Source organism: Dunckerocampus dactyliophorus, chromosome 18 (genome assembly GCF_027744805.1).
Source record: "Dunckerocampus dactyliophorus isolate RoL2022-P2 chromosome 18, RoL_Ddac_1.1, whole genome shotgun sequence".
Classification (NCBI taxonomy): domain Eukaryota; kingdom Metazoa; phylum Chordata; class Actinopteri; order Syngnathiformes; family Syngnathidae; genus Dunckerocampus; species Dunckerocampus dactyliophorus.
Window position 1 is genome coordinate 17,041,656 of NC_072836.1, and position 141,190 is coordinate 17,182,845.

At 41.0% G+C, this 141,190-nt stretch overlaps 2 protein-coding genes across 3 annotated transcripts; both read left to right on the forward strand.

Moving 5' to 3' along the window:
• Positions 1–8,680: 8,680 nt before the first annotated feature.
• On the forward strand, positions 8,681–81,718 carry LOC129170779 (alpha-1,6-mannosylglycoprotein 6-beta-N-acetylglucosaminyltransferase B-like). Of its 2 annotated transcripts, none has more exons than XM_054758764.1 (20): positions 8,681–10,014; positions 10,770–10,935; positions 12,313–12,742; positions 14,279–14,391; positions 31,405–31,549; positions 40,449–40,558; positions 43,768–43,841; positions 44,483–44,650; positions 47,697–47,861; positions 49,298–49,467; positions 64,406–64,537; positions 67,587–67,720; positions 68,787–68,917; positions 71,690–71,695; positions 73,876–74,031; positions 74,114–74,260; positions 74,377–74,493; positions 77,370–77,444; positions 79,048–79,319; positions 81,074–81,718. In XM_054758764.1, exons 3-20 carry the CDS (start codon positions 12,621–12,623, stop codon positions 81,270–81,272), a joined length of 2,436 nt encoding a protein of 811 aa, XP_054614739.1. In that variant the 5' UTR covers positions 8,681–10,014; positions 10,770–10,935; positions 12,313–12,620; the 3' UTR covers positions 81,273–81,718. The 2 variants fall into 2 exon arrangements, with proteins under 2 accessions (XP_054614739.1, XP_054614740.1); XM_054758765.1 differs by lacking the exon at positions 8,681–10,014 and adding an exon at positions 10,097–10,226.
• A 145-nt stretch (positions 81,719–81,863) lies between these two features.
• On the forward strand, positions 81,864–111,838 carry LOC129171452 (SEC14-like protein 1). Its single transcript, XM_054760122.1, is given in 16 exon segments — positions 81,864–82,135; positions 87,422–87,606; positions 98,376–98,566; positions 98,689–98,771; positions 101,886–102,035; positions 102,101–102,232; positions 102,413–102,541; positions 103,861–104,103; positions 104,730–104,760; positions 106,772–106,881; positions 107,069–107,198; positions 107,201–107,257; positions 109,016–109,072; positions 109,075–109,106; positions 110,705–110,956; positions 111,066–111,838. Coding segments are annotated over 13 exon segments (1,656 nt in total). The 5' UTR covers positions 81,864–82,135; positions 87,422–87,606; positions 98,376–98,566; positions 98,689–98,708; the 3' UTR covers positions 111,336–111,838.
• The last annotated feature ends 29,352 nt before the right edge of the window (positions 111,839–141,190 follow it).

Below are 141,190 nucleotides of genomic sequence, written 5' to 3' on the forward strand. Positions count from 1 at the left end.
CTGGACTACGAGCACACACACTTTTACCTGTTTAGAAAAATATTTCTACACGTAAACAAGCGTTCTGGCAGAGCGATACAATCTGGTAACAAATATGGACCGCCCATGTCAACTGCAGGCTACTTGGAAGCACCTGAACAGGGTCGTGGTTGCATTGTTTACAAGGACACATCCAAGAATGTCATCATGCAGACTGTCTTGGTGGAAGAACGCATTCAGACATGTTAGAATTTGTTCTGTCTGACACGGAAGATAAGCTTTCACCGCTCCTGTGATGGCCGTGTTTTCAGCTTTATGCAACACACCATGCACACTTACACGACTAGAGCATTAATCTGCCAAAGATTGTTCAAAGATGCCAAGTGTGTATGTGGCCGTATTGAACGCTTGCCCCAGAAGGTACGCGGACTGCCCAGTGATACAAAGTGTGAGTGGGGGATACCAACATTAAGCCACGAAAATACAGGAAGAGTGGCTACACAAATGAGTACAACTTGGCCACTTTCATTTTGTAAAAGTAGCTCCCGGAAGGCCCCTGGTCTCATCATTAGTAATGCAGACAAGTGCATGACAAAATAGCAAAACACAGCTCTGGACCCTGCAGAACAATTAGCTTTGAGAGCACGGTCGTTCCCAAATTCAACCAAATGTGCCCTTACATACGTTTTCTGATGACAAAATACATTCCTGTTGCATCACTGTCATTGTAATTCATCGAGCAAACCGCAAAACCGCGCTTGTGATAAATACTTCACAAGTTGGGTGAAATGTCCTATATGAAACCTCGTCTGTCTGGTTTCAGAACCTTTTCACTTTGATATATATTCAATTGATCCCCAGTCATCTCCAGACATGCATTAGATTGTCCTCTCTGCTTGATGAGGATCCCGATTGATGCTTTCATGGAGAGTGCTTTTCAAAGCCAAATATACAGTACAGTGCAGTGTGTCATTATCGGTCTTTTCAATGATGTGTGCAGCAAAGACAGAAGCTCAACAAAACGGAACACTCGGCTCCGGCGGTTTCAATTCACCATGGCAATGGTGTCTTAGGAACATCAGCTTTTTGTGGCTCATCCAAACAAAGCAAACTTGTCTCGTCAACCTGCAATCTGTGTGTCCAGAATAGTTGATCTAAAGTTTGTATTTGGTTGTTTTTTTCCATTGCTGTCACTCTTACTTACCCTTGACATCCCCGATTGCTGCCAGTTTGTCCGTGGCGCGGTACGGAAGAGGACATTTCCAGACACGTAGTGGCTGGGAATATCGGCCTTGCCCTTTCTGTGTTCCATAGACTAAAAGCAGCCAGACCCCAGGCCCTGTACACGCCGGTATTAGAAGTACCCGTATTCATGGTCTTCAATTTTTGACCATAGCGATAAATCCCATCCATGTTTGTCATTGCAATATTGGACTTGAGGGGGAAAACCTGGTGAGTTGACAAAATGTCAGATGCACGGGCGATGACCAGTCTTGGTGGTCCTGAAATAATTTGATTTACATTTATGTGGGAGTGAAGACTAACAGTTTTTCGACGAAAACATGTGCTTCGTTGCCTGACCTCTGGATGACTTCTGCTCCCCCTTTGTGTATCATATATGATTGATTATTCCTCTGCGGTTTCACTACTTCACTGTTTTGAAATTTCCTATTCGAAAACCAGGAAGTGTTTGTCTTTGTGGGAACCTGGTTGCTAGTTCGACAGTTTTTGTAAGAATATCCAGGTACTCCTTGACCGCTGTCCCATAAAAATGCACACAAACACGATCTGGATCTGTACGCTTCCCAACAGTTCGAAAACCAATATTTTCCTTAATTTGACCCATACGGGTAAAGCTAAAATCCACCTCAACTTTGCAGTGCATCAAAACTATTGTCATTTTGCTGTGTTTTGGTTACCTTTATGGGAAAGTCATTAAATTTCCGTCTAAATATAAAGATGTTTAGGGTATTTTTACTGCTGTAGAATGTCAAGACAAGTCAAATTTGACCCAAACAGTATGTAATAAAACGATTGATGTGACTGTCATTGATCCCCGGCTTGTCCAATTTTGTTGTCGCTCTGCTGGAGCAAAGAAGATAGCTCTATCTGCTCTCAGCTGCGGGTCTCCTCGGGTCATGTTTCAGAATGTTATCCCTGCTCTATACAACAGTTGTCTGATCTCCCCGCACCGCATCCATGGGGATGCAGCAGTAGCAACAACAGGGCGGAAAAGAACATCTTATCCTCTCCCAAAGCGTTATCATTCTGCTCCTTTTGAGGTTAACCTTTCTGTGCTGTGCTGAAGACCACATGAGAGTTTGTTTTTGTTTGCTTGATAGGTTTATCGACTGCTGGTAATGCTGATTTCTGCTGAAGGTCGTCTGGACGATGCCTTAACACTTTTGCACCTACTTTGGTGTGCCTTTCGGAGGCGCCGTAAAGGGGGGGAAAGTTAGGACAATTCCAAGGTAGAATAATTTTGCTGTCCGGTTGTGATTTTTAAAACGAATATATAGTCAGATTAAAACAATCTCTTGTAATTGGTGGGAACAGTTCTACCAAATTTCTCCACTGACCAAAAGTAATCTTCCATACTGACTGACCACCTCCCATAGCTACATGAAATGGTTTGGTCCACTGCTTCTAACTGCAGCTAGTCGGCAGTTGCGGTAGAGCAGAGTGAAACAATGCTTCCGGTGTCGAGTAAAATGCAGTCTGGGAGTGGAAAAAAAGGAATTAAAGGTGAGCGAAAAGAGGCAACCGAAAAGGGTGTCCATATGTGACCCGTTTTCGTGTAGCCTAGCCTGTCTGTGTATTGTGGAAATTCACCTGTTAGCTTAATGTCCACAATGAGTGTTGGCATGTTGTGTTAGCCGACATCTCACTCCTTTTTCACCAACATTTAATCAGCGCAAGTAAATGTGTTCTTAAATCAGGTGTCCCCCCCCCCATTTACCAGATTTAACAACAGGATGAGTCAGCAGCAGCCCTGTCTCCCCATAACTTTACCCCTCCCAGTCCCGGTGAAGAAGGTGAGCAACACTGTGTTCAATGACATGCGTCACTTAGTATCATTGCAGGGGGTCAGTGGGAATTATAAAAAAAAGTATATATTTTTGTGATGACAGAAATTCAAACATTCATTTTCCACAAAATGATTCCATTTCAACTTTATTTTCTTATTGGCAGATTTAAAAGTTAATGTACTGTATATGCAAGTTTTGGTATAAATTGACCCTCTTATTTGTTTTATAGTTTTTATGTACAACTGCTGAAAAAAGGAACAACACCTTTGTGCATAAATGCATTTGCATTTCCATGTATTACAGTTTTTGTGAGATTAAGGAAGCCTCAGTGCATGAAATGTTCAACATCAAGTCCTAGCAAGGTTCATTTATAGAGCCATGAGACTAACAATTTCAAGCAGGAATTCTATTATTAATAATAATGATATTCAATTATATACAGTATACAGTCATGGGAAACATGATCAGACCACCCTTGTTTCTTCAGTTTATGATCTATTTTAATGCCTGGTACAAGTAAAGGTAACATTTGTTTGTACAAATATAATGATGATAACAAATATTGCTCGTAAGAGTTTCATTTAAGAGCTGATATCTAGCAACGTCCATGGTTGTCTTGGTAATAACCAAAATCACTTACATTCTTACATGGACAGCTATAGCATTGCACTGCCATCAAATTTAACTCTCATGTGCTATTTTTGTTGTCATTTTTATATTTATCCAAACAAAGGTACCTTTTGTTGTATCAGGCCTCAAAATGAACAAGAAACTGAAGAAACAACGGTGGTCTAATTATTTTTTCCATGATTGTATGTTATACACGAGCTATTTATGGCTCTTTTTTTTAAGTAAAATTGAGCATCATTGTAGTCATCTTAAAATGTGCTGTAACTGAAATACCTGATTTTGTGATCATCTTTAGTGCCATTCTTCTATTTACTTTTAATTTAGGAATTATTTGTACGCATAAATTCCTCAAAGAGGCACTTTGGACATGTGCACTCGTGTTTAAAAAGATTGTCAGTTGTATTTTGACTCAAATAAAAGTGTGTCCCAGGATGAGACCATTTGAGAGCCCCTGCTTCAAAGTGTCATCGTATTTAGCTCCAGTGTTTTTGCAGCAAGACAACGTGGACAAAATGCACGCGCCACCTGCAGTGGTAGGGGCGGGAAGACAAGAACTAAAATAACAGTGTGGACAGACTGCCCCCCTCTGGCCGTCTAGAGGAAATGAACATTTCAGGATGCACGAGTAGAATATAAAATTGGAAACTGTCTGCCCCTCAGAGAACATAACACAACTGGAGCCTCCCCGACTCTCCCCAAAAAGTCATTTTATGCTGTTTTCTGCTCAGCCGAGAGACTGCTTACTTTCTCCCAGCAGGAGCTAAAAATCAGCTCCTTTTGCATTTCCATATAAGCTGCTGCGCCTCACAGTGTAGGCCCGCCTCACACTTTCAACTGGTGGTACAACAAACACAAACAAAGACCCTGCATCCCAGTAGTTCACCTCGATGTTAAAACTTGCTTGTACTGTATTAGTAGATCACAAATGTCATCATTATAATTTGCACCATCACAGAGATCCACTGCAGTTTGTATTTGCTCTCAGATGAAGTTAAATCATCATGCATGGAGTCGTTCTGATTTCCAAGGCAGCCTGGAAAGAAAAAGACCCGTTAGAAGGATTAAACAAAGTGTGCGATACGGCATATAAAGGAAGCTCACCTTGTACAGTGATATTAGTCGCGTCGCTCCTCATTCCCTGTTTGGAGCGCAGTTTGCACAAGTACTTTCCTTGGTGGACGGGCGTCACATTGACGAGTTTCAGCGTGAGCTTGTAGTTTGAGGCCTCGCTCCTGGTTTCACTCACAACTTTCGAGTCATTGTGGTTTGACGGACAGAATGCGTTCAGTTGGTTTTGAGCAATCCAGCAAAATAATATAATATCCAACGGGTACGATGAGGTCACGTCACACGTCAGTGTCATATTTTCCCCACAGCGGACCACTGTGTCAAGGGGGGTCTTCATCTGTATGTCTGAATATAATAGAGATCATAAATGACAGTAATCCCTTGTTTTTTTAGGTTAATTGGTTCCAGACACGACCTTGATAAGTGAATTTCTGGGAAATAGGATTACTTGCAGTATTTACAAATGAAATATTTTTCTAGTTAGAGCATGGAAAACCTGTTTAATACCTATTTTTAACATGAATAGAGCCCTCTAAACGTGAAGTAACACCCCTATAGTCACCTTTACGCTTGTATTACCCAATATAGTAAACATAATAAGAGAAAATAAGACATAAATAAGGCTCGCGCTCATGTGTGTTGCTGTAAATGTGTTCTGGTGTTAGAGGAGTTGAGTGCCGAGCCGACAGGATGTGATGCCGGGGGTTTAGAGTTGCGTTTTAGCTTGGTGTGGGTTACGGCCGCATATCATTCAAACCTGCAATAAAAGGCTGTTGCTTCGGCGATCTAGTCTGGTGCTTGTGTGTCTTGTGTGTATCATTACTGACACCTAATGACCAGTGTAGAATACTACACATTATCATAGTGTCTTGGAGTGCGTCTTCTGAATGCCTCGTATTTGGATTTTGTTCATTAAGCCATTTTTATGCTTGAAAATGCTCATTATGAGCCCAAAAAACCCTGCAAAATTTGCTTAAATAAAGTTTTACTATTAATAGGCCGTATTCAACCACGAAACAGCATGATAGAGTCAAGCCACGAAATTCAAAGCTTGAAATGGCGAAGGATCGCTGTATAATGCATATAAAATGAGACCGGACGATGTTGTTGAATATTGACTGGCCTTTCATTTTATACGATTGTGGTTTGATGCGAATTTCAGTTTTAAACTTTAATAAGCATTTTTAAGCATTTAAGCATTTTTTAAGCACTTTTGGTCACTGGCCGAAGGGGGGTCCAGTGCAGTGATTCTCAACTGGTGGTAGGATTTTTGTATGCAGTGAGTTGTCACATTCCTGTAGGTGTGGACAACACTATGTTGTGCTATTTGAAATCCTCTGTCACAGAAGAAAACCAACAACTTTGTTAGTCATCTGCCATTAATTAAGCTGTTGAATGTGTAAGTCCTGTCTCTGGTTGGGCCTTAGAAAGTAATGTAAATCTCGCGCAGGTTCACGGCCGAGACCAGGGATCTTGGGCTCAAAAAGGTCAGTCACCACTGTTTTACAGTCAAAAACAATGTTACGCAGTTAAAAGGTTAAAAGGTGATTTGTCAAGCGCTAGGACCAAGCGGAAAACGGACGCCCTTTAGACCGCCCACAGGCTCATCGATTTGTGATTGGCCGTCCCCGTCACTACCTTGCACGCCGGTGTTTTCATAAATTGGCCAGTGTCAGTGTTCATCTGTCACGGTAAGTTGCTAGCATGTTGACCGTTTGTTCTGCCTGGGTCAAGCCAGCTCGGCGGATTTTTAATATCAGAGAATGTAATAACATTCGAGTCTGTGCCTGTGTGGGCGTGTGTACAAACTCAAGCCATTTGTGTCCCCCCCACTTCTGACATCCAAATTTTCGTCCATGGCTACTGCTGACATGTGTTGCTTTCCTCACCAGACATGTAACACCAAATGCATCTGCTGTTGCCTGCAGCTTAATAAGATAATTACTCCTATTAGCTTTTGTTAGTGTGACACAGCAGTCACAGTGAAACTGAAAGTGTTGCACCTTTACAATAATCCTGATCTTTTTTTTTTTTCAGACAATTTCTTACCCAAGTCTTTTTAGGTGAGAATTAAGCACGGTGCGTTTCACATGAAATGCGAAAGGAGACATGACACGGTGTTTCCTCATACCATTCCAGCATTTCTAGTATTGTAGTACGTTTCATTCTATGCTGGGCGACAAAAAACTTACCAATAGCGGAGACAGCTGCAAGGAACCACATGATGGAAACCCAGCTGAAGACATGCGGTGTTCTCTCAGCAGAGGAGAAAAGGCATGTTTTGACCTGTGCAGTTGTAAGATGCGTCACATTCAAATATCTAAAAATCTTAAGTTTCAGACATGTTGCTCGTCCATACTCACCATGGTGTCAGGGGAGGCTTTCTGCAGCGTTAAGACAGTTTAGAAATTCAGTTCAGCATTTCCAAACAAAACCTCAGTTGAGGAGGGAATTTTTTTTTTTTTTGCTTGAACATGAAAGAACATGCCCATGGAAGATTGATGCAAGAGTGAAAGTCTCTTGTTCTTGTTCTAGCATATTTACAGGACTACTATTTTTATAAATATATATATGCTTTTCTGCATTATCAAGTGATTAACTGTTCCTGGGTGGCTGAATTGTAATGTGCTGCCAATTATGGTATGAAAAATGACTGCAATGTTGAAAAAAAATCCAGTATTTTGCTGCCAAAAAGGCTTTATGAAATTCTCTCCAAAACCCCTTTCACCCTCCGCTTTTAACAAGCCCCGAGAAGTGTCGTCTGCATTATCCAATTTCACCATAAACAGCAGAAATGATCAACAGGCTCTAATGGCTGAAATGAAAACTGCTTTTATCACACTGGAGCCATCAGTGCTATAAAAAACACACACATAAGCACACGGAGCCCTTTTTCTCACACGGCAAACAAGAGATACAGTTGGGTTTCTTTCTCCCGCCAAAGGAGATCAGTTCTAAAACTGACCCTCTCGTACTCAAGTCTATTTGGGTGATACGCGCTTAAGGCTTTTAAAGGGTGCTGTCCCTCTTCGGCTCCAAACTACCCATTTTTTAAAAAACAAAAAAAGCATAAGAACACCACCATGTTACCAATGGTGGTTTAAAAAAACAGATTGAAAAAATAGGTGTCTATATTTGTCTCAATTTGAAGTTAAACGTTGGAAAAATTGTTGTGACACATTAGAATTGGAAGAGTTTCTTGTTTCGGGCATAGAACCTTGTAAATATAGTATATAGTTGACATTATAAGAGAAAATAAGACATAATATGTACTTACACTTTAGCATTAGGAAAGTTCCTTGTTGTTCCTTTTTTTCCGTCTAGTTTCTGTACAGTACTTCCTGCGGTGGCTCTCATCAATGTAACATTACTGACACCTAGTGACCAGTGTAGAATACTACAATACTACATACCATCAACATCTTTGAATGCCATATACTGTACCTGTATTTTAGTTAATTTGGCAATTTTTATGCTTGAAAATTCTTTTTTTAGGCCAAAAATATGTAAAGTTGACTTAAATATGCATAATTCATGACTAATAATAGGCCATAGTCAACCACAAAACAGCGACGGCTTATTAATACATTTATGAAAAAACGCAAAAACTGTCAAATTTGACGCGGCGAGTGGCGAGGGATTACTGCACATTCAATAATCTCTAATGTTAGCAGCTAAACTTCGCCAATCTGCTGTCATTAGCTGCCAACGAACATAACTCACGTACGTGCATGTGTGTTACGTGGGGCGGAATGTCATGCTTGCAGCACATTCGATAGTTAGCGTCCCCCGCGCAGTACCTAACCAAGACACACAGCACCTTTAACAGTTACTTCTATGCAATAAACAACCTAAAAGACTCGGATATGTTTGGCAGGTCTGAGTCAATGCATATATTTGTACTTCATAAAATGATAAGTCTTAGATCAGCCAGTGGATCAGGAATGATAATAAACATGTTGTAACAATGCCTCTCGCCAGTAAACGTTAAACAGTTGGCAAGCCGCTTTATTTCCCTTGTAAATGATAAGAAACATGCATGCTGGATCTTGTTTGCTGTTCACTGGCTACAGTAGTGTGTGGGAGAACCATAGACATCTACCACAGTCTGGCACTCGCTGGTCCTCATGCTGGTCACCGGCCTGGTCACACACTGCTGTGGGATGGCATTCTACTCCTCAACCGAGAGTAGCTGCAAGTCAGACAATGCGTTTAATTCCAATTCTGGGTGGAATATGAACTCATTGCTCTACAGGTGGTCCCTGTGTTATGGCGGCGGCACATGTACACGTACACAGTTGTAGTGCTCGCACTACAAATGCTTTTAGAAGGGAAACAAGTTTTCCAGTGCTGTAACGTTTATTACAATGGAGATAACATCGACCAAAAAAAAAAAAAAGTACTAAAAAGGCCAGGTGGGCAATTAAGGAAAGAAACAGCTGAATAAATAATGATTCAAAAATAATTAGTAAATGTAATATATTTATACTTTATTACTTTGTCAAATACCTCCCAGTTCCCTCATGATCTCTGTCAATGGACAGTGCAGTCCTTCCGTGTTTATCGCGGTTAATTGATTCCACACCCGACCGCGATAAGTGAATTTCCGATTCAAAGTTAATAAACTGAATATTTTTGTAGTTGGAGCATAGAAAACCTGTTTATGACTTTCGAAGTCTGACTTTTACCATTATTAGAGCCCCATAGACATGAGCTAACACCCCGTAGGCACCTTGTAGTATTCTTTGGTTACACCGCATTGCGCAACACCAATTCACAGGCTACGGGATCACTGCAGGGACATAAGAAACGGCCGTCGCTCATAGCATATAGCAAGCTACTCAGCTAACTAGTTCTATATGTCTGTGTGTGTAGTTATAATGTTCAAATACATAAGTATTATTATTGTTATATGAGCATGTGGCAAGCGTACCAAATGACACAAACCATAGGCTAGTGCTAGTACTGTTTAGGTGTTGTAATGATATGTAGTATTTTACGCTGGTCACTAGGTGTCAGTAATGTTACATTGATGAGACAAACGCCACCACAGGTGATAATCCAGCAACAGATGTGTCATGTTCTGCTGGAGCTGCTCTGCTGCCGCCTGTCTGCTCTCTTTTGCAGCACTGCTGGTCCTGCCAGGCGGAGCCACCGGCGGACACCTGGGAGCAATCATAATCTGGCCTTCTTAAGCCATGCTTGGACACGCACTCGTCTTGGCTCATTCTTTGCTCAAGCATCGCCTCGTGTTGTGCTGCCTTGCATGTTGTTAGCTTTCTGGACAGTTACTCTCCTCGGTATTTTTGTGAGTACCTTGGTTCTTAGCTTGTTTCGTAGCTTTCGTGTGGCTTCGCCTGGTTCTTTGCTTGTACTTCGGTTTCTCTTTTTGTATGTTTTTTCCCCCTCACCCTTCTTATTAAACCTTTTTCTTCACCTTATTTTTTGTCGTCTCTGCTTTGGGGTCCAACCACCGGCTTGTTGCTGTTCTTAACAATCTGTCTTCCACTGGTAGGCTTCGTAAGTGCTATGAGCTTTCAGCAATGTCGAGAAAAGGCAACGCAATCACATGCTGCTAGACTGAGTGGAATAATAACGAGACAATTATTTTTGGGTGCAAAACAACACTAAAGGCAAGAAACAAAGTTTGCTCCTGGACTCCCACTACAGTTGTGTTAATGCTTTACTATCTAGTCTTGGCATAGGAGCTGGGTTTAATAATATAATAATAATAATAATGACATAAGTGTACTATGACTGCTCCAGTCACACTAAGACATGTTCTTACCAGTTTCTTTTCCTTAAGTGGTGAGTGAGTGTTATACAAACGGGACTGTTGTGAAGTATTGTCAGAAGTGCATCCATTCATGGATCCCGAAGGATGATTGCTATATTGACTTCTGTGCAGCTGGCCTATTGTCGTGCAGTTCAATAGACTCTTATTTTCAACTCTTCTCTGCCTGTGTTGTTGAGATTGATTTGTTTCTGACAGACAACCATCTTCTGCCTTAATTGCAGTAAATATTGATTACTTACATCTTCTATTTTCTTGTCTTTCCCCAGCTCGAGAGACATTTACCTGCATTGGATTGAGGATCTGAACTGAATTTAAGTACACCCACTCTACCCTTGGTTATTCCACCCTCGCTTTTTACCCCTCCAGGAGTTACTTTTAAGTTTTTTTTTTGTTTTTAAGACCTTGGGCAACCGCTTGCTTCAATATGATGAGGTATTACATATTATATATATATATTATGAATTTCCCCCAAACTATCCATCCACTTTCTATGCCGCTTATCCTAATTAGGGTGGCAGGGGTATGCTGGAGCCAATCCCAGCTGACTTGGGGCGAGAGGCGGGGTACATCCTGGACTGTTCGCCAGCCAATCGCAGGACAAACAACCGTCCACACTCACACTCGCATTATGGACACTGTCGCCAGTTAACCTAACATGCACGTTTTGGAATGTGGGAGGAAACCCACGCGCGAGAACATTTTTCCACACAGAGATGCCCAAGCGGAGATTCGAACCTAGATCTTCCCGATCTCCTGACATGCTAACCACTCGGCCACCGTGCGGCTCCCCCAAACTCATTTTCAAAAAATTACAACTTTATTCTTTTTGTTTCACATAATATGACTTTTAAAAAATAACTTTTTTTGTAATATTACGAGTTTATTCTCATAAAATTACTACTTTTTTTCTCTTTACTTTTTTCTGATAATATTTTGACTTTATACTTGTAAAATTACAGCTGTTTTTAATTTTTTTTGTCAACTTTTTATGTCAACTTTCTTCCTTCCCACGTCTGTTGTGAGGGGCGTTTTCCATCAAGTCCTGTGTATTCATGAACTCATAAAATTACATTTTGTCGTTTAGATTACAAATTTTTTCTCTGAATATTTCGACTTCATTCTTGTACAATTACTGCTGATGTTTCCATGTTTGTTGTTGTTTTTTAGGTTTCTTGTTAAAATATATTTTAAAACGTGCCAGCCACGGCCCGCACTTTGGACACAGCTGATTTATTTGCTCAACGTGGAACAGCTTGCGACAAAAGAACTGTGCTACTAACTCCCTCGAGGTCGTTAACCAGCTCCAAACTTTCCAGAGCGCCAGAGTCAAGGTGATAGTTAACTTATATTTATAACGGGAGGAACCTTTTATGTATTTTCGATACCGCTTATCCTCACCAGGGTCGCGTTGATCATTCATTTTAATTTCCTCCAAAGGAGGACGAGTGGTTAGCATGTTGGCCTTACAATCAGGAGATGGAGCGTTCAAACCACTGCTTGGGGCTTCTCTATGTGGAGTTTGCCGGGTGTACACCGCCTCTCCTCCACACTCAGCTGGGATAGGCTGAGGGCACGTGATGTAGAAAATTCATGGCTTTCCTCCTCTTTATGAGCCGCATTAAAGGGATCCGTTTTTGCCTGTCTGGCTGATCTTTACTACAGTTTATTTTCTGTCTATGATCTTTATGCAGAGAAGTCCAGTTTGAATCTGTTGAGTGACTATTGGGTGTGCAGTTAAAACGCACAATGACATTAACAGACTGACGGAACTCAGAATGAATTGGAGCCTCTTCATTTTTAATTCGCTAGATGGCGCTACCAGCAGGCTCCACAAATATTGAAGCTCTCCAGCGCTGTCTTCGTGTGTCCTGGAGCACCAGCACAGGGTGCAAGATGCTGCGCTAATCTTCAGCACGGTGTTAGTCGCATGAGGCGGATAAGGCACCCCCCTCTCCCACCCCACCCCACCCCACCCAAGCATCACCCAGCATCACTGAACCGCAGGACCGCGCCAGAGGGAGAGGTAGCCCCCCAGAGTGTACGCACCTGAAGCGTGGAAGTTATTCGCTCGATGATGGCACACTTTATCACCGGCCGCCACTTGGCTTTAAAGTTATATGTTCGAGTCCGGTGCTCCCACGCTCACACATCACGGTGAATGGACCCGCGCGTGCACCATGACGAGCTGCGACCTTTCCATTATGACGAGGAGATGCCTTCTCACTTTCAGACCATTCAGGTAAGAACATGCTAATGAGTTAATTGTTCGTGCAGTTACTGTGTTCGACAATGTTATGACTGATAAAAGGTTGGAAGTGATTATGGACTTTTTTTTAACCTCATAAGCACAACGCAGCCCGTGTTTTATGTACTTATGAAGTGATTTGTTGCTTGGGGAAAGGAAAAAGGTGATCGAATCAGTAAACCCCGCGGACACTTCATTAGGCACACCTAATGTGCCTTTACACAACCAATAATGTTTTTTTTTAAACCATGTAAACAGGAAAGTGACTTTTAGATGGTGATAATGTGTATTTGGTTGCAGTCGTGTAGAGCTGCACTGCATTATAGGCTACTGATGGGGGTGTCTAATATTTTGACCCTCATGTATGGTGTGGTTTGTTTGTTTGAGACATTCCATGGCCACATTTGCACCATAATTCATTCACACAGTAACTTTTACATGTTGACACTTACAATATTGCTCTTCCTGTATATTATAAACCTTGTGCGGTGTTAAGGAAAAGGAATAAATAATTAAAAACAAAATAAGGAATAGTAATAATATTTTACACTACACTATTTTTAATGTAATATTTCTGATTTTGTTCTCCTCCTGTGTGTATTAATTTTTTAGTGTTAAGAAAAAGGAAGCAAAAAATGGAAAATTAACACAAAATTTACTGTAAGATGTGATAACATAGGGAAAAAAATGGAATGTTAGATATTTTTGACCCTATTGTTACTAATTGCATTAGTAACTGTAAAAAAGTATTGATATGTATTTTTTTTATTAATATATTTATATGATATATAAGTGAAATTACTGCTTGAATTAGTAATTTAATACTTTTGTGACAGTGTCAGTCATTTTCTGATGGATATCACTGCATTATGCATGTGTACCTAATATTATGGCCAGTGAGCCTATATTGCGCACAAAAGATTTACCGTGTACAGTGATGGGTGTCTGTTCGGCAACTTTTCTGCAGCCTGACGTAGCTTGAAACGCGATGATTCACTGTGAGTCACCTGTCACATCTATTGTGGGATGGTGTCACGTCTTCAGTGTTCAATCCCAGTGTTCTTACTTTTGTTTGCTTTTTTAAAATTGCACTGCTGAGAGCCTGCAGACTGTCGTGTAACCGTCACTACTTTATGGGTCTTCGATTGTCACCGTGGAACACGGGAAGCTCTTTTATTGATCATCAATCAGGCACGTTTTTCTTACAAATGACTTTTTGATTGGTGATTTCCGCATTGGTGTATGTTCAGCATGCTGGTGCTGTTATGGCAACGCGTGAGCTGAAACAGTTGGAAAAAACCTCCGTCTACAAGTATTATACTTCAGCACAGTCTGCACAGTGTAATCCGTGTATTTAGAACTGTCATTTGTAATTACACTCTTAAGTGGCTCAGCTATGGGTTGATTGGTAGTGTGTAGTCTCCCCAGTGGACCTCAACTTAAGCAACTTTGACAGAAAGTAAACGCGTTTTTCATTTGCATACAGTCTGTTTCTTCAGCTCTAAAAATCCTCTTCCTGTCTTCTTTCAGAATCTTTGTGGTAGGGATCGGCTTCTTCAGCCTGTGCTTTCTAATGACCTCTCTCGGGGGCCAGTTCTCAGCCAAGCGACCCGCCGATTCCCCCTTCGCCACGCGAGCCGAAGGTAAGCCCCCCTAGCTCCACACCAGGGCTGCTGGCAGCATCTCTCGCGGTTGTGCTCCATGCTGGTAATGAACAAGCGAGCAGCATGCTGAGAGCTGCATGGTGCCTCCTTGATTGCTGGCAGGCCCCCTCGCTTTGTTCATCAGAGTCCATCATGTCTACATTCTGTCCCCTAGATAGGCTTCTATCTATAACTACAATACAGATTTATTTTGCTTCTTTCTGCGTATAGACATATTGGATTTGTAATTCTTTATACAAGATACTTTGTATACAATTCCATGCAGTAGCTTAGTGGTTTGTTGCCAGGCAGAATTTCAAGTGCAATGATTTTTCCCCCAATCCCAATTATAAAAAAAAAGAAAAGAAAAAGGGTCAGTTAGGCTGCAGTGGCGTTTCAAGTAATAAGCTAGGGGTCGACACCGCCGTGCCCTTTGACAAAGAGCAGGGACGAACAGGAAGTTACTTTAAAAACAGCACAACTAGGCAAGTTTATTCATATTAATTCCATATATTAAATGCGTACAGGTGGTCCTTTGGGTTACGAACGAGTTCCGTTCCCAGACTGTGATGTAAGTTGAGTTTTAGTGTAAGTCAGAACTTATACCTAAATTATACCTAATTAACTCCGAAGTCACTCACGCTGTACACAGAACACACGATAGACATATGAAATACAGTAATTAAATATAATAAATAAATGGAACAGTAATAAAAAGAGAACAACTCCTTACTTTTATAACTGTGGTTCGCCTACTTAAAATATGGAAGGATCTATCACATTTCCTTGTAACAGCGCACTGAGTCCATGACCCCTCTAGCATTCGTTAGCATTCAATAATCTTTATCCTTAGTAATGGTCACTACTAGGGGGTTTCCCCGATATAACTTTTCCTCCTCCGATACGATAACCTTGAACATCGATCTGATATCAACACGAGTCATACACACTTGTATTACTTATTTTGTAGTGTGGAATGTTATGAAAGAGTAGGTATGAGGAAAAACTGGCCCATTTACTTCTTTATGGATTCGGATTGCATTGTTTTGGACAACGTAGTGGCAGCTAGGTATAATGCTGTATAGCGACGTTCCACGTGCTCAGTTAAGCGTTTAAACCCGACATTACTCACCACTGAGCGGGGCTGGCTCCTTTCTGTGATAGCTAACGACTTATTGTCGTCCTGTGGGTGTTTCCCGTGTGATGCTGCTTCAAATGCGCAATGAGGTTGGTCGTATTAAATGTACTCGGTTCTGTACTACCACGGGAAACTTGTGCATGACACGTTTTGCACTCAGCTGCAATGTCTTTTTCGGACGCGAATGGAAAAATACTGCCGCACGGCCGCTCCTTACTTCTTTAGCACGTAAGCACACGCTGTTGTTGTGATCACTTGGGCTCTATCTGGCCGCAACTGGATAGACGTGCTCGGGCGGAGTCTGGAATCGACTGCTTGTATCACAGGAGTGCAAATATCGCAGGATTTTAGATGCTGGCTGAGATCAATATCGGATTGGGACACCAGTAGTTTCAACAGTTGAGCGGTTGGAACCAAAAAAGCCAGTATTGTTGGGTGTTCAGCCTCTCTCTGAGCTTTCTTTGATGTTTATTTTCACCTCCATGGTGATTGCTTTCCTTTCCTTTGGTGTACTGTCGCCTTGGAGATGTAGTGAAGTCCAAAAAGTTAACTCATAAGCGGTATCATTCTTCCTCAGTGTAGCCGCACAGGCACACACTGCACGCGCTGTTAATTGTTCCCGAACAAATCTTGTGTTTACGGACCAAAATTAAATTTGATTAAGCGCCCTTCCCCTAATGCAGAATTGACACTGATCTTATAACTCCATCTTTGTGGGCACAATTTGTGGAATGCACTTCATGAGGACTTTTCAAGGTCCATGAAGACACCTTTGGGACCAGCAGGAACAGAGATGGTGAGCCAGCATGCCCTCTCTTCCGTCCATCAGTGACGTCTGACTTCACAAATGTTCTGGGGGGGAAAAAAACAAAAAATCTCACAAAAACACTCCAAAATCTTGTAGAAGATCTTCCCAGGAGTGTAGAAGCTGTTATAGCTCCAAAGAGGGGACCAAGTTTGTCTTCATTTGAACTCCCTGTTGGTGTAATAACCATGTTTTGCAATACTTTAGTCCATTTAACCTGGCTGTACATCACGCCTGACTGCCGCATGTGTATGTTGCTGCTCGAGAAACAAACCTACTCAAGCGGGATCTTACCATGGAAGCTTACTTGGTACAAGCATATAGTAAAATGTAAAACTGTGTATAGCTGATGGTTATCACAAAAACTGCAAGGGGTACTATGTTCTTTATCACACTGGCAAGTTCCAGCTAAAAGTGGACATTAAAACTGTTAGACAGAGAGAAAGCCAGTTATCTTTCTCAGCACGGTGTCAGTGTTTCCGCTTCGTGCCCCTGCATATAAACGGCCACAGCGCGAGCCATTTGGGAGAGCCACTGTTAGCTTTTGGACCATTGTTTCACCTTTTATCTGTGTCTGACATGCTGTTGACTCTGCGTATCTGTCCTCCGTGCCTGATATTAGCTGGCACAAGTCTCTGTCTATCACAGCTCATTTGTTAGTGCTTTGTTTATTAAATAATTGCAGGAGCTCCATTATCCTTTTACCACTTCAACCCTTTGGAGCAATAGATAGTAGCCTTGTTGGATGCCGCTGAAATAGTTTTTGAATGGGTTTTCTTGCAAGGGTGAATAATTGGAGCAAGGGAGCACGTTTAAGTGTAGTAAACAGGGGAAGCTCCAGCAATGTGCATTGGGTGCCATTACGGGAAACAATTCAAAGGTTCTTGCTCATTAACGAGGCTCTATATGCAGAGTTGGAGGGTTGAGGCGAGGGTTGCAGACGACAGGAGGGCTGTCTGATTAATTTAGCACTCACACGCTATAGTCAAGGGAAGGCTTGCTTGGCCTTTAGCTCATTAAAATCAGGCTTACTGCAAGCCATGAAGCATCAATCTATGTAAATCCCCCATGTTTATTCTCTGTATATGCGTGTACTGCACTGTACATACATAAACATGGTGGTGAAAGCTTCTTGGTAGTACTTACTGTACACACCTACATCGCTACGTATCCCGCCTGAAGCTCTGTTGGCTGCACCTGAGCTCATGTTGTGACTCATGACACACAGAGACACACACAAGCGCGTAGTCATGCAGAAAATCATATCAAATACAAATCAAATGAGGCACAGTGGGGGAACACTGTGAATGACAGCGAGTGCAAAAGGTGTTAAGAGAAATATGTCGTTATTTTCTTGCCAGCCTGCTTTACTTGACTCTCTCTGCCGGCCGATTTTATTTCATCCTTCTTTCCTGCTTGTTGCGTACGCACCAGATGCTGCATTTTTGTCGTCGTGCATTTTGCGGAAACGTTTCTACTGAAATTTCTCAAATATTTTATATCTAAAGGGACTGTTTGCAACGGTTACGCGGGTGCTTAGAGGGCACCCACTTTCAGAGGCGAGCAGTCTTCATTGTGGGCGGAATTCCCACACTCAACACAACGTGAGCTGCAGTTGGCGCGCCCTTCTCCAGCAGATACCTGCAGCTGTGTGTCGGCACGTTAAGCCCCCTCTCGGTCAAGCTTGACAAAGTCGGCCACAGTGGCCTGCGTGGAGGACATGGCAACAGAATAGCATAGACAAGAATGTGAGGTGCATTCACAGACATCGGGTCATTACGTATTTTTTGTGCCCAGCCAAAGACCCACGAGCCACCGAAAACAGTTCCCACCAGTTGAGAATCACTGATTTAGAATAATTTTTTAAATTAGTATATTCAGCTGAAAATGTGAAAGATGTTATATAATTTTAATATATAATAACTGGTAACGTCCAAAAGCTGGTGTTGAACCAACTCCGTACAAACAGACCCGATATTAGCAAAATAATAATTACACTCTTCACTGTGTGTACGAACCGCCAACTAGTGTAAGTATAGGTCTTCTGTCAAACACACACGTCATTTTCAATTCTTGGTTAACACAAATGAGGCTGATTTTGTATCAAAATAGGTTATTTATAGCAAAACATAGACGTTCTATGTAAAAGTGTATCCTCATGTTGTCAGAATCTTAATCACATGACATTTTCATATGGTTTGAAGGCGAAATTGATAGCCAAATCAGAGTCCTCTCAATCAAATCATCCAATAGTCAAACATTCTAAGACACCCGTAGTGGTTTGGTCCAAACGTATCAAAAAGGTGGCAAAAATTGTGATCAGTTTTCCAAAGTCAAAGCGAATGTGTGTGAGTATTTTTGTTTTGCCTATAATACTCAGATAATAGGGTAACTTTCATTTGAGATAAATCAGATACTTACGTTTTCTTAATCAAACAATTAATCGAATACCAAAATGGTTGTTGATTAATTGGATTAAATGTTGCAGCTCTAGATATTAATGTATAGGTTTGACTGACACTGTCAGGTAAGTATTAATTCAATAGTGTTTATCATTGTTATGGTTTGCAGTGTAATAGAACTGCATCATACTGGCAACTGTTTCCAATATGTTACCTTATTTAGTTAGTGGGTAAGTTAGCTGGGCTGTAACTTTTAACAGGATGAGTGGAATATTGAAAATTGAAGGATGAATTGATGTGATGTTCATCTGAGCGTGGTGCGATGGAGGTGCCTGTTCTACGTGTGAACCGAGACCGTATTGCCACACTTTGGCTTTCCTCGCGTTACCAGAAACTCAGAACAGCCCTGGATGGCACATGGGTGGACGACAGCTCTGTCCCCTTTTTCAAATGCATGTTTCCTTTAATATGTTCTCTTTAAGGTACAGGAGACTAATGATGGTGAAAAGAAGACGGAAGGCACAGTTGGAAGCTTTCCACCAGAGTGCGACGCATTAAAGACACAGACGTTTGATCCAAGATATCGTAAAGGCTCCAGTTGTATACCGGCACTTTCTAATAAGCTCTTTGAAGACCACCTTTAGTGTCCTTTTAACATGGGGTCTGAATAAGGCATTGCCTCAAAGGGATATGATGCGTATCTTGGCCAAATTAGACTAAATGGTTTGGAGCTTCATGCCACACTATTTCCTTTTTTTGTTGGCAAACACACTGTTACATATAGATACATAGTGCAGTGAAAATCCTATCTGTGCAATTCACTTGAAGACACAAATCTGGTAGGGGGAAGTATACAGTGTTTGGAAAGTTGGTTTCTAGCTCACAGTTGAAGGGTTTGGACTCGTAATGAAACACTATGAATATTTTATATGATTATCCTGGCCTCGTTGTTGGCATGTTGGCCTCACAGTCAGGAGATCGATAGTTTGAATCTTCGTTTGTGCATGCCTCTGCGGCGTTTGCATGTTCTCCCTGTGCATGTGTGGGTTTTCACCGGGTGCTCCTCCCCATCCCAAAAATATACACGTGAGGTTAAATGGAGACTAAATTGGTCCATACCTGTAGGTGTGCATGTGTGTGAATGGGTGTTTGTTTACAGGTACATTGTATGTGCCCTGCGTGTTTACTCTGGATAGGCTCCAGCTAAATGGATGGATGATTGTGATGTGCGGATTGACACTGCAAAATGTCTACTTGTATTTTTTATGTTATCATTTAACATACACTACTTTTTAAAATGTTGAAATTCGCGGGTCGCTTGGTAGGACGGAGGTTCCGTTGAAAATGAATGGACAAGAGGTGACATCGCCTCCCGTGTGTAGAGATCATTATTGTGCAGTTGGCCAGCAAGTTTTCACCGCTCACCGGACTCTCAGACGCATGTTATAATTAGAGATGCTCGATATTGGCGTTCTTATCGATATACCGATATTGTCTGGCACTGCACTTCATTACCGATACCGTTATTGGCAGCAGCTCTTCCCTCTAATGTCAGGTCGCGTCTCGTGTAATGAATGAACACATTATGCTCCTTCTACTGCATGCGTTTCACAAGTAAACATTGTGCAAAATAAGACAAATACTGCAATATGCAGGACAAAGTGGAGAAAAAGTGCCATGTTTTATTTTAAACATTTTGTCTCAACAAACTAGTCATTAAAAAAAATGTGACCAACAGTCAACTATTATAACATGTTCTTCTACTGCCAACAACAACAATAGAGTTTGGAAAGCTGCACATTTCTATATTGCACAGACATCTGTATAAGAACAAAGATAAGTGCATATATGAAATATATATAAATATATAAATATGGACTAATACGGTCAGTGAAATTATAAACTGGTATAGCTGGGTAACTTTTTTTTGCCTAGGATCATTCATTGCCTACTTCACACCCCCCTCGCATAAATACCTATTTTGTAAATTACGTATTTCGATAATTAATTTTATACTATATATTAATAATCATTTCAGACTGCGGACATATATATGAGCAAGCAAGCTTTGTTGCTCTGTGGAGCACGACGCGGTTTGATGAGGTCTCACTCACGCGTCGATATCAATAACGGCATAATAAGATACCGATGTCAGTTCTATCCCAATACCCGCCCTTGTTATAATTGTTTAATTTGGTCAATTTATTCTCACAGTTTAATCAAGAAATCATATCCTCTTACATCCCTTTTTTTTGGAAAGATTGACGGGTGTTTGTGATTGGGTTTATGCATCTGGTTCTGCCTCATGTGAGGACAATGATGGGACTCTTGGGATTGATAATGAAATGAAATGGACGTGACTAACACATTATTCCTCTCAAACATGGTTTAAAATGAATATTTTTCATCACACGTATAAAAGGGAAAGGGTATTTATTAGACGTGGCAATGAGAATGAGGTTCTTGCTGTGCACATGCGCCACCTATCCCATGTACTTTCATGGAATTGACGGTCTAACGTTGCCAAACCCAACTAATTGACAACAAAGCAAGCAACAGGGTGAAAACAAAACCTTTTACCTTCACATTTTGACTCTGGTAGCGTTAAAGACCGTTGTAGCGCCACAGTGAAGTTCACACACGTTGCAAAGTCCTCCCACTCTCCAACAGCAAAACACACTGCCCACATTCCCCCAACATGCTACAATGTACAAACGATCAAGGGATATTTGCCTTGACATTTTAGACGACTCACACTGACTTAAGATAAAAGAATCTCGAGTAAGGTTGTAGTTGTCCCTCAGGATGATTTGCAGCCAGCACAAACGCAAGCAAGTGTTGGGCTATTTGTGAATGTTTGTACACGTGTTAGGATGTCTGTTAGTTGGGCTTTTAGTTGACTACTGTTTGTGTTGTGTGCATTTCTGCGTACGTGAGGTGGGGTGAGGTGAGGTGTTTCTTTGAAAATAGCTTGTTCTTGAGAAAATATGGTTAAAAACATTGTCCGTGTCCCTAACTGTTATATCCGTTTACATATTTTTAAGACGGACTGTCTCACAGTACGCATAACAAGTACGTTATATTGTGTGAATATGGAGGAACACTTAAAGTGCTCATGGTACCAAAAAAAGCAATAACAAATAAAAGTAGTCACTTAATGTTTGTCATACTGCTGTCATCCGCCAGTAAGCAACTATAAAATACGTGTGAGATGAAGTTGTGATTATGAAACGCCCCCACCGTTTTGGCTGGGATGTCATGCCGAGGACGCGTTACGGCGACCGGGACACAGCCATGGACGCGCAGCAACGCAAAGAGAAATATTCACAACAATAACCCAATAGTAACATTACAGTGGTTATTAATACATTGTTCATTGTTACTACACACATTTACACATTCGTTTTTCAACATTTACAGAATAAGTACGACAGTAATCGTTTATCGTGGTGAAATGGTTCCAGACCCGACCGTGTTAAGTGAATTTCCCCCAAGTAGGATTCAATATCAAAAACTGAATATTTTCCTAGTTAGAGCATAGAACACCTGTTTATGACTTTCTAAATAGTTTTTTAACATTATTAGAGCCCTTTAGACATGAAATAACACCCCAATAGTCACTCCTGTTCTTTGTTTACATCACATTGCACAGGCTTCTATATCACTGCAGGGACATAATAGACGGCCGCCACGAGCATACAAGCTACCGGGCTAACTAGTTAGCCTCTCCAATGGACTTATTCTAAACTTAAGGAAGTGTTTCAAACAGCGTGGGGAAGAAGGACAAAGAAGCCAAAAACTTACCACTTCCACACAGAATAAGAGGAGAACCTTTTGTTTTCCACATTCCATCTCAGCCATGGCATGTCGGCTCCGCTCGGCTGGCTCTGTCTCCATGCATTGTGAAAGCTAATGTAATCTAACATGTCTCATAACATTACTGATGCCTAGTGACCAGAGAACTACATATAACTTGTCTTTCAATATTTTTTGACCAATAATAGGCCGTAGTCAACCACGAAACAGCGCTCATTTATTAATGTATTATTTTTTGAAAATTTTTTTGAACTGCAATATATCGAGAGACGACGGTACGGTAGGCTATTTATAACAAAAACAAAGACATTCTTTGTATAAATGTATGCTCAGCAATAGCCGTGGGCACCCCCTGTGTAGTCACAATGGTACAATCTTGGTCACATGACATTTTTATATGATTAGAGGACGAGATTGATCGTGGAATCGCCCTCCTCCGAATTGTGGAATAGCCGACGATTGTAAGACACCCCGAGTTGGGATGGGAGCATTTCTCTCTGAACGTTCTGAACCCCTGAATCCATGCTAGTGTTAACACAGTGGAAGTCTGTGTGGATGCAGCTTAACTTCTCTCAGCCGCGTAAATCCTCTTTTTTTTTTTTTTCCCCAGACCACAAACAAGTTGAGACTGAATCAACAGCGCCTCTGCTGGTTGCATCCAAATAGTGCACTCCAGTTTGCATTCAATCAAATTCCCAACAATCAACGCCAATTTAACAGCCCTCGACAAAAAGGAGAAACACAAATTTGGCCTTTGTCAAATAGCCACACGCAATTGGCAGATCAGGATGCTGAAGTGAGCCGAACTGAACTGTACCACTTTACTGACAAGCCTAAACTGCACACAAGTCCCTTGTGTCCCACTCTGTTGTGCTGTTTACAGCTTTATGGCACCACTTGTCACTTATTTGATGCGTCTCTTCCAACATAAGACCGATTTTTGCCCTTTTGCCTCTAATGACTAGGCCTGCAGGCCTGACTACTCCGTAGTGTTGCTTTAAATTTGTGCACACACAGTGTAGATGTTGATTGAATTGTCACCTGGGGATACCACTGGGAAATGAACAACTTAATTGCAATGGTTCCTGTAAATTAGCTGGAGAACATTGTTATTTGCAAAGGGGGTGTCCGTGACGCTTGGAGACATGTCACTTAATAAAGCTATTTTACCATTCCACTGCAAAAAAAAATATGAATTGAATGGTTTTGTGTATTTATTGGCTGATGTCATTACTCATACTGACACAGCAGGCTGCATCAGTGACTGTAATGTCGCAGATTAAACGTCAGATGTTATTTTGAAGAGCTCAAAGTGGGTCAGGAAGTTCACTTCAAGTCGCGGTTCAGGTAATGTTTATTTTGCATGCATGCACAACTTTTTTGCTGTGAAAACAGGAAATATGTTTATGCAAATGATCATCATATTGTTCTGGTTTGGCACAATGGAAACACAGAGAGCATAAAAGAAAATCCAACTCGTAATAACTCATATCCTCATTGTTTGCCGCGACAGGCTGCAGAGGATTGAGGCGTGTTTTAATAGCCAGCAGCTTTATCAGCTGAGCTTTGTGTTTCGCCAAGCCTTACTTTGTAGTCTGAGGACAGCAATACATCATATTACAACCACCAAGTGACAATGAGATTTAACTGTGGCGTGGATGATGATAAAACACAGCAAAACAAAAGCGCTGTCGTACATCTGCAGGCAGCACCGGCTTCTAATTGAAGCTATTAAAATAGTGCGGCTTGTTTCCATTTCCGAGATGTCAGACATAATAAGAGGCTGGAGTTGCACAGAGGATAAGTGACAGTCGGTCTCTGCTCTGATAGCTTCTGGAGCCGGCTCCCCCGGTGGTGCCAAAACGCCACCTCAATCAGCCTCCACCATAATGAATATTTGAATTAGGAGTGAAAGCGGAAGGAAGAGGTTAAGGTTGTATCAGAGTTCAAATCTTAGGCTTGTATCTTGGTGACACGTGAGATAGAGAATGTGTACCTCCTCCATCAAGTCTTTCAGAGACAAAAAACTAACATGACTGAAAGTGGAAACTGGAAGTGGGCTGAGGAAAAAGAAAAGCCATCATCACCAAGGAAGCGAAAATGGACGTCATTAGAAGAGAAAGGAGAAACACCCGCAGGTCTAACTGACGTCTGCCATTATTAATAGGGGTGTCACGATACAACTTTTTCACTTCCGATACCAATATTGCAGCCTTGATTATCGGCCGATACCGATATCAATCCGATATCAGCACGAAACATACATACTTTTAGACAATTTTTTGTAGTGTGGGATTTTAGAAAAACGTTGATCAAGTGATGACTCTGAGAACAATAATCAGCAACAGTAGGTATGAGGAAAAACAAACATATAGCTCAGCTAGGCATACTATACCGAGGTTTGAGGCGCTCAATGAAGTGTTTAAACCCGACTTTACTCACCACCGACACGGCTCCGTTATAGCTAATGGTTTTTTGTTGTCCCGTGGGAGTTTCCCGTGTAATGCTGCTTCAAATGCGCAGTGAGTTTGGTCGTATTAAACTTGCCCGGTTCTGTGTCAACACGGGAAACTTGCGCATGACAAGTTTTACGCTCCTCTACTGTACGTTTTTTTCGGACTATAACGAACACATTATAGTCCATGCTGAACACGTTAGCGCACGGTGTTCTTGTGATGATTTACATCAAAACTCGACTCACTTCACACTCAAGGAATGGGAGGCGTACGTAATGCGAGGACCACCTGTAACGGGTCAATTTTCACTGGGTCGCCGATTGTCCAAATGCTATTTTACTCATCATCCAGCATGCACACAATTTCTTGGCCAAATTATTTGTGATTTGTGTCTAGAGCCAGGGATTCACTGTACGATGTAAGCCCGTTTTAAGCCTGACTCAGAGTTGGCCAAATCATTTTTGAGTCTGGGATGATTTAAATCCTCGTTGGCCGTCATAGACGTACAATGTGCAGAGGGAAACTAAGCGCAATTAACCACCACCGACTGTCCTCGGGTGTCGAACGAGTTCCGTTCCTAGACTGTTATGCAAGTGGAGATTTAGTGTAAATTGGACCTTATACTAAATTATACCAAATTAACTCCAAAGTCACACATTATACACAGAACACATCGATGACATATAAAATACAGTAATATGAGACAAATAAACTTTTATCCCTGTCTTGTAGGCTTTTCTACCTTCTTAAAATATTTTCCCAGGCTAGGCCATGAATTCATGACCCCGCTAGCATTCATTCGCATTCAGTCATCTTTATCCTTAATGATGGCCACGACAGTTGAGCAGTTCCTGCTACCTGCGACCCTAATGAGGACAAGCGGCATACAAAAGGGACGGATGGAACTTTAGGCATACAGTATATTTTCCAAATATGTTTGTTTAAATGCTTAAGATCCACTCTATTTAAATCACGGCGGTGAAGTTCACAGTTAACCTACAGTACAATTAACATCCTTCAGACAAACTCAATTGAAACCAACCTTCCTGATGAGAATAGTATTGCGTACGTACAGTGTATAGCATACATACCGATTTTGCATTTGGCAGCCAGTTACTCTTAGAGCACAGGCCAGGGTTCAGTAACATGGTGATCTAATATAGGAAGAGGTTCAATATTAATGGTGCTGTGGCACCACCGTAATGGAGTCGTTAGAGGAGATTAGCTGCAGCTATTTAAGCTCTTTATTAACCAGCAGATGACGAGTCACACAGCAGAGCCTCCACATTGGCACAAAGTATAAACCCACACTCCGTATTTGGTAAGGAACACAGAGTTGCCTAAGAGGCAGTAATGAAGAGTTGATTGCAACCATACGCTATATAAGGTCCGGTGCTAAAAATGTACTGTGTAGGAAGAAAGGGTGTTTGGTCTCGGTAATGGTGATTTATGAGAAGCATTACTGCGAAGAATTGTGAGTTCTCCTTCCCACACTTAAGCCCAGAGGCTCTTAGATTTACTGCAGCACTGCAGCTCATAGACCAACCAACTTACAGCTAATATCTGGGATCCTTTTCTGGGACCCTCAGTTCCTTATTTAAAGTAACAGCCAGCAAAAATATCCTCAAAATGAAATGAGATTCCACAAAAAGCAAGAATGGTTAGAGATGCTTCGTTTTTCACAGATTAACAACAGAATAATAACACGCTTTTCTGATGGTGTCTTGTGTTTTCAAATGCACTACATCAAAGGTGACTGATGTAGGTGACTCTTCTGGGGTCCCATTTGCGGCTTCTTTTTTTTTTTTATTGGCCTGCGGCATATTCTAAAAAAGTGCAAGGCCCTTAAAGGGACATGATGGGGGAAAAAGCACAAACTATTGCAAAAACCTGAGAAAGATTTGCGACTGGGAAATACCGTTTTTTTTTTAATGATAGAACCTATTGGCTTTATAGAATTTCATTTTATTTTTATTCTGAAATATAAACACATAAAACGGGTTCATTTTTTTTTAAACTTGGCTTTGAAGAGTATTTTACGACACTGAAGTCAGCTTCTGATTCGTCAGCCTAACTTAATCTGCAGTGCGACTGCGCCGTTAGACATGGTCCAGTTGGAAAACCACTGTACCTGGACTTCTCAAATCGGGACTTGATTAGCCTACCTAGGCTAAACATTAATTATAACACAGTTTCAAATTTGTGAAACCCTTATTAAAGTTGTGAAAGTGCAATAAAGGCACATTTCGCTGTGTTTTCAGAATCTCGGGGCTGAAAAACTAAATGTGCCTTTTAGTGAATTTTCACAAATTCAATAACTACAGTAATAGTTGTCAGGCCAAGGGTCGTGTCTAAAAACAAACAAGACAGTCGCACTACACATTAAGTTAATTCCACCTTAAATTTCCACTTGAGTGTTAAATCAGAAGCTGGCGATGAGAAATAGGAAAGAAATGCATCTCGCAAAAGTTTCTCGTGATCTCGCAATATTTTCTCTGGATTGGGTTTTAATGCGTTTTATTTCTTCCATCATACCCCCTTAGAGGCTCTGTAAAAATGAGATCAAATCAGAAACATTTTAAATGTTGATATGACACTAATACAGTGGAACCTCTGTTAGCGTCATTCATCGGTTCCAGAAGGTCCAACTCAAACCGAAACGTACTCTAACCGAATCAAGTTTTCCCATAAGAAATCATGCAAATCCAATACGTTCCAGACACTCAGAAATGCTAACACAAAACCCATTGTTATAGTTTTACAATGATAGTTTTACATGCAGAAAAAAATGAAATTTAATTGATTAAAAGGGGTTAATGTCGGGCTGCAACTGATAAATAGGTTGATTATTTTTTCGATTAATCGGATTAAAAAAACAACAACACATTTTTAATTTCCGCCTCTTTACTGTATTGAGAAATAGAAGATTGAGCTGACAAAGCAAATAAGTGCACAAACACCAGGTTGCTGCAACATTCTGAACATTCTGTTCAAATAATGTTAGAATAAAAAAATGTATGTTTGTCAAATAGCTTCAGTAAAACAACAAATGTACACAAAAATACAATCATGGTCATTTTCTTCGAAGCTTGTAGTTTCAATTAATGGAGTAATCGGTTAGGCCATAGATGGACCTTAGTTAGTTAGTTAGTTAGTTAGTTAGTGGTTGGGTCCGCAACATATCAGAAAAGAGGTAAAAATGCCCATCATTGTTTTCCAAAGTCAAAGCTGATATCTGTGGATATGTTGTTTTCGATAAAGCACAAAGATAATAGGTCTGTTTTCATGGATGACTAAGGATGTAAAAAATATTCACATTTGAGAGGCTGAAATCAGAGGATATTTACATATTTAAACCAAAAAAACGATTACCAAAATAGTTGTTGATTAATTGGGTAATCAATTAACCATCGATTAGCTGTTGCAGCTCGAGATAAATGAACATTTAATGTCACTTTTACCTTCATGGACGACTTGATGCGTCTCAAGCTCGCTTGATCTTAATTTTCAGTACGAGTACAGACCGTGAAAGCGGGGCTCACAAGCCCTTCTGACTTTTTGGATTTCAAGCAGGAGGTGTCAGAAAAGTTACCACAGGGATAACTGGCTTGCGGCGGTCAAGCATTCATAGCAACGTCACGTTTTGATCCTTTGATGTCGGCCCTTCCTCTCGCTGTGAAACCGAATTCGCCAAGCGTTGGATTGTTCAGCCACTAACAGGGAACGTGAGCTGGGCTTAGACCATCGTGTGATAGGTTAGTTTTACCCTACTCATGATGTGTTGCTGATTTCAATGAGGCAGCAAGACACCACCTTCGTGTTTGGCTGTGAGCCATTTCTTGAATTCAGTTGTGTTTCTCACCTTCTTGCAACTTTGTTTGGTCCTATTGTGGGTTTTTTCTGCAACCGTGACCAATAAGAAAAGCAGAGACTTGTGGCGTAACTGTGTTAATAAGCAAAGAACTACAAAGTCACAATCTTTGAAGAATATATTAATAAATTATGCTGTTTTGTGTTTGAATATCAAAATATAGCCATGGCCAAAAATATTGGTATGCCAAAGATGCAAATATGAACCAAATCAGCCTAATTTATACTGTTATGGCCAAAAACACTTGCCTCTTTTGCCAAAAACAGGCATCTCTGTCATATACTCACACACTGCACTAATAAATTTCATTCTCTCTATTTTATGTTTTACCTTGCAACACTTTCCTGCTTTCCTGTTTGGCTTCTTTCATTCTTAAGCGATTGTTACACTTCTGCAACAAAGCCGTCTCAACAAGAACACAACTCTTTCTTTTATGAAAGTGAAAAATAGTTGTCCAACTGTTGAATTATTGAGCTCAGACTTCCATCCGCCTATTTGACTGCAGCTATTCCAGCACCGATTGAAGGTGCGTGGAGAAATATTTATCTCCAATACTCCAACAATACTTTTCACTTCTGTACTGAAAGTCTCCTGCAACTTTTAACTGAACCTTGAACTGTAAACCTCAGTGTTCTCAGAATTCTTGTACACAGTACACAGAGAAGCAAAGGGTTTTACTTTCGCTTCTTTTTCTGTTTACTGGAGATGTAATAAAATTTCCCTCAGGAGAGGTGGCTTTCTACCGAGCTGTAGGAAGGAAGTAGTGTATAGAAGTTTTGAAAGCCTAATGCAATAAGTGAAGGAACACCTATTGGCTGAACATTTACTTTCACTTCAGGCAACCTCAAATTCACTTAGAGGTTACAGAAGCCTGATTGCTGTCATTATTCATTCAAATTATTTTCCATCGCTCATTCTGTTCAAGGTCAAGGGCGGGTTGGAGCCTTTGCCAGCTGACCCTGGTTAAAATGTGTTTTGTTTGTCCTTAAAGACTGAGCTTTTGCAAAACTCTGACCAGGGTGAAGTCTTTCAAAGAGAAAGGGCTTAATAACAAGTCCTTTGAATGGTGCAAATCGAATGTACTTAAATTGTATGTATGAACAGAACCTTAATAATGTATTGATATCATTTTGTGCAATAGCAGAAGCGTGTGCAACTTACAGTATAAGACGCATGGCCGAAAACCCCCCCCAAAAAACATTCATGCATCTTGTCTCTCGGGCTCAACCTCGACAAGTGATGTCCGCTGATGTTGCTATCCCGAACCTTTGATTGGCCAAAATGTGAATGAGAATGAGTGAATGAGGTTTTTTGTGTGGACGTAGGAGGAGAAGATGTGTCCGTGGATGCAAGGGCGTATTTGCTCATATGGGGGCCCAAGGCAAACCCAGTCATTGGGACCCTCCTCATCCTTGTACTACACTGACCAAAGTTTTATTCTCACCTCAACACAAGGTCTTCAGCGTGGGCAGCAGAAAATAGCCGACATTTTTTCTGCTTTTTGAAATCTGTTACAGTTATCTGTCTGGTTAAGTTGTAGTTACATTGCCATGTTTAGACGGGGTGTGTTATGGCGGGGTGTGTGCCTGGAGATCGGCAAGGCGTACGGGTGTGTTCAGGGGTCAAAATGCGTGCCTGTTGGCATGTCTGTTAGTCCCTCTCCAGGAGGAGAGCTTACTGACATGATAATGCATTTATTTTTCTTATATTTTCAGGATCAACTGGCAAAGTCCCAAAGATCGACTGGTCGATCGCGATTGACTGGTTAATGACCCCTGATGTATATAATATCAGTTTCATTTACTTAGACATATTTTCATCAACAAAAATACAACTGTGTGATTGTTCTTCTTCACCGACTTGCATATCGAAATAGTACATCATGTCAGGTGGGATACGTTATGTTACGACATGATGCTGGCTTAAGAATGACTTTAAACCTAAATGCATTTCCTTAGTAGCAAGGATGCACGCCTATTTGATTACTTTGATGCTATGGTGTGTTAATTAGCGTTCAGAGCTTAGTGCGATCAAAGAGAACATTGCAGGGTTAGGACCTAAACATATTGCAACGCCGTCTTCTGACCTTATTGTCTGGTGCCGTAGGCTCGTTAATTGACAGGGTGTTTGCTAACAGCACTAGACCACCAGTCAGGTCATTAATTATTTGAGCCGAGCAAGAAAGCAAAACCAATACTGTCAGAATAAAATGCTGATTGTGCTTTTTTCCCCCTCCCCTCTCTGCTAGAACATTGGCTCCCAATGAGCTGCTGGTTTAGTAATGAAGGACAGGGGAAAAACTTCAATAAAGTAGCTGTAGCCTTGGTGTGTTTTTGCTACGGTAATAAAACTGCTATGTGAAAAGAATTAAATGAATTATAATCACTATAATAGGATGCACTTTATTTTGCTGTTACTGGTCATGTCAAATAATATAAAACATAGGAGACTCAACAACTGTCATGAAACAAGCTCTGCCTTGTGTATTATTATCACGCTATCTGTCATGTCCATTTGCTTTTTAGTATTTGGTGGCCAGGAATCGCGCAGTGTGCTAAGGAAGATCAGTGACATGCTGGAAGTCATTATGAAGAGGATGGACGCTCTGTCGAGATTGGGTAACACCACCGAAACTCACAAGCTGGATGAGCTTGCCTCAGTTCTGGACAGGTAAACCAAGCACGTCTCCTTCACTGCGCAATCTCACTGCATAAATCTTGTACTATCTTGTAGCACAATACTTGTCAGAAATGCTGACAGCTTCTCAGCAAGCTCCTTCAGCCTAAAGTAATGATGGGTGCTACTGCTACTGTATATTCATGAGTGGCGTGGCGACAGAGTGTCCTTTCATGGGGTAGCATGTCATCTACATCCATGTGCATCAGACAATCTAGTGACCTAGCAACACAGCCATAAACAGTATTCCAGGTCTGCTTGCGTACCATAATCCCACTGCCACCATGGGCCACTCGATGGGCAACACAGGTGCATTTTATCCATGGCATTTTGAATGCACAGCGATAGCCTGACATCAAGCCACGACCATCAAGGATCTGTATATCGTTCCTGGAAGGTGAAACAATCCCAGTTCTTGCATGGCCATCTACCAGTTTTTGCTTGTCTTGCGTTCTTCTTGGGGGACCATGACAACTCTCTCCTCCTCCTGTCCATTACTCTTTAATGTTTTCAGCAGATGTTTAATTGTCTATCGAGTCATTCTGCTTGACTGTTCGACTGGGCATGACCAGGACTAGATGGGGTGTGTTTGAATTCCCACACTTCCCAATTCCCACCCTGAACCTGAACCTGAACCTTCTTGCAATGGGAGTATTAAATGTGCAGAGCTTTGAGCGCTCATCAAGTTTTATCTGCCAAAAGCCCTGATTGGCATCTAGGACCGAGGGACCAGGGGATGGATATGCTTCTTGGATGTGACCACAGTTTCTATGCTGTTAACCCACTCAGTTGGCTTTGTCTGAATAACTTCCAATTTCTCCATGCGTCGTCGTTCCGCAATCCCGGATGCCACAGGAATCCTCCAGGGAGCATGCACAGCGGGTGTGACAGTGTGGTCAGTCTGTATGTGGTGCTGACCAGGTTTAACAACCTAACCCATTGAAAAGACCCTCATAGTCTTTCAGGATGTCATTCTCCTTTCTTACTTTTGTTCCGTTTTTGAACCACATCTGCTGCAACTTGACTCTCTTTGTTTTTTGTTAGCTTTTAGCTTGTCTTTTTGTCTGACAGTTTGTAGTCTGTTCGCATCAACTTCTTCTGTCAGTGCTTTTACTTGGCTTTTTGTTGTCTCGCTTGCACAGCAGATATCAATGGCTTTTTCTCGACTTGGATCTGCCTCTCTCGTTAGTAATGTCACACACTATTCTGTCACGTACCCGTCCAATGGATTGCTTTTGAGCTCTTGTGAAGAACATATGCCGTATATAAAGTATGTTTTGTTTTGTTTTTTTTCCTGGGCTCACAATAGTCCTGAAACTTCTCCTTCGGCGCCCTTTTATTTTGTTCTTTTCGTCGAATACGAGAACATACGAAGTGTTACATACTGCTTTAACCGCTTCCTCTCCCAAGACGTGAAGAAAAGTTGCACACGGCACCTTTGATTTCTCTGTGATACCACTGGCAGTACAAAAGAGCTCAAAACGCTGAAGCCAGCTCATCCAATTTTCTGTGTAGATTGAAACTCGTCTTCCGCCTTCACTTCTGACACCATGTTGTATTCATGAGGCGTGACAACCGAGTGTCCTTTGCGCAGTACCCCATTAAAGTACATTCATAATCTACAGCCAAGTGCATCTGACAGTCTAGTGACCTAGCAACACAGTTTACGACAGCCGGTCGCATGCTCCTGTGCATTGCAACATCCGCCTGCCCATACCAGAACCCCACCTCCCCATGTACCACTCAATCCATAACACAGATGCATTTTATTGATGGCATTTTGAATGCACAGAGATACTGAGGCCCATTGTTGTGCCATTCATCCATGACCATCACCTCATGTTACAGCATGTTCATGCACGGCCCCACGTTGCCAGGATCTGTACACAACTCCTGGAAGTTAAAAACATCCCAGTTCTTTCATGGCCAGCATGCTCAGCGAACATGTCACCTGCTGAGGATGAGCTTGGGATGCTCCGGTTCAGCGTATTGCTGGTTTCAACCACGTGACCTAGAGGCAGTTTGCGTCACTTCCCGTGAGCAGACGATTTTAGTTTAAATTGTGCTGCTTGTTGCTCACTGTAAACTGGAGCGTGTTCACTCGGCTCCACTCGCCAAAAAATGTGGCTTCTCTGCGTTTTTTTTGTTCGCTTTTCCCGTTATGATGGACTATCCTGGTAATAGCGTTTTCCGAAATACATATTCGAACGATTTCCACGTGCAAGAACGGCGCATGTATGCAGTATTTTTGCTCAGATTTTTCATGACCTCCAGTTACCAATACACTTATTTGCGCCCCATCTCTTTGAGGTGGGGCTGACAACAACTGGATGTCATGTCACAGGAAAAATGCTGTATTTGAGGCCAGTGGTGGTCACACCAGATAGTGACTGTTTTTCTGACCCCTCTGGACCCTTTTTGGAGTGAAATTTCACAGGTGGGATACACCGACCCCCACCCACTCTGCTTTCTGTCAGAGCCTCATCTTCCTGGAGCTGCAGTGACGTAGTCCCTATGATTACCGTAATGATCTGTGTATCGCTAGATATCGAGTCTCTCAGTTGAAGACTTACTGTGATTTAAAAGTACCACTGCAAATACCATTGCCGGCTACAGCTTCAACGGTTTTAAAATAATCCAATTAAAAAGTTTAACGGGCCGTGTTTTTGGCAACATCTGTGCTGGACAACATCGGTGTTGTTTGACTCCCCCTGACTCTGAATATAAGGTGAAAAAACTGCAGAAAAAATGCAAAATCTTATATCCGTAACTACTACATTTAAAACATTTGTTTAGCGGCTCCAGCCTGGAAAGTGTTGACTTGTGTGATGCTTGCAGTAAATCGGAATATTTTTGAATTCATAGGTCATTTGCTTGCCTTCCACCGCTGGCTTTTCATTTGGCATGGTAAAAGGCTCTCAAACAAGATGGGATAAAATCAAATAAATAAAGGTCTGCTACGTGTGAATAAAGGGTAATCGTCATCTCACTTTGTAGGTGACCACTAACCTTAGGCAAACAAAATAGCCCATAGAAAAATAATTAAACAACCTCAGTCAATTGCGACATTCTCCTGAAGAAGATAAGTGTAGGTGAACACGGAGCAGACAAAGAAAACAATGAGAGCGTTGGTCTTATATGACATGTTGGAGCTGCCAGCCCAGATTTGAGTGTGGTTACCATAGCAACAGACCTCATACTTGAATCTACTCCGAGTTGGAGTAAAGGCGGCCCCCACCTCTTTATGTGCTGTCCATTTCCATCCCTCCTTCACACCGGTAATAGGAAGTATCTCTTTTTCACATCACTTCAGCGGATCTTACATGCTTGCACACAATAGCATAATCACCTCGTGAATAGGACGCTGTCATATACAGTGATACCAGCCGCTGATTCATGACAGGTGATTTATTCGACTCACCTGAGATGAGTCAACATGCTTTTTAGAAGCCCAGAGGAAGAATTGCATTTACAATTTGGCCACAAAGTACTGATTACTCCATTTTTTTTTTTTATGTGAGCATAAAGCCAAAACTCAAAATGTGGCGATGTCATACTGCGTGGTTGTCATCACGGATGTACGAAAATATCGACTGACTGAGATACCGGTAATTTTGCCGGTAATGACATTGGTGCGCGAGTGAGAGCTCATCCAACTGCACCGTGCTCCCCGGAGCAACAAGCTCAGTACGTCCGCCGTCTGGAATTATTTCTAAGTCTCACCTTTTGGATTGGAAATATGCAATTTTCAATAACTGTAAAGCAGTGGTTCTCAATTATATTCTGTCCCCCGGTTTTAAAGACTATTGAGAACCTGATATTAGTTTGTTTATCTGTACAAACAACTGTATTACTTGCTGGCACCAGCGTCATTAAAGCATGAATAAAGACGCCAACACACTTGCCAACCGTGAAGAAATGTTATGCAGAATAGACGGTAAAGTTCCGTACAAATAACACCTTGTGGATTATTTGCAGTATAGTTGAAATAAACATGTAATTGGCCTCTCTGGGACTAAACTGGGAACATCACGGTGATAAAGGCCACAAACTCCATGCTTATAAGTTTCCTAATGAAAATAATTCCCAGCTCCATTTTATCTGGCATAGCTGATTAATAAAGCGTGACCCCAGAGGCCTAGTGTGCATGTGTCTGCATGTACTTCTTCTTCTGCACAAGTAGCCTTTCATTTCAAATTCCCTGGTCTCAGTGATAAAGGAGAAGGGTTTGTCTTCCTGGAAGTATAAGGAAAAAATAAGTTGGGCCTCAGTTTGAATTTTAGGTATGCAAATGAGCTCTTTTGGTTTTGCGGTCTATTGGCGTGCGCACACACACATGCACACACAACCGTCATTCCATTACTTTGAAGAGCTTCTCAGAGAGGAGAAGCAAGCGAGCTCATTAAAAATAACTCTTTTTAAAGTGAGAGAGGGGTGATGCTTAGACTGGTTAACGCTAGTTGCAAGTAGCATGTCCACGTTCAAACGTTTGTGAGGCTACAATGGAAGCTGTCGCTGCAGAAAACCGCGGTCCAATGTAATCAGAGCAGTGGTATTTAACTAAATCCACAGTCAGTAAGTTGCTGCTATTGTGACATCAGGTTGGAATGGAAAATCTTTTACATGTTAGTTTTTTTTCAAGACTAAGACAAGACTGTAATTAATAAGTAGTTAAATACAAAGCAACAATGTGTACCAAAGATGCAAATAAAAATATGACACCTTCTCCGAACCCGCTGGCTTAAAAACCTGACAAGGGAATGAAAATTGAAGTTGAGGGGCACTCAAAACTTGCTTATTTTTTTGCAGTGTTCAATCACCGCCACATCATACAAAACATGTAAAAAGGTACGTGTACGATGTTAAGTTCATAAAAAATAGTGGAAAATAAAACCTTGTACTCACTGAAATACAGTAAACTTTTGTTTATCGTGATTAAAGTGGTTTCAGACTGTGATAAGTGAATTTTTGCGAAGTATGATTCCTTATATATAAATGGAATATTTTCATAGTTCAAGCATAGAAAACCCGTTAATGACCTTAACTCATTCAATAACTAAGACGTTTTTATAAACCCGAACGCCCCAAAGACGTATTTATACGTCTTCTACGAGAGACAAAAAGAGGTGATGACGCAACTGTACACTAATAAATGTCATTTTTATGATAGTTTTAAGTAATAAAAACGGCCACAAGGTGGCAGAAGTGCATTTGATAAGAGCTCGGCATGGATCGTTTGCCTATAAAACACACTCGACAGCAAGGAGGAAGTGGAAGAGCTTGGAGGAGTGTAACATGCAAAAGGTTACGCACCGTAGGGAAATTTTAAGGCATGCACACGTGCGCGCGCACACACAGTTTAGTTCCAAAATTGTAAATAGTTCATGGTGATATATTTGTAAATAAATTATTCTGATGTAAAACAACCCTTGTTTGTGTTGTTTATTTTGTGGTATGGTTGTTTAGATATTTGAGCTGGTACAAAAGCAAAACATTTGTGTCAAAGTGAAAGTTATGCTTGGAATGTATCTTTTCACAAAAAGCTGTTTTTCTCCCTTTTCTTGTTGGGAGCTAATATTTTCCTGAAACTCACCTACGTTCTCCTGCTGAATACTAAAAAAGGTAGAAACAAACTTTTTTTTCCTGATAAAAGACAAGAGTTTCATCTTTCTTTTGGTAGGTTCCATGTTTATAAACCATAGAAGCCAATTTTCTACGTGCTTTTTAAAAATCTGTCAAAAATGGCCGGTACTGAAGGGGTTGTCTTTTGAAAAATGGCTGGGATTGAATGAGTTAATATGATTTTTAACATAATTACAGCCCTCTAGACGTGAAATAACACCCCATAGTCACCTTCACACGCTCGTACTACCCAATATAATAGACATAATAAGAGAGTATATAAGTCATTTAAGACTTAAATATGACTCATGCTCTTTTGTGTTGCTGTAAATGTGTTCCCTTGGGGGAGTGGAGTGACAGGTGAACAGGAAGTGAATGCTGAATATTTGCCCATCCATTCATCCATTTTCTGTACCGCCTGTATTTTAGTTTATTTCGCCATTTTTATGTTTGAAAATGCTTAATTTAAAATTTTCTTATATATATTTTTTTCTAAACATAGGCCACCACAAAACAATAATTTATTTATATATTTTTGAAAAATCGTGATTGAGTGAAGCTGCGAAACTCAAAGTGCAAAGTGGCGAGGAGCAACTTTCTATACGTTATCTATGGTGACAAATGTGATGATTGGACTGATTTTTATATATAGTGTGGTTTATTCACGAAGTGATTTGGCTCCATAACTACAGCCTTTGCAGCTCGTGTGCAGTAGAAGCGAAACAAAAGGCGCTTCCCACGGTATTTAACGCGCAGGAAAGGACATCAAAGGCGTTGTTATCGTATTTCCAAAGTTCCTGTGCTTCAAGTTTACCTGTGTAGTAGAATTGTTTTGCATATTTTGCGAGCAGCACGTCAATAATGACTTCCGCTGCAAACCATTGAACAGGATGCAGTTACCGCTTATATCAGAGCCACTCAACTTTTTTTTTTTCCTCTCCAATGTCCCGGGTTAAATCATCAATCGAGAAAAGACCAGACGTTATCCAAGATTCACATTGTCATCACTGTACCTCAGTAATGTAACAATTGCAACCATGAAATTTCCATTTCACCTGCAAGTAACAGTTTCAAAGTAAAGGTTCGAAGAGCGTGTCATGTATTATGACACAAGGATGGCAATCATTCACTCGATACGCCTTTGGAAATACGCCCACTTCTTTTGTCTATATGTCTGTTCAGGCAAAGAGTCTCATGAATCATTCAAGCGCATACTTTTTATTATAAATTGTGTGTGTGGGGTGGGAGGAGAAAACTATTGTGGTATTTATTAATACTTAAGTACTCCCACGATTGCAGTTAAATATGTAAGAGCGCCTTTAACAACATCTAGGCCAAGATGCACGAAAGCCAGCTCGTGTTTTTGCTTGGCGATATGTTTGTCGTAATAATGAAAAAGCAAAACAAATTACTTTCATGTTTATTATTTATTATTGTTGATTAGAGACCTACGCGATCATTTGTTGTTTTGCTCCGGTAGGAAACAAAAGTGCTCAATGTAGGCCAGTGAAACACTGAATGTGGTGGCGATGTGCTATCGCTTTTGGCATTATTTTGAAATATAATCGAGGCAAAATTTGGGCGAAAATGGACTTTTGACTTTATGTGGCGTGGTTGGTAACATAGACATAACCCAAACTTGATATAAAATACTTTTTGACCTCAGCCCAGTGACATGTTTCTGCCATAATTGAACAATATATTGTAGTCTTGCCATGTCTGATACTGTAGATGATACGTGATAATACAATGAAAATGACAATTCTTTACAGCTGATTGTGTTTGTAGTTTACAGTGGTGTAGAACTGGACCGAATCATTCAGCAAGCAGTTTAAAATGTTGTGTTCTTAAGAGCTTTGTAGTTCTATTCCACTAAGGTCTGCATCCACAATCATAAAAAGTAGCATCAAATGAATACCTCCCTTACAAAAGTGAGACCTATCTTTGCAGGTAATATGTCATATTAGTCATATCATACTGTCATATCTTATTGGCAGTCGTCCTTCGCTACTTCGCCCCCTCACTGTTGCATTTTTTCCAGAAAATTAATTATTAAATGACGACTGTTTTGTGGTTGACTGCGGCCTATTGTTAGTCCACAAAATGCATATTTAAGCTAATTATTTGCCTCAAATAAGCATTGTAAGCATAAAAATCTTCTAAATGAACTAAAATACAAATACAGTTGACGGCAATACAAGATGTTAATTAACTGTAGTCTACACTGGCCGCTTGTTGTCACGAGTAACAACCACCAGACATGATCACTAACGACGGGATTTTGTTAATTTATGATTATTTATCTCACAACAGGCACAATAATAATAATAATAATTATTATTATTATTATTATTATTATTATTAATAATAATAATAATAATAATAATAATAATAATAATAATAATAATAATAATAATAATAATTATTATTATTATTATTATTATTATTATTATTATTATTGGGTAATACGAGCGTGAAGGTGACTATAGGGGTGTTATTTCATGTCTAAAGGGCTCTAATAATGGTATAAACTTGCATTTAGAAAGTTGTAAACAGGTTTTTTATGCTCTAACTACGAAAATATTCATTCATTCATTCATTTTCTATGCACCTTGTCCTCACTAGTGTCACGGGGTATGCTGGAGTCTATCCCAGCTGACTTCGGGCAAGAGGCGGGGTGCACCCTGGGCTGGTTGCCAGCCAGGGCACATGTACGTACGAAAATATTCCGTTTATTAATATTAAATCCTCCTTCGCGGAAATTCATTTATCGCGGTCGGGTCTCAAGTTATCCGCAATAACTGAGGGATTACTGTACACCCCAAAATGAAAATGTCCAAAGTGTCAATATTTTGTGTGGCCAGTTTCGGGATGTTGGCAATTTTCTTATAGCCCTGGCAATCTTTATGAAGAGTGACACTTTTTTTTCCCCCAACATCCTCAGAGTTCTTTGCCATGAGGTGCCATGTTGAACTTCCGGTATGTGAATGAGTGAAAGGGATAACACCTCGTCTTTGTAACACTAACGGGTAATAATGACCTATTTGGGTGATCATTCCCATGATAAGATATAATCAAATATTTGCAGAACTGTTGTAAGTGCAGTGAATCTGCTATACAAATGAATTTTTTCAGCTTTGACCTCAGTCTTCCTGGTTTTTCTTCCAACTGGTAAATAATCTGTGCAAATGCAAGCCAATATGTTCTCACAATCCATTTCTTCGTGCTGAAAGCAAGGAATATGACACGTGGGTGTGTGTGTGTGTTCCAGGATTCAGCCGATCGGGCTGATGGAGCGGATCCAGGCCATAGCCCAGAACATGTCAGACATGGCAGGGAGGGTGGAGCAGATGCTACAACGCAGCATTGCAAGCAAAAGAGGTGAGATTGAGACAAGCACGTGTGTGTGTGTGTGTGTGAGAACACTGGGCCTGCTCTCTCACACACCTTGGGAATGTCAAATATAGTTGTAGCCCTTCAGGTGAATCTTACCTGCCCATTTCAAATCCATGCAATTTGGGAAAACACTTTCCTTTCTGCCCACACGAGCCCAACCTGTCAAGTCTGAACGTATTTTAAGACTTGAATGCACAATTTATGCGTAAATTGCACTTGCTGCTTGAGCTCACAGAACATGACAGACATTATTCACGACACATTGCCCATTCAAAGAGCGCAGCCTTCATTTATGTCGTGCTGGAAGCACTCAGGTGCGTCTCGCAACACACTCGCCGGTGTTACAGCGACACAATACGGAGGCAAAGGATGTTTAAATCATGATGATGAGTGACCTTCTCCAGACTAATGTGATGTGGCTCTGGCGGCTTTTTCATTAGCCGCCACTTCAATTCCTGCATTGGAAACAGAGCAAAAGCATGCTTTAATTCACTTTCCAGTTGTCCCCCTTTGTCCGGTACACTGCTCTTTGTGACACGCTGTCTCATTAATGTGTCATAAAGTCTGATACCATTTAATTGAGTCTGATCCAAACGCAGCATTAAAGAGTTTTTTTTTTCTGTAATGTGGTGCTGCTATCATGCTAATGAGACCGTGTGACTGACGAGGTGCTGCGTAGGGGGAGGAGCTGCAACCATGCTCCTCTAATTGGGCTCACTAGTGCTTTGAGGAGAAGGATGGATGGAGACGGGAGAAGGTGCAGATAGATGAAGACGGAGTGAGACAGAAGGAAGGAGGATACTGCGGAGAGGGGTAATGGATAATAAAAGCTGACGTGGTCATTAAGCATGTGAGGCATATAAGGCCAAAGATTTGCTGAAACCTGGTAGTTAATCCAGTCATAATATTAGTTACACCTGCAAAAGCTAATGAGACTGATGAAAGAGTTAGACTAGCGTCATCAAACCTGAGGGTTATCTTTGTAAACGCAGACTTTTTGATGCAGCTCTTGTGTTGGATCTCATTGAATTGTGTATATTACTGTATAGAATAAGAGACACAACACTGATGAAGACACATAGGGATGAGGTACAAAATGATCTTCCAGACCCCAGACCATGGTATAGGATATAGGATTCGGTATTTATAAATTGTATATTTTCATAGAGCATAGAAAACCTTCTAAATGCCGTTTATAACATTATTAGAACCCTCTAGACATGAAATAACACCCCTATAGTCTTTTTGCGTAGTACTTACTGCGGTAGCTATTGTCTCAACAATGTAATGTAATGACCCTTAAGGGTATTATCATTGTGTTCATGTTACTGTGCTCGTGTTTGTTGCTGTAATTGTCTTCCTGTGCTAGGGGAGACGAGTTGGGGGTGGACAGGAAGTGACGTCTGGGGTTCCGAATCGAGTTTTATCTTGACGTGGGTTACGGCCGCAACAATTATCGTGCCTGTTGCGAGATCATTCGAACATTCTATAAAAGCTCACTGCTGGCCGAACAGGCGCACGGTGGCCTAGTGGTTAGCATGCTGGCCACACATTCTGGGTTCATATCCCTGTGTGGGCATCTCTGTGTGGAGTTTGCATGTTCTCCCCGTGCGTGACTTTTCTCCGACTACTCCGGCTTCCTCCCACATTCCAAAAATGTGCACGTTTGCTTAACTGGAGACTCTAAATTGTCCATAGGTATGAATGTGAGCATGAATGTTTTTTTGTCTATATGTGCCCTGCGATTGGCTGGAGACCAGTCCAGGGTGTACCCCGCCTCTCACCAGAAGTTAGCTGGGATAGGCTCCATCATACCCTGCGACCCTAATGAGGACAAGCGGCATAGAAAATGAACGAATGACTGAATGTTTGCTGAACATTACTGACACTTAGCGTAGAATATCATCACGTCTTTGCATGCATCTTCTGAATGCCTTATATTTGTATTGTAGTTCATTTAGCCACTTTTATGCTTAAAGGCTTCATATAGGCAAAAAAACATGTAAAATTTGTATAAATCTGCATATTTGTTCTCTAATAGGCCATATTCAACACAAAACAGCTTGATGTATTCATGTATTGTTAAAAAAACATAGCGTGAGGCTGCAAAATTTGAAGCGTGACGTGGCGAGGGATTACTCTAATGTAAATTTACTGTCCCCTCAAATTCATTCAACATGCAACCAATGAAGTCTAATCCGCTGGCAACAAAAGTGAGTACACACCTGAGTGAAAATGTCCAAATTGGGTCCTAAGTGTCATTATTTAGTGTCGCCACTGTCCTGCAGCTCAGTTTCAAAGTGTTGGCAATGTTCTCATAGCCTTGGCCGTCTTTATGTGGAGCAACTATTTTTTCACATGCTCAGAGAGTTCTGAGCCATGTGGTGCCATGTTGAACTTCCAGCGACGGGTGTGGGACAGTGTGAAGGGTCATCCAGGTTGTTGCGTTCTCAGGGCATCACTCGATTGTAACTGGACTGTTCAGTTTGTTTCAGGAGACATTTTGCCTCTCATCCAAGCAGGCTTCATCAGTTCATGCCCAAAGACGAGGTGGGACAAACACGAGTCGGATTAGGTAGGGCAGGCCGAATCTGAGGAGTTGGTGCAGGATCCTAACTATTTATCCTCTAAAGGCGGAGCCATGTCCAGACAAGGATGGTTTTGCTCTTTTGTGGTGCAAAATGACAGTCGTTAAGACACAATGGAGTGGGGGCTCCGCCAGACAGCGACAGTCGTTTGGGTGATATCCTCCCGTTAGCATTCCATTCGGATGTAATGGTAGTCATGCACACGCCTTCAACCGAGGTGGCCGTGTCTTGTTTATTTGTTAGTCGAAATGATTGAATCTTTTTGGTAGAAAAGAAGAAAGGAGAGTATGCCAGGGAGAGGTGGCGTCGTACACCTCCCCCTTTGACAGAACCAAATTTAACACACCTGCTTGCCATTCTCACCTTAGTCCTTATAAGACTAACGAGTAATAATGAGCTATTTGGGCACTCATTTTGAGTGTCATTTTTTCAGTGTTTTCCAATGAAAAGATAATTAAATATTTGCAGAAGTGTGAGGTACTTTATATTGAACAAACAGCACACAGCCTTACTTTCCTTTTTGGGTGCACACTCAAGTTTCATGGTCTTTTGGTGGATCGTGTGTCCAGACAAGCTCTGATAACTACCCATTTTTCTTGTCTCCAGTTAGAGACGGAACATTCGGACAGTGTGACATTCCCAAAGACCCTCGTTACCCAGACTGTCCCGGAAAGATGGATGTAAGTCCTCCTCGAGTGTGTCGTTTCTGAAACGATTTCGCACACAGAAAGCATCCTTTTGTCCACGCTTTCTTGACAACTCGCGTCGGCGTAGCAGATGTTTTGTGTGCCACGATATGAAATGAGCGCCTGTCGTGGAGTTGTCAAGATCATTTCAAGTTACAAAAGGGATATAGCTGATAAAAAAAATACTAATTTGGAAGAGTCTGTGTAGGTAGGTAATAATTAAAGCTTTTAACGTCACAACAAAATGATGTAGCAGAGCACAGACATGGTATGCAATGAAAAGCTCAAATTTGGATTATAATTTGTGCAATTTTCAGAAAATAAACATAATGACTGTACCCTTAAGGTTAATAAATGACCTCAGACCCCACAAATGACTACTCCCATGTGAGGATGTGTAATTTAACTGAAATTGTTATTTAGAAAATCTATATAGTTGCATTTGTTCACTGCTTAACTGATTTGCTTCATGTTAGCTAGCTGTCGCCAAAAAAAACAACCAATTATATTCTGTATGTATTTTGATAAATAAGGTAAGTCTCACTGGACCTGCCAAACTATGAAAAAAGTGCAGCTTGTACTCCCTAACATACGGTCTCTCTGTATTAACTCAGAATTTTGTGCGTGTGTTTCAGTGGATGCGTGCCCGTTGGACCTCAGACCCGTGCTATGCTTTTTACGGTGTAGACGGCTCGGACTGCTCCTTCCTCATCTACCTTAGCGAGGTGGAGTGGTTCTGCCCCCCACTAGCCTGGAGGAACCAAACTGCTACGCCCACCTTGAAGCCTCCACCCAGGAAACAAGTATGAAACCTAGCGCCACTGTTTGATGTACAGGGATGGAATTTATGACCACTGCAGAGATCTTTGTCTTGGAAAGCATACGGAGTGAGAAACAGGGCTGCCGGTGAATGAGCGAGATGTTGGGAAAGAATATTTCAAAAATGACAAAGAAAGTTAAGTAGAACGGAATGCTAAACAAGCCGCTCGACGACAGGTGTGCATTTGGTGGCCTGGTTTTGAGTTATTGAGGTCAAACTGAGCATTTATCACTTCTCTAATCAATCAGAAGCTGTGCTTTACGATCAATGACATCTTGGCAGGCTGAATGTACAGCATACCGTTTTTCCACAGAGCGCTAGCTGTCATTCCCAGGTGTGTTTTCCTCCCTTGTGTCATTTTAATCTTCATCCTTACCAGTAACAAATGATGCATTTCCTGTGCAATCATTCCCGAAGGTCTTTCTCCCTATTTAGCCTCTACCACCTCATGCGTGTTCGTCCCCAGAGTATTGTGCAGCCTCTATAATGAATTCTGATGCGAAGTCATTCTGCAGCCCTCCCTTTTGTACACACACTGTTGTGTTTTGTGGGTTGTACGCATCCCTTGGGTACTCTGTATTCGGATGCGCTGTACACCAGTTGCTCTTCAGAGGAGTCAGTTACCTGCATTGTGAGCGTACAGGACAGCTCTGCATACTGATGTACGCATTGAGGGAATCTGAGCGGTAGGTGTGTTTCTAAGAGAGACAGTCAAATTTGCTTATGTTTGCAGTATAACAAAGTCCAACAGAGGAGCTGTGGCAAAAACTCAACGTAATAATGCTCAGCACTGAGAGGTGTTTTTGCCCCAGTCCTACCATATATGGAGAAGCGTTATATCTCTACACCCGTGCAAACCACAATAATAAACACATGTGAATGTGTCATTCAAAATGGTCATAGTTGACAGTCCTTCTATTACAGTGTTTGCCCCCTTCCTGACTTGTCTCACTTGAATGTTTCAGATCATCAAACACATTTAAATGTTAGTCAGTGACAACACAACTGACCACAAAATGCATTTTTAAAATGAAACTTTTTTTTTTTATTATGGGATAAAAAAAAAAATCCAAACCTGCATGGCCCTGTGTGGACAAAGTGATTGCCCTCTAAACCTAATAGCTGGTTGGGCCACCCTTAGCAGCAACATTGATAACTTGCAATGAGTCTCTTACAGCGCTGGGGAGGAATCTTTGCAGAATTGTTGTAATTCAGCCACATTGGAGGGTTTTCCAGCATGAAGCGCCTGTTTAAGGTCACGCCACAGCATCTCAATAGGATTCAGGTCAGGACCTTGACTAGGCCACTCCACAGTTTTCTTTTTTTCTTCTTCAGCCACTCAGAGGTGGACTTGCTGGTGTGTTTTGGATCATTGTCCTGCTGCAGTGCCCAAGTTGGTTTCAGCTTTTTGTCTCGTCAGACCACAGAGTATTTTCCCAAAGGTCTTGGGGATTTTCTGGCAAATTTGTGATGAGCCTTAATGTTCTTTTTGTTCAGCAGTGGTTTTCGTCTTGGAACTCTGCCACGCAGGCCGTTTTTGCCCGGTGGAGTCATGAACACTGACCTTAGCTGAGGCAAGTGAGGCCTGCAGTTCTTTGGATGTTGTTGTGGGGTCTTTTGTGACCTCTTGGATGAGTCGCCGCTGCGTTCTTGGGGTCATTTTGGTTGGCCACCCACTCCTGGGATGGTTCACCGCTGTTCCGTGTTTTCGCCATTTGTGGATAATGGCTCTCACTGTGGTTGGCTGGAGTCCCAAAGCTTTACAAATGGCTTTTTAACCTTTTCCAGACAGATCGCAATTCATTTCAGTTAAGTTATTTTTTCCATGTAGGCCTGGATTTGTTTTCTCCCTTAACAAAACGTTTCATTTAAAAACTGCATTTTGTGTTCTGTTGTGTTGTCATTGACTAATACTTTAATTTGTTTGATCTGAAACATTTAAGTGTGACAAACATGTAAAACAAAAAAAAAAAAAGAAATCAGGAAGAAGGCAAACACTTTTTCACACCACTGTATGTATATATGTTAGCTAACGACAAAAAACGGTTTAATTTATAAATAAGGAATCCTTTGTGGAAATTCACTTATCTGCACAAATCGTTCAAGCATGAATAAAGACACTAATAGACCTGCCAACCTTGAGGAAAATCTTGAGTATCCTCCAGCAAGGGCCACTTAGATTTTTTGATATTTTTAACATTTTCTATAAAGGCTTTAAAAAACCTATATAGGAGGTATGTATGCATATTACCCCTGAGATGATAGGTCTTTGTCTGGGTTGAGTGTGTGACGTCAACTCGGTGAGCAGCTCTCGACTACTCAGCTTCTTAGCTTTCTTTGTCACTAGCGAACGATGGTAATTAAAGAGAGAAGGTGCGTGTTCTTGCAGCTGGAACAAATTGACGCCCTCTGAACGAGTCGCATACACACGCAGGAAATAACGTTCACAGGTTATAAAGAGGAGATAGCTTTAGGCGGGAGTCAGAACGGCTCCCTTTCACACTTTGTGGACCAAACTGGACATGGTCTTGAATCTACTTGGATTGTGCGGGTGTGCCCAATGTTGGGGCCGGTGCAATTTTGCTGCCTATACACTTCAGATTATTGATTTATACACATAGTCTGGCCGTAGCTCTTATCACACTGAGGATATTTTGTAGAGGAGTGTAAAATAAGGCCAGACGATTTATGTGGTTGAGCTCGTAATACATCAGACTTCCTGTTTGAGAGGTCTGACCTTCAGCCGGCTGCAAATAGACTTCATTCCAGTTCTGCGTTATATGGTCTTAAAAACCTCCACTGACGTCGGGGAAATCTTTCAATTTGTATGAAAAGAATATGATGTCCATTTAGTTGCAAGTTTTCGAGTACAGCCGCTTTGCTTCCGGCCAAGCGCTAATTCTTAATGTGCAGAGTTAATATCCGCTGACAAACTTGCTCACGATTAGCCTGCAGAAACGAAACATTCGCGTGCGGAAGCGGCCAAATCTGAAGTAACAACATTAAAAGAAATTGTCTTTGCACTCCAGGCTGTTTTCCGGTTTGACACGGGTGCGCTGCTGGAGCAGGTGGGCACCAGGAAGGAGTCGCTGAACTTCATGAAGAGACGCATACGCAGGCTGGCGGCACAGTGGGCTTCTGCCGCGCGACGGCTGGCTGACAAGCTGCGCAGCCACTGGAGGGACGAGAAGCGGGTGAGCGTGGAGCATTTGCACACATAAATATGCATCTGCACAGAAGCCGTCTGCGAGAACAGATGATGGGAGACGTCAAGTGCCTCATTTGGTTTCAGTACATTTTCTTAATGCGGCATAAACAAACATTGAGGCAGGGCAGACCACATGCTGGCTTATGAAGTGCCTCTACCACAATCGCTGTGACATTCTGTTGGAATAAAGTTACACTTCTTTAATTGTCAGCTGTTTATCGCTTTACTTTGAGTTCATAGACTAGTTCATTGTGACCACTGTTTGGCAGGGGTGCAAATATACCCATGTTCAGTCCATACAGCATCTGAAAATGATCATTTTGTTGGGTTGGTTTGGCAATACCCTCGTCCCGCTAGCGGTAGAATGAGCCAGAATGCCGTCAAAATGAAAATTTGGCTTATTCCCAGATATTTGAAGTGCATTCTAAAAATTCTGATTGCGTTCTGGCTGCATTCCAAATGTTAGGGCCCGTTCTTGCGGGCGGCCTGAATGTTTTGAGCGTGCTAAAAACTTCTCAGATGGATTTAAAGTGGAAAAATATCGAACGGCATTTGAAAGGCATTCCAACTGCACTTTCTAGATATTCTGAGGGTATTCCAACAGCAATTCAAACATTCTGCTAGCATAAAACAACAAACGCAGCCAGCTTCCACTGAAACATCCCTACGAAGCGTCGCCTTATTGACATCACTTCGTAAGCCAAGGAAAGAAGGAGCCAAGGTAACTCCACCAGCGGTCGCCGACATGGACGGTGCAGAGGTGCTGAAACGTCCGTCTCCATTGATGTCACCAATTCACACCATGTCATGGCGCCAAGGAAAATAAGGAGCCAAACTTATGAATTTCAAATCCTCTCTCGAATGTGGCGTGAATTTTGAAACTTTTTTTCATTGCGCCTGGTTCTGCTTGATTCGTGCTTTGTGTGACGGGGGCTTAAAAGAATCGAAGCGAGTCACGGGACTTTTTAGAAAAGCATAAGTTTAGGTCAGTTCGTCTTGAATAGTTGAGAAATATCATAATATGTCACAAGTAAGGTTTTCCCAACATTTTTTTCCTAGAATATGGCAGTAGATAAATGCAAAAGAAAGTGGTGTTTGTGTACATATGAATTATTCATCTCCACTTTATCTTCATTTGGCAAACTAGTATGAATTTGCTGCCACTTGACTAAATTTCATTAGACACAGTTACGTTTAAAATCTGACATTAATGAATGTATTTGCAGCTGCAGGGTGTCTGTGAATCCTCTCAAGCGTATGTGAGCGCATCAGTTCCTCCCCACGGAAAAGTCGCATGTCGTCTAGATAGAAAAGTCACTAAATACTGGGAATGAGAAGTTGCTGAAATACAACATCAGCGCAATTACAACCGCTCCAAGTGCAGCACCAAACATTCACGCGCTTTCTTTTCTCTCAATACAGATTCTTGTCCATGTGGGCTTCCTGACAGAGGAATCCGGTGATGTGTTCAGCCCCAAGGTGCTGAAAGGAGGTCCTCTGGGTGAGATGGTGCAGTGGGCCGACATCCTCACGGCTCTCTATGTGCTCGGACATGACCTCAAGATCTCTGTTTCTGTCAAGGAGCTGCATGGGTACGTTGCAATTTTTTTTTCCTCCACACCAAACTCATCCATGCGTTGGGGCACAATGCTGGAAAAGAAAAGGGCCCTCCCAGAACTGTTCTCACAGGGCACAACTGTCCAAAAGGTCTCCGTAAGGTGAAGGATGAATTGGCACAACAGCTGATTGAGCAATTGATTAAAAGGTGCTGTTTGAAATCAGTTTATATGTCGAACTTGTGTGTACGCACGCAACAGTAATGCAGCACGGACGCTAGTGCAAGTGTGTTGCATGAAGTACAATTAGGTCAGGGTCAAGGTCAAATGTATTTATACAGCACATTTCCAACAGTTCAACCGCCCAAAGTGCTGAACAGCAGCCAATAAAACACAAGAACTACACAATAAACATACACCAAGATAAAACACAGACAAGACACAAAAATAATAATAATAATAATAATAATAAATCTATTTAGACTACAGGCTATGCACGATTAGGCAATGTCCACATGAACATGGATATTTTCAAAAACGCTCATTGCTCCCACTCCAGTGTTTAGAACATTAAAAATAAAAAATCTGTCCACATAAAAATGCATTTGCAAGCTGACGTGTGCATCAGAAGCCTGAAAAAGCGGCCACAGCTGACTCGGTAGGGCATTACAAAGCATCTGTTCATCAATTTACAGTCGCCCCCCACATCACAGTTCCAATTTCGCAGCTTCAATCTTATCACCGTTTTTCTAAAATACATTCATGAATAAATCTTGCTGTTTCGTGGTTGAATACAGCCTATTATTAGTACATTAAGCATTTTCAAGCATACAAACGGCTAAATGAACTAAAATACAAATATAAGGTGTTCACAAGATGCATTCAAAGACCCTGTGAGTGGTATGTAGTATTGTACACTGGTCACTAGGTGTCAGTAATGTTACTGTAATGTTCAGTGAGACACACAAGCACCAGACTTGATTGCCCGAACAACACAGGCTTTAATCCCTAAAATCCCAAATAAAAACAAGTGCTACTGTTGCGGCTGTAACCCACGCCAAGATAAAACTCAACTCTGAACCCCTGACATCACTTCCTGTCCACCCAACGCTCCATTCCCCTAGGAAACACAAAATTATAACACACGTCTTGAAGTGCTTATTTGCTCTTATTATGTCTACTATATTGGGTAATAGTAGTGTAAAGGTGACTAAAGGGGTGGTATTTCATGTCTAGAGGGCTCTAATAATGTTCAAAACCACAATTAGAAGGTCGTAACCAGGTTTTCTATGCTCTGACTACAAAAATATTTGGTTTATAAATACGGAATCCTACTTTGCGGAAAGTCACTTACCACGGTCGGGTCTGGAACCAATAAAATCAGCACACAGGAAGCCCAGGAAACAACAGGAATGTGTTTTTTTTTTCGTCGCTTTTGCGTGTTTAAGGTGCACAAGATGAAACCGATGATTGCAAGTCAATAGCGTCGTGTTCTGTTGTTAAATAAGGTATAAATGCAAAACTGTTTTACCCATCAACACACAAACCCCAGTTTTTGAAAATCTCCACTCCGACCATAGTTTTCCAACAGGTCCATTTTTAATGGCCATCAATGCATAGGAAAATATGCCTTTTTGAAGAAAAAGTGGCTAATTAGTGGTTGCCATAGCAATGTCATCACATGCCAGACTAATATCAAAAGGATTTTGAATGTTATATATCATTTTTTCATCCTGTTGAAATGTTGAGGCAATCACTGTGTGTGTGTTGCAGTCCATTTTAGGAGTGCCGATTGTTCACTTTTTCTTTCATGTATTTCTGCTTTGCTGTCAACACGAGGCGCTCTGAAAGTAATCAACCGCCTAATCACGGCGCTGTAGCTTTCATAGTTTTTTTTGATCACCTTTGTTCATACGTTGATACCAGCCCGCATTCGCCCCATTCCTGTGTGCGGAATTCCTCCTCCCTGCAGAGAGCATTTTCGCCTGAGGGCTTGACAGCATCACTGCAGTTTGCGCACCTCCTCCCCGCTGCAGCTCACTGACTCCAGGGTGATAACAGGCTTGTTGCTTGTCATCGGGCACGCACGCACACACACACACACGCACACACATTCACATGCACAGCGCTTCTTCCAGCCAGGTTGGTGTTTCATGGCTTTCATCTTAAAATCTAAGCCTATTGATTGTCACATGAGCGAGGTGCAATAGGAAGAATTCAGACAGCCGACAGGTCCGTGATCTTTCAGAACCTTTCCAGCTCAGGAAAAACGTCTGCGTGCGACATTTGATTTGCAGGCAGGCTGATGATGATGTTTGCTTGTTCGTGAGCAAAGTATCCACTGGTGTGGAGAAGAGGCAGTGGCTTTAATGGCTTAGCGCTGCCCTTTGAGCTTAAATATCAGGCTGGGAGGGAAAGGTGCTTTGATAAGGGCAGACTCCGGAGAGGGGCGAAGTGGGAAATACGCTGCAGTGGGAATGCTAATGCTGGCCGCACTGTCATTTACCCCACTAATTGGTGTCATGGTGTATTGATTTAGTGCAGTGTAACTCCATCAGGGACACCGTCACAAGCGTCAAGACAACCGCACAGGTTCTGACATGTGCCCCCCAAAAATTTGACTTACACTGCAGGTCTTCATGCCCCCTTCCCCTTGAGTGCCTGTTTCCAACGGTCTGTTTACCAAGAAGAGATTTGCTTGGGAGGGCTGGGAAATTTCAAACAAAGAGCATTATATAGATGCGATAGAAGTAGTCGTAATAAAACATTAAAAAAAACATAGTTTAATTGTTGTAACAGCCATTGTGACAGTGTTGACTACCTCCAGCCCCCTCCCTTGACCCCTTTCACCTCCTCTCCTTTACATTCTTAACCAAAGACAGCTGAAAATGGACAGATGGCTGTTATGTCAACGCACATGCGTCCCAACAGTAATGGCAGAATACAACAGTGTTACAGCGAGTGTGCTTGGTGTCCAGTAACTGCAATACTGCAGTGTCCAGTGTAGCGCAACCGGTAGATAATACTTGTACATACACAAGGCAACTGCTACTAACTACTAATGGAGGACAATAAACAGCAACAATGTTAACTCTAAACATGTGCTTAGAGCAGCTATTTACAAAAATGCGTTGCAAGGCATGCTGGGAGCAGGGCGTCACTGGGAGTGTTTCCGCCTTCCCTGCATTCTTTGCAGCACTTCTTTTGGAAAGAGTTGTTAAAGTTACGTGTTTAGAGTTAACAGAGTTCCTATTTATTATTCCCCGTAGTAGTTGGGGTGTCCTGATCCAATGTTGATATTGGATATCGGGCTAGGAGCGCACACACTGCCATAATCCTTACTTCCGTAAACACACGGAAAGGCATGTAACGTCGTGCACACTTGCGTTCACATTGATAAGTCGCGTTTCTTTGGTAATATGAACGACCACATAAAGAATCAGATTTTAGGGCATCATGCCCTGCAATGTGAACGTAGCCTGACTCAAACAATGAAATTAATTTTCTGTGCCTACACCTTTATCCATATACTCTCTTATTTTCTATATTATTTCTTTGCTGGATCAAAATTGCTGCTGTGGAAAAAAAAGACTTTTACAGTACGGTGTAATAGAGGCCTGAGGACATCCGAGTCCCCATCTTATTTTTCCCGCGTCCTCTTCCAACAAAGCATTCGGTCATTTGAATCGTGGCATATCTACAGTATGCCTTTGACAAGCAACTGCAAAAGAAACATGTGCCATGGTTGGGGTGGTTCATGTGTGACTGTCGGATAACTGCTAATGCCCTGCGTTCGTGCATCTGCAGATGCTGCTTCAGAGACACACAGTTGCTGGCTTGTTAGTAAATGTACATTTATGGATGCAGGCAGCGTATCATTCCTCTGGAGCTGATATTGGACTCTATTCATCAGGAAATAAAATGTGCAGCCTGAGGGAAAATATAATGGAGGGCTGAAATTGAAGCCAAGTGGATTTATCTGGCTATGACTATGTTTTCTTTTTGGGTGTGGGGTAACACAACAGAGCCCAGTGCATGCATATGTCCCACTTGTATTTATGGCGTTACTAAATTGCCCAGTTATAGGCAACATTTGTAAATCCATTTTGCATGACTATTACTCAATAAAAACGTTGTACATAGCTCTCAATTCCATATTCTTAGTCGCCCACGTGCTATTAAATTGACTTATCGTTATGTGGGTTGTGCTCCCACAGATTCCCTCAGGCTCACATCTATTTACATCTCCCGTTCCTCGCACTCCAAGCCAGGCTTTAGGAAGAGCTTCACTATGGCTTGGGAATCTTCAGCAGCTCTTCTGTGGACAGAATTGTTGATATGTGTACATTTTCCTCCAGTAGACAGTTTAGCCAGCCTCTTAGCTGTGCTACTGTGGGAGACAAGCTGGTGTCCAGCATGTTGTTGCAGTAATTGGCACCAGTCATGCTCACTGGTTTTTGCTGAGAAGCCACTGGCAGCTTCCAGTTACTATCCTGCACCGACACATCTTGAACAGCATATATCCTGGCAATTCCAGCTTTTTTCCACAAATGATGCAATAAATCTTGGAGAGACATTGGAAAGAAAATTCAATCCGATGCAATGTGTGCTTGAACTTGAAGTGGCCATACTTTGTCTTTCTCTGGATATATAGCGGAACCTCGATTATCGTACGCCCCGGTTAGCATGTTTCTCGATTAACGTAGAAAATGTATGGCAAACTTTGGCCTCAGTTTGCGTACGCTTTCCGGTTAGAGTGAATCCAACTGTATTCTTAATGTATTTTTATCACAAAACGTCCTTGTTCGCAGTCTATTCGCTTGCTAATACATAGAAACAGGAACCGGAAGTCAGCTTTGTTGCCTGTCTACGGTTGACTCTGTAGTTCTTTGCTAACTAATGAACACGGCTTATTTGTCAAAAATAGACATATTTGAGCACATTTTACAGTATTTATTGCCTAAATTAGACATTTTCAAGGATAAAATACAAATATAAGGCGTTCAGAAGACGCATTCAAAGACCCCGTGAGGATATGTAGTATTCTACATTGGTCACTAGGTGTCATTAATTTTACATTGATGAGACAGTAACCGCCGCAAGTACTGTACAGAAAGTAAAAAAGGAACAAGGAACTTTCCCAATGCTAACATGTGAGTCTGTTATGTCTTATTTATGCCTTATGTCTTATTTTCTCTACTACATTGGGTACTAAGAGTTTAAAGATGACTACGAGGTGTTATTTCATGTCTACATTGCTCTAATGTTAAAAACACATTTAGAAGGTCGTAAATAAAAATGTTTTCTGTGCTCTTGACTGCAGAAATGTTTGATTTGTAAATAAGGAATCCATTATCGCGCACATTCACTTATCAGGGTCAGGTCTGGAACTAGTTAACCACGATAAATGGAGCATTACAGTAAATCGGGTGCTGCGCCCCACAAGAAAGAGAAAGTTAAGCTTGTGTGTGTAGTGTAAATGCGTTATTTCATGTATAGAGGGCTGTAATAATGTTAAAAACTGTATTTAAAAGGTCATGTTTGATTTATAATATTCCACGTATAAATAAGGAATCTTACGCCGCGGAAATTCACTTATCACCGTCGAGTCTGGAACCAATTAACCACGACAAACAAGGGGATTACTGTACTTTTCACTACCTTTTATAGGAAACATCCCACCACACTAGTTTAGCATATCGTTGAAAAACAGGCGAAAAACAATATTGCCGCAAAAATGTAATAAAAAGTCATTAGTTTCTTCTGCAGAGCTAAATGCATGTTTCTCCGCTCTGGAAAGTGACTCAGACTGTGACTCAGAGTGCAGGTCGATAGACTGACTGATGCACACTATGGCAACCAATCGGTATCGATATTGGGTTAAACACCGAAGCAGTGTCGACACATGATCTGTTTTAATGAATCCTGTAAGCATCCCCCCAGAATCCAAATGTTCCTTTAAGTACAAATAAAATATACATAAACATGGTGTTTTATCTGAGAGCTGTATTTCTGAAATAATTGTCTCGTGTGTTGATTCGACATTTAGTCATGCAGGCAGAAGGAAGCAGTGAACCCTTGCAAATAAATACAGAGCAGCAGCAGCAGCAGTAATGGATGAATAAGAGAGGAAGAAGCTTTCCTATTAATGGAAAGTGGTAACGACGTCATTCCTATGGGTCACGGTGGCACTGGTTGCAGTTAGTGAAGGTTCCATGGTGGCATGGATAGCGGGAGAGTGGAGCGAGGAAGGGGCTGTCAAGTTGTGTCTGGGGGCATGAAGTACGCACACAAACATGTAATGTTGTCATCCAATGACTCTGATGCCTTTTCATGCTTTCAGCGAGGCCCTCTGCCCTCTCATTGCACACAGTCTCTCACCGGAATATTCTCGTCTCTTTCTCGTGTTTTCGCTTGCTGACAATGAATCCACCTCATGCTATCATACTTCCCACTTTTCTGTCCTGTGTCTTTACATGCGCCATGTGAGTGCTGCTTTGCATTTTGCCTGTGGCTTTTCCATGTCAATTATTATTCTGTGAGTACCTGACAGAGTCCATTAAGAGTTCCAACTACTGCCATCTATTTCAAGGGCGGTAGAGTGGGATCACTAACTTTTGAGAATTACTCATTTTCCCCCACTCATACTCCCAGATATATGGATAGTCAGTCAGTTTGTTATTTTGCCACATAAAGTATGAAGTGTCATATGAGAAACCTCACTAAAAGATGATCCTCATCACACTGGTAGGTGCCGCTGACAGTATGTGCTCATCCTGCAGCCTTCCGATTGATTTTCCTCAGTCACGGTGCTGATTTTGGGGAAGGCGGGAGGGTTGGAGGAGGGGCGCTATGTTCCATATTGATTTACTTAGACACAAAGTCATCTGCAGAGATGGCTTATACATCTGATAAAATCTACAAGTCTTAGCTTTATTTTGATACCGAGATGATTTACGCAACTTGGTAATAGTAGAGAAATGCTCGATGATTCTGGACATGCCGCTTCTGAGCAGGAGCCTCAGAACGTTTTACGAGGATAACAATCCTTCAAGTGTCACTGTTAACAATAAAGTCGCCTCATGCACTTCAGTTTTTAATTATTCCAACAATCACACAAGTGGACATCACATTAGTGTTGTTTTCACCTCTAAATGCAGTCTACGCAGGCAAAACCGATCCTACCCAATCAGAAACTGTTGTAGTACTTTTGCTCGCATAAAAAACGTGTGGGTTCGTACAAAAAGTGCCATCTTCTAAGTTGCGGATGTAATACCTGGAAATAAAATCTGAAACGTTGCTATTAGGTCTCATATTCATCTTTTGATATCAAACCCAAACAGCAGCAAACTGCAGCAAAAATAAAGGAATTGACGTCATTGTTCCAATACTTCTGGAGGGTACTACACACCCTAATTTGATGCATGAATAATGGAAAAACATCAAGAGATGATTTTTCATTGATGAAAACCTGCTGCCACACACATTGTACCTAATTGATGATTTTTCTGTGAAGGAAAGTGAGGTGATGGTGTGCAGTGTAGCTCAGGGAGCACCTCCAGAAGAAAGGGAACATGGAAATATGGGGAGAATACAAATGAGCTGCTGACTTTGCACTCCAGTTCTCTACCCCACCTCCTCTCAAAATATCCCCCAAGATGATTTAATACTGATAACACTGATGTACAGAATCTTTACAACCTTAACGAAGCACCAACAGTTAACCCTGTAACGCCTTCATACAGTATTACCTCAGCGTCCGTTAATATGCATTCCAGAGGTCTTAGCCCACTGCTTGCTTTGCTACTCAAGTGACCTTTTCGCAGCAGCCATTTTTAGCAAACAAACCTTTTGCAGAAGGGTGGCACGGAGGGAAGAGCTTTTTTTATGTTGGTTAGGATCTGGATGAAGGTGCAGATATGCACAGAGGTACGACAAAATTGCCTAAAATCGGTAACCCAGCAAGATTCATTTTTGCAGTGTTTTCACACACCTACCAAGCGCAGCTTCTGATGTGATGTATGTGTTGTCAGACAGCGACAATTGCTGACAACACGATGGTATGTGTGAAGTTCACACCCCTGTCCCAGCATTGCGGAATTTCCTTACACGCAGGCATCATCCCGCCTCTGATACTTCCTTTGAAGGCGGACCATTGCTTAGTGTTGGTGCCCTTTATACATGTTAGGTATCATTAGGACTAGAGTCCTATGCAGAACACACAACCTCATCAAGGACAGCACACATCCACAACACTCATTATTCACACTCCTACCGTCACGCAGACGCTACAGGAGTTTGAAGCCCAGGACCACAAGGCTGGCAAACAGCTTTTACCCACAGGCCATCAGGCTTCTCAACGAAGCACTCACACACGCCACACGCAACACAAGCACACACTCATAGCACTTTATTTATCTATTTGTATTATTTATTTGTATTAATGTCTCTTCGGTTTTGTTGCTTAATTTATTGGTATACATGTTTATGTGTTTATGTTTCTTATGTTCTTATTCTTTCTTGTGTTTTCTTTCTTTTCTTGGGAGAATGAACAGAATAAGATTTTCATTGCATGGTATAACTGCTGTTTTACCATGCACATGACAATAAAACTCTCTTGAATCTTGAATTATTACATTTATAAGTACAGTTTAATAGCTCAGTGCATTTTCAGGGGCTATCCACATGGAAACGTTCAGGCTCTTTCCTCAATTTTCCTCATTAATGATAGAGTGCAGCGCTGTAACCAAATACATTGCTCTCATTTTTTTATGCAGTTTGAAAACCTTTTTAAATTGTGTGATCATTGACTACTTCCCCCGGGAGCAACACGGTCCAAAGAACCAGGAAGAAAGGTCAAATGGCACAAGCCATTACATACAAAAGCGTGACCCTTTCACAGACTGTGTAAAAGGGGCACTAGATCATGTCCATAGGATAGGGTTCATAGGGCTCAATCACAACTGCGCTATAGTCCAGTGGAAAAAATTGACACAAGTTGCTGACTGAATAGCAATGATTGTGCTGTGCTTGTGGACTCAGAGCTGATAGGAAAAACCATCACACAGAACGTAGGCGGAAAAATGCCGGCTTCTCCGTGCACTGTAAGAAGCTATTAAATGACAGAGCTACGTATGTAATTTCTCTTGGGAGCAAAAGTGCCAGTGTGCAGTACGCATGTGTACCTCTGTCTCCAAACTATTTCAAGCACTTTAATCCCTTCACTATTAGTTTCCACAGATTTGCATATTTCCAATTAAACCTCCGGCAGCATCTGTGGATCTCTTAGGAGCAATGTCACGTAACACTTCACTCTTAGTTGCTGTAATAGCACACCAGCTTTTACACTACGTTAATGCATTACGCGATGAGTGGGCATGCTGGGATAATTTAAATAAGTTGGTGCTGAAGTCAACGGCTCAAATTGATGCTCTAATATCTATTTTAGGGGATTCGAGCCAATCCCAAAAAGGTGATCTATTGCCACTTTCTACACTCGACACAAAGAGCAAAATGCTGCTTATGTGAATGGCGCTTTTGGAGTCGTGAGCGCAGAAATCCATCCGTGGGTACTTTTTGATGAATGAAACAGCAGCTTAAAGCACAGTTGGATGACACATTAACCTGTTCAGTGGTGCCAAGGTCAATGTTGCACCACTGACAGGACAGATTGTGGGCGTGTGCGTGCGCGTATGTGTGTGTGTGTGTGTGTGTGTGTATTCTCTGCTGGCCAAAATGTGAACAAGGTAGCAAGATAACGTGTAGACTTTCAAGTGCTCCCACTTATCACAGTGGTTCTCAGCTGGTTTGGCTGCAGTACCCACCATCACACTTCAACGACAAGGGGGGACCTAAATTGCGAAAAATTTTCAGCTCAAACTTGTCACGTATCTCATATTTAGAAGGACAAAGTGAGCTGCAGCAGTGAGGTGCTGTCACTCTCTTTACGGCGCGCTCTTCTCCAGCAGGTATCTGCAGCTGGGTGTCGGATGGAAGGAAACATAAAGGGTCACTGACACGATTTACAAACTTTGCTTAAATATGTTCTATATTGTTTGTAGTTATGTTCTATGTTTTTTTAAAGCAAACGGTAAATTTGTAACAATTACATTTATCGTACGTGGCGGGTGCCATCATGGACTGAAGGCCTTAGAAAAGGGGCGTTTCCCAAGTGACGTTGGCGAAGGCGCAGCTCTCGTCTTAAGCAGACTGAACAAACACGAGAGGATGGACGAGATGGAGGATGCTTCCGGTGATTATAGCAAAATGTTAGCAATGTGTCAATCGTTTTTGAGGAGGAAGAAGCATTTGGAGATGAAATAGAGAACTTATAGAACGGGGAATTAAACCAGATTTATTTGAACCACCGAAGATGAAACTAGCGTGTCTGATGCGGTGTTCGATGGAAATGAAGATTGGTTGGCTTCAAAACACAGAATGGCAAGTGTAAATTACCTTGGAGTTGCTTTTCCCTCAATTATTGTTTTCAGTCGGCTTCTTAATGAGCGTAAAGAGGTCTTTAGAGCAGGGGTCACCAACCCGTCGATCGAGAGCTGCTGGTCGATCTTTGGGAATTAGTCGGCCGATCACGAGAACATTGGAAAAAATGTATTATCACAACAGTGCCCTCACGTAGAGCACGCATTTTGACCACTGAACACGCGCGTACGCCTCGCTGCTATCCAGGTAGCAACCCGCAAGCCCCAGCAAGGAGCCCAGTCCCCAAAACCCAGCCGGCTTTACACTAGTACACCGGCTCCCCCCCGACCGCGCTAGCAAAAAGATCGAGCAAGAGAGGGAGGGTGTGACAGAGCGCATGCAGCGATGTGCTTGCGCACGCAACAGTAATTATTGCACAGTAATGGGGCTCAGAATTTGCCTTTGCTACCTCAAAGTTTGTTAGTAGATTTTGCGCAGGTTCATGGCCGAGGCTGGGGATCTTGGTCTCAAAAAGCATCCAAAATACGTTTATGCTGTACTTTCAAGCCAAATGCTTCTTGTAAAAGTGTTCCTTCATAGCAGTCTTCAGTGAAATAAACATTGCAAAGAACAGAACACGAGGCGGTAGTCCATTTTGTCTCTTGTGCTCTGTACTTGCTTCGTTCATTGCAGTCTTAAACCTTCATCTTTTGGAAAAGAAAACAAACTCCCAGTTTCACTCGGACACTGGACAGCCAGCAGCAACACAACATTTTGGCATGACTACTGTTTTGATGAAAAATATACCAAACAAAGTCCACGAGCTACCTCTGCAAGCATTTGTTTACTCGGCTTTAGATGAGAGCTGCGGCTTCGCCGATGTCACTTGGGAAACGCCCCTTTTCTAAGGCCTTCAGTCCATCATGGCACCCGCCACGTACGATAAATGTAATTGTTACGAATTTGCCGTTCGCGTTCAAAAAACTAACAACGTAGAACATAATTAGAAACAATATAGAACATATTTAAGCAACGTTGGTAAATCATGTCAGTGACCCTTTAAGTCCCCACTCAGTCACTACGTTTACATGCAGTCAATATTCAGGTTAAGGTCAATATTCCGGTTTCTGAAACATTTGGAATAACACGTTTACATGCGTGACGTGGAGAAAAAAAACAAAAAAACAGCACAGACAGCGCCTCGACGCATGGAAAACGTCATGACGCAATGCACGTCCAAAAGTGTGGGGTTTTGCATGTTATGTTTACAAGTAGTTCCTGCCACCACACACAAGGTTCCTTTCGAATAGAATACACGCAGAGCACAAATTCATGTTCCTTTCGATAGGCGTATACATGACATGGTTTTCGGGTTAGAAAAGGAGTAACCAAGGGGTAATATTTGGGGTTTTAAACAGCGGAATACGAGCACATTCCGTTTTTTCAGAGAGTTTACATGGCCGTGCCCAACCTGGTTATTGCTAATATTCCGGTTATGATCGGGTTATTTGACTGCATGTAAACGTACTCGGTGTCTTTCCCTTCCGGCTCAAGCTTGACAAAGTCGCCCATGAACATGGCATGCACCTTGTGGTGGTGTAGCAAGGGACTAGCTGAAAAGGACTCCATTGGAGAATTACTGACGGATAGCACAACAAAAAAAATAAAAATTTATACGGGAAAAAGAACACACTTTTTTTGATTAATCCTGTATTTCACAGAGACCTTCATTATATTATGTTTTATTCTCTCTCTCATTCTTCTAGTAATGCTTTGTAAGTGCTTTCCTTTCATGTGGTCTTCTTTGTTCAGAAAATCATTTTGTTGTAAGACTCTGCATGTTATTTGGTCGAGTGTATCTTCATGCGGTTTGAATAAGGTGAATGGTGCAGCATGCATACGCCTGATGAAGTGCTCTTCACGGTATATAAATTATACACAACCCAACTGGGTCATGGACAAATGCAGGTGATACATCTCTGTCATGTTCTATATTGGTATCATGCAGGTGAGTGTGCTAGTTCACAAAACAGTATGAAGATTTGTTTTGTTTTGTTTTGTTTTCCTCCAATCAGGCCCCTGGGCACACACCAAAAACACCAACACAGACTAATGGGACAATGTTGCTGCAGCTTCCACGCTCTTGTTCCACTATACTATACGGTAGGGGGCTCAAGCTCAACTCAAGTGGGAGTCTGGAGTAGTCAGTCCGGGATCAGGTTTCAACCAAGTGACTCTATAACCTTCACACAGTAACGTAACTACGAGCGGATGATGATAAATACGAAGTATGTTCACTCTTAACACATAACCAAATGCCACAAAGCATGCTGGGAAGTGACGCCGGCTCCCATCCTACTTTTGCTGGGGAATTTGAGACTCCTGCTCTAGGGGGAAGTAATCGACCACAATCCGGCATTCTGGCTCTTGGCTGTTGTTTTTAAAGTCATTCATGCCTTGTTATTCATGCGATGCAAATGCAAACTGCAGCACTCTGGGAGGCAGCATTTACAGAATGTGGCAAGCACCATGAAGGCATCATAGCAAACAGATTCAGCTGCGATAACGCTTGAAAGCAGTCATCCCAGTGTTCTGTCAAAGATGTGCGGTTAGTTGTGGTGTGTGTGTGTGTGTGTGTGTGTGTGTGTGTGTGCGCGTGTTCATGTGAGAGCCAAAACAAACTGTAGACAAATTGGGCGGCTCCCCTTTTGCAAGATGCCACTCGCTCTCGTATGCTTTTTGTACACTCGAACGGCCTTGCCATCATCTTTCTGAGAGCGCTGACACGCTTCACAACGCAATTGGGCTGTTTTGATTTTAACTGTTTGAAAGGTCGGTTTGTGCACCGCTCAACCAAAACGATTTCATACTCACTCACACGCAGACACACACATGCCTATACACACACGCTTACATTTTCCTTGACAAATGGATAAAGCCACGTTGATCGGCTTGGGTCATCTAGATCAGCGGTTCTCAACTGGTTTGTCTCCGGGACCCGCCATCACCCCTTAATGACAAGCGGCGACCCAAACTGCGGAAACCTTTCACCTCAAACATCTTTAATTATTTAATACAAAGTTTACATTTGAGGTAGTGCAAAATATCAGCATGAAAGAAGTGTAATGAACATTTCAGGAATGTTTTTATCCACAAACTCAGAATAATTTTAACAAAAAGGGTCTGTTAAGGTTTTCTGTTTTACTCCCGCTAACGTTTAGTCTCAACATTCTTGGGTCCGGCCCTCTTACCTGGATGGGAACCACCTGGATTCTTTAATTCTTTTAACTGTGAAGTAACTATCTGACTCAAAATATACAGTAAGTTTAACAATTTATTCTATTTGGAGTGAATACAAGCAATTGGGGGGGGTCTCGCTGCCACATCGTCTTTGGGAACAGTCACGTCTTCAGTGTCATGTTCATTTATCCCTTTCATTTGTCATTTATATGCATTTAAAATAGTTTCATGCATGTAGAAGTATAAAAACATGGCTTGTGTTAACATTTTTGAGAGTCCACCGTTGAGGATGACATAGACGGGCGACGTAGCTGACTTCTGGTTACCATTTTGTTAGCAACCTAAGCTTCTTTGTTAGAAGCTAAGGACGTTTTCTGTTAAAAATGCATGAAGAGCATTTAGATCTACAATTCTATCTGCTTTAAAGGCTGGACAGGACAGGAAAAAAAAAAAAATGCATAAAGAACACAGTTGGACCCACGCAGTGTATTAATAACACGATAAGACGTGCGCTATATTGTACGCTAACCGGAAAATGTACGCAAACCAAAGTAAAATTTTACTGTCAATTTTAGACACGAAAAACACGCTAACCGAGGTTCCACTGTAAAATAGTTTCTGTGACATTCAACAAAAACAAAATGCATTTAAACAAATGTGCTAGCTTTAAGCTAATTTACATTGGAAAGCCCACATACGCGCTAGCGTTTAGCACGGCGAAATATGACAAATAGATAACTAAGATAAATAAGCATAAAATACTTACAGTCAAACATTATCTAAGGCTCAACAACAGAGAGGATGACACATTCAACATCTGAATGGCAGTAGACTACTAACAAACATTGTTGGTCTTATTTGATGGCGGGTTTCAAATAACACTGCAGGGCGTCGACACCACCTTTCGGAGTATTAATAGATGACACCCTGCAGCATAAACAAATTAAATGGGGGTTTATTGTTTGTTTTTTTTCTCCTGTCATGCTGCTCAGTGAAGTCAACTCTCAAATTTTCTGGCTTGGGAGGTACAATACAGTAGTATCAGAGGCCTAACGGAAGAGACTTGTTTTCTCCTGCCCTGTTGTGTTGAAGCAATTGCTGCTATCCAACAAGCGCTGCATATGTCACACCAAAGTGCTTGCGCAGACGTTGCCTGTGTTCACATCTAATGATCAGATTGCCGTAAGCCTTGCTGCTGTGTGATGCACACACATACACGGGACACGGGAACGCACGGCCGATACCGCTAAAGTCTGCGATGCGCCGATTTAGCAGCGTCTCCTTGTGAAAAAGGCTAATGATGTCGTGTCTGCAGGTTTTTGGGTGTCCCTCCTGGAAGAGGAAGCTGCCCCCTGACCGGGCCTCTGCCTTTTGACCTTATCTACACGGACTACCACGGCCTGCAGCAGATGAAGCAGCACATGGGGCTGTCATTGAAGAAGCACAAGTCAGTACTCTTCTTTAATAAGAGTCCTCATACAGTATGTAATACCTACTTACCTCTTTTAATACGTGTGCAACTCTAACATGGTATGTAACTTTTACCTGTTTGAAATCGACCCTGTCACTTTGCATGCATCAGCAAGTCTCCCGCTGTAGGTGGTGGTGGGGGTGGGGTCCTCTTATGCCTCTTTACATGTTAATCAATGAACCAAATGCAGTTCTCTTGTTTGATGCCTCCTCCTGCACGTTTGTGTGTCATTATGAGAACTGCATTATCATATGAAATACATTTCACACGTCGACGATCACGTGTGCAGCACAGCTACGCACCACAGTGTGTTCCCTGACACTTGAATGTTTTCTGAGACATTTTCTCCAACAGAAAAAGAGACATTTAGTATAAACTAATAATAATAGCACTGGTACTTTCCAGGTGACTCAAAATAGCTTTTTTTATTCATACATTTTATGAAAATTGTTTACCCGAACCACAGCACCCGCCTTGCATCTTTTAAAACATCAGCCCTGCTGGTGGAATGGGTTGCACCTCCCTTTTTTAAGTGCTATGAACGATGTTGTGCTTGCAGCGATTTCTGATTGAATCCCCTTAAAATCGTATAGAGCAGTGTTTCTCAAGCGGTGGGTCAGGGCCCACATTTGGGTGGGTCGCAGAACGCAAGTCAAAACATATTTTGAACTATTTAATCGTCTGAAGTCTTTTTTTTTTTTATACAAATATTTAGAAAATATATTATTGACCTTCTTCGTACACTTGTATACAAATATCACTTTACTATTTTTGTTATAGTTGACATTCCTCCTCTTAAGAGTGTCCTGTAAAATACATTTTGCACATGTGATCGAGTGTGATTTAGATTTTTAAAAAATGACAGGCATGTGTTTTGAAGGCTATTTTTAAATAAAAATACATTTGCATGCTTTTACCTCGGTAAAAGTGGGTCACGACTTAATGGCCATGGGAAAATGTGGGTCCCAGGATGAGACCAGTTGAGAACCCCTGACTGAGCCACAGGTAGTTTTATTGTACAGTGTTCCCTCGTTTATCATGGGGTAGGTTCCCAAAATAGCCCGCAATAAGTGAAAGTACCCCTCACCATACGCTTTTCTCAGACAGGCATGAACATTTTGTCGTATTTCTCTTTAAGTTCAAACCTTCGTTTGAATTTTAATGCTCAACCTGCGAGGTTGGACACAAGAAATTAAGTGACTCGCGTGTATTTCGGCCTTCTGACCATGCCTCTTCATCCTGGCGCCACTCCGCTGAAGTATTTTTGTATCCTTGTTACATATTGCTCCTGTCGTCATAGTTTCCTCCTCCTCCTCCTCCTCCAATCGAAGATGAATTTATTCCTTGATGGCGCCCAACAGCCGCGTAACATCTACCTTCCTTCAGCATGTCCAGAAGTCCAACTTTTTGTGCACTGATTAGCATCTTGCTCTGTCTTTTGAGTGCAGAACGTTTCGTCGATATTGTGGGTTTTGTCGGGGAGAAAACGTGGAAACATACGGAGTTCAGAGTCTCTGCAAGCTGTTTGCTAGCCATCAGACAACAGGAAACACGGTAGTTCGTCACCAAGGAGATTGATTGACAACGGTCTACAGTCAATCAGGACACAGAACACAATGGACGTTCATACGCTGTAAAATAAAAAAAAAAAGCACAAAAATCGCACCAAAAAACCCCCGCAAAACAGCGAGTCCGCGGAAGTTGAATGGCGATGGAGCGCGGGAACACTGTACATTCATCTTTACACAGACATGGATACATAATAAACATTGCTTAGTGTCATTAAGCTGTTCCAGAAGATCCGACTCTACCCGAAACGTACTTTAACTGAATCAGTTTTCCCCCACAAGAAGTACGTAATGTACTGTAAATCCACTTAACTTAAGCCAAACATTTTAACACCAAACAAGTTTTTAGCCTTTTACTATAATAGTTTTACCTGCAGACTTCAAAATGCTGGTTACTTTTTTTGCACGCAAATCGAGGCAAAATCTTTGACGTCAACCGTTACATGGTTACATGCAGTATATGCTGCATATATACTGCATGTAACCGCATTTCATCTTCAAGTAAATGTTGTTGTACTGCATATATTCTATTGAAAAGGTAAATCAATGCTACATTTAGCAGTAATTCACCTTCTACATGATCGCTGTCTATCCATCTGTCAAAGATAAACAGATTGTACTGTAAATGACGACGGTACCTTTCCTCTCCTGACCTGGCCACTGATTTTGGATGCAGGATACGCATGAATCTTCTCAAATTGGATTCCATCAATTGATTTTAGGCTTGTCGGTGTGATCATTGCGTGTTAAGTGCTGATCTAACTGTCTAGCTTGTCCGCCCATTTAAAAGCAATACACCGGCATAACCCAAGCCACAGCAAAACACTGATGTTTTATACCATTTTAAAACAACACTAAACGAATAATAATACAGCAGGTCATCATCCTAAATCAAGATAATTGTTCCTTGCACTGGTCGCAAGAAACTTAAACATGTATAAATCACCTTTATGTGTGTTAGTGTGCCACAGTCTGCTTGGAAGAGCATTTGCCTCGTGCGGTACCACCACAACTCCTTGAATCATTCAGTTTATTGTTCTACGCTCTACATGTAAAGCTTCATGTACAGTAGCTGCTTTATAAATGACATTATTAAAGAAAGGAGGATGAACATAATCACTGCATGCTTAAAAATAATGAGTTAAGTCAAATGAAACACCGAAACTGCACTGGATAAGACCACACAATAAGCTATTCCATTTATATAATAATTATTGATATATTAATTATGTCCCCTATAGGGGGGCATGACAGAAAATAATTGAGATCCACTGGGTTAGGATATAAATACTTTTGGGCTTCACTGTGCCTGTAGATATTATGTTGTTTTGTATGAGCTGCACTGGCAAAAAACAAATGGGGGTTAGTTATTTTTAGCCACCTCATTTATCAAGGTGAGAGTATCTCCAAACAAGCTTTGTTCTTATTATAGCCTCACTTGTGTCACGTTATCCCAGGTGCCGCGTCCGTGTGATCGACACTTTCGGCACTGAGCCAGCGTACAACCACGAGGAGTACGCCACTCTGCACGGCTACAGAACCAACTGGGGCTACTGGAACCTTAACAGCCAACAGTACATGACCATGTTCCGTATGTGGATGTTGGTTTTTTTTATGCGACACTGATTTCTGCTTAGCTCAGAGTCATCTGCAAATCGGGAAACACTAAAGGTCTGCGTGTATGGACACAGTATAGAGTGCATTGTAAGCCGCTATATACAGTGTGTGTGTGTGTGTATATATATATATATATATATATATATATATATATATATATATATATATATATATATATACAGGTATATACGTATACCGTACAAGCCGCACCCACTAAATTTAGAGGAAGAAACAGATTTGTTGTCATAAGCCACACTGGTGTATAAGCCGCACGCGTCCACGTCATAAAATGGGATGTTGTGGCGTGCACGAGTCTGTGAGGACCAATCATGAGCTATCAATAAACTCACAACGAGCTTGTCAACCCATTGGAAATTGCAGTAGGTCATTAATATAACGGTCTAACTCACGGTTTTGTCTTACAAACATTAAAGTCATCACACAGCAGCAACACTCTAACGTTATACCTCAGAAATACAGAAACATGTATCGATACGAGTTTATATTAAAAAAAAACCTCCCAACATTTTAAAGTGTTCCCATAATGAATTTTGTGTGAGAAAACCATTTAATAGAAAGCATAGAAAATGGCGCTGCACTGCTGCAGCCAGCAAGTTACCGGTAAGCAAGTTCACCAAGCTCCCGATCTCATTGCACATCACAGAATCTATTGAATTTGTCCTCTGTGTCGCTAGCGTCTAGTGCCCTCTCGTGGTTGTCGAGGGTAGTGTTCACTCCTTGGTTCATGACAGTCAGTATGAATTCACATTTTAAAAAATGTTAAATTATATATATGTTTTGATATATAGGTCACACCCGACTATAAGTCGCCAGTACCGCCCAAACAAAAAAAAAGTGTGACTAGTCCTGAAAATATGATACTGCAAACAGCTTTCAATTTATGAGGAAATCTGCCATTTTCAGAGCTCCGCAAAACGCTGTTTCATTCAGCTCGACACACTTTTGATTTTATTTTTTTGCAAACCCAAAACTGGACTTGTTCCGTCGTAACCTCAATCGTGTTGTTTGTACCCTTGCAGCTCACACCCCAGACAACTCTTTTATGGGGTTTGTGGCGGAGGAGCTGAACGACACGGCGAGAATGAACATCCAGAGGAACAAAGTCAACAACATGGCTGTCGTCTACGGCAAAGAAGTTAATATGTGGAAGGTTAGTATTGCACAATACATTTTAAATACGGTACACAGTACAATGCCACTTTCAAAATGTGTTGGGGGTGGGGGTAGGAATTTTGCCTGCTTCTCAATGTTAAAAGACAATGATAAAAAAAATGTCTAACAATTTTTTATATTTTATTATGTACACACATTTATAATATACAGTGGTGTGAAAAAGTGTTTGCCCCCTTCCTGATTTGTTTGTCACACTTAAATGTTTCAGATCAACAAATTTCAATATTAGTGAGATGAACTGAGCTTAATTGAGATCTATCTGTCTGGAAAAGGTTCTAAAGCCATTTCTAAAGGTTAGGCCTCCAGCAAACCACAGTGAGAGCAATTATCCACAAATGGTGAAAACATCGACCAGCAGTGAACCTTCCCAGGAGTGGCCAGCCAAACAAAATGACCCCAAGAGCACAGCGACGACTCATCCAAGAGGTCACAAAAGACCCCACAACAACATCAAAAGAACCGCATGCATCCTTTGCTTCAGTTAAAGTCAGTGTTCATGACTCCACCATAAAAAAGACACTGGGCAAACACGGCCTGCATGGCAGAGTTCCAAGACGAAAACTACTGCTGAACAAAAAAAAAACATTCAGGCTCGTCTCACTTTTGCCAGAAAACATCTTGATGATCCCCAAGACCTTCGGGAAAATACTCTGTGGTCTGATGAGACGAAAGTTAAAATTTATGGAAGGTGTGTGTCCCATTACATCTGGCGTAAAAGTAACGCCGCATTTCAGAAAAAGGACATCATACCAACAGTAAGATATGGTGGTGGTAGTGTGACGGTCTGGCTGTTTTGCTGCTTCAGGACCTGGAAGACCTGCTGTGATAAATAGAACCATGAATTCTTCTGTCTACCAAAAAAATCCTAAAGGAGAATGTCCGGCCATCTGTTGGTGACCTCAAGCTGAAACCAACTTGGGTTCTGCAGCAGGACAATGATCCAAAACACACCAGCAAGTCCACCTCTGAATGGCTGAAGAAAAACAGAATGAAGGCTTTGGAGTGGCTTAAATTAAAGTCCTGACCTGAATCCTATTGAGATGCTGTGGCATGACCTTAAAAAGGTTCTTCATGCTGGAAAACCCTCCAATGTGGCTGAATTACAACAATTCTGCAAAGATGAGTGGGCCAAAATCCCTCCACAGCGCTGGAAGAGCCTCATTGCAGTTGTTGCTGCTAAGGGTGGCCCAACCAGTTATTAGGTTTAGGGGGCAATCACTTTTTCACACAGGGCCATGCAGGTTTGTTTGTTTTTTTTCTCCCATTATAAGTTTAATTTAAAAACTGCAATTTGTGTTCAGCAGTGTTATCATTGACTAATTACATCTGTTTGATGATCTGAAACATTTAAGTGACTGTAGTCAAAGATCTAATCCCTCCATTTTTTCACATTTACAAACATTCAGGTCACACAATGTCATCAGTATCAGTTTTCTAACAAAAATAATTTATGCGGATGCTTTCCTGTTGGAATTTGTTGTTAAGAGTGAAACAAAGTGTGTTTAACTCTACCTGTGATTAAAGCACTATAAACCTAAAGCGAGTAGTTTGCTTAATTAAGCTTAATTCTTTGCTCCTATTTAAAAGTTTATATCCAGCAAGTGAGTTCCTTTGCCTGGAGTGTGACCAGAATGTTAAAGCTGTAAGAACATGTTGTTTCTTTATAAAGAGTCTTTTTCCTGGTAAGGTTTCTCACTGGATCTTTGAAGCAAGCCACATTATATCCCCAATGGCTTCTTTTGAATCTGCTTTGTTGCACCACAGCCTTGGCAGTATTTCACAGTTTGGAAAGTTCACATTGTTGAGAGTAAAGTAAAACATATTTCCAGAAAATGCAAAGTCGCACGGGCTTGCGAGGAGTGAGAACGATGGTTGCGCAGCGCTCTTTGAGAGGAAGCATGACCCTTGCTATGTTCTCTTTTTTTCCTCATACAGTTGTTCCTCGTTTATCGCGGTTAATTGGTTCCAGACCTGACCGTGAATTTCCGCAAAGTAGGATTCAATATTAATACATGTGATATTTTTGTAGTAAGAGCAGAGAAAACCTGTTTATGACGTTCGAAGTATATATATTTTTTACCGTTATTAGAGCCCTCTGGACATGAAATAACACCCCTATAGTCACCTTTGCACACGTGTTACCTAATATAGTAGACAAGATAAGCAATTATGAGACATATTAACTCACCGTTAGCATTGGGAAAGTTCCTTGCTGTTGTAGTATCTCGAATGTAATGTGGGTTGATGAGCCTGCAGGGCACCCAGTCTGACATGATCCTGGCATACCGAGCTAACTAGTTAGCTTCCAGTTTATTTATTGTAAACTTCAGAAAGGGTCTGAAATTGAGTGGGGAGGAATGACAAAGTAATAACAAAAATTTACCGCTTCCGCACTGAATGAGAGGAGGACTTTTTTTTCACTATGTCATGTCGGACTCTGCATCCCTGGCTGAAAGTTAAGGTAATGTAATATAAGGCAATGTCTCATTAATGTAACATGACTGACGCCAAGTGACCACAATGCTACATACGACTCGTCTTTCAATACTTTTTGACTGATAAGCCGAAGTCAACCACGAAACAGCAATCTTTTATTAATTTGTTCTTGAAAAAAACGCGATAAAGTGAGAGAGCGATGTTCGAACCGCGAGGGACGACTGTATTACCTTGCTTCTCACCTGTACTGTATATCTTTTTTCTTACATACCTGCTGTGTCGTCATCCCATCATGCACCACTGTCGCATCCAGCTTCACGTAAGTACACCACACAACTCATTTAAATGACTCTTTTTTTGTTGTTTTTTTTTTGCTATTGATTCAGCCTTCACGCCCTCACAAATTCATAAAAATGACCAAAAATAAATAAAAAAAACTTATTATGTTTTTATTTTATTTTTTCATTCACCCTTAGTCGGTAATCATTTGAAAGTGTGTGATAATACAGGTGAACAGCAGGTGAACCGCATATACTCTGTACTGCTGTTTAACAATTTTTACATGTTTGTGTCTTTATGCTTCACTGATGAATGTTTTTCATCAAGCGTTGAGATTGCGCACATTGTTCGGTCGTCCTTGAACGCATCGCCCTTCATCTGTATTATTTTAGTGGGGTATTGTGATGGGACACTTTTTACAGCTGAACTTTCTTTGTAATCTAATAAGCAGGAGAAGAAATAGTCTTAATTAAAAACATGCAACAAAAGACAGGTTGTATCACTCTCGGAAAAAGCTTGATTTGTTGCTAGGAGACATTTTCAATGAAAAGCGAGGGGTAACATTCACATGACATTTATAAATGATTTATGCCTGGAAGACACAGCACGAGTAAATAATTCATAACTTTACTGGGAATCATTTTTTCGAGGGAGACCAATTCTGCTTTACATCAGAATGCATTTCAGTCCTCATTAAAATTCCTCACATCCTTGACGATAACTAGACAATTGTGTCAGTCAGCCTTTGCCTCACACAAGAGAGATCAATACTTTCTGCTTTGGGTTTTCTTTCTTTGCTTTATTTCTGTGTTGATGAGACAGTTTAGCTGAACTGGCTGGTCGCAGCAGTGAGAGATGTTTCATCATACTTAATGAAAGTTTGACTGCTGCACGTACTTCCTAGAAAATTCAGTCACAGTGTAAAATGTTCCTTGAGGGTTCTTGCAGGTTGAGATACAGTCAGTAACATGCATTATTCAGTCTGGGAATGTGTGATATTACTTGTCAGTTTTCAACACAACAACAAGGACGAACAAAAATGAAGACTCGTCAAGTAAAGACATTTTGGATAATTGTCTGCCGAAGGCTCTTTTCTGTTCCAACATGACTTTGTCCAGTAGGCAAGGCGAGGTCCATAAAAGCATGCTTTGATGCTGGTTTGGTGTTGAACAACCTGCATAGAAGCCTGACCTCAACCCCATCAAGCACCCACAGGATGAACTAGAACAGGGTTGAGTCCAAATGTCATCACTATTAGAGCTACTTTGACAAGTATTTGTACTTCCTTTACAAAGCAGATGTCCACTCAAACAGTGCATTCATTGTTTCTATGCTTTTTTGTGGTCATTTGTCATTAAATACAGTAGAGGCATAACATCTGAATTGAACAATATTATTTGACCCTTTGGTGAGCTACCGTATTTTCCGGACCTTAAGTCGCATCAATCAAAAAATGCGTTATGGAGAGGACAAAACATACATAGCTAGTCAACTTTAGCCTATTATTAGTCCAAAAATAGGCATATTTAAGCAGATTTGATGTATTTTTGGCCTAAATTAAGTATTTTCATCCATAAAAATGGCTAAATGAATTTAAATAGAAATATAAGGTGTTGAGAAGACCTGTTGTGATATGTAGTATTCTACACTGGTCACTAGGTGTCAATAATGCTACACTGATGAGACAAGGTCGTAAACAGGTTCTCTATGCTCCAACTACAAAAATATTCCACCCATCCATCTTCTATGCTTATCCTCCCTAAGGTCGTGTGGGTATGCTATCCCAGCTGGCTTCGGGCGAGAGGCGGGGTACACCCTGGGAGAACATGCAAACTCCACACAGAGATGCCCAAGCGGAGATTGGAACCCAGGTCTTCCTGGTCTCCTGACTGTGTGGCTAACATGCTAACCAATATTCCATCTATGAATAATCATTGAATTTGTGTGCCTAACAGCATCACAAGCTCAACTTAATCATTGCGGCCACCGGGTGTTGCCAAAAAACCAACCACTACACTGCTTTCACTTAAAGTCAGCACGTTAAATGATATACGTGCAGTATTTTGATATACAAGTCGCACCTGTGACCAGTGTAGTACTGTGACCGTCCATATAAGTCCATATAGTCGGGAAAATACGGTACTCAAAATGAGGTTGTGAGCTACAGTTATTGCTTGCTGTGTTTTTCCTAAACTACATATATATACTGTATACCAAAAGGGGAAGGAAACATTCCTGTCCATCCTGCATCGCTACATGGAGATCCACGGGACGGTGTACTATGAAACACAGCGCCCTCCGGAGGTACCTGCCTTTGTGAAGAACCACGGCCTTCTCCCTCAGCAGGAACTGCAGCAGCTCCTCAGAAAGGCGAAGGTGGTGTCTCAGAAATGATGAAGTAAATGCGTTCTTTGTGGCTTATAGACGATATTTTGTTCTCTTTCATTTCCCTTCAAAGCTATTCATTGGATTTGGCTTCCCGTATGAAGGCCCCGCCCCTTTGGAGGCCATCGCCAATGGCTGCATATTTCTGCAGCCCAAGTTTAGCCCTCCTCACAGTTCTCTCAATCATGACTTCTTCAGAGGGAAGCCGACCTCCAGGGAGGTAAATTTATCCTGACTCATTCAGAGGGAGGTGAACAGTACTTTTTGTCGCAGCTACGAATGTCTTTTGTGTGTGTGTGTGTGTGTGTGTGTGTGTGTGTTGTGATCACCTTCCAGGTGTCCTCTCAGCATCCTTATGCAGAGCAGTACATCGGCAGGCCGCACGTCATCACTATCGACTTCAATAACTCACATGAGTTTGATGCAGCCATTCGTGACATCATGAAGATCGACGTAGGTTTGCAAGCCCATTAAGCAAAGCTGTGGCCCTCACATGTTATTATCCTCCACAGTAGTACACTACAGCATGCAGGGGAAGAAAGATTAGTCTCCCCTTCATATTTGACCCACTTTTGAAGCGTCAGCCTTTTAATAGAGCTCTTCATCACGGCATTAGACAGTACAGGAAAATGCTTTGCTGGCTGCCTCGCCGCTTTCTGCATTGCTAATTGCTTGACAGCGTCCCTGCATGGCGCAGCAAAAGGAGTCGGAGAAAGCCAAGCTTATTTAATCCTCCGTGTCTCAGCAGTTAGAGAATGTATAGCATTGTCCTCATTGACTCGCAAGAGCTCAATCACTGGGAGCCAAACGCATCCTCGTGCGAGTGTTGCCCTGTGTTTAAAGACTGACTCATGTTTAATAGATTTTTCTTCTTGCAACGACAAGTGTTGGCTTTGACCAATAGACTGTAAGTTACCATCACCAATCACAGTAAATGCATCAGGAGCCATAAAATGCTGACATGCAGCATGCAGCGTTTGCCTGTAAACACACGTCTAACAAGATAAGTCGCACAAATTTAAAAAAAAAACATGTCATGTCAGTTTACTAGCGAGGGGCAAGCGCTTTTGCTTTGTGAATTTAATCTTGTGGTAAATCCCATGAACTTTTCAAGTTAACATGGCTAACTTGTTGACACATCCGGCAGTAAACTTGAGCTGTGGTGTCTGTGAGCTCCCACGGGAAATATGAGGCTCTTTAACAGCTAAATTGCTCCGCCGGCTCCATCCGCTAATTGCCGTGGCTAAAAATGTCACCTTGGGACCTGGGAGGGAACCGAAACAAGAAGTCGAATGCCTGGACAACCAAATAACGTCCCTTACCTCATTAAAAAGATGTGTAAAGCTGCATGGGGTATCGAAATGTCTGTAGGTTCCTCACTAGGAATGACTGTCCTAATAGATTTGACTTTACTGATAGACATAGCATAAAGAGAGGGTTCATCAGTTTGGCACATATGAAGTAGATTCCCCACAAAGGAATTACCACTACCACTAACAACATTCATCATATAGTTTTAGATTTTATGTTATTACGGTTAATCGGTAGGATTCCTTATTTGAAATGGAATATTGTCGTAGTTACAGCATAGAAAACTTGTTTACAACCTTTTAAATATGTTTTTTAACATTATTAGAGCCCTCTAGACATAAAGTAGCACCCCTATAGTCACCTTTACCCAATAGAGTAGACATAATAAGAGACAATAAGAAATTTAAGATATAAATAAGACTCATGCTTGCGTGTGTTGCTGTAAATGTCCCCCGGTCCTCAGTGAGGGGCTGACAGGAAGTGACGTTCAGTGTTGAGTTTCAGCTTGGCGTAGGTTATGGTTGCAGTAGCTGGTATTAGGGATTATTGTGCCTGTTGTGAGATCATTCAAACCTGCAATAAAAGACTGTTGTTCCGGCCATCAAGTCTGGTGCTCACCAAACATGACAGTTACATTATTGACACCTAGTGACCAGTGTAGAATACTGCATGTCATCACGTCTTTGAATGTGTCTTCTGCATGTCTTATATTTGTATTTTAGTTTGTTTAGCCCGTAGGTGTTCATTCTTTGCTCTTTTTTCCCCCCATTTTTGCAGTTTTTTTTTAATTTTCTCAATATTTAAACCTTCTTTTTAAATCTTCATAAATTTTCTTTATTCCTATAATGTACATTTTTCTCCAACCTAATTTTCCAATAATGACAACTATATTTTGTTTTGTTTGTTTCACATAATATTACAACCTTTTTTTTTTTTAACTTACTTTAAAAAAGTTTTTAAACTTTTTTAAAGTCACGTGATTTTTCTTCATTATATCATTAGTTTGTTCTCGTAAAATTGTGACTTTTTTTTCAATATTTTGACTTCATTGTTGTAAAATTACTACTGATTTTTCTTTGCTGTTTTCTTGTTAAATTCTGTTTTTAGAATGTGCAGCAGGCCAATAATAAACAAACAAAAAAAAACAGCCACAAGCCACGGGGCCTCAAAAGGCCCCCGTCCTCCACTTTGGACACTCCTAATTTAGACATTTTTATGCTTGAAAATGCTTACTGGAAAATATGTAAAACTGGCTTAAATATTCATGTTTTTTTACTAATAATAGGTAGTATTCAATTACAAAACAGCATGATTTATTAATTAGTATATTTTTTTGAAAAACTGTGATCGCGTGAAGCTGCAAAATTTGAAGCGCAAAGTGGCGAGGGATTACTGTATTTTATTTCACTGTGTTGAAGGGGTTCTTCCATAAATACCTACATAAGTTACTAAATAGGGGAGTAAGCCACCATGACAGGGATTTAGACCAGATTGTGCTATGGGGAGCTGACTGGACCCCTCCTGCCTATAAAATAAATATTACATGATAGTATGCATTTGCTCCTTCAAAGCAGACAACATGAAATGCGCCTCGCTGCCACTTCTAAGAAAGTGTTGGCAAAAAACACAAAAGAAAAGGGCCAACTATTGATCTGCGTTGTCTTGATGAATTTCAATACGTGGCGTGCCGTCAACAGCCAGACAATGATTGACAGGCTTTAACCGCAATGTTAATAACAGCCCCCGAAGGACTCAGTACCCAGTCACTTTAATCCCCGTTTTTGACATATTGATGAAGTCGTCACTAAAAATAATGAAATCAATTTTCAAAGCTGTCCCCCGTGATGTATTAGGTCATTGATTTTAATGCGGAACGATATAAGCCTTTCACAATTACGCTAATGAATATGTCAGCGTTGATTAACTATCATGCTCGGTGGCAGTAATTACATTGGCTTGGTTCTGTAGAAACACAACGCCCACTGTTCTTTCAGCTGTGCTCACATCTGTCTGTGCAGGTGGAGCCCTTCCTTCCCTATGAGTACACGTGTGAGGGGATGCTGGAAAGAATCCATGCCTACATTCAGAACCAGGTGGGTCAGTGTGGAACGGGTGCCAGCCAAAGTATGTTGGTAAACGTCACTCCCCGATGCCTTCAGAGTCGCGCTGGACATCGAGCTGACAGCTTTAAGCTCGATGCTCAGCACTCTTGACTCTCGTTTGTCGGACGGCGGTTTGAGCCTCACTCAAAGTATTCAACTAACGTGATCGTTATTGTGCAATTTCCAGCACGACGACATATTTCCTTCCCCGCAGAATCTGCCCCATTGAAAGCATCTGTTATCGTCCAATCGCGGTTAAGAACAAACAACGAATGCGTGGCTTACATTTGCTGTGTCAGCACTTTTTTTCTGCAACTAACTGGCAACACACTGGTCTTATTTTATCTTTAAAAAAGCCAAAACAATTCAAAATACATTCATAGTATTTGTCAAACGTAATCGATTGTTACATTGTTAAAATGGCATTTTATTTTGCGAAGACACTAAACAGTGCTTATGACTTGGAAGGACTCGAAAATCTCAGTTTCGGACTTCAGACTGGACTCGACCTGTCTTGTCATGACTTGGACTTTCACGTCAATACTTGAGACTTGACTTAAGACTTGCAAAACACTGACTTGCTCCCCCCTCTTCTGCCTGCCAACGACAGTCGTTCTATTATTATTATTCATGTAGCTCAAGTGCGGCGGAATATCAGAAAGGTGACGCGACAGTTCTACACAACAGCAAACATGTAGAATTTGGCCCTTTACTGTGTTTAAAGTGTATATTTTCCTGACACACACACACACACACACACACACACACAAACAACTGGCCCAGCACCTCTGATCGGTGCAAAGTCAGCCTTGTTGTTTTTTCCACTTACCGTTTCTATATTTTTCTGTATTTTTTTGTCGTGTCACTCACATCTCTGACTTGTTTTTCTATCTCTTTTGGCACTGTGGCTTCCTCTTGACCACCGCGTGTTTGGTCATATTTTATTCATCGGTGGCTGCTCCGCCTCTTCCACTTTGCTTTAATGTTTGTGTGCACCTCGATGCAATGCACAGGTGAGTCGTACTCGCGTTTGCATTGCACTAATTTTGTTAGTTTGCTCTTGTAGGAAGCTATGGGTTTGCATGTAAAGAGTAGTCCGTCAACCCAAATGAGCAGAGCAACACATTGGTTGTTAAAAATAGAAATGTCTGACTCTTTATGTTTTAAACATGGGAGGACAGGATATGCAGAGAGACTGGAAGACTAGTTATTGCCTGTGGGCACTGGAGCCGCTTTAATAAACGGCTCTGGGGGCCATAGGGACATGTCAGAAAAATGTTATTACCTGAGTCTTATGAATAGCTCCTGCTGGAGGAGGGAATCTAATCCGAGCTCTCACAGGAGCGTAATTCTGCTTTCAATTCTCATTGTTGTTGAGCGGAATAACTGAATTCGTAATATTGCCTGGAAGTTTGACAAGCACCTTTGTATTGTATTGTGTTGTGTTGTGAGGTTTTTTCCACTCGTATGGTCAGGGCTCATGTTAACATGCTGTTTGTCACTGCTTGCTTGTGGGGTTTTTCCTTACAGACGGGTCAACGTGTTAGCACGTTCATGCATGTGACGACTGGTCGTTTCATCTGTGCACCTGCAGGACTTTTGTTCTCCTGAAGCTCCGTTTCCTCCAGTCAACTCTTCTCGCATCTGGCAGGGCAGCCCACTCGCTCCTTTCATGCTGCTGCCCAACTCCAGCATCCTAACGTGGGCCTCCAACGCCACCTCCCACTCATCCTGGCCTCCCCTCAGTGCACTGCAGCTCTTGGCTTCGCTGCAGGGCCAATCGTGCGTGAAGGCCTGCCAGGACGTCGGGTTAATCTGCGAACCCGCCTTGTATCGCTTCATCAACATAAAGGAAGCCTTCAACGCGTAAGATGTGCTTTCGTTTGAACTTTGTTTAAATGCGGCTTGTGCGATGGTATCTAACGTTAAGATCGTGGCAGCATTCTAGCAAACATTAACTGTTATCGCTGCCAAATGGTATAGTTGGGCTTGCATCGGAACAGATACACCTGGAAACCTTACAACTTCAAAAGATATAATACACTGCCATACTCCATCTTGCTCAAAGGGCACTTTCATTTTGTTTTCACCACAGGTGCGAAGGCAAGGTGGCGGCGACAGCTGCATATTATATTCCTGTTACACAACGCACGCACTAGCCAATGTGTTTAAGAATTTGACATGGCAAACAAAGGTCACCACCGGAGTTGTTCTTTCTTCTTGACATCTGGTTATTTATTACGAGAAGAAAAAAAACAACTCTTTATAGAAGAAAATGTTATGTTCTTCCAATTCCGCTCTTGTTGTTACATAGAACTGCCAATTCTCTTTATACCAATCAACCAAATTGACTGTAACATGGAAAGATCCGCCCTGTACCGTATTTTGTGGACTATAATGCGTCATAATGAGGGGGAAAAAAAAACATAAGTCACGCTGGACTGTCAGTTCCGTTTATGGGTATTTATGATGAAGCTGTCATCAGAGTGAGCTTTTTTTTTTTTTTAGGGGTGTCACACAACAATCAATTCACAAGAAGACGAAGCCAGAGGGAGGGGGCAATGTTTACACCAACAAGAAGACCAACTAAAAGCTACAGAAGCTGAAATAAGCGAAGCTTTTAAGTGTATGGGTACAATAAAGACTCACCTGTTTAATAAATGTTCTCAAAGATGACACTTTTAATACGTAACATGACGCCTGAACGCATCCCGGTGTGTACAAGTGTACCAAAAAGCCGTACTTCAACACCCAAACTTAATTTTTGTATTCACAAATGAATGAAAATAGGCTGAAAATCATACGTGTGTATTTAGTTAGTCAGTGGATGACACAGCAGCTACAATCTCCACGCTAAGACATCATATAGTAGTTGTTGCACATTACTTACAGACACACAATGCCAACAAAAAGCATCCAGTATGCTCTGCATCAGGGGTGTCCAAAACTTTTCTACTGATAAATGAAAGGAAAGGGCCACTTTGATATTTTGTAAACATATCAAACACATATCATCTCCGCTTTGTGATATAGGTGAAAAAGCACATTATTAGCATTTTTTTTTGTTTTTTTTTGCATTTTTCTTTCTTGTAGTCAATTTTCTTGTTATTATAAATTGATTCCCATAATATTTTGACTTTATTCTTGTAATATTGAGTATGAGTTTTTTCTCAACCTAATTTTCCAAAAATTATGACTTTGTTTGTTTTGGTTTCTCCTAACATTACGACTTAAAAAAAAAAATGTTCTTTAATATTTGAACTCTATGCTACAAAAATGACTTTATTTTTCCTCATATTACAAGTTTATTCTAAAATTACAGCTTTTTCCGCATTAGAACACAACCTTTTTCTCTTAATAGTATTCTCGTAAAATTGCAGCTGTTTTTTCCTTTTCCACAAAAAATGTGACTTATAGTCTGGAGTTTTTATTATTTTCAAATCCCAAAAAACTGGCCAAATGGCGGTCGACCGTCATCCTGAAATGGATTGTGGTTCATTTTGGAGGTCCACTGTATATATTATTTTGCAAGCTCTTGTAAATGCATCAGGATGAATCATTTCAAAATATTTATTTTAACTTAGCACACCGTTTCCTCCACCTGTGTCTTTTCTTTCAAGGCTGGACTTCCAGTGTGCAGGGTTGGACTCGGAGATGAATCATTTCTTTCCCGCCTTCTCAGCAGAACATGCTGAATGTGGCCTCCAGCAGGACCCGCTGCTGTTCAGCTGCGCAGGCGCCAGTGCCAAATACCAGCGACTTTGCCCCTGTAGGGACTATCGAGACGGTCAGGTGGCACTGTGCAGAGACTGCTTATGACCAGGACAGGCCCGATCCTGTTATCCCAGCTCTTCTTTGATGAGGTAGCTTGAGGTCAAACATTTTGTTTTGACCTTATCTTACCAAAGCAGGTAAGGTTCAGAAAAATTCTCAGGGATTTGCATGATTGTAATTTTAATCTGGTAGGCTTTGAGCCTCAGTCTAAAGGTTTACACGGTTGCTTTGGGACCATATGAGACGTTATTGATAGAAGCTGCGATATGCTGGACCTGTAAGAATCGGAACAAATTCCCACGGAATTGCTTAAAACTCTTCAGCGTGTTTACTTAATAATATTGTGTGAATTCTTTCAGTTCTCATCGTGAATATTTATTTGTACCAGATGCACCCAAAGCAAATTTCACCATGTTGAGATGTACTATTTTCCGTGTCTTGTATTTATTTGTACATAAGCATTGGTTTAATAAAATACCGCCAAAATGTCATCATTTGTGAGTGAACATAATTAGAAGTCACCAGTGTAAAAACATAATACATGTTGATGCACAGCATAATGTTGTCAACTATAAAACTGACAGCAGTATTTTTCATATATTGACCCACTAGCAAAGTACAGCAACTGAAAGCAACGTGTGTGTACATAGAATTAGTTTTGTTTTGGGCTCTGGATACTTATCACACTACTTGCTAGTTTCTTTCAAAAGGAAAACATACACAGTCCGTTTATTTGCACTTAAAATTCAATCACTAATTTCCGCACTTTATTCGACGGTCCTTGAACGCACCCCAGTTTTGTGCTACGACACAAAAGTGAAGCCTATTCCTCACTTTCTACGCTGCCACAGTTAGATGTGTATTTCCTTTTCTTCTACCGCCTCGTCTTTGTTCCCGAATGCAAACAGGTGAGCTTTGATAACATCACGACGCCTGTTTGTTGCTGCATTTTCCGTTAGCTAGCTAGCGCTAGCAGGTGGAATGAACAATTTTGCATTTTTTGCAAGGTGGGAGTAGGGGGTCTCAAACCATCTTAATTTGATTAAAACAACCTCATTAAGGAACATTCGCAGCGAAATTTATTTTGTTATGGACGGGTATGTGTCGGTTTTTATAACTGACATGTTTCACTAAAAGAAATACATCTTTAAAACGCCACAAAAGCCTCGGTGCCCCCCTGTGCTATTGGTTGTACAACAGTCCCACAACCGTAATAATAAACTATATTAATACTTCTAAGACTGTGGCAATCTAAATGAGACTTTGTGACACATCCCTCGCATTGGATGTCATGTTGTGACCAGCCAGTTGATGTAGAGCTACAGTATGTCAAATCAGAGTTTGTGATGTATTCACCCACACACTGCTTTGAGATGTGGGAAGAAGTCAACCTGTGGATGTTTGCTTTGCATCAAAAGATCTTTGTGTGTCTCGCAAGCTCCAGTCTGACTCTCATTGTCTGAGGTGAGGAAAAGTGCAAGCGCACCCAATGTGAGCTTTTGGCTTCTGGTGCTTCATAACATTGCCAATGTAAACTCACAGCACTGGCTTTAAGCCACAAAACCTGAAATAATTTCAGGCTGTTTTACACTTTCATCGATTTGACCTGATGTCCCCAATATTCAATGTGAAACATGAAAAGTATGCCCCTCAGTGTAGTGTGCGCGCCATTGTTGTAACTGAAAGTGTTCAATGAAGTTTAATGTCCATCTGTTTCGATTAAAAATGAATATTCAAAGTTTGACACAGTGGCGGCAATGTCACTTACCCGATGAGCTGCTCATCCATGGAAGCCCTTCTCACAAGATAAGAGGATTTTAATGAGCCTGCCTCTAAAGACGGAGTCAGAGTTCTTCTTTCTTTCTTTTGATGATGGAGTCTCTTTGATTGATAGCGGCATCTCACAATACGCCAATTTCTCTTCTTCGGTTTAAAGACTCTGGCCAGTATTGAATTTCATCTGGAGCCTCAGAAACCAAAGAGAAAAATGATGTGCTGCATGTGTGATGCTGTGGCCGTTACGGAAGGCCTTCAGACTTTTAAGCTTTGCCTCAATTTGTGACGATACTGAAGAAAAAGTCTGGGTTTAAAAAAAAAAAAAAAAAAAAAAAGCTCCAAAGCTCTGCCCCCATTTAAGTACATTTCTATTCAGCTCCACGGAGCTCATTTCTAATGTTATCATTCTTCCACTTGAACGCTTTCCTTCATTTTATGTCAGGTCAGGTTACATGCCAACCACTGACTGATGACAGTCATTTGTGGGATATTTTTGTACTTTGTGGCCACAAAGCAGGTTACTGCGCCTTGCGCCGCCTTGTTCTGATCAACAAATTATTGCAGCAACCAGTATTCACCTCCCCTAACTCAATGTTCCTTGGGTAATACGTGACCACTGTTAGTAGCTACTGGCTGTCCCAGAAGTCACTGGATGAGCTCATCATCTAATTTGCATATTATTTGCATATGATGATGGAACAGATGCTGTAAGAAAAAAGAATAACCTCGCAGGCGTGACAAAAATTGAATAAAAACACCTTAATGAAGTTTAGAACTCCAAAAAATTTGATTCTTGGTTTATTAATGTAAAATTGGCCATCACTTCATCAAAATAAAATAGCTTTAATATTTAATCTCAGCCAGCGCCTCTCAAAGTCTAGACAGCGTAATAATTACATACGGACTCGCCTCCAGCCTCCACCCTTTATCTTGCAGTTAGGCTTACTTGTTTAATTTATCACACAGCGTTCTCCCATCACACGTTCTGACACACTGACAGGTAAGTGGCCAAGTCCAAATGAGTCTTAAGTGTAATGAGTAGTCACTTAGATGCAATAATATTTACGTTTTAGATCAGGGAGAGATCCACACTGGCGGCATCGCGCCTTGCACACAAGTGATTAATTTGCACTTTGGATGCGTAGAGCTCCAATATGCTCTCAGTGTGCCACGGGAGCTGACTGTGCACTGACCGCTTGTGACTGCTTCGGGGCAGGGCGGACCTCTCAGCAGCTCAGTGAGAAGAGAAACTGCTGAACAATACGTGCTTTCACTTTTAAGTCTCCCAATACCAGAAAAGTCTCCAACAACGCCAGGAAGAGTCGCTAGATTTGTCGCTTTTGAGAAAATGTGTCGCCAAGGGGGTTTGGAAAGTCACCGAAGTCGCCTGGTGTGTAGAAATGTATCAAACAGCCGCATATTAACACCCAAACTTAATTTTTGCATTCACAAATGAATTAAAATGGACAAAAAAATCATACATGTATATTTAGTTAGTCAGTGGTTGACACAGCCGCCACAATATCCAAGCTAGACATAATCTGTGTCCTAATTAACACTGTTGTCTAAAATATGACATTTCTCAATGTACACAGGTATCATACATTGGTATTTACACATTACTTACAGACACATTGTCTCAACAAAAAGCATCCGGTATGCTCTGTATCATTCAATTTGTGTGCCTAACTGCGTCACAACAAGATCAGCTCTATGAATGATTGCGGCCTCTAGGTGACGGCATTTACATATGTCGTACCTGACTAATAGGACCAGCCAAATTATGGGGAAAAGAAAGTTTGACTTATAGTCTGCAAAATATGTTAATCACTCTTCCCGTGCAGCAGATACAGCATCGTTGTAGCGGTGACGATTTGTCCATGGACGATCACTGTCAGGTCAGAGCTGCATAGTTCACATTCTTCTAATCCTTTCATCCTTTTACTCAATTAGTCCCATGACTCATTAGTATGGATGACAAATTGGTGATGACTGTAGCCGCCGTCTGCACATGGTGCCCCACTGCTGCCTTCCACTAAGCATGGAATGAAAGCTTTTCTGTTAGTTTTTTTTGTTGTCTTTGTCGTGTATGCACAGCCACTTCTTTAATCCAATGGGTGCCAGAACAATATTTAATAGAGTAGCTCTTTAAAAAGAACTGCAAGTAGTTTGAGTGGCATGAGAAAGCCAACCAGATGTTTTTAAATAACTGCTAAAGCTTTGTTCGTAATTTATCTCTGAGGTATTTCCCAACGGGCCGTGTTCTTATTTGATGTTCGACACACACGTCCTGTCTTGCTGTTCGGATGAACATGCAGCACGCTCTCGTCTTTTACTGCAAATCATCCTCTGCGACACCCTTAAAATAGGAACACACAAGTTTGCTCCAAAAGTGTCCTGACCAGGAGGTGAACAGACTCCGGCAAGAGATGCATATTGCAATTGGAGCCCCCCCCCCCGACACGTAGCATTCACCTCCCACAGTGCATGACGAAAGTAAGTGGATTCCAGTTCTAGGAAGGATAGGCTGAGTCAAGATGTTTAAGCCATCTCATAGACCGCGGTGAATGGACCCCCGCTGGAGGCACATTATTTGGGCCATACTTGCTAACAGTGAGCTTATGTGACCTTTTCAAAACCAGCAGGATGCCTTGCAGGGTTCTAATTAACATGTATTGTTTTCCTAGCGACTGGGTTATACTTTCCTGTTAACTCAGGTATGAATATTTATGGACATGTGAAACCTAATGAACTATGGCTGTTATTTATGCGCAACTATGATGATGATGCCTAATTAATTTATTGTGACTGCTCCAATTAACGCCTCTTCAATTAACCACTGGGCGGTCTACAAAAAGCAAATAACTGCAGGGGTCTGCTATTGGCACAGAATCAAACAAATTAACAGCTGTGGCTGTAGGCAACCTCCCGATGACACAAGCTTAACACTAGCATTTGAAGTATGAAGTCTCGGCCAGATTTGCAGTTATTTTGCTAATATGGTGTCAGTTTGTACAGAGCAGCTTTGCACCAGACAACAGCTTTTGGATGCTTTCGCACCGCCAACATTTTTATTATCAATCTTTGACTAGTCCCTGAGATCTCCACAGTACCGGAGTCTACACACACCACCCAGTGTGTACAATATAAGGCATCCAGACGCATAAAAATGCATTCTACACTGGTCACTTGGTGTCACACAAGCATCAGATTTGATCGCCGGAACAACAGGCTTTTATTGCAGGTTTGAATTATCTCACAAGAAGCACAATAATCCCCAACATGGGCTACTATTGCGACCGTAACCCAGGCCAAGCTGAATCTCAACTCTGAACCCCTAACATGACTTCCTGTGTGCCCCCCACATTCAACTCCCCTGGTTCTGGCACACATTTACAGCAACACACACGAGCAGAAGTCTTATTTATGACTTAAATGGCTTATTTTCTTGTAGTATGTCTGTTATACCGGGTAATACAAGTGTAAAGGTTACTACAGGGGTGTCATATCATGTCTAGAGGGCTCTATTAATGTTAAAAAAACATATTTAGAAGGTTGTAAACAAGTTTTCCATGGTCTAACTTCAAAAATATTCCATTTATAAATAAAGAATTGTAGTTCGTGGAAATTCACTTACCAAACCAAACCAAAAAAACGCGATAAACAAGTGTTTTTTTCTCTCATGCACTCCAAATCATTATTAAAGTTACACAATGAAGTTGTTCTACATAATACGTTTTCAAAAGTTGCAAACAACAGCTTCTGTCCAATTATGCTTGAGTTGAATAAACATCTGGTTATATTTTCAGCATTCACAGTGCAGTATTTCATGATTTCCCATGGGAAGAAAGTGGGCTGAAGAAGGCAATCGTCACGCCCTGTATGTGTGCTTGCGTGACAGTTCATTGATGTTCCCTTTTTATGCCTCAGTTCCTGTCTTGTACCCTTATTTTGTACTGACTTCCTGTTTTGCTCCGTTCTGTGTTTTCATGGGTTACGTTTTTCCCTCGCACCTGCTGCTAATTTTGTTATCCCCTATTTACGCGCCTTTATTGCTCTTTGTAGCCCAATTCTTGCCCTGCTCTGCTACCCTTATTAAAGAAATATTTTTACCTGCATTTGGGTCCTGCTCTCTGCATTGTTGGGGTCGTCGCCACATCGCCAACAAACCAGAATGTGACAGGCATGGCTTTATATTCCATCTAAACATAGAATAATCAAAGCAATTAAAAAATCAATTGTTATATATTAATTATTATGGTATTAGATTTTAATACAAATTTGTTTATTTTTAATTTACACATTTATTGCATTAATACATGAATATGTTGTTTAATGACGATAACAGTTGCATCCTTATCTCATATGAGCTTGTGTGTATTGTCGATTGTCTTATTTTGTTTGTTTCTTTTTTATAGAAAACGTGATAGCTGACTGTTTCCCCATTTCCTTCATGTCAGACTGGGTCTTCGCCAAAAGGTCACTACCACTCGTACCAGTGAAAATCCTCAAATTCCATTGGTTTAGTGAGGATTGGCCACCACCATCACCATGTTTGGATCAACCCACATGCAAATTCAGTGTTGCATAAGAGACACCTGAGGTAACATGTCACGCTCCATTTGCACAGCGCGCTGCTGGTGTGTGATAAGGTGAGCCTCATTGAAACAGAACCAGGGGCGTCACAGGTGGGTAGCGGGTGCCCAGGCACAGTCCAAGCTGAGTAAATATTGACTCACAAGGGTTAATGTTGATATTTCAGCTCATTTCGCTCGCACGCACACTCATTAATTTACACACGATAACGCATCAGAATCCTGCTGCCGCCGCCGCGTATGTCAGCGCAGATGGTGTTAAAAGCTGTTTCACGGATAAGTTGCTGGAAATTACACCATTAATGCAAGCTCTGTCAGGATTAGCGTAGCTACTGAAGCACTGCAGCAATTTTATCCATCTGTTTTAGGCACATGTATTGCATTTAAAGGAGATGTGTGTTGCGTTGTGTCTGTTATAGACCAATGGCTTGTTATATACAGCGCTGTAAAACTATTGAGGCACGACGAACATATAAAATGTAATAAAACGTGAAACGTGAGCGAGTTGGAGTAGTTTGCACATGAGGGGTGGGCCAAAACACCTGTCGACAGGTGCAGGAGGCTCATTGAGAGTTACAGGAAACGCTTGACTGCAATACAGTAATTGCTTCCTGTTAGTTATACGCTACTTTGGGGCCTGATAAAGTAAAGGCCTTGAGGCAGTGGCTTTTTCAGCAAGATATCCAACCCTCTCACTGTAACCTGTCAAATTTGACTTGAGAATCAACAGCACGCTGCTTTTTCACTGCTGCTCTACAGTACTCACCCCGAGGTTGGCATTGATTTCTTTGGCACATGAAAGAAGTTCTTCACGGGTGGTTCTGGCAGTCAAAACTAGCATGAAGGTGAAGAGAGCCCTAAATTGGCTGAGGTGTTCCTGCAGTGGAAAACCACCTTCAAGAGAACACAAGAGGCTGTGCTTCAATCCTTCCCAGTCATTCTTGCCTATAAATGACCGCACCAGACACACAATGCTGCATCTGTCACAGCTGTCCCAGTGCCATTTTTACACCGCTCCAAAAGCCTCTCCGCTACATCTGCAGAGCTTTGCAATGTGGTGCACAGTCAATGGCCACGACATTCAGTCACTTTTGATTGACACGCTCAGAGAGGTATTATTTGATATGAAATGCTGCGGCTGGTGAGTGTGGGAAGCACATAGTGGAAAATAGAGGAGGTGACAGCGGTTGGCTAAAGACAGAGTGGCTGTCTGTCTTTGGCTTATGACTCTTGGAGTGATACGGTGACTGCATGCTATCAGTCCCGACAAATAAGGCAGCCGAAGACTCGTGATGTGAAGGAGATGAGAGGATGGAGGGTAAGAGAGAAGCCTGATAGACAGTCCATCTGCCCCACTGACCCTTTTGTCTGAGTGGACTGTCAAGTTGTCATTGGAGTGATTGAGTGTGATGTGGGAGAGAAAAGAAAAAAAGTCTGAAGAGGAAATGAGTGAAGTGAGCGAAAGGGGATGCAGACAAGCAAATGAATCACACGCCAGAGGTTAGGTTTAGATGAAGCACTCAAGTGGGAGAGGGATGACAGAAAGGAATTAGCCGCATGTGTATGTGGCAGTATGTATCTCAGCAGCCTGGCTCAACTTTAAAGTGATCCTATACAAACATCAAGCCGCGGGCGTGCAGTAAAAAGTTCATCCATCTCAAACGCCAGTAATAAAAAACATGTTATTGCAGTTGTCAAAACACTGATGTCAAAAATTTTGCGGATATCAGAATATACTTCCGGACAGCATGCTGCAACCTCTCATGAGTTATTCAGTGAGCTATAGATTGATGGTTTGGGTAAAAAGGCTGCAGATGAGTCAAACAGACACGAAATATGGCTGTCAGACACAACCGATACCATGACGTTTGAACTGCCGTATTGTCCCGACTATAAATCGCTCCAGCATATGAGTCGCATAAGTCAAAAAATGTGTCATGACAAGGAAATACATACAGTATACAGTTGTCCCTCGTTTATTGCGGTTAACTTGCTCCAGAATGTTCAGTCTAACAAATGAATTTCTGCGAAGCACAATTCAATAATAATAATTGGAATATTTTTGTAGTTGGACCATAAAAAAAACATGACTATGACATTCCAAATATGTTTTTTTTTAACCACTATTAGAGCCACGTAGCCATGAAATAACACCCCTATAGTCAACTTTACTCTCCTATTATTCTTTGTTTACATCACATTGCTAATGCGCAGGCTACAGGATAACTGCAGGGACTCAAGAGACGGCCACGGCTCCAATTTATTTATTCTAAACTGCTTTTAAGGGTTTCAAACGGAATGGGGAAGAAATACAAAATAAGACACCAAAAACCTACCACTTCCACATGGAATAGGAGAACTTCTTTTCACTCTATCATTTCGGACATGCCATGGCTGACTCCATCCGGTGTGATAGTAATGTGATGTAATGTCTCATCATTTTGTGTCATTACTGACATCTAGTGGCCAGAATACTGCATGTAACTTGCATTCAATATTTTGTATTTTCAATTTTGGACTATTAATGGGCCACAGTCAATTACAAAACAGCGATCATTTATTAATTAATTATTTTTTGAAAAAACGCAATAGCGTGAGGGAGCGATATTCGAACCGCGATGTATCAAGAGACGACTGTATAAAGTAATCCCTCGTTTATTGTGGTTAATTGTGATGAGTGAATTTCCACAAAGTAGGATTCCTTATTTATTAATGCAATATCTTGGTAGTTAGAGCATAGAAATGTTCTGTTTCTAACCTAACCTAAATATGTTTTTTTTTTAACATGATTAGAGCCCTCTAGACATGAAATAACACCCCTACAGTCGCCTTTACACTTGTATTACCCAATATAGTAGACATAATAAGAGAAATATGCCGTTTAAGACATAAATAAGACTTGCGCTCGTGGTTGTTGCTGTAAATGGGTGCTTGTGCTAGGGGAGCTAAGTGCAGGGAGGACAGGAAGTGACATCAGGGGTTGAGAGTTGAGTTTTAGCTTGTCGTGGGTTACAGCTGCAGCCGTAACCCGTGTTATTATATATTATATTATTATATTATTTACTATATTTTTAGTCATCTAGCCATTTTTATGCTTGAAAATGATTAATGTAGGTTTAAAAAAAACTTAAAATTTGCTTAGATATGCATTTTTTGGACTAATTAATAGGTCTTATTCAACCATAAAACAGCATGATTTATACATTTTTATATTTTGTGAAAATCCGTGACAGCCGCAAAATTCCAAGCACGAAGCGGCCAGGTATTACTGTAGAAGTCGCATTTATTTCACAAAATTCAAGACCAAGATATTTAATTTAAAGCAAGATATTCAACGACACAATAACACACAGAACAACAGGCTGAGTAGGTGTCCGCTATGTTAACGTAACACATTAAGAGTTATGCAGCTACACAAAAAAACCCCACATACCTGGGAGGTTGAGTAAGCTAAATTAACCTAACAAGCCAGCGAGTCCAACAAGGAAGTTATCGGTAAGCAAGTTCACCAAGCTCCCGATCTCCTTCCCCATCAATGAATATATTGAATTCTTCATCCTTGGTGTCGCTAGCCTTGAGCGCCCTCTCGCAGCTGTCGATGGTAATGCTCACTCCTGGTTCATGACAGTCACATGCTTCAGTATAAGTCACACCTGACTATAAGTCGCAGTAACAGCCAAACTATGAAAAAAAGTGTGATTTATAATCCGTAAAATACGGTAACAGTCAAAAACAATGTGTTTGCAACTGCTCCGTGTGCAAATGTGAGTCACGTTTCAAAGGTCTGCTCCCTTGCGGCTGACGTGATCGTTGTCATCCTGAAGGACTCCCGTTTTGAAATGTGAAAAATATTTTACCTGTGCGCTTGCCAAGTCATTCTATCAGAGACGACGTGCCTGAAGTGGCCTTGCGCCAAAACACACATCTGGGTGGTAAATCATTAAGATGCTTTGCCATGATTAAAGATGCTTTTTATCCCCTGAAATGCTTGAGACGAGCACCTCTGTGTATTTCCAGCTCGCAAAAATCCATGTTTAATAAAAGATTTAACGCTTGACTAATCTAATCCCAAGACTTCCTGGCTGTTTCTGCGGATTCCACGACTTGATTAAGGGTTATAAACCGTAAAACAACAGCCTTTTTAGTTCAATATAATTTTGATCTCCAAAGAAAATACCAGATGTAAACTTTGGCTTTGATTAAATGTCAGTAGTGATTCATTAATGCTTGTATTCCTTTGACGTCATCCGCTAGCACTAAGCTAATTGACGCATGTTTTCGTCCTAATGCAACGACATGATAACATATTACCAGGGTTTGCCGCCAAAACGGCATATAAATCACGTCTCCTATGCGTAATCTCCCGTGTAATTGCTTTAATTGGTCTCATTTGCGTTTGGTTGAAGTCCCCATCTGCACTGATGGGGACAGCTGTTGTCTGACTTTGCGGAGTATTTAAATGTCATGTCAGCGATTTCATTTGACACCGCGGTAACATCAGCCAACGTGGTGTCGTCGCATAACAACAGCAAGGACTAACAGGCTTCCTCCACAAATGAGTGAAGAAATTGCAGGAAGAAACCAAGTACCATTGAATAAAGCAATTACAATGTTGAGAATTTGCATATGTCAACACGTCATGCACAGTAATATTCCAATGAATATTTTTTATCACTGGTTTCTTAAAGGATTATGCAATCCAAATAATTGCATACTGACAAGATACCAAGTTACACCAGACCAGAACTCCTCACTTAACATAACAAGGTACAGAATACAGAACTTAAGTAAATTAAGTAAAGACTTTGGCTTCTGAAAACAATATGCGTTCAAAAGATTAATACATTTGCATCACAAAAATGCCTTCTCAAAAAAATCTGACCTCACAAAACGCTGTCGCCTGTGCGTTCATGTGTGTGTGACAAAGACGCTCGCGTCTACTTCCGCGACGGAGCGCCACGGCCATCTTGTTTACACATGTGTTCCACAGCGGAAGACTATGCGAATGTCTTCGTCACATTCACATGAACGCACAGGCGACGGCGCGCAGGGATACGGCGGGAGACGGATAAAACGCCGAGCGTTGTGTGAGGTTTGAGTTTTTGAGAAGGCATTTTTTATGATGCAAATGTTGTCATCTTTTGAACGCATATTGTTTTTAGAAGCGAAACTCTTTGCTCAATTTTTTCCCCAGCAACTACGTTCTTCATCACAGAATTCTGACCGGAACTGGAGACCAATTTGGGGGGGGGGTTAGTTGCTGTTATTGGACTACAATGCTGATGGGGATGTCATACAACTTCATGTCAAAAAATCCAAACTATCCCTTTTAATTTAAATCATATTGCATTGCATATTATATATATATATAGTAAATATAAAATATATTATTAGCAGGTGTACCTAATGTTGTGGTTGATTATTGTGAGTATTCTCCCTGTCAAGCTTGCTGCTGCATTCCTAAAATCATACAGTATGCAACAGGTTAGCAATAAATATTTCAACATCCTGAATTCCAACAAAATCATTCTAATCAAGAATTCCAGATTTTAGAATCCTTACTAATTTTGGAGGGATGATCTTCAAAGCAAGCAAGCATGCCTCCAGCCAGTGATTTTTTTTTTTTTTTGGGCTTAAAAAACAGGCAGTGGTAAATGGAGGGGAGGTGAGCTGTTGCTGCAAATTCAGAGGTTGGTGGCGTGACATTAAATGTGATGCAAAATACACTTTAAAAGTTGGCCGCATTCGCTCCAAGGCTCAAGTTGCCTTTCCCTGTCTGCAATGCACATATTGTGTCGTGATATGTAAGAAAAAGGAGATGGATTTATTTCTGCCAAATGTTTTATTAAGCATCCTCAGTCTCAACTGTGGCTTGCATCAGCACCAATGTCGCAAGCTTTTCTCGTGCAGTCTAGTTTCTATTCATCAGCATTTTGTGCTTAAAGAAGGTGCCTAACTAATATCAGGAGCGTGCTGGTTGTGATGGCTGGGCACATTTACTTTCACAGTTAACCTTTAACCTTCTTTAAAAAAATGCAGCGTTATTACATAACGACGTGAAACATTATTACATATTGCACCATTGTTGCATTAATGTGGCGTTACACACCCTTATTTTACTACCACTATCACAGGATGTGCGCTGCTCTTATTTTGAAGGCCGGAAGTATGGTGTGTGTGGTGAAAATGTATTTTGACTGTAAGTGAGAGAGGTAGCTGCGTGCCTCTTGCAGCTGGGGCTGTCGTCTTTATTTCACGCACGAAGTCAGCAGGCACGGGCGTCCTAAAACGTTTGGTTACATTAGCTAAATCACAACGTCGGCGGGCGCACTTGCATGCGCCGTTAAACTACGCTAACCCAGTCAGTTCACACTGGCCATTGCTGTGCAGACTTACTTCAGGAGGGGGCTGGTTAGTGTTTGGGAGGACATGCCGCAATGAATGAGCGGTCCGCTGGGGAAATATTTCCCTCACGATTACAGCATTTCATTCACAATATGTCAACACGCGTGAGAGTCCGCGTTTAACAGTAGATTCCATTCTTACTGCCCGATTCCACAATTCCGTTGCGGAAATCACTGAGCCGTACATCTTCAACAATTTCCAAGTTAAGTTTACTCGCGGGCTACCAAAACCCCACCCCAGTGGGGCCTGCTCTACTATGGTTTATGGCTTTCCTTCATTTATCACGGTTAATCACAAAGTAGGATTCCTTATTTATAAATGGAATGTTTTTGTAGTTAGAGCAAAGAAAACCTGACCTGCTAAATACGGTTTACATTATTAGAGCCCTCTTGACATAAAATAGCACCCAGTCTATATTGCTCATAAATGTAATTGTTTTAGCTGTCTCGCAGGCTGCAATATCATTTTTATGTTAGTGTTTTCCTAAGTCTAAATTTAGCTTTTGCTTGTCCTGATTGATACGTCTTTGATTATGTATGCACAACAGTCTCTTTCTTCTGGAAATGTGAAGCGAGGGGTTTCATAAATCACATCTCTCATCTCTACTTTGATTAGATTCCGTAGGGTTCACCGCATGCTGCCACTGTTTGATGTGAGGCTTTACAGGGGTACATAGGATGTATTGCATTACCCTGACAGTAGACGTCTGTTCCTGTGCCAGAGTTCGAAGAAAGTGTGACAAAGACAAATGCATTTATCCTGTACGCTGCATGACAGGCGTCAAGGTCAATATGATGTGTATTAATACATGTTTGTGTAAGATCAGCATATAACCCACACAGTATATCAAGTATTTTTGATAAATAAATGTTTATGAGCATCTACAAACATTCTTATGCTTTGCTGACATACAAATACATTTGATGTAATGTGTTTTTTACATTCTTAATTCATTTTACACAAAACACATCATTTAGTAATTAATTTAAGACAACAAATAAAGTCACTCGGGAGCCCAAAGAGCCAGCTTTTTAGTGAGCCGATCCAAAAGAAATCCAAGAATCCAAGAAGAAATTTCCATCAGTAAGCCTTAAAGGAAAACTGCACTTTTTTGCCCATCATCCACAATCCTTATGTGAAACATGAGCACATATTTCTTTCCCTTTCCTGCGAAAACAAGTTTGTATGAGCCAGCTAACATGGGAGGTACCTATTTCGACTACGAAGCCCTCTAAAAAAACCCCTCTCTAACCTATACATGCTGTGATCATGCATTAACAAGTACAATATTTACAGTATCTTCCCGTACTTTGACGATATAAAACCAAAACTTCTTTCCTAAGCGCATTGATTTGACATAGCCCGTAGAGGTAACGCTACTTCCGTCAACAACAGCAGCATAGAAACAGCGACGACACCTACAATGTCCACTCTCATTGGGATGGCAGTGTCTTCCAGCACAAGAGTTGTGCTCTAGTCCTCAGGTAAAAAATGCTGACAAATGAGCATCCTGTTGAGTCTTTGTAGCGAAACTGAGAGCCAGTAGTATCCACTCTTCCGTCTGTCCCGTTGCAGTGGCTTCAAGCGTTGTGCGTGACGCTGAGACAAGCAAGGCAAGGTTTTTTCTTCGTCAAAATAGGTACCTCCCATCACATGCTTTGTTAGCTGGCTCATGCTAACTCGTTTTCTCTTGTTAGAACGCACAGAAAAGGGAAAGAAAGGATTGTGGATGACTGGATGATAACATTTTTTTTAAAAGTGCAGTTTTCCTTTAAACTGCAACCAAAACCAAAAACGTTTCTGCAAAAAAAATGCTAGGTTTTCACAACGTTTTGCCAACCAAAAGTGGCGAGCTGGGTATTATGCTGGCGAGGCTATGGATAAAGAGGAATACCACAAGAATCTGTTATCATCGTTTTGAATCACTACAGCAATAAAGGAATGGTGCACCCCGAAGAATATTAATGGCTCCCGTCATGTTTGTCATTCTCCGTGTAACAGGAAGTAGCTGCTAACTAACAGCAAACTAACACAAATACACGCCATTATCATCTTTCTGCAGGCTTACACCAAGGCTGAAATAAATCAAAAGAAAAGTAATTGTGGAGTGTAATTGTGTCTGTTGTGATTATTATTATTATTATTATTACTATTGTTGCTAGTTATTAAAACTTCCTCTGCAAGGAAATTGCATTAATTCCGTTTTTATTCGTTGATATCATCATAACCGACTGAGGACCTCAAGCGGTCATCAGATGAACTACATTTTTAAATCTTTGAGGCGTTGAATCCCGCTCCAACTAGATGGGTAACAATTATTTCAGTCATATTAATTGTCTGTGATGGCGTTAATTAATGTCTTCTGACATATTCTGTCAGAAAAGAAAACAACACACCAGCAATCTCATGATGTGTAGAAGATGGAAAATAGTACTATTGTTGTGTTGTTATCGCAATTAATGTATCCACATTTGTTTGCTATTTAACATTTACTATTGCCTGAAAGGATGAAATTTGTTATTTGAAACACTTTCTAAATGGCAGCATGAGAAAATACAGTAAACACATAGTGACTGATAAGGCGTGTTATAGTTTTGGTTATTGACATTTAAACACAAACCGCGAGGTTGACTCACTTTGGAGACTCCTCACGAGAAAAAGATGAATTTGGATGCTTCATATGTACACTCATTTAAAATTAATATAATGACAAATTCAGCGATATTTGTATTTTTTAATACACAGTCACAAAATAGCTATGACGTCAGGCGCCATTCACGTAACTGACTTTAAAAAAATAGGCTGACCAGACACTTGAAACGTTTGATTTCACGTATTTTTACGCACGATGACAGCCTCTGTAAAAAAAAAAAAAAAAAAAAAAAACTTTTAAAAACTTTTAAAATCGCTGATTGCAAATAAGTCGAGTACACTTCCGGTTTCTTGCAGTAAAGGAAGTACTGTAGTCTCCTACACATTCATTCTGACAACCGGTATGTTTTTAAAACTTCTCATGTTACGATGGCGTTGTAAAAAACAACTTACATGGTAAATTGTGTAATTACGGATTGAACTGTGATTAACATGAAGCTAATTAAGTGGAGTCGGGGTTTGTAATCAAGGAGGAAATGACTGATTCACATCTGTAATGATATCCGCTTACTAGATTAAGGCACTCATATCATGCCAAAATCTATTTTTCCCTAAATGTTAGAAGGTTTGATAAGAAGTTTGATTAAGATTAGATTTAACGGTACACAGCTAATGTCATCCTTAGCCTTCATCTGTATGTAAATTGTTTAGTATTTGTAACTTCGAGCACATCTGCCTCCTTCAGTTCCCACGTGGTCTTTAGACAGGCTTGTCCAAACCTTGTCCACAGAAGGCCACATACAAAAAAACAAGAAATGGTGCAAGGTCTATTTTGATCATTTCTAAAGCGACACATGTAGATATGCTAAGGAAAAAACTGCATTTCAGCCTTGTGATATACTGTCTGTGAAAAATCGAATTATTAGTATGAACTGTTTTTTTACATTTCAAAATATTTTAACTTTCTTCAATAGTCTTTGTAAATTTTCTTTTCATAATAATATGGCTTTATTCCCATTAGTGCCTGAAAATTATTTTTCAGGCTTTTCAGGCTTTTTTCAGGCAATTTTCATTCCCATCAACTTCATTTTGGTCTGTGTTTCTTTAATATTACAACTTTTTGCTCGTAAAATGACATTTTCCTCAAATTCTTACATGTTTACTCTTTTAAAATTGTGACTTTTTTTTTAAGAATATAATTTTTTTTTCTTAATATTTTGACTTTATCCTTGTAAAATTACAGCTGTTTTTTTCCACTTGTGCGGTTTGTTGATTTGATTTTTTTTCATATTTCAACTATTTCAATTTTCTCTGTGTAAATTTTTGTCTCGTAATTTTGACTTTGCTCCCCTAATATTTTGACTTTTTTTCTCATAACATTACAACTTTTTCCACAACCTAATTTTCCAAAAATGACTGCTATATTTGTTGTTTTGTTTGTCTCTCATTACATTGAAACGATAAGAAAATAGCGCCTTTTTTCTTCAATATTTCAACTGTGTGCTACAAAAATGTTGTTTTTCCTCATAATATTACGTTATTCACATGAAATTGTAACTTTTTTAATTAGACTATAACGTTTTTCTTGGAATATTTTGACTTTATTAATGTAAAATTACTGCTGATTTTCCCATTTTTGCTATATTATCATTTCTAATGTGCTGCGGGCCAATGAAAAACAGGCGTTGGCTGCAAATGGCCCCCGTGCCACACTTTGGACCCCGCTGATCTAAGAGTAAATGTTAACTTTTCCGTCACCTGACTGTCCTCTTTCTACCAGGGTCACCAGGTTGGACTTGCACGGTGTGGTTTTGTGTTGGCCCGAAAGAGGCGGAGTTTACATTCCCCTTACTATGGCACTGTGTGTGTGTCATTGTACAACACACAATGAGGGACGCAAATAAACCTCCCTCTGCTAACTGACAGCGTGGACGACATGCCAATGGATCACTGACTTCTGACACATCTGCTGTAAGTCACCAGCCACTTTTTGCTCATCTTGAACTCTGCATGATCGGCAGTAATTATCGTGCAATGAGTCGCGTCAAATTGATGGCTGTTGTCATCACGTCATTTCTGTGATTATTCAACAGGGACTGATTAAACTTCAGCCATGGTGCAGGAATACCAGAGTCCTGTTCGAGTCTACAAGCATTCATTTGAGTTAATAATGGCCGTGAGTAGCGCTTTAGATAAATATTCATTCGTTTCCTTGTCATATGATGCTTCAGCATTGTTGTCTTTCACGCGACATGTGTGCCATGAGCAGCTGACAGTCAGGGTGGTTTGGTAGTCACCTCCCATCGTTGGCACCGCTGATTCAAAAACGATCCAGGAATTACCACAAGCCCTATGCACATAATGTACACACAACGTAAAGAGCAGCGCTATTTATTTCTGTAAGAGCTTATTTTCAGTTTCTTCTTGCTGTTGGTTATACATTAAACCGTGCTTATGCAACATCTTCATTGAAGGCGGTCGCGGTAATGCCACTGTTCTTCCGCGACGGAGCGCTGCGGCCATCTTGTTTACGTGTGTGTTCCACAGCGGAAGAAGATGCGAGCGTCTTCATCACATACACATGAATGCGCAGGGATACGGCGGGAGACAAATATAACGCCGGGCGTTTTGTGAGGTCTGACTTTTTTTTTGTGGAGGTATTTTTGTGATGTGAATGTGTTACTCGTTTGAACGCATATGTTGGTTTGAGAAGCCAAACTCTTTGCTTAAATGGTCCCAGCAACTAAGTGGAACTACGTTCCTCGTCACGGGTCCCCGACCAGAACTGGACCCACGGGACCAATCGGGGGGGTAAGTCACTGTTGATGTAGTACACAGCTGATGGGGATGTCATACAACTTCATGTCAACAAACTTCCTGATTTATCCATCAAATATTTTTGGAGTCGGAGCATAGAAAACCTGTTTAGGACCTTCTAAATATGGTTTTAACATGATTAGAGCCCTCTAGACTTGGAATAACACCCCTATAGTCACCTTTACACTCGTATTCCCCAATATAGCAGACACAATAAGAGTAAATAAGCCATTTAAGACATAAATAAAATTTGTGCTTGTGTGTGTTGCTGTAAATGGGTTCCAGTGTGAAGGTAGTTGAGTGGGGGGGCCGAGAGAAATTGAGGTCGGGGGTTCAGAGTTGAGTTTTAGCATGGCGTGGGTTATAGCCGCAACAGTAGCCCGTGTTCTGGATTATTGTGCCTATTGTAAGATCATTCAAACCTGCAATAAAAGCTTGTTGTTCCGGCGATCATGTCTGGTGCTTGTGTGTCTCACTGAACATTACAATAACATTCCTGACACCCAGTGACTGATGTACAAAACTTCGTAACATCTCTGAATGTGTTTTATGAATTCCTTATATTTGTATTTTAGTTCATTTAGCCATTTTATGCTTGAAAAAACTTAATTTAGGCAAAAAATGTGTAAGATTTGCTTAAATATGCACAATTTTTGACAATTAATGAGCCATATTCAACCACACAACAGCATAATTAATTAATATATATGTGAAAAACTGTGATAGACTGAAGCAGTGAAATTCGGAGCGCAAAGTATTGTGAAATTACTGTATTTTAATTTACGAGGGGACATGAAAAAATGATGTCCCCTGGTGCGTGGGGGGCATGGCTGCCATCGACAAATAGGTTTGCTTGATGATGGTTTGAACTCTTGAAAAGTTTTGTTTTTGTTTTGTTTCACTTTTGAGGCATATTTTTCCATAAAATTTTGGTTGAACCCGTTCAACTTTAAAGGTTATACTGCTGAAGTAAATGTGCCCAGCCGTCACAACCATGAAACCCCTGATAGGAGTCAGGCACCTTCTGTAAGCACAAAATGCTGATGAATAGAAATAAGGCCAGAAACTAGACTGCACTGGAAAATGTGTCAAGCTTGCGACATTGGTGCTGATGCAAGCTCACAGTTGAGACTGAGGATGCTTAATAAAATATTTGGCACAGATAAATCCCTCTCCTTTTTTACATCATGACACGATATATGTGCATTGCAGACAGGGAAAGGCAACTTGAACCTTGGAGCGAATCCAGCCAACTTTTTAAACGTATTTTGCATCAGATTTAATGTCACGCCACCGACCTCTGAATTTGCCTCCATTTACCACTGCCTGTTTTTTAAGCCATCACTGAATGTCGTGTTGTTCATTTGGCCGTTTTTATGCCTGAAATAGCTTAATTTAGGCAAAAAAAGGACTTAAAATTTGCTTAAATATGCATATTTTTTTTACTAATAAAAGGCTGGATTCAACCATGAAACAGCATGATTTATTCATATATTTAAAAAAAAAAAACGTGATAGAGTGAAGCTGCGAAATTCAAAATGAAAAATGGAGAGGGATTACTCGTCTCCCCTGCCTTTCATGCCCCCCTCCGACAACTCAACACTACTCCCCAGGGGGGCCCGCCCACTGTTTGAGAAGCATTCCCTAAGACAACAGCAATGAAGTTATTATGATGGTGTGAGTAGAATAGTAGAATACAGCCTCTTGTTATTGCCATAGTAACATAGAATCACTACTTTTGTGCTCTATAATATTGATGGACCATTGCAGACATTTGTCGTGTTAGTGCTAGCTTTACTGCTAATCACATAGTGAAGTTACAATCTACTAATACAGTCATCCCCTGTTTATCGCGGTTAATTGGTTCCAGACTCTGCTGCGATAAGTGAATTTCCACGAATTAGGATCCAATATTAATTAACTGAATCTTTTTCTGTAGTTAGAGCATATAAAACCTGTTTATGACTTTCTAAATGCAGTTTTCACCATCATTAGAGCCCTGTAGACATGAAATAACACCCCTATAGTCACCTTTACACGCCTTTTAGTCTTTGTTTACGCCACATTGCGCAACGCTAATCATGTCGGACATGCCATGGCTGTCTCCATGCAGTGTTAAGGGAACGTAATCTAATGTAATGTCTCATCAGTGTAACATTACTGATGCCTAGTGACCAGAATACTACATATGACTTGCCTTTCAATATTTTTTGACTAGAAATAGCCCATAGTCAACCACGAAACAGCAATCATGTATTCATTTGTGAAAATCCCTGCTGTAGCCAGTAAGCGATGTTTGAACCGCAATCTATCGAGGGATGACTGTAAATGAGTTGGCTTTTAGCTCGTGTCCAGGTCTTTGTTGGTGAACAGATGGTCTTTTTGCAGATAAAACGGACTGAACACATGGGCTTCAAAGTGAACAACACCCAGTCCGTTTAGGTGCTACTACTTTAATTTCTCCCTATGCTAGGCTTACGAGAGGAGGTTCCCAAAGTGTCCGCTGATCCCCGTGTTTGTAGACAGTGAGGTCATCAATGAGAGCCAAAGTCACGATGGAGCCACTCTGGTGATTGAGAGGCGCTGCACGATTGACATTGATGCACCTCGACTCCTCAAACGGGTATTCATCATTCTTCAAATATCACTGTGTTGATGTGACAAGCTGAATGTTGTTTTTCTGCAAAGATTGCTGGTGTGGACTACCTGTATTTCATCCAAAAGAACACTTTGAACCGCAGAGAACGGACGCTCCTCATTGAAATCCAAAACGAAACCTTTTCCAACAGGGTCATTGCCCGCGAGTGGTGCAAATACACGGTGAGCACCAAGTAAAATTAAATAAATCAGGCGAGATTGATTGAGTATAACGATGTGTCATTTAGGTGGGATAGACCGCCTGGGGTAAAACCATGTCATGTCACGTAAATGTTTCATTGTGACATAAAAGAACAGAGTGGAGCTTCAGCCTCCATAATGCATTATGATCTTGCCCCTCAGGTTCATCCCGAGGAAGAAGACTGGACCTGCTATGAACAGACTGCTAGTCTAGATGTTACGTCCTTTTTTGGCTTTGAAGGCATGGCAGAGAAGATAGCAATGAGACAGTATTCTAACAGTATAGAAATGGTTTGTATTGTCATTGACTGTACAGTAATCCCTCATTTATCGCGGTCCACTGGTTCCACACCCGACCCTGGTAAGTGAATTTCTGCAAAGTACGATTCATGATTTATAAATTGAATGTTTTCTTAGCTAGAGCATAGAAAACTAGCTGAGTGTGAAGCGGCTGGGATGAGAATCGGCGCCTCCGAGTCCATGGTTCTCAGAGAAGGGTGGAGTGCCATCCCTGGGTCGGGGATTTAAGTATCTCGGGGTCTTGTTCACGAGTGAGGGAAGGATGGAACGCGAGATCGACATGTGGATTGGCACGGCGTACGCAGTGATGCGGGCTCTGCATCCGTCTGTTGTGGTGAAGAGGGAGCTGAGCCGAAGAGCAAAGCTCTAAATTTACTGGTCGATCTACATTCCTACCCTCACCTATTGTCATGAGCTTTGGGTAGTGACCGAAAGGACAAGATCGTGGGTACAAGCGGCCGAAATTAGTTTTCTCTGTAGGGTGGCTGAGCCCTGAGAGATAGGGTGAGAAGCACTGTCATCCGGGAGAAACTCGGAGTAGGACCGCTGCTCTTCCGCATTGAGAGGAGCCTGATGAGGTGGCTCAGGCTACTGGCCAGGGCGCGTACGACCAGTGGGTGGCCTCGGGGAATACCCAAGTGGGCTGGCCTGGGAATGCCTCGGGGTCCGCCGGGAGGAGCTGGGTGAAGTAGCTGGAGAGAGGGAAGTCTTTGCTTCCTGCTTCGGCTGCTGCCCCCGCAATCTGACCTCGGATAAGCGGAAGTAGATGGCTGGATCATAGAAAACTTGTTTACGACCTTCTAAATAAGGATTTTACATTACTAGAGCCCACTGGACATGAAATAACGCCCCTATGGTTGACTTACACTCGTATTACCCAATATAGTAGACATAAGAGTAAATACGCCATTTAAGACATAAATACGACTTGTGCTTGTGTGTGTTACTATAAATGTGTTCCCTACGGGACTTGAAAGAGTGACGTCGTGGTTTTCAGAGTTGAGTTTCAGCATCGCGTGAGTAACGGCTGCAAATATAGCCCGTTTTTATTAAGAATTTTTATTCGTGATTATGGGATCAAGTCTGATCCTTGTGTGCCTCACTCACCATTACAGTAACACTACTGACACCTAGTGACCAGTGTGGAATAGTACATTCCATCAACATTTTTGAATACAAAACCGTAATGGAGTGAAACTGCGAAATTCAAAGTGCAAAGTTGCGAGGGATTACTGTATCTTGTCAGCCGTATGTCAGCTGATGTTCACAGTCACATCGATTCAACGTATCGTGTCCTTTCTATGTTTTAGGGTAAAGAAATTATCCAGTACCATCTCTCAGAGCTGGAGAAAGAGGGAATAACGTTTGTGCCTCGTTGGGCTTCACCCGCTTCTCAACAAACTGTCCCAGGAAACTCTTCCGAAGACATGCTCCCTGCCGACGATGAGGACCACCTTACAGTGACGCCCTCTCCTTCCCCTGATGGTCTATGTCAGTGGTCCCCAACCACCGGGCCGGAGCCTAGTACCGGTCCGTGGGCGGGGTCGAACTGGGCCTAGGAAACCTTTCAGGCGCAATGATAAAAAAAATACACACACAAAAAATACTTTTGTAAATAACTAAATACAATTTTAAGTGAATGCATATCAATTTTTGGAAATTTGGGCCTTTATTTTATTAAAAAAATAATATAGTTTGAAGTTGTTGCATGTTTATGTTGTTTGTTGCTAGTGTCCCACTTTGTTTGACAGTCTTTGAACGCACCATTGTACGTGCGCTAGCCTTCTCCCACTCTGCACAGATTGTCAACTATACTGTATTTTTATCGGGGGGGGGGGGTTCACTTCATATTTGACCCCAAATGCTGATACTCTGTGGGAATACATGAAGGTAAAGTTTGATGACGTTGTAGAGTGCTAATGTGTATATTTGTTGTGTGCACAGCTTCAAGTTAATTCATGCTAGCACACTGCCTGTTAGCACACACGTCAAGCAGCGGCGCTAATCTTCTCTCTGAAAAACAAACTCCAAGCTTAGAGTGGTGGATGGTGGGTCTGTATACACTTTGTGCGTTTAAATTGTTGTTGTTCCTGTGTGAGTTTGACACAATACATACTAAATGAGATAAATTACATCGCTATACGACCCCCACGAGCCCCCCGGTCCGCGGAGAGTTGTGGGAACACGAGCCAGGCCGTGGGTCCAAAAAGGTGAGGTTATGGACCACTGGTCTATGTGACATTAGTTCATCCTGAAAGTACAACTGCGATGATAAAAAAAAATTGTGCCTTTCTGAAAATACTCCCATGATGTACCATGGCGCAAATGCCTACATAGTGTCAAAAATTAAGTTTACGCTGTATGGGAGTATGGACAAATGACTTTTCTTAATTTAATAGTTCAAGCAGGTTTTGAGCTACAGTGGAGCCTCGGTTCGCGTATGCCCCCAGTTAGCATGTTTTTCGGTTAACATACAGTATGGCACATGTTAATAAACTGTGAGTGCAACTGTGTTCTTACAGTATTTTTTATCACAAAACATCCTTGTTAGCAGTATGCTAATGCATGGAAACAGGAACCGGAAGTCATCAATGATGTCATCAGCGGTTGACTCTGTGGTTCTTTGCTAACTAACACAGTTACGCCACAAGTCTCAAAAAATGCTAACACAAAACTGGTTTTTATAGTTTTTCAATTAGGCACGGGCTGGTTACCGGTTTCAAGGCATGCCGCGGTATGAAAAATTCACGGTTTCAAAACCACTAAAATATATACGTCCTACAGTTCCTGCACTCTGAGAGAAAAGTGGACAACCAGCGTGGCCACCACGTGGAAATACTTTGTCAAGTCCTGTGTTATTTCTCGCAGTGGGAACTGGGCTTCGGTGTGTTGAAACCACGGGTGTGTGCTGTGTTGCCAAAAGTCGGGCATCGATAGCAGCGGCGCTTGCTGCCTCGTTAGCACTGAGCGGCCTCGCTGTTGTAGGTCGACATCACTCACGTCGAGGGTCCCCCAATGTGGAGATGTGATTCCAAACAAGACAGGAGTTGAGGATAACTGGTATAAACCTTTTACCTCTCGACTCAACAACAAGTAACAACCATTTAACGTCTCAGTTGCTAACAACAATCACATGACCCGGAAATGGATGTTTGTGGAACAGTATGACCTGCTCATTCACTACTATGAAATAATATTACGAGTTTTTTTATATTATTTGTGTTGTGACCTTTCATTGTGTTCTATTATATGGTTTAAAATGACTGTTTTGACTTGACTTGGTTATCATATGGTCAGAATTTCATACTGGCCCAGGCCCATTTACAGTTTACGTTAACATCCCTCGTTTATCACGGTTAACTGGTTCCAGACCCGATTGTGATAAGTGAATTTACACCAAGTAGGATTCAATATTAATAAATGAAATATGTTCATAGTTAAGAGTATAGAAAAGCTGTTGATGACTTTGTAAATACGATGTTTACAATTATTAGAGCCCCTCAGACATGAAATAACACCCCTATAGTCACATTTAGTCTCCTATTATCCTATGTTTACAACACATTGCGCAACTACATTGTTTCAAACGAAGTGGGGGGAAAAGACAAAGTCAGATGCCAACACCATACCACTTCTCCATGGAATGGGAGGAGGACTATGTTGTGTCAGACATGCCATGGCTGATGCAGTGTGAAGGTCACCTAACGTCATGTAACATTACTGACGCTAAGTGGCCAGAATACTCCATACACTGTAACTTGGTTTTTAATATTTTGTGACTAATAATAGTCCAAACTCAACCATGAAACAGCGGTCATTTATTAATTAATTTTTGAATTGATAAATGAAATTTGAATTTTTGAAAAACCTCGATAGTGTGATGGAGAACTATACGTTTTTTATATGCACGTTAATATGCATTTTGAATTGTTTTCTGCGTGTAAAACTATAATTGGCAAACTATAAAAATGTTTTTTGTGGTAACATTTTTGGCTTTCTGGAACATTCATTGGATTTACAGTACAGTGCATTGTTTGTGATGGGAAAAAATTATTTGCTTATCGGGCGTTTTGGTTAGAGCCGGACCTCTTGGAACGGATTAATGACGCAAACCAAGGTTCCGCTGTATTATCTTTTTCACTCAGGTTGCAAGGGCCTGAGAGTTTCTCTTTGATGTGTGCAATGGCCTATGTTACGCTGACACTGTGTTTTGGCCTGCAGACAAATTGGACGCTGAGTACATCAGACATTACCTTGGTGATTTAACGCCTTTGCAGGAAAGCTGTCTTATTGGACTGCGGCAGTGGCTCCAGGAAACCCACAAGGGCAAGGTCACGTACATTTTGTCTGACTCGATCAACTCGCTGTTCTGCACATCAATCAGTTGTGTTTCTGTTCACATAAACGAAAAGGAAGTCATCTGGTGACTGTCTTGTTGGCTTGCTTGGATCTATTCCCTCATTTTTTTTAAACATATGCATTTGCTTTTATGCCGAACCCCCTTTTTTCGCTTTACAGACTCCAAATGATCAGCATGTGCTGCGCTTTCTGACAGCCGGTGGTTTTAACTTTGACAAAGCTCAGGAGCTTCTGTGCCAGTCACTCACCTGGAGGAAGCGGTACCGAGTGGATTTCTTACTGGACTCATGGAGCGCCCTCAACTTCTCCAGGACTACTACACCGGAAACTGGCACCACCATGACAAAGGTAGTGCTGTCAAAAATAGCGTGTTAACGGCGGTAACTCCATCCATCCATTTTCTATGCCGCTTCTCCTCATTGGGGTTGCGGGGGCATGCTGGAGCCAATCCCAGCGGACTTTGGGTGTGACAGGCGGGGTACACCCTGGACTGATCGCCAGCCAATCGCAGGGCACATATAGACAAACAGCCATTCACACCTATGGACAATTTAGAGTCGCCAATTAAGCTAACATGCATGTTTTTGGAGTGTGGGAGGAAACCGGAGTACCCAGAGAAAACCTGCACGGAAAAGAACATGAAAACTCCACACAGAAATACCCAAGGGAGAATCGAATCCAGGTCTTCCCGATCTCCAGACTGTGACTGTATGGCCAACATGCTAACTTAATTTTATTCAAATTTGTAACGCAATTACAGAGGCACAGTGTAGCGTCCCCACAGTCACATAGAGTCTGATGCTCCTTCATAACTTTAGTCTGACCTGAACACATCAGCAACCGTGTAATTCCAACATGTAGGTATCGCCAACTCACAAATGCTGTCTCATTCTCAGACATTCCCAACTCCGAACATCAAAACAACATCTTTATTATGCGTATATGTAACAGAAAGACAGTAAGTGGATATTCCTACCACTAACGCTCAAAGTAATGCACTCTTGATATGAAACACATTCGTTAAACCCACTTATCGGACACGCACAGAATCGATGAACACCTCCTTTTCTTCGTGGCTGAGCAGGGCGTAACGAGCACTGTGACCTCAGTGCTGTGCAGGCGCTGGTCACATGATGATGCGTTCAAGGGCACCACGCAACCATTAATGTGGATGTACAATTTGCTACAAATACACTCAAAACGTGAATTCAACTTAAATTAGGTGGTGTGTTTGAAGGCAACCCCTCATTGCTTATAATGACATTGCTTATAATTAAAGTGTGATTCAAATGTTCTGCTACTGTTAGAGAGACGAGTGTCAGGCAAATAGATTTTCAGACGTGTGGTGTTTTTTTTAGCTTGATTTAAATTTGCAGTTGATTTGGAGCTGTTAATACATACGAATATATGTCATCTTTATGCTAATAAAATACAATAAAAATGGGCATATTTTGGACATAATTGCAAATGGTGATTAATTATGATTATTTAATTTGAAAACCGTGATTAATTTGATAACAAATTGTAATAATTTGACCCGCCCAAGTGTTTACTAAGGATGTCTACCCTGTACAGGACAATCCACCTTACGGACCAGCGGCTTTGCGGTTCATTTTTCACTATGTGTGTGTACGTACGTGTTTGTCCAGGCTGGCTCTTTACGCACAAATAACGTACGAAAGCCGTAGCCCAAATACCAAGGTACGGATCGTACCGTGGGTTATCTTCACCCTTGCACCCCGAGTGTTTACACAAGTTTACTTTAATGCAATTGTCTTAATATAGCAACAAAATAAAATGCGCAGATATGGAAAGGGATTACCCCTTCTGCATTTATTGCAGCCTGATAAGTCTGGAATGGCATGTAAATTATTGACTATGTCTGAGAACCATCTGTCACCGCTCCCATGAGTCACTGCTTTCATCAGTCTCAACACAGTCAGATGCCTTTGCATCAATACATGCTAATTAATTTAATCATCTTAAACATGGTTCTAAGCATAATAAAAGCTTGCAATAAGTTGAAAAGTTCAGATTTTTATCCTGCTGTATCATTTTAATGGGAATAATAGAGTGTATGTCTGGTTCTTATCTGTGTGTGTTTAGATGGCCGACCTCTGTGTGTCCTGCGTTTAGGTCGCATGGACACGAAGGGTTTGATGCGAGCCTGACAGAGGAGGTGCTGCTGCTAAGAGAGGTGAGAAGATTTAAGTGAAGGTCTCAACTGGTTTTTCGGCAGGACCAAATGTGGTAAAATGGATGCTAATTAAGTAATGCCTCGTTTATTGCGGTTAATTGGTTCAATACCCAACCGTGATAAGTGAATTTCCGTGAAGTCAGATTTATCCTTATTTATAAATTGAATATTTTCGTATTTAGAGCATAGAAAACCTGTTTGCAACCTTCTAATTATGGTTTTTAACATTATAGCATGAAATAACACCCCTACAGTCACCTTTTCACTCATATTGCCCAATACAGTAGATATAATCAGAGAAAATAAACCATTTAAGACATAAATAAGACTCGTGCTCGTGTGTGTTTCAATAGATGTCTTCGGATGTGTGGGGAGGAAGTGACATTGGGGAGTTGACTTTTAGCTGAAATACGGCCACAACAGTAGCTCATGTTATTATGATGATGATGATGTTATTATAATTATGTTATTTTTGTGCCTGTTGTGAGATAATTATCAAATAATGAAAGTCTGGTGTGTGTTACTAGTGACACCTCGTGGCCAGTGTTGTAGTCAACGTCTTGAATTGCCTTCAACTGTATTTGTTTTTTAGTTAATTTAGAACATTATTGTTCTTGAAAATGCTTAATTTAGGCTAAGAATACATACGGCCATCCATTTTCTATGTGCAATCATTCAACAAAACCGGGGAAAATAGGACATTTGGTCACCCTCACGCCCTAGATTCCACATGTGCGGTACACGTACCCCATTGTCATAAGAGGTACGTGGAAAAAAAAAGAGCAATTAGCACCTAACACAATTACGAGTGCACCTGAACGCCTCACAGCGCCTGCACAGCTCAGAGAGCACAGAGCAGAAAGGAGACACAGTACGAAGTTGTTCATTGCTCTGTGATTCATATGAACAAATCAGTAAGATTGATGATTATGTTGTGCACTGAAAAGTTTTTAATCTTCGAAGATTTTATTTCTCGCACTGCACAGCGACAAAAACATGACTCTGTGTGTGTGCGGATGTCAGACAGAGCATTCCACTGAAAATGAGGCTTTGGCACTGGTTGTATGTATTTTTGTACTCTACCGCTTTATCATGTTTGTTAAACTTTCCCTTTCAGTTTGGTGTCAAATTAATACGTAGACTTCAATCATAGCGATTACGAGTGGACAAAAAAATGAAGCTCAAATTCAGGCAGGATCGCAGAATTAGACTGGACTAAAAGATATGGGGGACGATTACTTATCTATTTATCAGTGCTCATGCTAAACTTTATGAAAATTAGATCATGCAAAATGCCATTTTTGACCAGTAATTACCTATCAAATTAATTAGTTATGTTCTGTATCTCAAATTAACTGAGATGTAAAAGGTTTCTGTTTAAGTGTGCCGGAGTAGGGGTTAAATGTCTTCAGCACCACTGCCCTAACCTATATTGAAACCAATAAAAATAGCAGGCAGGTAGTCTCACGTGCTTGAGTCCTTTCTGTGGAAAAAGGGTGCCACCTGCTGGCTCTAATATAAACAACAGGCCAATTAGAAATAATCCACGTTATTAATTGCATTCTGTCTGTGGTCCCATTCTGTTCAAATCACTTTAGATTTTAATCAAGATCATAGAAGATTCCTCCAACATTACCTGGGACTTTGATGTGACCAAAGGAGACGTGCTCTTCAGCATCTACCATTCCAAAAGGGCACCTCAGCCTCCAAAGAAAGACACGGTTGGAGAACATGGTTTTACATCATCAGGGACTGTCAGTTCCCAGCTGTTAGACAAGAGCTGGGTGTTGGGCCAGGATTACAGCATAGTGGAGAATGCGCTCACCTGCACAGAGGGTGAAAGTGTACAGGTGAGAGGAACATATCTTGTAATATTTCGACTCTTTCAACCATGTTGCGTCAAAACTGTCCAGCACCACACCTTTCTTCATCCTGCGCCTTTGCTCTCTGTTCAAACAGGGCTCTCACATCGCACCCTGGCCTGGATACTACATTCTCCAGTGGTGCTTTCACAGCTCCCTCAGCTCGTCCAGCCTGCCTTCCGTGGATGATGTGCTGGCATCTGTGCAGGTCTCCCCCCACAAGTGTAAACTCATGTACTACACTGAGGTGCTGGCGTCTCAAGACATCAGGTCAGTTTATTTATTCCACCAAAATCCTTTTACTGTTGTATTTTTTTTTCTTTTTTTTACAAAGTTTTCTGCAGCTGCCAAAGGTGGACTCCACTAATATGGGTTTGTGAAATTCTACACTATACATGTCTGTTTTTATAGGGGATCACTGTTTTTATATTGACCACTGTGGAGTACTATCATAGTGGTTTCTCCCAGTTCAGTTGTTGCACTGCTTTTCCTTGCCAATCAGTCTCCAGGTAGCATCAGGTCCGCAGGTGACACTGACCTTAAACACACTGGATTGGACATACAGTTTAATCTGTAGTCTGATTACAAAATAGCGAAATGAAACATTTGTGTGTGTGCTGTGCTTTTGCTGGGTCAGTAAATGATATGTAACATCAGTGACATGGGCAGTAGCTTGCATCGCTGCAGTTGCCGTGATTGTCCACGAGATGTCAGTGTACTCTTTTGCAGGAAATGCCCACGCCTGGTCTGCAGAGCAGTAGTTGTCTTTTTTTTTAAATTTATTTATACAAGTAAACAAGTACAGAACGTACAGCAGGACATTTTAGTAGGTGCCCCTGCACAATCTAAAACTGACCTCCACTAAAAATGTTTAGAGTTATACTTATTTGGATTGAAATTGTCAGATGCGAAATATGCTGCATCTTCATATGGGGTGAACTCATTTACCTGCTGCAAAATATTACATTTCAGTGCATCGCAGGGCTAATGCCAATTATGCAAGTGTTCCTACTGTTTTGAGCAAAAGCACATTAAACAAAGAATAAAGCTTGTAAATGCTGCAAAATCTGGTGAGGTTTTGTGCAGGTTCAATTGCATACATACAATTTCACAAAGTTAATCTAAAAAAAAAAAAATTATGTACAAATTCGTTTAGTCCCTTAACATTAAAAAACCCCTCATTTGGCTACTTAACGGAACAAGTATGACACCCTATGGAAGTAACGTACTACAAAATAAAAAAATTACAAAATAAAATTTTGCAGCTTCACTCTATCAATGTTTTTCAAAAATAATAATAATAATAATATCATAATCATGAGATTAATATGATTTATTAATAATGGACCATGTTTAACCATAAAACAACTATAGTTCTATATATATTAGTAATACAGTTCGTTAAAATACATCATTAAGCCAATTTGATGTATTTTTGGTATAAATTAAGCATTTTCAAGCACAAAAATGGCTAAATGAAGTAAAATACAAAAATAAGGCATTCAGAAGACGCATTCAAAGACGTGATGTTATGTAGCATTCTACACTGGTCACTAGGTGTCAGCTAAGTCTCGCCACTGTAGGAAGTACTGTACAGAAACAGGAAGTAACAAATGGAACAAGGAACTCTCCCAATGCTAACGTGTGTCGTAAATGGCTTATTTTCTCTCATGTCTACTATATTGGGTAATTCAAGTGTAAAGCTGACTATAGGGGTGTTATTTTATATCTGTATGCTTTAACTACAAAAATATTCCATTTATAAACAAGGGAATTCACTTATCGTGTGCATGAGCCGTGTGTGAGTGACAGCCATTAACTCGTAATTGTGAAGCATATAAGGCATTTTTAAGTACAAGCTATTCTCTGAAACCATTATTAGTAACATGCTAGCCGCTGGTGGTGCTTTTTTTTTTTTTTTTTTGAGCAAAAAAAATGTGTAATTTGGAGCGAAGGAGGGATAGCACCTTTAAAAGTCAACCACTTGTGCATATCCTCCCAAAATGCCTTTGAAGATTTACTGTAGAATATAATGTCCCACTCCAATAGGGTTGCCGTAGGAACAGAATCAGAAGAATTGCTTGAATAAAGAATTCATTACAAGGACATCTATTGCTGTGGCGTCCAGAGAGCCTTTATACTGAATTTGAAGAAAGGTACGTCTGCAGAGGAGCTGTAATGACACATAGCAATAAATAGAAATGCTGGGAGAGAGCAAAAAGGAGGAAATGTGGTGGAGAACAAAATATTTTGATTGCTTGTTAACGCTTTATCAGGCGAGTTCTCAATGGACTCCACAGACTTCTCGTGATTTCCCCACCGTCGTCAGTGAAAATGTACATAATGAGAAAAGAGATGAATGAAGAATGTGAAATGCAGCTACAAAAATCTAAAACAATTGCCTTGTACTCCATCAGTTGTTCAAAGGATGCTGATGTTGTGTATGTTCCATGTATGTCCTATTAAAGGGATAGTGGGGATTTTTTTGACATGAAGCTGTATGACATCCCCATCAGCAGTGTAGTACACCAAGAGTGACTTACCACCCACTTTGTCCCGTGAGCCAAGTACAGGTCGGTTTTCTGTGTATTATGTGTTACTATGTATAATTATGTATTATTGCACCACAATAGGTCCCATATTGATATATTGATATTTCTTTATTCATATTCTACGTATTTCTTTTTTTTTTGTCTCTCATGTCTTGCCTGAGTGTTTTACTTTTATGTTGTGATTTAAGTGATTAAGTTCATTATGACATTTTTTGCAGAGCTGCTGGAATGTTAATTTCTCTTAGAGATCAATAATATCTGCCTATCTATGAAAATACGGCTCACTTAGGCCCTGTCCAAACGGAACGTTCCAGAGATTTGTTTTTTCCATACTTTGAGAGAGTAGTATATACAGACGGGAAGGAATTGCTGAGTGAAAACAACAATGTAATACACAAGGCACACCTACGTGTGGCGCTGTGAACAAACATGCAGGCAGAACCACGTGAAGATGAAAGAAAAGTCCCTCCTCTTCCGCTTTTCAAGGCTCTTTTAGACTTAGGAGAAGTGGAATTACCTCTGTGAGTCATTGTGGAGTATAAGACAACAACATATGAGGGGAATGTCGACTTGGGCGAGTTGTGTCCGTCGAAATGTTCAGATATGTTGGCTTATTGTCACAGCTCACTTCTGGTCACGTGACGGCGACGAGGCAACTGAGGGTTGGTGACATCATCGTTCTGGTATTGTCTGTCTACAAGGCAATTAGAAGGCAACGACAAGCCTGCGTTTTCATATTTTCCCATTCTGGAAGCCGTATTCAAAATAAACCGTTTCAGGTGACCCAGAACGCCGTTCCCGTGTGGATGAGCGGCTGAAACGATAAAATACTTTGCTGTTTTGACCTGAAAAAATGTTTCCGTGTGGATAGCCCCTGTAGACAATGGTTTCACACCACTTCACACAATTAAGTTAGTTCACTTGCTTTCTCCAAGGTAAATTTATTTAAAATTACTAGAATGTACAGAATAATGCTAATAATAATAATAATACATTTTATTTGTAATGCCCTTTTTAATCCAAATATCTCAACAGGTTCATTTGGGGAAATGTGAACTAAAACAGGGCAAGCAGTTTTGTTCAAAAAGAAAAATGTTTAAAGGAAAACCACTCTTTTTTAAAATTTTGCCCATCATCCACCATCCTTATGTGAGACATGAACACATATGTCCTTCTCTTTTCTGTGCGTTCTAAAGATATAAAAACAGGTAAAAACAGACAGCTCAGTACTGCACATATGGGAAACACTTATTCCACTTATTAAGCCTTGTTAAAAATACTCCAAAAAGGGCCAACGATGCTCCATTTACATGTAATGTGATGTGTATATTAACCAAGCTACAGCGACATTATTATTATTATTATTATTATTAACATTGTTACGCCGATCGAAGTGGAGCATTGACACTTAGCCGTAACACACCAGCTAGCAGCTAGCTTCACCACAGACTCGGCCGCAGCGTGTCAGCGTCGTGCTCACAATGCCTCAGACAATGCCTTTTTTCTCATAAAGCCACGACTTTATTTTCGAAATCTCAGATTATTTTAATACTCTGTCGTAACAGGCATTGCCTGAGACAGCTTTGAAAAGGGGGGCCTTACAGTACGTGACCTTTGGCTTTTGGGCAATGTTAATATTACGACTTTTTTCTCGTAAATTTGCAACTCTTTTTCCTGGTAAATGTGTGACTTATTTTCTTGTAAATTTACAACTTTATTCTCGGAAATTTACAACTTTATTCTTTTTTTTTTATTTAAAAAAAAAAAATGTTCCCAATGCGGCCCTAACACTTCATCGTACTAAACCTATTTTTCACTATTCAAAGACATTTCCAGGTTCCATTACAAGATCAGTCTAATGACAGATCTGAAAACATCCCTTCATACTTCTTCCTAAAATGAACTTGACACTAAATTAGCCAAGCAGGAACACTACAAGTGTCTGGAGTGTTCTGCAAAAATGCATAAATGAAACATCTTAGCCCTCGCTGGGAATATGTCCGTGGTATATACCAAGTTAAGTTCTCTCAGAACAACCGCTCTGGAATAAATTAAGCATGTTGTATTTATTTTTTAAACACGGGGCTAGTTTCTCTTGCAAGGCGGAGAGCTGAAATGATCCCCATTCATCAAATGTCATAGTGTGCAGTTATTTATTTTACACAATTTGATTTGAAGGAGAAAAAAAAATCTCATTAAGGTAGTAATACTGTAGAGGGGATGCTCATTAAACACAACACTGCTGGTTTTTAATGCGCTTCTGTTGGACAATCGTGACCTTCTAACTAATTAAGCTCTTGTGAAGCATTAAAGTCACTTAAAGTGTCCGGGCGTACACAAGTACTTGAAGCCTTTTCAGATAATTGTCTTTTCACTGCTTTTATTTGCGCAGACTAAACATATCTTGAGGTGAAAACCTGTGTTTAGCAACTTTGAGTTGTAGAGCTGTCCATTTCGCTAATCTCATATTAGCAAATTCTGATATTTTTTTTTTTTTTGGACGCGATGAACAGTGGGGCCTGATTAAAATGTCTTCAGAGAAATGGTCACGTCTACTTATCTCTGATGCTTCACACTACATCTCATATCTTCCAGCATTGATTTTCCCTGCAATAAGAGAGACCATCAATCCCGCCTCAATTTAGGCCGATGCCTGAGCACTGGCCTCATTTGCAATGAAGTGCCAGCATGCTGCGTTTAAGCCCAGGGTTGTTTTATTGCTTTTCTACCACAAGACCTAGTTTTCGTCTTTTCTTAGCTTGTTATAGTGTGTGGGTCAGTGATGACTTGTTTATATTTTATGATAGCATATTTATTCAAACCTCATTTACATACTCTTCATCTTACATACATGTGCTGTTGTCTCCTGCTACTTCGTGCTTTGAATTTCGTGTTTTCACTCTACCACCCATCCATCCATTTTCTATGCCGCTTATGCTAATTAGAGTCGTGGGGGTATGCTGGAGCCTATCCCACCTGACTTCGGAGCCGGGGTACACCCTGGACTTTTTTTCCTAAATGAACTTACTCAATCCCAGCCATTTTTTTAAAGACAACCCCTTCAGTCCCGGCCATTTTAGACCATTTTGACTGATCTTTCAAGGCACACAGAATAGTGTGTATATAAAGATGGAACCTACCAAAAGAAAGATTAGACTCCCATCTTTCATCAGAAAAGTTTGTTTCGACCTTTTCTTGTTCTTGACTAATTAGCAGTCGAACGCAGGTAAGTTTCAGAAAAATATCAGTTTCCGACTAGAAAAGGGAGAAAAACAGCTTTTTGTGAAAAGATTTCATTTCAAGCATAACTTTTACTTTGACACAAATATGTTTTGCTTTTGTGACAGCTCAAATGTATCAACAACTATACCACAACATAAACAACACAAAAACAGGGTTGTTTCACATCAAAACAACAATTTATTTACAAATTTAACACAATGAACTATTTACCATTTTCACATTTGGAACTGAACTACGTGTGCGCGCGTGCGTGTGTGTGCGAGTGCATGTGTTAAAATTTCTTTGCAACGCGTAACCTTCATTCAAAGATGTAGTATTCTGCACTAGTCACTAAGTGTCAGTAATGTTACTGTATTGTTCGGTGAGACACACAAGCACCAGACTTGATCGCCGGCACCACAGGCTTTTATTGCAGGTTGGAATGATCTCACAACAGGCACAATAATAATAAAAACCCTTAATAAAAACACACAAGTAATACATGCCAAGCTAAAGCGCAACTCTGAACCCCGGACATCACTTCCTGTTTGTCCCGTCACTCAATTCCCCTAGGGAACATATTTGTAGCAACACATATGAGCACGAGTCTTATTTTTGTCTTAAATGTCTTATGTCTCTTACTATATCGACTACATTGCGTAATATGAGCGTAAAGGTTACTATAGGCATGACATGTCATGTTGAGAGGGTTCTAATAGGGTTAAAATAACATATTTGGAAGGTCATAAACAGGTTTTGTATGCGCTAACTACTATTAAATAGTCATTTTAATAAGTATTTATTTATATCATTTTTTTAAATTTACTGTATACCTAAATTAACTCCCAAGTCATTCACACTGTACACAGAACACATGAAAGACATAAAATACCATAATAAAACACTGAATACAATAATTAAACGAAATTGTAATAAAAAAAAAAGAGAACAGTTCTTTACTTTCATACTTTCATCTCTGTGGTTGTCTTGTATATATATATATATTTTTTACTAATTACAGTATATCTTTAAGGTGAACGACATAAAAAACAATGCAATCAATCACAAGTTAGCTTTAAGTTAGCGATTAATCAAAATTTTTAAAAAAGTTATTGCCAAAAAAAGTTATTTTTTTGTAAAGGTTGCAATTTTAAAACTACCACAGTCATCCCTCGCAATATCGCGGTTCGATTATCGCTCCCTCGCTATGTTGCGCTTTTTCGGAAATTAATGAATTGATAAATGATCAGTGTTTCGTGGTAGACTATGGTCTATTATTAGTCAAAACATATTGAAATGCAAGTTTACATTACTTTAACACCGCATGAAGTCAGCCATGGCATGTCCAACATGATAGTGTGAAAAAAGGTTCTCCCATTCTGTGTGGAAGTGGTACGGTTTTGACTTCTTAAGTTTAGAACAAATACATCTGACGCTAACTGGTTAGTTCGCTAGCTTGCTAGCTAGCGGCCGTCTCAAGTCCCTGCAGCATAAGAGGTGCGCAATGTGTTGTAGACAACAAATAATAGGAGTGTAAAGGTGAGTATAGGGGTGTTATTTCATGTCTACAGGGCTCTCATAATGTATTTAGAAAATCATAAACAGGTGCTCAAATTACAAAAATGTTCCATTTATTAATTCGCGGTCGTGTCTGAAACCAATTATCTGCCATAAATGAGGGACGACTATTGTGTTACATGAGAAGTTGCAACTAGTGGCTGGTAGATGTATATCTTTGCTTCACACTCATAAAATAATGTATAATTTATTTGTAAATGCATATTTTATTTCTCGAAGCAAAGACACCCAGTTAAATTTTAATGTTTAGTGTGCATCTTTCCAGCTAATATCTTTAATTTGAGCTTTTTTTCATGTGGTATGTGACAAGATTGTGCTTTGTGCTCATTTATTTAGACTCAATGGGAACAACATGCAGCATGATAAGAACTATTATGTTTAATTGAGCTATCAGACCTTGAGTCTGTCTCCCTCAGGAAATCCCAATGCCACTAAAATCTGTATTATTTAAAAACACCAGCAATGCACTGTGCAATGTAGGGAATCAAACACTGGTAGGTTTATAAACCTTTGGAGGACAATCACAGAGTGAGGGGGCTGGAAAAGTAAAACGTTTTTTTGCGTCCATAAAGCATCAATGTCACTCTCGGAGGGCACAAATTTGGTATTTTTTTCACATAATGCAAGAATGGTTCAGCCGTAGGTCTAGCATGCGTGATGTGCCCACCCACTTGCAATAGCACAGTCCAAGGAGGAAAGCATCTCTGTGTATTGTTCAGGCGGAAGTCGTGACCAACATGCTGCACAGTCTGCAGGGACACACACTCAAATGTGAGATAAAACTCAACCAGTTCGATGACATCACAAGCAAGATCTCACACAACATGAGATGGATTGACATACAATCCCTCCTTTATCGTTACAGTATTTGGCGCCAGAGCCAACCGTGATAAGTGAATTTCCAGAAAGTAGGATTTTTTATTTGTAAATGGAATATTTTCGTAGTTAGTGCATAGAAAACCTGTTTACGACCTTCTAAATCTGTTTTTAAACTTTATTAGAGCCCTCTAGACATGAAATAAATCACATGAAATACACTTGTATTACTGAACATTTAAGACAAAAATAAGACTTGTGCTTGTGTGTGTTGCTGTAAATGTGCTCGGGTGCTTGTGGGAGCAGACAGGAAGTGACGTCAGGGGTTCAGAGCTGCATTTTACCTTGGTGTGGGTTACGGCCACAACAGAAGCTCGTGTTACGGATCACTGTGCTTGTTGTGAGATCATTCCAACCTGCAATAAAAGCGTGTTGTTCCGGCGTTCAAGTCTGGTGCTTGTGTGCCTCATCTAACATTACGGTAACATTACCAAGTGACCAGTGTAGAATACGACATTGCTTAATGTCTTTGGATGCATCTTCAGAATGCCTTATATTTGTATTTTAGTTCATTTAGCCATTTTTAAGCTTGAAAAAATTCGTAGGTAAGATTTTACAATAAGGCACACAAAATTATAGTAGTTAATGAGGAGCAAACCTACCTAACGCCACTACTCATTAATTAGTCATTAGTTTTTCATTAGTTCCTCACTAACTACTTTAAATTTATGTGCCGTAGTTCCTCAGTAACTACTCTGCTCATTAGTTCATTAGTTCCTCAGTAGCTAGTCTAACTTTATGTACCCTAGTCATTAGTTAGATTTATTTTCCATGCATATATATATATACATATATACATATACAGTATATTATATACACTGCTCAAAAAAATGAAGGGAACACTTAAACACATCCTAGATTTGAATGAATGAAATATTCTTATTAAATACTTTGTTGTTTACATAGTTTAATGTGCTGACAACAAAATCACACCTGTCGTCTATTCCATTTGCACAACAGCATGTGACATTGATTGTCAATCTGTGTTGCTTCCTAAATGGACAGTTTGATTTCACACAAGTGTGATTGATTTGGAGTTGCATTGTGTTGTTTAAGTGTTCCCTTTATTTGTTTGAGCAGTGTATGTACAGTATGTAATATGAGTATATTTGATGTATTTCCCGCATATTCTTGTTTTTTGAGCGATACATCTCTTGAAACTGCCATTTGCCATTTACAGACTTGAAAAATAAATAAGTTCAACCATAGCAGCCATTGCTGTTGCCTCCCACAGTGCTGGTAACCTTCATGTCTCCGCCTTTTTTCAAATGGGATGTAATTGTGGGTAGTGCATAGTTGGAAGTTTGCAGTGATTTAAACTTCTATCTGCTGCAGAATAAAAGATGAAGTTGAAGGCATCCGTCTTTTCTCTTACCTGCCAGGCCTCCGCCCCTCAGCATCCATCCCTTTTTCTTTGGCTGGCAGGTGGGAGAAGCAGTGTGGGTGTCTGCAGAATAATGAACAGAGATGTGCATGAGAGCGAAGGCAACAGACAGGCAGCAGATAAAGGTGCGAATGTGGGATTAGGGATGAAGAGAGCTCGGCGATCAAGGCAAGTTCAGATTTTTAAAGAGCTGCAGGGTGTCTCATGGGACCACATGCCATCTTTGTCTTGCAGTCACTTTTCATCTGTTGAAACTTTTCTTGAGGAGTGGTTTACTTACCCCGGCGGGTTGTCGGGCATCAGCGCCCCTGTGCCATTCTTACTACATACAGTCTGATAAATCCCAACGCTCATCCACATCTTGTCAATCCCCTTAGGTTTAGGCATTGTTCCTTTAATTGCCCCAAAGTCCGATTGGGGCTCTAGAATAGTCAAGAACGACTAAGCCTATTACATGACTGAAGGTCTGCCTGACAGACAATTAGGGTCACTTTACCATCACTGCTTCCTGCCTACGTACAGTAGGTATTGTAGGGAAAGGAAACATTAAAGGCGCCCTTTCCTGGATATATTGGATCCCAGTGGGGGACTATAGTAAGTTTGTTTTAATAAAATACTGCAAAGATCTCAAGGTTGTTTACAGGGTAAATTTGCCTGTTTCTCCTCTTGGCAGAAAATCTTGGATTTGGCAGCCTCCCACCGCCAACCACCTCTCTGTCTCTACAGTACGTAGAGACACACCCTCCTCAAACAGTTACATGCTAATGGTTATCGGCAAACAGTAAAGAATTTGCCAATGGATATAATTAGATAAATATTAGAGAATCCGACGTTGAAATGGGTTTTGTTCAGAGCAGAGGAGCAGTGACCGTGCAGTAAGTCTTTTGCTCCCCAGAAAACAAAAAATCTTCCCATTGCTGCCTTACTCCAACATAGATAAACAATTTTTACATTTGAAAATCAACAAGCCACAAACAGTTCACCGGTCTGTGATCTTCAGCTCTCACTGGATTGATTCGCTGCCGAGTGTGAAGCAGCTGGGATGACAGTCAGCGTCTGCAGTGATGCGGCCACTGCATCGTTCTGTTGTGGCGAAGAGGGAGCTGAGCCCAAAGGCAAAGCTCTCGATTTACCAGTTGATTTACGTTCCTGCCCTCACCTATGGTAATGAGCGTTGGGTAGTGACCGAAAGGACAAGATCTTGGCTACAAGATGCCGAAATGAGCTTTCTTTGTAGGGTGGCTGCTGTCTCCCTTGAGAAGAAGCACTGTCATCCGGGAGAAACTTGGGGTACAGCCGCCACTCCTCTGCATCGAGTTGAGCATTGAGAAAAGTTCTCATACCCATCCATCCATCCATTTTCTATACCGCTTCTCCTCTTGAGGGCCGCGGGGGCATGCTGGAGCCTATCCCAGCTGACTTCAGGCGACAGGCAGGGTACTTCATACCCAACCATTCAAGAAATGTATCAGTTTCCATAAGAATGAAAGCAGGGATAACTTAAAAAGCCTCATGCTGTGGCACTTCAACATGTAGAACAAGAGTACAACATTTTTTAACATAAGTTGGAAAAGTTGGAAATGTAGAATAGGACCGTTGGACCCTTCGTCGGATAAGTTTTCATAATTTAGCATTTTTCCAGTTAGCACAGAAATGGAAACGCCAACTTTTCAAATCTTCCTCTCTGTTGGCCGTGTCTGTTCTGTTTTGTTTGTCTAAATAGCAACTTAAATCCATGGGGCGGGAAAGACAGCATTATGTAACATTTGATACTAGTATCATTTATTTTTGTTTATTTTCTGTGTTATCGCCGGTTGACGTCACATTTGTTCTTATTTACATGCTTTTTGGAGGGTGAGCACATTCGGGTTCTTTTAGGTGTTCAATAAATACTTGTGAACAGACTAAATTGTTAAAAAAAAAAAAAAAGGATATAGAAACTAAATTGGAAATGAGCGGTGGTTGAGAACAGAAAAAGGCCTCCAAAGTTGGATACTATTGTGTTTAACCTGCATTGTCAAAGACATCTTCAATACTGCAAGTAGTTGTGTTTTGTTGGAAACACATCAATGTGACTTATACACACTGTTTCAAAAAGCTTTAAACAGAAACCTTGAACAAAAAAGAATGTTCTGAAATGTTCTGAACACAATCAGAGAAGCTATTTTTTTCGCCGTTTGATGATAATTGTTCATAGCTGTAGAAAAAGGCGGTAGGCTGTTGGATTGTTGTCACATTACTCGCAATATTGTCCTTGACTTCGAGAAATGAGAGATGGCCTCCAATGATTGTTAACACGCCACAGCATTCCTGAAGTGATCAATATTGTTGTATTGCTCTAAAAAATATATAAAAGAAAGCATATTTCCTTACTTACTTTTAGGTCTGTACCACAATTTTTCACTAACCGGTAAAGTAAAGCATTATTTTCCTTAAAAATGTGTTAAAGGGCACATGTTATGGAAAACTGACTTTTAAATTGCTTATATGGACATATTTGGATCTCTGGAGTGGCTTTCAGGACCGGATTTTGGTCCTATTGTGAGGTAGCAATGCAGCTAATTTACATAAAACAGCCCTCACACCAGAGTTTCTCTACCCACGACTAGGCAACTCCCTGGGTTTTTCTATCACCAAAAGACTATCATCATGTCAAAGCCAAAACCACAGCAGAGCTGCAGTGTTTCTGGATGCACAGAATTCACACATTACATCATCAGAGGAAATTGGACTGCCGTAGAGGGGGTTGAGAAATGGTTAAAACAGGCTCCTCTCGGAGGGATCTTTAGAGAGGTTGTTTAAGTGCGCTGTATTCGTTGAGTCTTGGGATATTTTGACCGAAACATGTTAAGACCACTAGGAACTGCTTAATCAGTGAAAAAATCCATGTCTCTTAAATGATATAGAAAAAATATACAATTTATTGTCATATTGCATACAATATGTCATTTTGGTTATCATTGTGCTTGCAGCAGTGATTCTTTTTTGCCACGTATCTCTTTGGAAAACACAACCAAATTTATTATGGATGGATACTGCCAAAACATGACTGAGATAAAAGTAAGTACCTTTTCAACAAGTTGTGCTACTCGTCAAGCAAAAAGAGAATGTGAAATGTGAGGATGACCTCAAGCCCGCTCACTTTGTAGAAATGACTGTCATTTGCAGCCTCTCTACATTCCAATGACAACCCATTAAAATGATAATAGTGTTAGAGATCAAGCTCGCCAATCTTTGTTATGCTTCTCATAACTGTAATGTGACTCATCAGAGCGTCTGAAGATGATGGATGGTTTGTTCCGCCCTCTGCATCCACCTGATGACATATATCTTTGTCAGCTGCAATTAAGGGGTCACCTCGTTCCCATCAAACATTGTGTCTTCCTGAAACTGAAGGAGGAAGCCTTGAAAGGGTTAAAACACTGTGATAGATTTGTTCCTACCCCAGGGGTCCTTCATAATGGGCACAACTCCACTTGCCTTACAGCATCCCAGAGAGAAACCTGTACCTAACTAGTCCTCTGTTGGGTTAGAACTTCAAAAATTGAGGGCCAAGAGGGGTAGGATGTCACTTTGGTGTAAATATTCTGAGCATGGCTTCAGGGTGCACACACTAGGTACCGGTACCGTGCCTCGGCACGCATGGCACCTTTTTTTATGAGTCACTCGGCATGACCAGCACTATAGGAATAGCAATAGGAACAGCCGCTATGGTTATCTTTATTTAGTTTTCAAGTCTGTACATGGCAAAACTGTTTTAAGAGTGGTATTTCTAAAAAAAACAAACAAAGATGCGGTAAATACATAAAATATATGCAGTAATCCCTCGCCACTTTGAATTTCGCACCTTCACTCTATCATCCATCCATCCATTTTCTATACCGCATCTCCTCATTAGGGTCGCGGGGGCATGCTGGAGCCTATCCCAGCTGACTTCGGGAGACAGGCGGGGTACACCCTGGTGTACCTGGTCGCCAATCGCAGGGCACATATAGACAAACAACCATACACACCTATGGACAATTTAGAGTGGCCAATTAACCTAACATGCATGTTTCTGGAATGTGGGAGGAAACCAGAGTACCCGGAGAAAACCCACGCACACACGGGGAGAACATGCAAACTCCACACAGAAACCCAGGTCTTCCCGATCTTCAGACTGTGACTGTGTGGCCAACATGCTAACCACTAGACCACCGTGCGGCCCACTCTATCACAGTTTTTCAAAAATATATTAATAAATCATCGCTGTTTCATGGTTGAATATGACAGACAGTCGACCCTTATTGGCCGCTTATCGCGGTTAATTGGTTCCAGACCTGACTGCGATGAGTGAATTCCCTATTCAGTATTAATAAACTGAATATTTTCATAGTTATTATTATAGTTATATTATTATTAGAGCCCCGTAGACATGAAATAACACCCCTATAGTCATCTTTACACTCCTATTATTCTTGGTTTACACCACATTTTACTGATAATAATTCGTCAACCATGAAACAGCTATGTTCAAACCGCGATGCAGCGGGGGACGACTCTATTAGTTTAAAAAACTATGCATATTTAAGCAAATTTTACGCATTTTTTGCCTAAATTTAGCATTTTCAAGCATAAAAATGGCAAAATGAACTACAAAAAGAAATATAAGGCATTCAGAAGACACATTAAAAGACGTTGCAAGGATATATAGTATTCTACACTGGTCACTAGGTGTCAGTAATGTCACATTGATGAAACTATAGCCACCACAAGGCGTACTGTCCGAAAGGGGTTAAAAAAAAGGACAACAAGGAGCTCTCTAAATGCTCACATGTGTGAGTCTATATTATGTCTTATTTGTTACGTTGAATATTTCTTATTTTCTCTTATTATGTCTACAATATTGGGTAATACGAGTGTAAAGGGGTGTTATTTCATGTCTAGAGGGCTGTAATTATGTTAAAAACAATATTTAGGAGGTCGTAAACAGGGTTTCTATGCCCTAAGTGCGAAAATATTTGATTTATAAATAAGGAATCCTACCGAAATTCACTTATTACAGTCGGGTCTGGAACCGTTAAACGCTGTACACGTGGGATTACTTTGCTTTCCAGTGGTCACAGAAAATTTGGGGGGAGCTGAATAGATTGCTCAGTAACGGTTAAAGTGGGCATGTCCTTTATCACTAGGTCAGAGCTACATAATGAACATTGAATGACTATATCATTTAATGTAGAGAACCAATGTAAGGATTTAATGACTATCTACAGTGTCACATCATCTTTACGCATCATTCTTTAATCATTTGATGAGTTACATTACTTGTCAATGCTGCTCTAATGGCTGTGATCATCCCGTAGTCATTTATGCTTTGCCTCCCCTCACCTTTTGCACTTCTACATAACACATTAAGAAATATGATCTATTCGGCTTATAACTGCTCATATCCTATTGCAATTCTGCACTTATTGGATATGCTGTAATAAAATTCAGTACAGTGGGTGAGTGCTGGACCGATGAGTTCTTCCTCCCCAGTAGCTGCACCACTTAAGCATCATTTCTGTGTGAGCCAGGCTCTCATTTGGATTTTGTTATACTGCAGCACAGGCATGCTGTTTACCTGCCATACTTCATCACATCAAGCTGTATGTTGCTGTACCTCGGAACCATGGTTCATTACAAAGCATGCTGCCTCTGCTGCTCTTTATTATGAAAGGAAAAATTAGCTGGAGCTTCTTACCCGTGTGAGCACAACATAGCATGTTCATCAATAATGCAAAAGTCATCTCAGTTTTGAAAACAGAAGCAAATTAGATTAGTGTCTATTAGCATCTGTATGGCTTATATTTGCATGAATTGTAAAATGTTCCAACCCTAAGTAATGCAACATAAAACATCTCCAAAGAAAAAATAACCGTATTGCTGTAGGGTGCTAATTACTTAATGTGTGATACTTTTGTGTAGGTGCAAATAAATAAAATGAAAATGGAATGTTGGTCATTGGTGTTTTTACAGTACTGCACAGTGTATGGCAGTGGTACGCAGCCAGGGCCAGCAAAGCCTTCTCTGCTGGCCCTAAACACTACCAGAAACACTGAACTACATTTACAACTTAAATTGTAGTATTTGTTCCATGAAATTGTATTAACAGCCTATTATCTTCATTTCGTACCGTGTCTTTTGCCTGCACTGCTTCCAGTAGTGTATGCGTATGTTAATATTTTTGTCCAACCAGATTTCAGCTTCTATGTGTTGCCATGTCAATGTAATCTGCCCAGAGCCTTCAGTATCAGTACTGCTGGCCCACCTCACATACAATACATACATACATAGCAGTGGGGGTGTTTTTTTTGTTTTTGTTTCTTTTAGACAGTCAGACTTCAAATTCACCTCACAAGGCCAGCTAGCTGGCCCACTGCGTTGCAAGCATTTTTCTGTCGTCTGATTAGTTCATTTCCGAAAGCCTGTTCCCACAACACCCAAAGTTAATCCTGATCCTGTTCCGACACAAAGAAAGGCGGCAGACATGGAGTTGTTCATCGTTCTGTGTGGGTTATACAGTATGAACAAATATTTTATATATATATTACTAAGATTTTTTCCCCTTTTGAATTAAATAAAGGACTGTTTTTTCCCCAGTTTTAGTTATAATTTTTTATAACTTTTATAACGTCAGAGTTTATATATGCATATATATATATATGTATATATATATATATATATATACACGTGTGTGTGTGTGTACATGTACATGTCAGCCGGAGAAAGGGTTTGTTCGACACTTCCAGTGGAAGTCTTCCAGACCAGTGTATTTTATTTATTTATTTGTCATGGTATTCGATAAATATTGATTCTGAACTGCACCAGATGATGCTGCAGTGTAGAGGTTTGGAGTTGTTTAGTGACGATTTATGGGACGATGAAGAGTTAACTGGGTTTTTTGCTTTAATGCCATGCATTGTTGTATTGCATTTTTGTATACCCGTAATTTTGACATGATAGTGGTGGCATTAGGAGGCGGACTAGGCCCCACTGGACGACCAGGTATAAAAAGTCCCGCCCACCACTGGTATATGGTCAAACAAACCACAGTAAGAGAACTATACTACGGTTTCTTACTGTTTTTACAGTTGCCTACTCATTTGTGTTTTGTTACATGACTTTCTTGCTGTGTTCACGATAGGGATAGTGCTGCTTGTGCGGAGATATATTTTCCCTTCACTTCAGCACTAAACCTGATGTATTCAAGTGGTGAGGCGTCCGTGAATTGGTGCTGATGGTTGACCCTTAAGTTGACCCTTAACTGCTTCATTACAGTTGTCAACCAACCACATATACTTTTCCATTTCCAATCCAGTCAATAACTGGTTCCCATGTGTCGAAGCTGTGTTGTTTCTTTGGTCAGTTAATTGCTCGACCCAATGGTAGCCCCTCGTGTTCATTACATTAATGATTTCCGAAATGTGACCTTCCCAGTAGATTAGGACATAGATAAGTCTATAAAACGTTAAAGTAATCACCACATTAATGACTCCATCCACTGACCACAGCATTAGGTACACATAATAGTGCTATGATAATAATAATCATATTGATACATGTTTTTGTCTGCGTTCTAAATACTGTACATTTCCTAGTACTAATTAATTCACTGTGACTACGCACCTCAATCTTGCAGCAGTTTTCTCAATTTGTGCTTTTTTTTTTTTTTACTTTTTTTTTTACTTTTTAAAAAAAAAAAATATTTTATTTTTTAAATTTTTTTTCTCAATAGCTTCTTTTCACACACGCCGTGTTGCCAGTGCGCTCTTTTACTGATCAATAGTAGGACTAACGAAGTTCCAAAAAGAACTCCAACCATTCGTCTTTATAGGAGAACCCACTTTCATCCATCTAACTCAGATAATTGGTCTTGATACAATACCCTGGTATATTTCTTTACAAAGCAGACATCATTAGTGGCGTGTCATATGTGCCGTGTGGAGGCCTGCAGGGAGGAACATGAGACAAAGATAAAAAGGATGGTTATTATAAGAAGCCAGAATGCAGCCGAGGATGACAGCATTTGAGAAATGAATGCAGGTTTAAAGCCCAGCGAAGGATGGAAGTGGCTGTGCTCTCCTGCGGCCTTGGCTTTTTCTGCGTGATCCCATATAAGCTTGTGCTCTTAGGGCAGGATGTTCTGAGAGCTGTGTAATTAGTGATATTGGATTTTGGAAAACAGTGACGTGTGATTAAACAGAGAGAGTCAAGAAAGACAGAAAAATATGTCATCTTCTGTCTTGCTCTGAAATGATCTATTGCAGGGGTCGCCAACCCGTCGATCGTGATCGACCAGTGAGTTTGTGGGAAAAATAAATGCATTTGCAAGTGCCCTCCGCTCCTGGAGAGTGACCAACAGACACGCCAACAGGCACACATTTTGACCACGGCCATACGCCTTTCCGCTCTCCAGGCACGCACCCCGCCAGCTGCTGCCCTGAGCCCAGTCCGCGAACCTGGAGCAACCAGCGTTGCGTGATGTGCACTCCCAAAAAAATCCTCGACCTACGTTGATTGTTAAGGAGGCTGTTGTTACGCATCGACAAGCAAAAAAAAAAAAGGTTCACACTGCAGGTCAATTCTGATTTAGTTTTGCTCATATGTGACCTGTATCTGATTTTTGTCACGTCAGTGTGTTCAGTACAATTACGATTTTTTTCAAATGTGATTCAGGCCTCATTCGTATGGTGATATAAATCCAATATGTATCCGATCTACTGCGGTCTGAAGGATCAGGTCGCATATGCCCAACGTATACGCCATCGAAAGGCGTAGTTTACTGTGCGAGACTTGAGTAAAGGTACTCACCGATGTAGGCAAAAGTTCTTCTTGTCAACCCAAAATAATTTTTAAAAACTGCGGCTCGTGGCAATGTCTCACCACTCCTGCCACCCACACGCTCCTCTGAACAGACATCACAGAAAGTCCTCCACGAGCTGCCATAGCCCAAATTCTAGCCCTTTTTCTTGTTAATATCCTACGCAGAATCATTTGGTTAAGAAAATATTAACTCACATTTTTTGGGAATGTGAACGACCACATCAAAAATCGGATTTGAACAAAAAAATCTGAATTGGGCCTCATACCCTGCAGTGTGAGCGTAGCCTAAGATACATGCTTGCCTTTTCGGTTTGAGTTGCAGTTTTTTCAACATCCGTATTTAAGATTGCACTGTCTATGCTCAAGACTGGAAAGACGCTACTCTGTACTCCTGATCTATGTCTAATTATTAGCTTGTTCTTTTATAAATAAAAAAAGTACATTCATCATATTGACCTGCGATTGCCTAGTGACCAGTCCAAGGGTGTACCTCGTCTCTCGCCCGAAGTTAGCTGAGATAGGCTCCAGCTCACCCGTGACCAGATGTATAGAAAATGGATGGCTGATATTAATCATATTTGATGTTTCCTCTTCAACAAAGAGCGTGGAACACTAATGCTTTTGTTCTTGTTAAGCCAGAATACATGTGAGCCACATAGTGCTTTAAAGATGAAAGCTGTCAATGCCACACTCACTAGTCTCACAGAGAATAATATTGCATCAGACAAAAGAACAAGGGCTTAGTGGGAATACGGGGTGAAGGGAAAAAAGGGAATTGAGGGAAACGTCGACTTCACCTTGACAATAATTCAAGTTAATCATAACAATGACAATGACACATCTTAGTGAGGCTGTATCTGTAAGAGAAAGCAGGATGTACTTCTGTATTGGAAGTTTAAATGTAAGCTTTTATAATTGTATTTATTAGTATGGGTTTATAGTAATCAATCATTTTTTCAAGATAATAACCATAAAGGCTCTGTATCATACTGCCATTTAACGATTCAGTCTGCCTCTGTCTAAATACTTAAGCAAATTCAAATTTGTTGGCCATGGACGGTAGATAGAACAGTATGAGCAACGTCCAAATGTGTCTCAGAAACGTCTGCTTAAGTGTGGATAACATTTTCTACGCATGTGTAAAGTATGCTTAAGTATGAGTACTGAAAAACGTCTGAATACATCTGTCAACATCCAGTTTGCAACTTATAAAAGGCCAAGCTCCGAACATTGCCTCACCCCACCCCATTTTCCCCACCAAGGTGTTATAAATATTCAAGCATTGCAAAAGGAGCCACAAGAAGGAGACTGAAGAGTCGCATGCGATTCCGGAGCCATCGGTTGCCAACCCCTGGTCGAGAGACATCTGTAAACGAGCTGAAAAACAAATTTTTTAAAAAGTCCAAAAAGACTTACGCCTTAATCAAAACAAATATTACCAATCTGAGAATTGCAGGAAAATGTGGTACAAGCATGTATTGAGTAGACAACTGTGCAAAGCCAGCTCCACACCCTTGCAAGGGTACTGGAGGGGACATGGGAGTTTGCCCAATCAGTTTACATGTGCTTTGTGGACATGGAAAAGGCATTTGACCGTGTCCCTCGCGGTGTCCTGTGGGGCGTGCGCCGAGAGTACGGGATTGGTGGAGCGCTACTATGTGCCATTCGGTCATTGTACAACTGGAGCAGGAGCCTGGTCCGCATTGCCAGCAGTAAGTCGAGCTTGTTTCCCGTTGAACGTTGGCCTCCGGCAAGGCTGCCCTTTGTCTACGATTCTGTTCATAATTTTCATGGACAGAATTTCTAGGTTTAGCCAAAGTGTCGAGGGAGTCCAGTTTGGGGGCCTTTGGATCTCGTCTCTGCTATTTGCAGACGATGTGGTCCTGATGGCCTCATCCTGCTGTGACCTTCAGTGTTTACTAGAGCGGTTTGCAGCTGAGTGTGAAGCTTCTGGGATGAGACTCAGCACCTCCAAATCAGAGGCCATGGTTCTCAGTAGGAAGGGTGGATTGCTCCCTCCGGGTTTGGAATGAGGTCCTTCTCCAGGTGGGGAAGTTCACGTTTCACAAGTGAGGGAAGGTTGGAGCGTGAGGTCAACAGGTGGATCGGCGCAGCGTCGGCAGTAATGTGGTCACTGTACCGGACAGTCGTGGTGAAAAGAGAGCTGAGCCGGAAGGCAAAGCGCTCACTTTACCGGTCGATCTACGTTCCCACACTCACCTATGGTCATGAGCTTTGGGTCGTGACTGAAAGAACGAGATTGCGGATACAAGCGGCTGAAATGAGTTTCCTCCGTAGGCTGGCTGGACTCACCCTATGCGATAGGGTGAGGAGCTCGGTCCGAGAGGGGCTCAGAGTAGAGCCTCTGCTCCTTCACATCGAGAGGAGCCAGTTCAGGTGCCAGCCGGGAGAAGGCCTGGGACACGCTTGAGGGATTATGTCTCACAGCTGGCCTGGGAACACCTTGGTGTCCTGCCGGTGGAACTGGAAGAGGGGCCCGGGGACCGGGAAATCTGGACTTCTGGACCCGGACCCGGATAAGCGGAAGAAAATGGATGGATGGATGGATGGATGGATGGATGGATGGATGGACTATACAAAACATCCTCATCTTGTTGTAAGGATGGTTCACCAATGGCACAGGCTTACACAAATAATCATTATTTAGTCATGGAAAAAATTATAAGACCACCCTTCTTTCTTCAGTTTGTTGTTCATTTTAATGCCTGATACAACTAAAGGTACCCTTGTTTGGACAAATATAACAATGACAACCAAAATAGCTCATAAGAGTTAAATTTTTTGGCAGTACAATGCTATAGCTATTCATGTAAGAACTTAAGTGATTTTGGTTACTATCAAGAAAACCATGGATGTTGCTAGATATACGCTCTTAAATTAAACTCTTATGAGCTATATTTGCTACCATCATTATATTTGTCCAAACAAATGTACCTTTAGTTGTACCAGGCATTAAAATGAATCAATGAACTGAAGAAACAAGGGGGGGTCTAATATTTTTTTCCATGACTGTATAAATAGACTCATCCAATGGTGTCACCATTAAAACACAAGGTTGATTTCATGTGTAATCAAAGAACGACCATGACCTGTCTAGTGAAGTGGCAAAGTGCTCAATCTGTCGCTAATTAATTCTTTGAAAAGACATGGCTGTTATCGGTGCCTACAATAGTTTCTGTTGAATGAGAGCAACACCATACTTGCTCTTGCTTTACCCAAGGACACCACACTGCTTTTTTGTGCCTGAGTGTGCATGTGTGTCTTTGAGTGTGATTCAGTGTGTACCAACGTCATCTTAAACAGTCAGACTTTTTGTAAATCTTAATGTCTGTTTGTTATTTGACCCAGCCAAGTGTGTGACCATGTTGAGGTGAACATGTGAAGTGTGTTCTGTGAGACATTTCATTACATGTGGTGCACGGCATATTGCAAGAGAATGTCATCAAAAGATGGGATCTTGCCATCAATCTCACGTGAGCTGTTTCAAATATTCTGCCTTTACAAAGATAATAATGCTCAGACGGGTATTCATTGAACAATACAGTGGAACCTTGGTTCCTTAGTCATTAATTTGTTCCAGAAGGTCGGACTCGAAACAGACGCTAACCGTATCAGTTTTTTCCATCAAAAATAATAATGTAAATCGATTTATTCCATTCCAGAAAGCCAAAGATGTTCACATAAAATGGAGCCAAAGAAAGTTGCAAGTGCCAGCATTTTGATAAAGAAGGTGAGAAACACTGTTGAATTCAAGAAGTAGTAGAAAAAAACAATCAAATACCTTACGATATCTTAGTAAGGCAACTGGTGACCCAATATAAAGTGACAAAGGACCTCTGTCGGGCTCTTAGTTTGGGGTTGCTATCGCTTTTCTTGCTGATCAGATGGGGAAAAAGCTCAACTGACCCGAGGCAGGCTGGTGGAGGTTCCATTTTTGAACGTTTAAACCTTGAGCCGCCTTATAAAAGGTCACAATAGGGATACTAACAATGACCTTGAATACATATCTTATAGTAAGGGTATGCAGATTTGTACAGCTGGTACAACTTAGTCCCGCTTGTCACAAAGTGTATGACTTTTCTGACCTCACCCAACGCTATGTTTCTTTGCCTTTTGGTCCTGTTGTCAAGGTTACAATAACAAAAACGGGATGAAAAGTTGTGCTTGAAATGGAAAATCCGAGTTGGGCTGTAAATGTGATAGTGACACTATCCACCTACACAGCCATCTGCCTCACCAGTTGTGCACAGAAAACACATTACCTGTTTGTTTGTATTGCAGCACAAGTATTCTTATGTCTTTTTATATTTTTTCTTATTTACTATTCACCAGTTTTCGGATAAATGTTGATAATATAATACTTAATGACATTTCCAAATGAAGTGATCAATGGTTCACAGCAGTGGTTATACTCCCAGCACCCAGCAAAAAAGTAAGCGTTATATAACAAAACTGATGAGCTTGGGCAGACGTGGTTGATGAGGTGACCTTGGATTAGAACCTGCCCCCTCTGATGTGACCTGGGTGTAGAGCCAGTATCCTGGGATTACGCTTAAACCGTTGCTGTACCAATATCACACACGGGATTATTCACTCGTGCCACATTTTGCTGGTTTTGCAGGCAGACCTCTACATTGTTTGACACACATTTAATATTCATATTAAAGGACGGTTTTGCGTGTATTTTTGGGACATCCAAACCACACCCACTTGATGCCTCACAAGATGAATTTACTATCGGCTAGCTTGCTAGCTAGTGGTCGTCTCGAGTCCCTGCAGCATATGTGATGCAAACAATGACTAGTAGGGATTTAAAGGTGACTATAGGGTGTTTTTTCATGTCTACAAGGCTTTAATAATCTTAAAAACCATATTTAGAAGGTAATAAACAGGGTTTCTATGTTCACTATGAAAATATTCAATTTATTAACATTGAATCCTATATCGCGGAAGTTCGTTTATCGCGGTCTGGTCAGGAAAACATATCATTATAATATTTTTATCATGCAGTAATGCAAAGCGACCTCCAGATGTTTTCTCCTGACAAAAAGGGAGCCGAGCACGCAGCTCATTGCATAAGTGCACTTTGTATAACACTTTTACAGCTATCATAAGCCAAATAATTCCAAGTGGACTCTTCCATTATAGGTGTTAAATTATGTATACTGTATCTGTATTGCCTGGCCACCATGCGTAATTTTGCCTAATTTTTAACCCAAAAAGTTTGCCCACTCTTGCTCTCCGGGTTTCTCCCATAAATGCCCATTATCACTGTGATTTTGCAAAGTTATTGCCACAAATACTGTAGGGAAATAAAAGTTGCACAAAACCACCCACGGCGGAGCGACTGACAGTGTTACTTTTTTGTAAATTCTCCCACCTTGCACCAAGTGCATGTAAACAATCCTGACCCCATTTGACAGGTTGTTTTAGTTAAAGCCGAGAACCCAGAGCCGCTTTCAGTGCCTCTGAGCTCATGGATTATTCATGGCCTATGGAGCTGTCCCAGTGTGTGCCTCATAGCCAGCGAGGAGGACAGGCCCAGTTGTGTCAGTTCAGTGCCAAAAGTCGTCACGCAGCCTGAGTTTTTGACATTGAATGATCACAGGAGATCGACACTTGTCTGTCATGTCTAATAACCCCCCCGTGAAGCAATGAGCAAGTTTCTTTTTGGGCTTTTGTTATTATCTCATCATTTGGATTGTCTTTCAGTGTTGATGTTTTGACGTCTGTGCAAATAAATTTGATAGCCATTAATGAAATGAGATTAGGATTGATTTGTTGACACCATTGCGAATTCTACTCATTTTACTGTGATATTGCATAAATATGAATGAAGATGGTTTCTCAGTGTTGGGTTCAAATGATGAAACAATATTGTAATATTGGTCTGGGTACTTGGCTGTCACTGGGTGAGACATACCGAGCTGGCTTCTTATTGTACGTAGCTCATCAAGTCATTATTTGTATTTTGTCAATATATTCAAGATTCAAGATTCAAGAGAGTTTTATTGTCATGTGCATGGTAAAACAGCAGTTATTGACGGCAATGCCTGCATTTATATTCTCACAAAATACAGTTGTGTGGAAAAAAGCATTTTTTTTTGTATGTTTGTCACACTAAAATGTTTCAAATGTTTCATCCAACAAATTTAAATATTAGTCAGTGACAACACATAAAGGGAGAAAAAATATCCAAACCACCATGGCCCTGTGTGACACAGTGATTGCCTCCCCTGTTAAAAAAAAATCTTAACTGAGATTAATTTAGATCTATCAGTCTGGAAAAGGTCATAAAGCCATTTCTAAAGCTTTGGGACTCCAGCGGACCACAGTGAGAGCCATTATCCACAAATGGAGAAAACATGGAATAGTGGTGAACCTTCCCAGGAGTGATCGGCCAATCAAAATGACCCCACGAACGCAGCGACGACTAACCCAAGATGTCACAAAAGATCCCACAACAACATCCAAATAACTGCAAGCCTCACTTGCCTCAGTTAAGGTCAGTGTTCATGACTCCACCATAGGAAAGACACTGGGCAAAAACGGCCAGAGTTCCAAGACATAAATCACTGCTGAACAAGAAGAACATTAAGGCTTGTCGCAATTTTGCCAGAAAACATCTTGATGATCCCCGAGACCTTTGGGAAAATACTGTGTGGTCTAACGAGTGAAAAGTTAAACTTTTTGGAAGGTGTGTGTCCCATTACATCTGGCGTAAAAGGAACGCCACATCTCAGCAAACGAACATCATTCCAACAGTAAAATACGGTGGTGGTAGCGTGATGGTCTGGGGATGTTTTGCTGCTTCATTACCTGGAAGACTTGCTGTGATAAATGGAACAATGAATTCTGCTGTTAACCAAAAAATCCTGAAGGAGAATGTCTGGCCATCTGTTTGTGACCTCAACCTGAAACCAACTTGGGTTCTGCAGCAGGACAATGATCCAAAACACACCAGCAAGTCCACCTCTGAATGGCTGAAGAAAAACAAAATGAAGACTTCGGCGTGCCCTAGTTAAAAGTCCTGACCTGAATCCTGTTGAGATGCTGTGACATGACATGACCTTGAAAACTCTCCAATGTGGCTGAATTACAACAATTCTGCAAAGATGACTGGCCCAAAATTCTTCCACAGTGCTGTAAGAGACTCATTGCAAGTTATCGCAAACGCTTGATTGCAGTTGTTGCTGCTAAGGGTGGCCCAACCGGTTATTAGGTTTAGGGGGCAGTAACTTTTTCACATAGGGCCATGCAGTTTGGGATTTGTTGTCTCCCTTAATAATAACAACTTTGTAAAAGTTTCATTTAAAAACTGCATTTTATGTTCAGTTGTGTTGTCGCTGATTAAGGAAGGGGGCAAACACTTTTTCACACCAAAGTATGTTTATTTTTTGACTTCTTTGGAAGCGTTCCTACCTGTCCTAAAATGGAAAATTTTATACATTAAGAGTTGTAGCCAGGACTTCTGCACACAATTAAGTACGTACAAAACACATTTAAAACAACAACAATAAACATACCTAAGCTGTCAGTTCAGTTCTCAGTATGTGTTGCTGACATCTCTCACCGCCCTTTCTCTGCTTCGTGATGCAGCAGAGCCCTCTGCACCAAGTTGCCAAAGAAATAGCACAGCGAGCCTGGCTTGTGTAACTCTGTATTTTTGTGCCCCACATAAGTCTGCCTAGCAACAAAGGCTGAATCGACGTGTGGGATGACCAGGAAAAAACATTGGCGGAACACATCCTGTTGCCAGTAAAGTCAGGCCTTTAAAATAAAAGCATGCCAGTGAAATATTTGTAACAAAGTTGTTAAAATTCCTTATTTTCCCTCATTTTCTTTTATTGCAATTTACCAATAGGTATGCTACTCATGCACTGAAAATGGAGGTACAGTAATTGTTTATTGCAGTTAATTGGTTCCAGACACACTGTGATAAATGAATTTCCAAGAAGTATATATCCCAAGAAGTATAAATCAAATATTTTCATAGTTACAGCATAGAAAACCTCTTTACAATCTTCTATATACGTTTTTTTTTTACATTATTAGAGCCCTTTAGACATGAAATAACACCCCTAGAGTCACCTTTACACTTGAATTACCCAATATAGTAGACATAATAACAGAAAATAAGACAATTAAGACATAAGTAAGACTCGTGCACGTGTGTGTTGCAGTAAATGTGTTCCCGATGTGTGGACATCGGGGGTTCAGGTTGGTTACAGCCGCAATGGTATCCCGTGTTTTTGTTAGGGATTATTGTGCCTGTTGTTATATAATATAAACCTGCAATAAAAGCCTGTTGTTCTGGTGATCAGGTCTGGTGCTTGTGTGTCTCACAGAACATTACAGTAACATTGCTGGCACCGAGTGACCAGTGTAGAGTACTACATACCATCAACATTTTTGAATGCATCTTCCGAATGCCTTATATTTCACTTCATTCAGCCATTTGGATGTTTGAAAATGCTTTTTTTGCTTGATTTTTTTTACTAATTAGAGGCCGTATTCAACCACAAAACAGCATGATTTAATAATTCATATATTTCTGAAAAACTTTGATCGCGTGAAGCTGCAAAATCTGTGAAAGTGGCAAAGGATTACTGTATCCGCATAAATTGGCTGTTCAAAAAAAACCAAAGCGCACTTCAGTTATGGTAGTTAGATGTGGTAGTTTATCAAGGCAAAAATCATAAAAATCTATCAACCTAACTGTACACTATATGCTTGGTATCTCACCTATTTTATACAAAGCCAGCACGATGTATAGCAGGGATTTACATATAGAAAAGCCTAATAATAGAGCTGCACCTGCTCTGTCAGGTATGGCTGGAACACGGGCAGCCGATGTCAGTGCTGCTCCTCTTGTTCTCAGCAATGACACACAGAGTGCAGGAGTCCACGCTTCGCTCTAATTGGGGTGCAGGGGGTGGGGGGCATAGGAGGCACGGAGGCCTTGGTAATGGCTGTCTGTGCCCGACCTGGTTATGGAAAACAGCTCCTTGGCATTGCTCCCAGAGGGTGCGGGGATTGTGGCGTCTTCATAAAAAAATATGCCTGTTGTGCCAGCTTCTGTCACAAGATGCCTGTAGATAAAGCCGGCCCTTGGTGGGCTTCCAGGAGAGAGTGCACAAGGGAGGAAGAGGGGGAGCGGCTATTTTCACGGAGGAAGGGAGAGGTGATGACAAGGAGGACAGAGAATTATGACACATTTGTGTCACGCAGAGTTACAGTAAATATTATTAATGGTAGCATCCTACTGGTAAGTGTAATCAGAGGATGCGGAAGGATTTTTATTGCTGCAATAACTCTGCCTGTTGAAGTATCTTCAAACTGAGTACTTCTCACACTGACGCTGTGTGTGTATTCAAGAAGGCTCCCAGTGCTATATTTTAAGATAATAATAAGATGTTGGGTTTAGTTGGGGACAGACAGATGGGGAGATAGTTGCCATTCTCTTAAAAGTGGACTTTGCTCTAATTAGGAGTGTATATCTGCTTGCTCAGAGGCAAAGAATATCCCAGGATGCTGGATGTGGACCGCGTTTTCTCTCTTATAAGGGAAGTGAGCTGTTAATGTTTAATCATCTCTGGCGCGTTACTGTGAGAACTATACAGTATGTGCTTATCATTAGTTTGCTGCCATTAGATGTACGCTAATGATGAAGTTGGTCATGTTTAGCTCGAGTCAATCAGAGTCGTGTTTTCTGAAAAGGCAACATGACGCTCTTTTCAAGGATTTTCCTTTTATAGATCATGTAAAACTGGAGACTGTTAGAAGGATTTCATAAGTAATGAATTGTATGGCAGAACACTGATGCACTTTTGGGGTAAGTGGATTTGTTTTAATAGGGCTGTGAAAGTTATGCCTTAATAATGAGTTCACATAAATTCTCTTTAATGCCAGGGTTTAACTTGTGTGTTATGTTGCTTGAAGAAACAGGAAGCGATTCAGCTGGAACGTGTTTGTGAGATGCTGAAACACACGCTCTTCGTTGGGCAGCCTCCACAAAAGGATGCAATCATAGAAGACATAATGAGTTGGACGTGAGTCTGTTATCTTTGGTCTGTCTTCTGGAATATTGAAACAACAATCCATACCTGTTAACTCTCCCAGGAAACTCACATATTTTACCCTTGTTTCTTGTCGCTCCCTGTTTAAAAACCATAATTGCTGGTGTTTAGAAGCACCGGTGTTTAAGCCGCATCCACTAAATTCAGAGAGAAAAACAGATTTGTACATATACAGGTATAAGCCACACCGGACTATAACCCGCACATGTCCACGTCACAAAATGACATATTGTGGCGCCGCACGTGTCCACGTCTAGGCCTGTCACGATAATTGATAAACCGATTAATTGAACGGTTAAAAAAAAACATATGAGTGTCGTGGGGGTATGCTGGAGCCCATCCCAGCTGACTTTTAGGCGAGAGGCGGGATACACCCTGGACTGGTCGCCAGTCAATCATTCACGCTTACATTCATACCTATGGACAATTTAGAGTCGCTAATTAACCTAACATGCATGCTTTTGGAATGGGGGAAGAAACCGGAGTACCCGGAGAAAACCCACACATGCTATTCAGTAATTTGACATTGATAACTTTGTCTTATTTTCTCTTATGTCTACTACATCAGGTAATATGAGTCTAGAGGTGGTGTTATTTTATATCTAGAGGGCTCTGATAATGTTCAAAATCGTATTTTAGAAGGTTGTAAACAGGTTTTCTATGCTCTAATTACAAAAATAAGGAATCCTACTGAGCGGAAATTCACTTATCACGGTCAGCTGGAACCAATTAACCACGAGATTACTGTATTGCATTTCCTGAGCAAATGTAGCCTATTTAATGCAGCATGTCCATCATATTTTTGGAAGTCACTAGAAAACTGAATGCTTCCATGCGGAGCACTATACTATACTGGATGTACTGTCAGGGATAATGAGGGTAAAGGTCATCATACAGAATGTCAACAGATGGCAACAAGCCTCGCTAGGATATCAATTATGTATCCCAAGTGTACAGTTCATGTATCACATAAATATGAGTATCAGCAGTTTGTTTTTCTTATCAAACTTGTCTGTTATCCACTAAATTAGTGCAGTGATTTGTTCTTGCTCTTTTAGAACATTTTTGCATATATTTGGTCTGAGGCTCAGATATTGAACGGGTTCGGGAAATTCCCTTGTCAAGAAGGAATCAATTATTCATTTTCAGTCTCACAGAGGGTTGAGCGACACTGCTGAAGGAGCTCTGAGATTAAGGACAACTTTGAACGCGTCCCTAATGTATATTTTGTTTCACCCGTGTGAGCCAAATAAGCCTTCTTGTCTGTCTTCCAAGCACACACTGGCCACAGCTTTAAAACGCCATCCCAAACAGATGCTGCCGCCGCCGATTTATGGCACCCACAGATTGTTTGCAGAGCTTTAAGGTGCATACCAGCATCTGTCAAAGCTGAACTGAATGAAAACTGAGCTGAGGAAATCTGCGGAAAGAAAGACATCATCACATTCTTAGACTTCCTTAATCCATACGAACTAATAAGAGCTACTGTAAGAACAACAAATAAACGTTACTGAATTGTCTTCAGTTTGAGCCATCAAATCCAATAAAAGCCAGGAGTAGTTGACCCAAGAGATTTTGTATAGAAGAAAGAATGATTTCTTTGAATAATAACCACTATGTCTGTGTCAACAGTGCTACAGTATATCCGGCAGTAGAAAGCTCTTTC

Bases quoted from the DNA above. Each gene is read 5' to 3' on its own strand.
- LOC129170779 (XM_054758764.1), top strand. From the start codon at position 12,621: ATGTTCGAGTCCGGTGCTCCCACGCTCACACATCACGGTGAATGGACC. The intron at 12,743-14,278 runs GTAAGAACATGC...GTCTTCTTTCAG, and splicing joins CTCACTTTCAGACCATTCAG to AATCTTTGTGGTAGGGATCG. The intron at 40,559-43,767 runs GTGAGATTGAGA...TCTTGTCTCCAG, and splicing joins CAGCATTGCAAGCAAAAGAG to TTAGAGACGGAACATTCGGA.